This window comes from Coregonus clupeaformis, unplaced genomic scaffold (genome assembly GCF_020615455.1).
Source record: "Coregonus clupeaformis isolate EN_2021a unplaced genomic scaffold, ASM2061545v1 scaf0176, whole genome shotgun sequence".
In the NCBI taxonomy this organism is placed as follows: Eukaryota; Metazoa; Chordata; class Actinopteri; order Salmoniformes; family Salmonidae; genus Coregonus; species Coregonus clupeaformis.
Window position 1 is genome coordinate 295,492 of NW_025533631.1, and position 144,179 is coordinate 439,670.

Consider the following 144,179-nt stretch of genomic DNA (forward strand, 5'->3'; position numbering starts at 1 on the left):
GAAACTTCAACATCAACATCCCCACTACTAAGTGCTTGTTTAGCCTGTTCATCTACTGCCTCGTTCCCCTCCACCCCCACATTGGCTGGGACCCAAGTAAATCTTATCTGAAAACCCATCTGTTTAATCCTGCCATGGGTTTGTAGTACCTCATAAAGCAGGTTTTGTCTGCTACGTGAGCTAAAGGACTGGAGACTCATTAACACTGCACATGAATCAGAGCAAATAACTACTCTTGTCTTGTTTGACTTCCTCCACCCACTGCAAGGCCATCAGCTCCGCCGTGTATACAGCCAGATGATCTGTAATAAATTTCCTGACTTCCACCCCCACATTCACATTTTAGTCATTCAGCAGACGCTTTTATCCAGAGCGACTTACAGTTAGTGAGTGCATACATTTTTCATACTGGCCCCCCTGTGGGAATCGAACCCACAACCCTGGCGTTGCAAACGCCATGCTCTACCAACTGAGCTACACAGGGCCATATGCTGACCCACTAGGTCCTGTCCTTGGATCTTTTGAACCATCTGTATATTTACATTTACATTTTAGTCATTTAGCAGACGCTCTTATCCAGAGCGACTTACAGGAGCAATTAGGGTTAAGTGCCTTGCTCAAGGGCACATCGACAGATTTTTCACCTAGTCGGCTCGGGGATTAGAACCGGCGACCTTTCGGTTACTGGCACAACGCTCTAAACCACTAAGCTACCTGCCGCCCTATAAATGGCCACAAAATCCTGATACAGTTTCCAGATGTCTCTTAAAGAAATCAGCTGGATCAACCCCCCTATCCTTCTGTAGTCTCTCCAACACTTCTAGATCAACTACTGGAGGCGGGTGTAGCCATGGTGGATTAACATGAATAACTACCGTTGGACTAAACTCCCTTCCATACAGTCCCATCTCCTTCGCCTGGGTATTACCCACCCACCCAAAGCTCGTGTTCTGTCTTCGCTCATGTTCCCAGCATGCCTGTAAAATGCCTTTTACAGGATGAGACACCCCATGTCCTTGTAGGTTAATTCATTGCCAGCTGCTGTCTCCTAATCTGCAATGGCATATCCCCCATCTCCACCTGTAATGCAGCCACTGGGGACGTCCGAAACGCCCCACTACATATTCAGTCTTTTTGCCTCTGCCTTGCTCATTGAAACTTCAACATCAACATCCCCACTACTAAGTGCTTGTTTAGCCTGTTCATCTACTGCCTCGTTCCCCTCCACCCCCACATTGGCTGGGACCCAAGTAAATCTTATCTGAAAACCCATCTGTTTAATCCTGCCATGGGTTTGTAGTACCTCATAAAGCAGGTTTTGTCTGCTACGTGAGCTAAAGGACTGGAGACTCATTAACACTGCACATGAATCAGAGCAAATAACTACTCTTGTCTTGTTTGACTTCCTCCACCCACTGCAAGGCCATCAGCTCCGCCGTGTATACAGCCAGATGATCTGTAATAAATTTCCTGACTTCCACCCCACATTCACATTTTAGTCATTCAGCAGACGCTTTTATCCAGAGCGACTTACAGTTAGTGAGTGCATACATTTTTCATACTGGCCCCCCTGTGGGAATCGAACCCACAACCCTGGCGTTGCAAACGCCATGCTCTACCAACTGAGCTACACAGGGCCATATGCTGACCCACTAGGTCCTGTCCTTGGATCTTTTGAACCATCTGTATATTTACATTTACATTTTAGTCATTTAGCAGACGCTCTTATCCAGAGCGACTTACAGGAGCAATTAGGGTTAAGTGCCTTGCTCAAGGGCACATCGACAGATTTTTCACCTAGTCGGCTCGGGGATTAGAACCGGCGACCTTTCGGTTACTGGCACAACGCTCTAAACCACTAAGCTACCTGCCGCCCTATAAATGGCCACAAAATCCTGATACAGTTTCCAGATGTCTCTTAAAGAAATCAGCTGGATCAACCCCCCCCCTATCCTTCTGTAGTCTCTCCAACACTTCTAGATCAACTACTGGAGGCGGGTGTAGCCATGGTGGATTAACATGAATAACTACCGTTGGACTAAACTCCCTTCCATACAGTCCCATCTCCTTCGCCTGGGTATTACCCACCCACCCAAAGCTCGTGTTCTGTCTTCGCTCATGTTCCCAGCATGCCTGTAAAATGCCTTTTACAGGATGAGACACCCCATGTCCTTGTAGGTTAATTCATTGCCAGCTGCTGTCTCCTAATCTGCAATGGCATATCCCCCATCTCCACCTGTAATGCAGCCACTGGGGACGTCCGAAACGCCCCACTACATATTCTGAGTTCTTGCCCCTGTATGACATCTAGCCTTTCCAGTGAGGTCCGGGCTGCCGAACCATATGCTATACTGCCATAGTCTGTTACAGATCGGATCAATGCAACATACATGGTCTTCAATGAGGAATGCCCAGCCCCCCACTCCTTCCCCGTCAGACAGCACATCACATTTAGCACATTCTTACACTTTCCCACCACTCTCTCAATGTGTTCTGCCCAGGTCAGTCTAGTGTCAAAGTATACCCCAAGGAACCTGAAGGCCCCCACCCTCTCCAAGTTTTTCCCATATAACCGCAAGCATACCTCATCTCCCACCTTCCTCCTGGTAAAGAACACTGTTTGAGTTCTCTACAGAGAACCTGAATCCCCAAATTAATGCCCACCGCTCTAGCTCATCAATTGCTTCCTGTACCTTCCTGACTATGTATGGCACATTTCTTCCCCTCTTCCATAAGGCCCCATCATCTGCAAATAACGACCTCCCTATATCCGGCTGTACCTGAGAGTAAACATTATTGATCATGATTGAGAACAACAGAGGACTAATCACGCTCCCCTGTGGTGTACCGTTATCCATCAAGTAGCTGCCTGATAAAGACTTCCCCACCCTCACCTGGATAGACCTTCCAAACAGGAAATCCTTTATCCAGTTGTACGTTCTTCCTCCTAGCCCTATAATATCAAGCTTGATTAACAACCCCTCCTTCCACATCATATCTACGCCTTCTCCAAATAAAAAAAGACAGCTACAACAGTCTCCTTGTTCACCTGAGCCTTCCTGACCTCTGCTTCTAAGGTTCCCCTACCCTTCCTGAACCCACTCTGATGTGGCGATACTAGCCCTCTGCTCTCCAGGAAATAAGTTAGCCTCTCCGTAATCATACGTTCCATAATCTTACATACATGTGATGTTAAAGCTATTGGCCGATAGCTTGTTGGCTTCGTTGGATCCTTCCCGGGCTTCCGGATTAGAACCACTACTGCCTCCTTCAAACTGCCTGGTAGTTTCCCCTCCTCCCACACTCTGTTGTACAACACCAATACCTTATCTAGTGCCTCATCACTAAAATGGGCCAACATATCATAGCACACCTCATCTTTCCCAAGTGAAGTTAACCCAGCCTTACCTATTGCTCTTTTCACCTCTGCCCTGGTAAATGGTGCATTTAACACATCATTTACATCCTCCCTCCTATCCAGCACTCCAGGATGCTCCTATCTCGTGTTCTCTCTCTCCCTCTGCCCCTCCTCTGATAGATTTGTGGAGCTATGCACTTGGACAAAAATGGATTATAGTAGTTCACTACCGCTAGCACCCCTCCACCACCACATATTCCTGTTCAATACCTTTGACTATCATCTTGTAGGGAATTCCTTGCTTTATGAAGGTGGTACATATTCGCTTTTCTATGTATACCATATCGCTGCCCACCTGCCCCGTAATCCCCGGTCTAGATGCTCCTACCCATCTCTCCCTTGAACATGTATCTCCCTGGACCTGGACCACCCTCACTGCCTCAGCATATGACACCCTTCTCTCCACTCTCACTTGTTGCACCTCCACTGCCTGCTTCATAGCCTCACACCCACTATACGACACACTATGAGCACCCCCACAGTTGCAGCACTTTGGTTGTACACCATCCCCACACTTCCCATACTCATGCTCCCCTCCACACCTGACACACCTCTTTTTCTCTTTACAGACTGTTGCCACATGCCCAAACCTCTGGCATTTATAACATCTTAAAGGCTTCGGTACATAAGCCCTCACATAATAACTCATATATCCTGTTACTTTATTTGGCAGTCAACGTTATCGGACTCATCGCCCCAACTCCCCCTTCCTCCCTAAAATTCAGAATCACTTTATGCTCCTCCTCACCTCCATGTTCCCCTCGCATCTTATCTTGCCCTTCCTCTGCACTTTCTACCTCCGAACGTCCACTAGCGTTGGAACCTTGCTCTCCTCAAACTTCCTTTTCTGCCTCCATAGACCTCTCGCTCCCCTCATACCCCTGCTCCCTTTCTCTCCCGCTTTCTTTTTCTCTTTCTTACTCCCTCCTTTATTTGTACCGCTATGTTCCATACTTGCTTCACTTTCTTCTCCATCACTATCTCCTACATATCTGACCCATTCACAGCACAGCCGTGCCGAACCACCGCCACACCGAGTAAAGTTTGTTTGTTTTTCAACAATTTATCCTTCTCCAAACGCAACCTTCCTCCAACCTTGGTCTAGTAAGCCCACTATCTCTGACGGTATACTTTACGCACGCAGGACTTTTATCACTATTTATGGCCAATTATAATAACTCTTTCAATCTCCACTACAGACTGATAGCGAAATGTTTCACAGTGTGACAAGGAAATGGACCCGAGGAATAAGGTGGGCTATCTTTTTGTTCTACTGGGTTGACTTCTGTTCACAAAAGAAAATTCCTCACATTTGGAGTAGGCCTACTCATATATCAGGGGTCTTGCTATATGTTGTGTCTGAAGAAAGTTTATCTACTATATTGACCAGATAGACACTCAAGTGGCCGCTCTAACAATGAAAATAAATGTCTTCAAAAATGGTAGACTTATTATACCAGATATATTAGAGAAAGGAGGAGATGGGAATCCATGGACAATGGGTGGAGGAACGTATAACGCAGCAGACTGTCGACCAATCGCGTTCACGTTGTCATACTGCTTTACGCGGTTGATTAACTAATCGCTCGCAATCCCTTATCAAAGTCAGGGTATGAGTCTTCTTCTTCAGTGGGGTTTATCGGCGGTTGGCATCCAACGTTATGGTGCTTAACCGCCACCTACTGTACTGGAGTGTGGGCCAGAGACAGGGAGAAACTAAATCCTACCTACCAGCCCCGTTGCTCTAAAAAAGATAACAAAATGATGACGTTCTACTCAATATACTCTTTAAACTAATTTATTGTATCCCCCTCTCCCTCATACCAGATCTCATCCTCTCTCCTTCACTCTGATACTGCCCACACTGTAGCAATACATCAAATCAAATCACATCACATTTTATTTGCCACATGCGCCGAATACAACAGGTGTAGACATTACAGTGAAATGCTTACTTACAAGCCCTTAACCAACAATGCAGTTTTAAGAAAATAGAGTTAAGAAAATATTTACTAAATACACTAAAGTAACAACAAAAAAAAGTGACACAATAAATGAACAATAATGAGGCTATATACAGGGGGTACCGGTACCGAGTCAATGTGCGGGGGTACAGGTTAGTTGAGGTAATTTGTACATGTAGTTAGGGGTAAAGTGAGTATGCATAGATAATAAACAGCGAGTAGTCCAGGTGGCCATTTGATTAATTGTTCAGCAGTCGTATAGTTTGGGGTTAGAAGCTGTTAAGGAGCCTTTTGGACCTAGACTTGGCGCTCCGGTACCGCTTGCCGTGTGGTAGCAGAGAGAACAGTCTATGATTTGGGTGACTGGAGTTTTTGACAATTTTTTGGGTCTTCCTCTGACACCGCCTGGTATAGAGGTCCTAGATGGCAGGAAGCTTGGCCCCAGTGATGTACTGGGCCGTACACATTACCCTCTGTAGCGCCTTACGGTCAGATGCTGAGCAGTTGCCATACCAGTTGCCATAAACTATATATAGGAGTGGAAGTATTGATGATAGATTGACAGCAGTGTGGCTCAGTTGGTAGAGCATGGCGCTTGCACCGCCAAGGTTGTGGATTCGAGTCCCACGGTGGACCAGTACGAAAAAAAAGGTAGCTTACTAGTGGTGGCTATTCAGCAGCCTGATGGTCTGAGGGTAGATACTTTTGGCCAGTCTTTCAGTTTTTGCCATGATGCTCCTGTACTGCCCGCGTCTGAGTGATTGAAGCAGGGAGAACAGGGCATGGCTTGGGTGGCTGGGGTCCCTGATGATCTTCTTGGCCTTCCTGCGACACCTGGTGTTGTAGGTGTCCTGTAGGGCAGGCAGTGTGCACCCAATGGTGTGTTCGGCTGCTAGTTTTCACCCTCTGAAGAGCCTTGCAGTCCACGGCGGTGGAGTTGCCGTACCAGGCTGTGATGCAGCTCAACAGTATGCTCTCGATGGTGCTCCTGTAGGACACTGTGAGAGCCCTCGGGACAGGCCGAATTTCTTCAGCATCCTGAGGTTGAAGAGTCGCTGTCGTGCCTTCTTCACTATGGTGTCCGTGTGGTTAGACCATTTCAGCTTCTCTGAGATGTATATGCCGAAGAATTTGAAGTTATTGACCGTCTCCACGGCGGCCCCATTGATGAGGATGGGGGTGGTCCAGCCTGGTTCCTCCTGAAGTCCACAATGAGCTCTTTTGTTCTGCTAACGTTGAGGGAGAGGTTGTTTACCTGGCACCACGCCTCAATTGTGCCTACCTCCTCCCTGTAGGCCGTCTCGTCGTTGTTGGTAATCAGGCCTACTACTGTCGTGTCGTCAGCAATGATGATGGAGTTGGAACTGTATAGCACTTTGTGACATCTGCTGATGTAAAAGGGCTTTATAAATACATTTGATTTGATTTGAACGGTGTGAGGCCACGCAGTCGTGGGTATACAGGGAATACAGGAGGAGAATGAGGACGCACCCTTGTGGGCCCGTGTTGAGAATCAGTGTTGAGGAGGTAATGTTGCCTACCTTCACCACCTGGGGACAGCCCGTCAGGAAGTCCAGGACCCAGTTGCATAGGGAGGAGTTCAGACCCTGGGCCGTGAGCTTTGTAATGAGCTTATAGGGCACTATGGTATTGAAGGCCGAGCTGTAGTCGATGAACAGCATCCTCACATATGCATTCCATTTGTCCAGGTGGGTAAGGGCAGTGGCGATTGCGTCGCCCGTGGATCTGTCAGGGCGTTAGGCACATTTGAGAGGGTCGAGTGTGCCTCTCGAAGCACTTCATGATGACGGAAGTGAGTGCTACTGGTCGGTAATCATTCAGTTCAGTTACTTTCCCTTTCTTGGGCATGGGGATGAAAGTGTTGTACTGAAATTCTTATCAAAGCTCCAGAAATAAAAGGCAAACAATGGCAAACTGAGGAATTACAAATTCCAAACAAACTGCACGTGTTACAGTATGTGTCTAGTCAGTGAGAAGATTTGTATAACTGGATGAATGGCGGAGCTGTCCTTCAGCACCACAACATTTTGCCCACCATTTGTGGCTGAAATTACAAATGTAGTGTACATGAAATGTTGGATAATTTAGAAACCTCGATATGTGATTCACTTCACCTGCTTTACTATTTGTATTTTTCTGTACTACTTGTTAATTGTTGTTTGTGACTGTGTTTTTGCTTCTATTGACAGGCCAACATCCCTGTTAAAACTATTACAAATATTAAAATCAACTTTTATTGGTAGTCTGGTAAACTTTGGCAAACTTTCATTGGTAGTCTGCAACCACAGACCTCAATGTTAACTTTTGTTGCACTGAACATTCAACATTCAATCCATTTAAAATAGAATTGCAACCACACTTTTACATGTCTTTAAATTTGGATTGGAGTCAAAACTGGAAGCCATCTATAACTGACAGACATAATGCAATTTTTGGCTGGGTTAATCTCTGATCAAAATAAAAATGCATGCGCTGATCCACCGTGGGCTCTGCCTCCTCAGCCATACTGTCAGTGGCAATCTATCATCAATAAGTCCACTCCTATTTATAGAGTTTATCTCGTGATCTCAACAAAACAAGGGATAAAAAAAAACTAATCATATGTCCTCTCTGGACTTCTGTACTATGACTCCGATATAGTTGGCGGGATGTCACGTGTCTTACTTATATTAGTACACTCGTAACAACCTACGCATTACGAAACTTATTTTCAAACAAATAAGCCACAGATAGCAAATAAGCCATATCATTTTTTGTTAACCAAATTTGACACTCTCATTAACCTCCATACAAAAACTCCTAGCTTGGTGAGAAAAAAACAACAAATATGCAACCTGACAGTTTGAAGTAGCTTATTGTCAATAAAGCAAAAACAGACACACAACAAGTCCAAAATATAAAAACATCTTTATTTCAAAATCACCAGAGGGCAGCCATTGACAGGAATGCTGAATTTAGTATTTTTCTTCAAGTCTGTCAAATTGATATACACACCTTTCACTCATGTACAGTAATTTTGTCAATCAGTTTCCAAATAGCAAGACTGTTCGTTATCTACAAACCATGAATAGTACAGTAAAAACAGTCAGTTTCACATGATGTGTATTTTATATAGTTTTATTCCAATAAAAACCTTTGAGTTTTAAAATGCTGGTGCTAGTTTTTCCTCCTTGACTTAGGTTAAATTTTTCAATAGGTTAAATTTTTCAAGTCAGAACCAAGAAATCTTCAAGTGAAGCAATTACAAAAGTTTACAGAATCATATTTTTCTTACAAACTGTCCTATGTAAAGGTGGAAACTTTTTAAAGTAACTGTTTTCTACCACATCAGTAACTTGCAACGGCCTACATTCAATATAATGTAATAGATTATATATGTACTGTATATACCTTTCTACTTTGTATAAAATGTATTCAATCTATGTGTCAACATACTTATCTCAGAGGAAAGTTCTAAGTATATGGTTTGACTTTGAATCTGTTGAAGATGTTATTGGAAGACAGAGAGTTGTTTTAGGAGACTGTGTCTGCCCTAGTTGGGTTGAAGACTAGGTAATGCCCTAGTTGGATTGAAGCCTGGGTAATGCCCTAGTTGGGTTGAAGACTGGGTAATGCCCTAGTTGGGTTGAAGACTGGGTAATGCCCTAGTTGGGTTGAAGACTGGGTAATGCCCTAGTTGGGTTGAAGACTAGGTAATGCCCTAGTTGGGTTGAAGACTGGGTAATGCCCTAGTTGGGTTGAAGCCTGGGTAATGCCCTAGTTGGGTTGAAGAATGGGTAATGCCCTAGTTGGGTTGAAGACTGGGTAATGCCCTAGTTGGATTGAAGCCTGGGTAATGCCCTAGTTGGATTGAAGCCTGGGTAATGCCCTAGTTGGGTTGAAGACTAGGTAATGCCCTAGTTGGGTTGAAGACTGGGTAATGCCCTAGTTGGTTTGAAGCCTGGGTAATGCCCTAGTTGGATTGAAGCCTGGGTAATGCCCTAGTTGGATTGAAGCCTGGGTAATGCCCTAGTTGGGTTGAAGCCTGGGTAATGCCCTAGTTGGGTTGAAGCCTGGGTAATGCCCTAGTTGGGTTGAAGACTGGGTAATGCCCTAGTTGGGTTGAAGACTGGGTAATGCCCTAGTTGGGTTGAAGACTGGGTAATGCCCTAGTTGGGTTGAAGAATGGGTAATGCCCTAGTTGGGTTGAACAATGGGTAATGCCCTAGTTGGGTTGAAGACTGGGTAATGCCCTAGTTGGATTGAAGCCTGGGTAATGCCCTAGTTGGGTTGAAGACTAGGTAATGCCCTAGTCGGGTTGAAGACTAGGTAATGCCCTAGTTGGGTTGAAGACTAGGTAATGCCCTAGTTGGGTTGAAGACTGGGTAATGCCCTAGTTGGGTTGAAGCCTGGGTAATGCCCTAGTTGGATTGAAGCCTGGGTAATGCCCTAGTTGGGTTGAAGACTAGGTAATGCCCTATTTGGGTTGAAGACTGGGTAATGCCCTAGTTGGGTTGAAGACTGGGTAATGCCCTAGTTGGGTTGAAGACTAGGTAATGCCCTAGTTGGGTTGAAGACTAGGTAATGCCCTAGTTGGATTGAAGCCTGGGTAATGCCCTAGTTGGGTTGAAGACTGGGTAATGCCCTAGTTGGGTTGAAGACTGGGTAATGCCCTAGTTGGGTTGAAGACTGGGTAATGCCCTAGTTGGGTTGAAGACTGGGTAATGCCCTAGTTGGGTTGAAGACTGGGTAATGCCCTAGTTGGGTTGAAGACTAGGTAATGCCCTAGTTGGGTTGAAGACTAGGTAATGCCCTAGTTGGATTGAAGCCTGGGTAATGCCCTAGTTGGGTTGAAGACTGGGTAATGCCCTAGTTGGGTTGAAGTCTGGGTAATGCCCTAGTTGGGTTGAAGACTGGGTAATGCCCTAGTTGGGTTGAAGACTGGGTAATGCCCTAGTTGGGTTGAAGACTGGGTAATTCCCTAGTTGGGTTGAAGAATGGGTAATGCCCTAGTTGGGTTGAATAATGGGTAATGCCCTAGTTGGGTTGAAGACTGGGTAATGCCCTAGTTGGATTGAAGCCTGGGTAATGCCCTAGTTGGTTTGAAGCCTGGGTAATGCCCTAGTTGGATTGAAGCCTGGGTAATGCCCTAGTTGGGTTGAAGACTAGGTAATGCCCTAGTCGGGTTGAAGACTAGGTAATGCCCTAGTTGGGTTGAAGCCTGGGTAATGCCCTAGTTGGATTGAAGCCTTGGTAATGCCCTAGTTGGGTTGAAGACTAGGTAATGCCCTAGTTGGGTTGAAGACTGGGTAATGCCCTAGTTAGGTTGAAGACTGGGTAATGCCCTAGTTGGGTTGAAGACTAGGTAATGCCCTAGTTGGGTTGAAGACTGGGTAATGCCCTAGTTGGGTTGAAGCCTGGGTAATGCCCTAGTTGGATTGAAGCCTGGGTAATGCCCTAGTTGGGTTGAAGACTAGGTAATGCCCTATTTGGGTTGAAGACTGGGTAATGCCCTAGTTGGGTTGAAGACTGGGTAATGCCCTAGTTGGGTTGAAGACTAGGTAATGCCCTAGTTGGGTTGAAGACGAGGTAATGCCCTAGTTGGGTTGAAGACTGGGTAAATTAACAACCTCATTCACACCTGAGAAACAAAGAGAAAAACAACAGAAAAAAGATGACAAAAACCAAACAAATATCTCCAGCTCTGTGTATTAGTAAAATGAAAGCACCAGTGAAATCTTCTTTATCTACGTTGAGCTGATTTAGATGCAGCCTATGCTGAGACAGATCAATACAACAGATGCCTAATCGATTACATTATTAGCAGTGCTTGAGTTGGAATGCAATAGGTGCCGCTACTCCTTTTGGGTACTGGTACTGTTTATATTTATTTTGTAGGAGCTCCACAATACTTTTGAGCTAATATTCTATGAGGAACAGGAGCTCAAGCAGTAGAACATTTGAGGTGCCGGTACTCAGCTCCAGTGAGCTCCTACTCAAGTAAAGCACTGTGTATTAGTGAATGGGCCTATTATTACATGGTTATGATTGACTAATGTGAGCATGAATTAATACTCAACATGGTTGCCCCTATCAAAAGCAGATTTATAATCTGTAGAGGTCTATTCAATACGTGATAGGCCTACAATATATGACGAAAAGATGCAACGTTCTGAGGAGTGTGTTATTTTGTCAGAGTTGAAGAGGAGGCAATGAGAAACAACAAAGGGTTTGATTGGTTTGGTATCCACTTGTATAATGTATTTATGCCTGCATATGGAAAAACATAACTGTCAATCAATGCCCTAGTCAGTTAAAAAAAGGGTACAGATTTTGTTAGCACCAGTAACAAATATACAGTAATATAGTCACCATTTCTGAACAGGTTTTATGTGGTCTTTTTAACTATGTCTGTATAAAAAACAGGTCCTATTTAAAACACTCTGGAAGTCCAGACAGTGAACAAACATGGTTATCCAGATTCATATAAATTAAGTGCCGTTGACAATAAGCACCATAATCTGACACAATCTTTACATGCAGCATTTCATAATTGCTTAGGAAGCCTGGTTTTGTGTGAGACTGATATGTAATTTATCATTCTACAACAAAAAAACAACAACAAATAAATGCAGAAATACTGAATAAAGAGGAGAAGAGGTTTCACACAAGCTGTCTGATATATATCATATTGGAACGGGACCTTTTTCAAGTTATGAAAAATTAAAAAGTGCTTTTTCAATGTCATCATATATCTGTACACTGAACAAAAAGACTAAAACTATCCAGACCAAAACAAAAATGAAGGTAGTACAGTTCCTTCATGACCACCAATAGAGGAACGAGGAAGGGAAGGAAAAGCACCATGCTACATGTGTTCATTATTCTCACATAAAACGACATACTGTGTAATATGTGTAATATGTGGTTTGTTTATCGAAAGTTGCTGCTACAAATGGCACCATTATATAATTCAATCATTGATAAAACTCATCTTGTGAAAAGAGCATCCTTGGCTGAAACAAAGACCACAGAGACTTAACATGAGTGTTTACTAGTGTAAAATGCTGGTTGACAGTAAAATTGCAGTAAAATAGCCTTGCACCCATAAAAAAGAAAAGAATATCAGAATAAATAATCACATCTTGATTGTTCTTATTAATAAATTCCTATATAAAACCAGTTTAAAAACATCTTCAAAATTGGTTCTGAGCACCATCTCTTTACATGAAAAACCAGACCAAAATGTTTTATCATCATCAAATACCAAAACTCACAGTTGAAACCCCACAAACGATAGTCTTCCTCATCACTTTGAAAGCAGAGATGAAGAGAAACAAAAATAAACAGACAAACATTACAAAAAGTAACACTACGAAATAACACATAACGAGACTAGAAGTGTAATCTTGATTGAGGTAAGGCAATAGCACAGGTTGGTGTGTGTGTGTATGGTGGTGTGTATTCAAATGTATTTGTCGTATGTGTCTGTGTGTGTGTGTACATAACAGTATCATCTCATGTCCAGCGGTTGTAGGGGCCCGTGACCTGTGTCAGAGCGTAAGGGGACACAGTGACCACCCCATCCCGCGGGACAGTCACCGCCTTCCGGGTAGGAACCTTCAACACCCCCTTCTTCTCCTCCGGGCCCTCCTCCTCTACCTCCTCCTCAGGCTCCATACTCTCTCCCCCGGCCCCCTTCCCCCTCTTCCTCTTGTCTTGGCTGACCTCTTCCAGGTCCAGGCCCATCCGCAGCCTCTCAGCCTCCTCCTCTCTCTCCCGCTCTCTCCGGGCCATCTTGGCCTCCCACATGTGCAGGCCGTGGTCGGGCTCGTTGAGGGACTTGTGCTGGTAAAAGACCAGGGAGATGCGGGTGGGGTGGCTGCGGTCGGGCCGGAGGATGGGGGTGGTGGCATGGAGCTCTCGGCGGGCGCACTCGATCAGGATGGAACCGTGGGAGGGAGCCACCGCCACCCCGCCGATGTCACTGTCCAGGAAGTTGTGCTCGCTGTCCGACCACACCTCTTCCTGTTCCTGTTTGACCTCTTTCGGGTTGGGGAAGAGAGGGGGAGCGGCCTGATGAGGGGGATGGGGGGCACCGTGAGGAATAACATGACCTCTTACCCCGTCCCTGACTCCCACCTCCCCCTCCGCCCTGAGGAGCCCATTGAGTCTGCTGTGGAGGCCCTCTGGGTGGGAGTGGGTGGAGGAGGAGGGAGGAGTGCTGTGGCTGTGAGGGGGTCTGAGGAGAGGGGAGCAGTGCACCTTGTTGGGCTCCGTTTTAAAAATCCTGGGGGGGTAGTCACCACCCTGGGGGACCCCTGGGGGGGTCCTACATCCCTCAGGGTCCACCAGCTGCTTTCTGCTGAGTCCTGGGGAGTAACCATTCACAGCCTCTTCCATTTCCTTGTAATGGAATGGGGAACCATTGCTCTGGGCCCCTGGTGGCCCTCTGTACTGGGGGGCAGGCAGGTCGGGGCGATGGGGGGAAAGAGCCTCCATCCCTGGTGTGGATCTTCCAGGAGGAGTGGGGTAGGTGGGGGTGCTGTGGTTGTAAGTGCTAGGGGAGTTAGAGTCTGGTACATAGGCACCCACACTTTCTGGTCTGTAAGAGCTGTAGAAGGACTGAGGCTCTCTTTTGAACAAGGGGGACTGATCCACTGAAGAAGTGCTTTTGAAACCTGTCAGGTTAAACATACAAACTGGGATTAATGATGAGTATTTACATAACACATTTCTCAAGCTTTTTCTTGTAAGAGAAATGCAGACAACATGGTTTTGTACCAACAATCAACCAATTAATCAATTAATCGACCCACCCCATCCATCCACCCACCCACTCAATCACCCATCCATCAATCAATTGATAAATCAATGAACCTACCAACTAACTGACTAATCATTCATTCAACCAACCAACCAACCAACCAACCAACCAATCAATCAACCAGAGATCTCTACCTTTGTTGGCAGTCTCTGTCTTGACCTTGCCCGGGGTTAGTGGACTCTGTCTAGGCTTTCTGTCCTGAGCTGCAGCTTGTTTGTCAGCCTGGGCCTTCAGCTTGGCCTCCTGCTTCCTCTTACGGGCTGATTTCACCGGCTCAGCCAGCAGACGCACCTGGTGAGGATATAAACATGGTCATTAAGGAAAAGCTTTTAGTAGATGCTTTTATCAAGTGTCTTGAAGTAAACATAAAAATGTGACTCATGCAAGAATCAAACCCAAAACTCTCCTATTGACATGGCCTTGACACCAACTCATTTCAATCCCAAAGGGCGCAAGGGTGACCAACCCTCCTCCTGGAGAGCAACTGAATGTGCAGGTTGATTAGTAGAATCATGTGTGGTAGAGCAGGGCTGAACAAAAGCCTGCACACCCAGTAACTCTATAGGAGGAGAGTTGGTCACCCTGTCTTATAGCCTCTTGGTTCTCCTGGACGCTACAGGGGGTACGAACAGATTTAGGGTGAAGTTGCCCCTAGATGCTGATCTCTTGGGTCAGTTTCACATTTTCCCCACTAATAAGGTTAGAACTGGGGGAGAAGAAGCTGCTCCTAGATCTTTACCCAGGGGAGACTTCACCCTGGAGCATAGGAACATACCTCTCTGGGGAAGGCTGAAAGCACCTGCAGGGCCCCAGTCTGGATCTTGGCCCACTGGCCATCGGCACTGGCAAACTCATCCCTCTGTGAGATCTTATAGAGAGGCAAGACGTGGAGCTGTTCGTCCTCAGGGACGTTACGCACCGCACGGTTGTCCTCCTTGGTTAAAGTGCAAACCTGCAGGAGGGTGAGACATTTTACATAAATGGAAAAGACTAACACAGTATCTGGCAGTTTCCAGGATAAAATGCCTATCTAGGTTGAAGTGAAAACAGGTGACCAAAAAGGGCATGATAGCTGATATTGATTTTTGTTTCAACTTTAGAAACATGTTTATGATTTGATATTGACATTTGTCTAAGATATGTTCATTAATATATTTAAAAAAGATATGTGTATATATATATTGTGACGTCACGAGAGGCTACACAGCTTTCAGCGGGGTTGCTCAAGTAGTGCAAGGAGACAAGGTTCAAACAAACCAAGGATTTTATTATAGGTCTTGGGAAATTAACGAAAATATAACAAAATTCTGTTCTCTTGTGGCTCTTTAAGGGTTAACAGTTCAGGGATGTCTCTTCCACATCCAGAATCATAATTCTCACTCGCTCAGATAACTTTTCCCCAGCCTTACTGTAGTCCACGTTGCAGCTAGTGGCCAACCCAGCAAAAAGTCCTTCCAAATGTCTCTCACGTATTTCCACAGGTGCATATATCCAAAGGTGAGTATTTCCCAAAGGTAAGTATCTCCAAATCCTTATATTCCTCATGGAAGTGGACGTGCAGCACTCTTGTCCTCCAGAGAGCCCAGGTTGGAGACTGTGTTTCTTCACCCCCACACACTCCCTCAGTGTGTCTCTTCCCTTCCCAAACCTTCAGCTCATCAGCTCCTGATTTGTTTCAGCTGCGTGGGAAGATTGGCCATAGAGGGGTGGAGTTCCCGACCATACCAGCAGATGGAGCCATAGCTGTCTGGGTTTGCAGCCATCTCAGGGGATGTAACGTCCCTCCAGGACACAGCCTCTCGTGACATCACAAAATATATATATATATATATATATATATATATATATATATATATATATATATATATATTTACAAAAAAAATATATGGGGGATTGGAAATGATGCAGACAATTACATTGATGGAAGCTACAACTCTCTGCAGTATTAAAGCTGATCTATCCCCCCCACCCCCCAAAAATATAGGTCCATTAACGCACAATACACAACCACAAGCTATCAATGTCCATTAATATGCTGGCACGCAATCAGAAGCGAGTGTGTAAGTATCTGTGTCTGTGTTTCTCCCTATGTGTGACAGTGAGTGTGTGTGTGAGTGTGTGCGCGCGATTGAGCGAGCGTGCGTACAGTATGTATCTGTGCCTATGTCTCTGTGTGTTTGACAGCGAATGTGTGTGCACCTGTGTGTGTGTCCATTGACAAACAGTCATGTAAGCAGCATACCACAGTGCTGCCATTGTTCATGTTCTGTGTGTCTTTGTGAGCGTGGGCGCAGAAATCCACACATGCCGTGACCCCGGAGAAAGGTCGGCCCGCCCTCCGACCCAGCCTGCAGTCCCGGCCCGCCTGCTCCTGATCCACCTGGTTTTGGAAAGCCTCTGGGGCCAGTCTCTGGTAGACAGGACCCAGGTCTGTAGCCAGGTTCTGCAGACGATTCTCCAGCTTCTCCTCCTGAACAGCACACAGACAGACAACCACAGATCAGTGGAAGAGTGGGACAAAAAGGGACAGGAACAGATGAGGGAAAAGGTGTTAGAAAATAAAGGAGAGGCCCCTGGAGAATCTGGGAGTGTTTCAGAGAATCCCAGTAATGTTTCAGCCACTATCCTCTGTCAGGCTTTGACTGTCGTACCCACCTGAGGCCCCTAGGTGGTGTCTATTAGCCATTTTAACATGCCAAGAAGACTATTCACAGAGGAATATCGATTCTAAACCATTGTTTGTAAAGCTATAACAAGGCTTAGATTAGCAAAGCAAAGAGCTAGGGCCTAGGCATACAGGGAAGTGGCTAGGGTTATTTTCAGACCAGGCTCTAAAATCTAAGTCAGGGGTGTCAGACTCAATTCCAGGAACGCCAAAGTGGCTGCTGGTTTTTCGCTCTTTCCGTTAAGCTAGTTCTGATTTTGACCAGGAAAACCAGGTCTGTGGCCTCCCTAGCTAATCAATGACCTTAATTGAGCAAATAAGTGCAAGGGAGGAATGAAGACCTGCTGACACTGTGGCCGGCCCTAGAGGAGTAGAGTTTGACACAGTTTGACTGGAATGTCCTGGTCCTCACCTCCTGGGGCATGTCTCCCAGCAGGCGGTACTTGCGGGGGATCTTGCTGCGGGCGAACTTGCAGCCGTTGAAGTACATACTCCAGGAGCAGCCGAAGGAGAACGAGGCGCCACAAGTGTCCGGGTCCAAACCCTGGCACGCACACGTCCGACTGGAGAGACAGAAAGAGGGAGAGAGATGGGGAGAGGGGGAAGAAGAGGTGAGACAATCCGTTTAGATCCTGGCAACTGAAGAGAGAGAGGGAGAGAGTCAGGTCACTAAATGCTAGAAAGGAAAGAATTCACTCCTTTGTTATATACATTCTTTATTTTATTTTTTATTTTTTTTATTTAACCAGGTAAAAACAACAACAACAACACAGAGTTACATATGGAATAAACAAAACATACAGTCAATAACACAATAGAAAATCTATATACAGTGTGAGCAAATGTAGTAAGTTATGGAGGTAAGGCCATAATGCAAAATAATTATAATTACAATATAGTATTAACACTGGAGTTATAGATGTGCAGAAGATGATGTGCAAATAGAGATACTGGGGTGCAAATGAGCAAAAATAAATAACAATGTAAATAACAATAAGGGGATGAGATTCTTTGTTCTTTGTTCTATGAATGTACATTTGTATGTGTAAGCCTGTTATTGAATAATACGCATAGGTCTGTTGTTTCAGTAACTCACTCCTCGTTGAGGGCGCAGCGTCGGCTGGTCGGGGAGCCGTATTTACAGAGGGTCTGGGTGAGCTCCTGGTACAGACTGTCTGCCACCCCCCGGGGGATGCCCTCCCATGCCAGGATGAGGATCACCACCACGGCACTCTCACAGTGGTGCCCTGCTCGGTGTCTCACCAGACACAGCAGCTTCTCCTCCTCACTGCCCCGACGGATCACCTGGGGGGAGAGAGAAGGTTTACTACACAGACATGCAGATATGTATACACACACACACACACACACACACAGCCATATACGCACCCATACACATTCAGACGCAGCAGTGTACACACAGGCACGCTGGCACGCATACACACACACACACACAGGAGGTACTTACCCACTTGGCGATGGGACAACCCTGGGAACTGCGTCCTTCTTTCCCAGTGTACACCACCACCTCCATCCTTACTGCCTTCCCTTTCTCTCCATACCTTTGAACATACACAGCAATAACATACAGAGACGGATTATTGCAGGGGCATACCGGGGATGAAGCCACTGGGCTCAGGCCCGTGGGGGGCCCAAGAGGAGTCAAAAAACAAAACAAAAAATATATATATACAGTACCAGTCAAAAGTTTGGACACACCTACTCCTTCAAGGGTTTTTCTTTATTTTTACTATTTTCTACATTGTATAATAATAGTGAAGACATCAAAACTATGAAATAACACATATGGAATCATGTAGTAACCAAAAATGTGTTAAACAAATCCAAATATATTTTATATTTGAGATTCTTCAAAAAGCCACCCTTTGCCTTGATGACAGCTTTGCACACTCTTGGCATTCTCTCAACCAGCTTCACCTGGAATGCTTTTCCAACAGTCTTGAAGGAGTTCCCACATATTCTGAGCACTTGCTTTTCCTTCACTCTGCGGTCTGACTCATCCCAAACCATCTCAATTGAGTTGAGGTCTGGGGAGTGTGGAGACCAGGTCTTGGTAAAATAGCCCTTACACAGCCTGGAGGTGTGTTGGGTCATTGTCCTGTTGAAAAACAAATGATAGCCCCACTAAGCCCAAACCAGATGGGATGGCGTATCGCTGCAGAATGCTGTGGTAGCCATGCTGGTTAAGTGTGCCTTGAATTCTAAATAAATCACAGACAGTGTCACCAGCAAAGCACCCCCACACCATAACACCTCCATCATACATTCACCCACACCGCATCTCACAAAGACACGGCGGTTGGAACCAAAAATCTCCAATTTGGATCCCAGACCAAAGGACACATTTCCATCGGTCTAATGTCCATTGCTCATGTTTCTTGGCCCAAGCATGTATTTTCTTCTTATTGGTGTCCTTTAGTAATGGTTTCTTTGCAGCAATTCGACCATGAAGGCCTGATTCACACAGTCTCCTTTGAACAGTTGATGTTGAGATGTGTCTGTTACTTGAACTCTGTGAAGCATTTATTTGGGCTGCAATTTCTGAGGCTGGTAACTCTAATGAACTTATCCTCTGCAGCAGGGTCTTCCATTCCTGTAGCGGTCCTCATGAGAGCCAGTTTCATAATAGCGCTTGATGGTTTTTGCGACTGCACTTGAAGAAACTTTCAAAGTTCTTGAAATGTTCCGTATTGACTGACCTTCATGTCTTAAGTAATGATGGACTGTCGTTTCTCTTTGCTTATTTGAGCTGTTCTTGCCATAATATGGACTTGGTCTTTTACCAAATAGGGCTATCTTCTGTATACCCCCCCTACCTTGTCACAACACAACTGATTGGCTCAAACGCATTAAGAAGGAAAGAAATTCCACAAATTAACTTTTAACAAGGCACACCTGTTAATTGAAATGCATTTCAGGTGACTACCTCATGAAGATGGTTGAGAGAATGCCAAGAGTGTGCAAAGCTGTCATCAAGGCAAAGGGTGTTTATTTGAAGAATCTCAAATATAAAATATTAATAAACGTTTTGTAATAAAATATATTTTGATTTGTTTAACACTTTTTTGGTTACTACATGATTCCATATGTGTTATTTCATAGTTTTGATGTCTTCACTATTATTCTACAATATAAAAAATAGTAAAAATTAAGAAAAACCCTTGAATGAGTAGGTGTGTCCAAACCTTTGACTGGTACTGTATGTATATGTTCATTTTTTTCATATTATAATTTTATATCCAACCACAGGAGCCCGCTCTCAATGTTAAAAATACACCAGAGAGCATAATTTAGCCACAGAGGATCAATAGTTTATAAAAAAGAACTGTGGATTAAGTTTTATCACAAGCACATACAGGTATCTGCCAAAAAGGAAACAACAACATAAATTGTCTTAAAAGGGTGTTGCAGCTTCAATGCGCCATGGCAAATGCACCTAAACCATGCTAGAAAAATGCACCCCACACCATAACATATAGTTTGTATCCCTTGTTAACTCAAGTGTTTCCTTTATTTTGGCAGTTACCGGTATGCCTACAGTCGGGAAGGCCGCAGTTTGGGCAGCATGCGCGCCAGATATAGGCTACAGCTTGTTGCGTTGTGGCCATCGACATATAATCCATAGAAGGGTTTTGTAACGCCTTACCCTGGCAACTTGACTGTTAAAGTCATGGGTACACTAGCAATGGATGCCAGTCCTGACTTGAATGGGAACGGCCATCTGTGGTTTATATTTATATGCTTGGTTGCGGCTGTCAGTTTCCTTTTGCAGATTTCAAAATACAATCGTGGGAAAAACATACAGTTTGGAAAGCAAATGCCTACTGCTGAAAAGAGAAGATGAATCTGTCTGTAGCCAATATACATTATTTTTCTCAACAACTCCTAATTTGTAGCTAACAGCAGCATTGTTTTTCAAAGTAGCTCATCTTGAGAAAAAGAACAAAGCCCCGGGGCCTATGATTTCTTAAAACGGCCCTGATAACGTACATCACATCTTCATGACATTTCACACTTCTCATCTTAGAACACAAACACAATCCTTTAAACAATGACATATAAAGCTCCCCTTATCTGCGACCACCAGCACAAAAATCTTGCAATGAATGCCAATACAACAACACATCACATTTTGAGAACTTCATCAAAATACAATGGGACAGTGGGACTGAACCATAGTTTACCCAACGGCTACTCCTCTGGGGATCAACAGCAGGGGTATTACAAGGTGGCCAAAATGCAGCAATAGTTTTTGGAATAACTGTAAAAACAGTTAAAAACCAGGCATTGAGGCCATTCAGCAGTGAGACTACAGAGCAGAGAGACTGTGAGAGTGTGGTTGTTGTAGAGGCTGTCATTTCTCCTCATGGGCCCCTTGACTCGGCCCTAGGGGTTTCCTGTTCTAACACGCAGGGTGTGTGTGTGTGTGTGTGTTTTTGTATGTGTGAATGTGTGTGTGTATGTGTGTGTGTACAAGTGTGTGTTTTGCCAGCGTGGTGCTGCTTTCCTTCAACGACAGCCTCTATAATATATGAGCTATAATATGATTGTAAGCCCCACCTCATTCCATGAACACCAAGAGCCCTTTGGGAGACCAGGCCTTTGGCAGGGCATATGGTTCATACAGTAATACATACAGTAGGCTAATAAGAGTATGTACCAGACTTTTAGAAATATATACAGCTACATAGAGTCTGGTAGTGGTACATACAGTGCCTTCGGAAAGTATTCAGACCCCTTGACTTCTCCACATTATGTTACAGCCTTATTCTAAAATTGATTAAATTGTTTTTTTCCCCTCATCAATCTACACACAATACCCCATAATGACAAAGCAAAAACAGGTTTGCTAATTTATAAAAAATTAAAAACTGATTTTTAGAAACGTTTGCTAATTTATTACAAATAAAAAAACAGAAATATCACATTTACATAAGTATTCAGACCCTTTACTCAGTACTTTGTTTAAGCACCTTTGGCAGTGATTACAGCATCGGGTCTTCTTGGGTATGACACTACAAGCTTGGCACACCTGTATTTGGGGAGTTTCTCCCATTCTTCTCTGCAGATCCTCTCAAGCTCTGTCAGGTTGGATGGGGAGCGTTGCTGCACAGCTATTTTCAGGTCTCTCCAGAGATGTTCGATCGGGTTCAAGTCTGGGCTCTGGCTGGGCCACTCAAGGACATTCAGAGACTTGTCCGGAAGCCACTCCTGAGTTGTCTTGGCTGTGTGCTTAGGGTCGTTGTCCTGTTGGAAGGTGAACCTTTGCCCCAGTCTGAGGACCTGAGCGCTCTGGAGCAGGTTTTCATCAAGGATCTTTCTGTACTTTGCTCTGTTCATCTTTGCTTCGATCCTGACTAGTCTCCCAGTCCCTGCCGCTGAAAGACATCCCCACAGCATGATGCTGCCACCACCATGCTTCACCGTAGGGATGGTGCCAGGTTTCTTCCAGACGTGACGCTTGGCATTCAGGCCAAAGAGTTTAATCTTTGTTTCATCAGACCAGAGAATCTTGTTTCTCATGGTCTTAGAATCTTTAGGTGCCTTTTGGCAAACTCCAAACGGGCTGTCATGTGCCTTTTCCTGAGGAGTGGCTTCCCTCTGGCTACTTTACCATTAAGGCCTGATTGGTGGAGTGCTGCAGAGATGGTTGTCCTTCTGGAAGGTTCTCCCATCTCCACAGAGGAACTCTGGAGCTATGTCAGAGTGACCATCGGGTTCTTGGTCACCTCCCTGACCAAGGCACTTCTGTCCTGATTGCTCAGTTTGGCTGGGTGGCCAGCTCTAGGAAGAGTCTTGGTGGTTTCAAACTTCTTCCATTTCAGAATGATGGAGGCCACTGTGTTCTTGGGGACCTTCAATGCTGCATAAATGTTGGTACCCTTCCCCAGATCTGTGCCTTGACACAATGCTGTCTCGGAGCTCTACGGACAATTCCTTCGACCTCATGGCTTGGTTTTTGCTATGACATGCACTGTCAACGGTGGGACCTTATATAGACAGGTGTGTGCCTTTCCAAATCATGTCCAATCAAGTTGTAGAAACAGCTCAAGGATGATCAATGGATACAGGATGCACCTAAGCTCAATTTCGAATCTCATAGCAATACTTATGTAAATAAGGTATTTCTGTTTTTTATTTGTAATACATTTGTAAACATTTCTAAAAACCTGTTTTCGCTTTGTCATTATGGGATACTGTGTGTAGATTGCTGAGGGATTTTTTTTATTTGATCAATTTTATTCCAAAATGTATTCCACTGTATTAGCCTAGCTCTATAAGCCTACTGGTAAGCCAACCTGTGAGGCACTGAGCCACTCCTGTTTTCATATCAACTCTTAGCTTAGCAGTATTATACAGCCAATAGATTTGTCACGAAAACAGAAGTGGATTAGCACCTCACAGGTTTGCCGTCCCAATGGGAATATGAATGTATAAAGTAAAATGGCTGGGCCCCCAAGCTTGGTTATGGAATGGAATGGAATAAAATAATTGATGCAGTTTGGCTTGTTTTGTTTTTGTTGTTACCTGTTCTCCATCATCTCTCTGACAGCTGACACACTGGGTCCAGCACCAAGATGAGTGTAGTACGGACCCTCCTCCTTCTCTATGATTTGCTCTGTGGAGAGAGAGTCATTTTTAGAACGCAGCTTCAGCTTATTTCCGAAAAGCAAATTGTATGTCCTTGGATGTGACAAATACAGCACCAGTTAACCAGTAATGTATGTGGCATGCTGTATCATAATTTCCCAATGGATATAAAGTAAATCATATTCATAATCATCATCCTCATCATTATTATGTTCACCACCACTACCATCATCATCATCATCATCAGGGTGACTCACCCATGCACCCACAGGAGGGGATCTCAGAGAGTTTCTTAGAGGGGGTGTTGAGTAGGTTCTTAGTGGGCGTGTCCAGGAATCTGAGGGGCGATTCCAGGAAGCTGTTTACGTTGTGTTTGGTGGGCGTCAACTCCTCCGATAGGTCCAAATCGCCGTCAGCTGATGTGGACAAGATGGTGACCGGACCAGACCTCTCCACCTTGTAATACCCCTGCTGTTGACCCCCAGAGGAGTAGCCGTTGGGTAAACTATGGTTCAACACAGTTCTGTGGTTGTTAGAGTCTAAACTGGTGAAACTGGTGTTGGTGGAGCTAGCCTTTAGGTTAGCACCGTGCTGCTGCCCAACGTAGGGCTGCGATACCTGAGAATACAATCGTCTTTCATACTCATGTCCCTGTCCAACTCCTTGTCCTTGTAAAGGGTCAAGGTGACCGTTCAGAGGACCATTGTGGTGACCATTCAAATGCGACCACTGTTGGTTGTCATGACCATAACCTTGACATTGACCACGATCGACGGCTCCAGAGGTTTTGTGGTATTTGACCCCACTGTGGGTGTTGCTGTAGTAAAAGAGCTGTCGTCGTTCCTCCTGAGCCTCAGCCAGGTATCTCTTCAGATCCATCTGAGTCTGAGGCAGGAACAGGCTCCTCTTGTGGCTGAGCGACGATGTCTTCGGCTGGGGAAGAACCTTCTGGACCCTGGCTCTGTTGCCGTTGGGTGTCCGTTTGGACAGGGGGGTATTGTTGTTGGGGTTGTAGCCCTCCTCTTCAACCCCCTCCATCCCCTTCTTCTTCCTAGGTTTGGAAGGCGTGGTCCTTGGTTTCTTCACAGGGATTTTCTTGTTGTTGGGTGCTGCATGCTGGGAGTTGTAGTTGTACTTGATCGCCGAGACTGGAGTTCCTCTGGGAGGGTTGTTCTCAGAGTGCTGGGAGGGGTGGAAACCCTGCAGCTTGTGACGTGATTGGATGATGAATGCCAACTCGGCCAGTTGAGCTGCCACCTCTTCCTCATCCCTGTTCCTCCCGCTCTTACCCACCGTCCTCTCTGTTGTTTCCTTACTATTCCACTCCATGTCTTTCCGCTCTCTGAAAGTGCCTTCGGACCTGTTATGGTGAGAACCAACGTCTTGGTCTGCTCTCCTGTACAGGTGTTGTCCTGCTCTCTCAGTGCTGTCGTAGGGAAGTCTGTCACAGTCCGAGCTGGCTTCTAGCAGGTCCTGTAGGGACAGCTTGCCAGTGGCGGCGGGACTACGGGGATGACACTGGATGACAAGACTCTGTCTGGCCACCGGGGACCGTATGACTGAGGTCTGGTGCAGAGGGGAGCGTATGACTGAGGTCTGGTGCAGAGGGGAGCTGATGACTAGAACTTTGTTGGGGAGGAACCCTGTAGGGGGTTTGACGTCCTGGAGAGGGGTGTTTCTATTGGATAAGTGCATGGAAGGTGAGGTGGGATTTTGACCAAGTGCGTCCATTCTAAAGGGTTCTGGGGGGTTTTGGGGGATAGATGCCAGTAAGGTTAGCGCCTCGATAGCGATAGCTTGGTCGTTGCTAATATTCCTCTCCTGCACCAATGACTGGATGCTTGGCAGAGAGAGATCTGGAGAGGGTTGCTCTCGTTTGACAATAATGTCAAGAGCCTTCCGTGGACTGATGGGAGTGTTTTTCAGGCAAAGGTCCACCTTAAAGTCCTCCGGCTCTGTTTTGAACGAGCGTAGCACCGGGGAACGAGAGCTACACAGCTTCTCCTCCAGCCCCTTCCTGTCTGTGATAGAGAAGCACACAACGGCTGCTAGTGTGGACAGAGCGTCCTCATAGACATCGTCATCATTGCCCCCTATTAGGGTGGAGGACTGGTCCGTGGACCACACCCACGGCTCCTCCAACTTGATCTTCTTCAGAGGAACGGCAATGGTTTCGTCCGGAAATGCATAATTGGGCTCAGAGCTGCCTTTGGGGTACGTGGTTTTTGTAGTCCTTTGGGACTCTAATTGTATTGTAGCCTTTTGGGACTCTGGTGAAACTGGAGCACCGTTGGTTTTAGACAGGTTTTCGTCAGCACCATTGTGAAAAGTCCCAGATGAAGAGTAGTGGTGTTGTAGAAGAAGTGCATCGTGGGTGTCCTCCAGGCCAGGCTCTCTCTTTATAAGTGCTGCTGGTCGGCCATCTAGGATTGGGGTGAGAGTGTGGGCGTGGGGAAGGTGTGTGTGAGGTATGTGACCCTCCTCGCCATCCTCCTCTGCCATCTGGACTGGGCCTCTGCCATTTATTGAGGTGCCCTCTGGAACCACCTGAGAGAGAGAGAGAGAGAGAGAGAGAGAGAGAGAGAGAGAGAGAGAGAGAGAGAGAGAGAGAGAGAGAGAGAGAGAGAGAGAGAGAGAGAGAGAGAGAGAGAGAGAGAGAGAGAGAGAGAGAGAGAGAGAGAGAGAGAGAGAGAGAGAGAGAGAGAGAGAGAGAGAGAGAGAGAGAGAGAGAGAGAGAGAGGCCCATCAAATCTGATTAAAACCATGTTTGAGCATGGCAGAGATAAAAACAGCACAGTGCCAAGACTCTGCCAACTAAAGGCTTCTTAAACATCTCAAACTCATTTCCAAACCCTGGAGGGGGTTTTATGTGTGCCTGTTTTATGTAATGCTAATGAACTGTTCTAATTACAGGGAGCCTGGAGGTGGGTGGATGTCAGCTACTTGTTTACCTTGTCTGAACTGTCATTAAACTCACCATTTAAACACTCTTTATAGACTACACTACCCAGCATGCACTCTCTGTTTTAAAGCCTCCAAGCCTACAGTACCCAACATGCCCTGTGAGAAAGGCCAGCCACCAGCAGTCTGGTCTAGGTCACATCCTACTTCTAGGCCACTACTAACACAACTGACTCAACCCTAGTTCAATTAGTTGAATTAGGTGTGTTAGTACAAGGCTGGAACAAAAATGTGGACTGGAGTTGAGAAACACTGCTGTAGTACAGGATTAACTGGGCTAATAAGACACACAAGGGTGTGTGCTACTGCTGTTACAGGCACAGAGACAGCTCTATCTCACAGAGGACCAGTGCAGCTCACATCATTATCACATCTCTGTTGCTGGGTAAATCAAGACTTGTCTATCTAATGGAGAAAGGACGCCCTTACATTACAGACAAAGAGCAGGCAGTAAGTATGAAGTGTGAGCATACCTCTACAGTGTTGGTTGTACTCTAAAACCTTACAAACCCTACAACAACCCTATGAATAGTCTGAGCTTCTACTGTAGGTCACTGATATTAAATTAGATTAGCAAGAGGGACATAGCTTACAACAAAAACAACAATAGAAAGGCGACATACAACATAAAATCATCACCATAAACATACTGTAAGAAAACTGTACTTTACTTTGATCAGAGCACAGTAATTGTGAACTTAAAACACTGTTTACACGTTCTCTAACCCACATACCAAACAGAACACTCAAGGGAGTCTGTCTGTCAGTTATGGAGTGATGCCTAGATAGATGCCCTCTTCTCTCCTTCCACTAGAGATGAGAATTATACACCATAATACCCTCCCAATGCACCATAGTAAAACCACTACTCTATTTACAGCCATATAGTATTTTGAACAACACCCCTCCTCTCCTGGTCTCGTGACCCTCCCTTACTACTAAGAGCATGCTGCTGCTGATGCAACTGATAGTGGGAGAGGAAGCTGAGGCAACATCTTGACTGCTGCTGAAATCATAAGAGAGAGAGAGACATCACAGAGAATGTGGGAATGAGCTACTATTGAGAAAGAGACAGAGCAAGAGAAAGGGAGAGAGACAAATAGAGAGACAGATACAGAAAGAGGAGACAGTAGGAGAGAGAGAAAAATTGATGGAGAGAGAGAGAGAGGGGGAAGAGAGAGAGGAGAGTGAGAGATAGAGAGAAGGGAGAGAGAGAGAGAGAGAGAGAGAGAGAGAGAGAGAGAGAGCAAGAGTGAAAGGGAGAGAGAGAAATAGAGAGACAGATACAGAAAGAGGAGACAGTAGGAGAGAGAGAGAAATTGATGAAGAGAGAGAGAGAGAGAGAGAGAGAGGAGAGCGAGAGATAGAGAGGAGAGAGAGCGAGAGAGAGAGAGAGAGAGAGAGAGAGAGAGCAAGAGAGAAAGGGAGAGAGAGAAATAGAGACAGATACAGAAAGAGGAGACAGTAGGAGAGAGAGAGAAATTGATGAAGAGAGAGAGGGAGAGAGAGAGAGAGAGAGAGAGAGGGGAGAGCGAGAGATAGAGGAGAGAGAGAGAGAGAGAGAGAGAGAGCAAGAGAGAAAGGGAGAGAGAGAAATAGAGACAGATACAGAAAGAGGAGACAGTAGGAGAGATATATAAATTGATGAAGAGAGAGAGAGAGAGGAAAGAGAGAGAGAAAGACAGAAAGTGGTAAAGGCAGTGTATCACGCTAACCTGCTTTTCATAACAAAGCAGTATTTGCTCGGTTCCAGCAGTACGCCAGCCGTGTGTATGTATCATAACATTTCACATAACAATACATAAATATAGTTGTGACATATACTGTGAATATGGGTGTCTGTAATTTTTTTGTAAGATATATATATATATATATATACAGTACCAGTCAAAAGTTTGGACAAACCTACTCATTCAAGGGATTTTCTTTTGTTTACTATTTCACTACATTGTAGAATAATAGTGAAGACATCAAAACTATTAAATAGTTGAGGTCGGGTGATTGTGGAGGCCAGGTCATCTGATGCAGCACTCCATCACTCTCCTTCTTGGTCAAATAGCCCTTACACAGCCTGGAGGTGTGTTTTGGGTCATTGTCCTGTTGAAAAACAAATGATAGTCCCACTAAGCCCAAACCAGATGGGATGGCGTATCGCTGCAGAATGCTGTGGTAGCTATGCTGGTTAAGTGTGCCTTGAATTCTAAATAAATCCCTGACAGTGTCACCAGCAAAGCACCCACACACCATCATACCTCCTCCTCCATGCTTCACGGTGGGAACCACACATCCGTTCACCTACTCTGCGTCTCACAAAGACACGGCGGTTGGAACCAAAAATCTCCAATTTGGACTCATCATACCAAAGGACAGATTTCCACCGGTCTAATGTATATTGCCTGTGTTTCTTGGCCCAAGCAAGTCTCTTCTTCTCATTGGTGTCCTTTAGTAGTGGTTTCTTTGCAGCAATTCGACCATGAAGGCCTGGTTCACGCAGTCTCCTCTGAACAGTTGATGTTGAGATGTGTCTGTTACTTGAACTCTGTGAAGCATTTATTTGGGCTGCAATCTGAGGTGCAGTTAACTCTAATGAACTTATCCTCTGCAGCAGAGGTAACTTTGGGTTTTCCTTTCCTGTGGCGGTCCTCATGAGAGCCAGTTTCATCATATCGCTTGATGGTTTTTGCGACTGCACTTGAAGAAACTTTAAAAGTTCTTGAAATGTTCGTATTGACTGACGTTCATGTCTTAAAGTAATGATGGACTGTCATTTCTCTTTGCTTATTTGAGCTGTTCTTGCCATAATATGGACTTGGTCTTTACCAAATAGGGCTATCTTCTGTATACCACCCCTACCTTGTCACAACACAACTGATTGGCTCAAATGCATTAAGAAGGAAAGAAATTCCACAAATTAACTTTTAAGAAATGCATTCCAGGTGACTACCTCATGAAGCTGGTTGAGAGAATGCCAAGAGTGTGCAAAGCTGTCATCAAGGCAAAGGATGGCTACTTTGAAGAATCTCAAATATAAAATATATTTTGATTTGTTTAACACTATTTTGGTTACTACATGATTCCATATGTGTTATATCATAGCTTTGATGTCTTCACTATTATTCTACGATGTAGAAAATAGCAAAAATAAAGAATAACCCTTGAATGAGTAGGTGTGTCCAAACTTTTGACTGGTACTGTATATTTTTTACAAAACACACATACAAACGACAACGTACAGACACACACAAACATATAGATATGGGTGTCTGTTATGTACACTCAAATGTCTGCCTGTCTATCTGTGTGTGTGGGGGGGTGTGCTGTTGCTTTGTTCTGTGCTTGTTGTCTGCCTCAGGGACTCTGAAAGGCTCTCTAAACTTTGACACACACACACACATTGTGACTCCTGTCCTAGCAGCAAGACTATGACTGCTCTCTGACTCCTAACGACCCTCTCAGAGGAGAAGGGTTTCCAAGGAGGTTTCAACCGAGGGACTATCCATCCCTAACAAACACACACAGACATGCATCAATGCACACACACACACACACACACAGCTCCACATAGGGAGTATCCATCCCTAGCATCCCCAAACAGAGAGACAAGAAGCGTCTGCATATCAACAAATATATAATTATATGCCTCACACCATATACAATGCACTCCACACACAGAGACGCATTGAAAGCTCTCCCTCGCCCTCCATTTGGCAAATCTGACCATAATTATATCCTCCTGATTCCTGCTTACAAACAAAAACTAAAGCAAGCAGTACCAGTGACTCGCTCAATATGGAAGTGGTCAGATGACGCGGATGCTACGCTACAGGACTGTTTTGCTAGCACAGACTGGAATATGTTCCGGGATTCATCCAATGGCATTTAGGAGTATACCACCTCAGTCACCGGCTTCATCAATAAGTGCATCGACGACGACGTCCCCACAGCGACCGTACGTACATTTCCCAACCAGAAGCCATGGATTACAGGCAACATCAGCACCGAGCTAAAGGCTAGAGCTGCCGCTTTCAAGGAGCGGGACACTAATCTGGACGCTTATAAGAAATCCCGCTATGCCCTCAGACAAACCATCAAACAGACAAAGCGTCAATACAGGACTAAGATTGAATCCTACTACACCAGCTCTGATACTCATCGGATGTGGCAGGGCTTGCAAACTATTACAAACTACAAAGGGAAACCCAGCCGAGGCGCTGCCCAGTGACGCGAGCCTCACGGGTGCGTGCTTAGTCCCCTCATGTACTCCCTGTTCACCCACGACTGCGTGGCCAAGCACGACTCCAACACCATCATTAAGTTTGCTGATGACACAACAGTGGTAGGCCTGATTACCGACAACGATGAGACAGCCTATAGGGAGGAAGTCAGAGACCTGGCATTGTGGTGCCAGGACAACAACTTCTCCCTCAACATGAGCAAGACAAAGGAGATGATCGTGGACTACAGTGAAAGGGGCCGAACAAGCCCCCATTCACATCAACAGGGCTGTAGTGGAGCGGGTCGAGAGTTTCAAGTTCCTTCGTGTCCACATCACCAACAAACTATTTTGGTCCAAACACACCAAGACAGTCGTGAAGAGGGCACGACAACACCTTTTCCCCATCAGGAGACTGAAAAGATTTGGCATGGGTCCCCAGATCCTCAAAATGTTCTACAGCTGCACCATCGAGAGCATCGTGCCCAGTTGCATCACCGCCTGGTATGGCAACTGCTCGGCATCCGACCGTAAGGCGCTACAGAGGGTAGTGCGTACGGCCCAATACATCACTGGGGCCAAGCTTCCTGCCATCTAGGACCTATACAGTGGAGAAAAAAGTATTTAGTCAGCCACCAATTGTGCAAGTTCTCCCACTTAAAAAGATGAGAGAGGCCTGTAATTTTCATCATAGGTACACGTCAACTATGACAGACATAATGAGAAATAAAAATTCCAGAAAATCACATTGTAGGATTTTTAATGAATTTATTTGCAAATTATGGTGGAAAATAAGTATTTGGTCAATAACAAAAGTTTCTCAATACTTTGTTATATACCCTTTGTTGGCAATGACACAGGTCAAATGTTTTCTGTAAGTCTTCACAAGGTTTTCACACACTGTTGCTGGTATTTTGGCCCATTCCTCCATGCAGATCTCCTCTAGAGCAGTGATGTTTTGGGGCTGTCACTGGGCAACACAGACTTTCAACTCCCTACAAAGACTTTCTATGGGGTTGAGATCTGGAGACTGGCTAGGCCACTCCAGGACCTTGAAATGCTTCTTACGAAGCCACTCCTTCGTTGCCCGGGCGGTGTGTTTGGGATCATTGTCATGCTGAAAGACCCAGCCACGTTTCATCTTCAATGCCCTTGCTGATGGAAGGAGGTTTTCACTCAAAATCTCACGATACATGGCCCCATTCATTCTTTCCTTTACACGGATCAGTCGTCCTGGTCCCTTTGCAGTAAAACAGCCCCAAAGCATGATGTTTCCACCCCCATGCTTCACAGTAGGTATGGTGTTCTTTGGATGCAACTAAGCATTCTTTGTCCTCCAAACACGACTGAGTTGAGTTTTTACCAAAAAGTTCTATTTTGGTTTCATCTGACCATATGACATTCTCCCAATCCTCTTCTGGATCATCCAAATGCACTCTAGCAAACTTCAGACGGGCCTGGACATGTACTGGCTTAAGCAGGGGGACACGTCTGGCACTGCAGGATTTGAGTCCCTGGCGGCGTAGTGTGTTACTGATGGTAGGCTTTGTTACTTTGGTCCCAGCTCTCTGCAGGTCATTCACTAGTTCCCCCCGTGTGGTTCTGGGATTTTTGCTCACCATTCTTGTGATCATTTTGACCCCGCGGGGTGAGATCTTGCGTGGAGCCCCAGATCGAGGGAGATTATCAGTGGTCTTGTATGTCTTCCATTTCCTAATAATTGCTCCCACAGTTGATTTCTTCAAACCAAGCTGCTTACCTATTGCAGATTCAGTCTTCCCAGCCTGGTGCAGGTCTACAATTTTGTTTCTGGTGTCCTTTGACAGCTCTTTGGTCTTGGCCATAGTGGAGTTTGGAGTGTGACTGTTTGAGGTTGTGGACAGGTGTATTTTATACTGATAATAAGTTCAAACAGGTGCCATTAATACAGGTAACGAGTGGAGGACAGAGGAGCCTCTTAAAGAAGAAGTTACAGGTCTGTGAGAGCCAGAAATCCTGCTTGTTTGTAGGTGACCAAATACTTATTTTCCACCATAATTTGCAAATAAATTCATTAAAAATCCTACAATGTGATTTTCTGGATTTTTTTCTTCTCATTTTGTCTGTCATAGTTGACGTGTACCTATGATGAAAATTACAGGCCTCTCTCATCTTTTTAAGTGGGAGAACTTGCACAATTGGTGACTGACTAAATACTTTTTTTCCCCACTGTATACTAGGCGGTGTCAGAGGAAGACCCAAAAAATTGTCAAAGACTCCAGTCACCCAAGTCATAGACTGTTCTCTCTGCTACCACACGGCAAGCGGTACCGGAGTGCCAAGTCTAGGTCCAAAAGGCTCCTTAACAGCTTCTACCCCCAAGCCATAAGACTGCTGAACAATTAATCAAATGGCCATCCGGACTATTTACATTCACCCCCCCCCACCACCCCTTTGTTTTTACACTGCTGCTACTCGCTGTTTATTATCTATGCATAGTCACTTTACCCCAACCTACATGAACAAATTACATTTTACATTTTACATTTTAGTCATTTAGCAGACGCTCTTATCCAGAGCGACTTACAGTTAGTGAGTGCATACATTTTTCTCCCAATATATTTTGATTTGTTTAACACTTTGTTGGTTACTACATGTTTCCATATGTGCCACTGCATAGTTGATGTCTTCACTATTATTCCACAATGTAGAAAATAGTAAAAATAAAGAAAAACCCTTGAATGAGTTGGTGTCCAAACTTTTGACTGGTACTGTTTGTGAACAAATTTGACTATTACTAAAGACATTGTGTTATCATAGGTAGATTCTGTGATATGGAGTTACTATACATAGTAGGGGTACATTGTTTGCATCTGTTGTCAAGCATCGATCACTGAAGGGAACGAATCCCCCTCCTATTCATTCATAGATTTAACTCATTTACGTTTAGGACATCTAGGCAGGTGATTGGAGAGGTTGCTCTTGCGAGCAAAGTAAAAAAAGCAGTGGGGGCAGGAATACGGTTTCCCCTTGTGGATTTTCATGTGGACTTTAATGTGACTCTGTTCATAAAAGCTCTTCCCACATTCTTGGCAGGAGTATGGCTTTACATCACGGTGAGTGTGGGTCCTCATGTGCAGGGTCAGAGAACCTGAACAGATAAACCGGCAGTGGCATTCAGAACATTCAAATGGCCTTTCCCCAGTGTGGAAGCGCTTGTGTTTGGCCAGATCTTCAGACTGAGTGAAGCTTTTACCGCACTCGGTGCAGGTGTATGGTTTCTCACCTGTGTGAGTGAGATGATGGTTCTTCAGGTGTGAGAGTCTAAAAAACGTCTTGTCGCACACTGTACAGTGGTAGGGCCTCTCCCCGGTGTGTGAGCGCATGTGTAACTTCAACAACCCAAGCCTTATGAACTTCCGCCCACAAACCCCACAATGGTAGTTTTTCTGGTTGTTGTGTATATTCAGGTGTGTTTTCAGATAACATTTGTCAGCAAAGTCTTTACCACACACCATACATTTGAAAGGTCTCTCCCCTGAGTGTACGCGCAGGTGAAGCTCCAGACTACCCCTGTATGCATACCGCTTGTCACATTGGGAGCAGGATAACTTTCTCTCACCAGAGTGAACAGTCATGTGATTCCTGAGAAGGTTTGCCTGGGCAAAAGCCTTCCCACAATCCTGGCATTTGAATTATTTGACCCCCTTGTGTATCAGCAGGTGTTTGCCTAAACTGCTGCCGTTCGAGAATCTTTTGCCGCACTCTTTGCATTCGTAAGGATTCTCTCCGGTGTGGATGCGCATGTGAGTGTTCAGGCTCGTAGGAGTAGTGAGGATCTTGCCTCATTCGGCGCAATGGAAGCCTACTTCCAGACAGATCACAGGCTTAGTGTCCTTAGGTTTAGTGCCCTCTGGTTCGTGACACCGGTGAGGCCCCAGTCCCCAGCAATTCTCAAAGCTCTTCCCACAGTCAGCGCAACTGATGTGTCCATCGATGCGAACAACGGCCATTTTGTGCAAATTCTTGCAGTGCTTCAGCAAGGTGCCCAGGAACGGGGATCTGCGGGCACACTGCGGGCAGGGGTGGAGTTTCCCCGGAACCCTGCGGGGATGGGCAGGTTTCCGGGGAAGGGCAGAGGGGTGGGCCTCGCGGGTGTGGATGTCTAGCTGTCGTGGTGTATGGAACATGCAGCTACAGTGGGGACAGCTGTGTGTGGGGCCGTACACTGTTTTACTCTTTGAGACTTGGCTTTTCAACATGGCCAGGTACTGCTTCTGGTGTTTGTTCTTGATGTGACTCCAGGAAGTAACAGTCAGTAAAGGAGATGGTGCAGTGTGGACAAGGGAAGAACTGAGGAGACAAAACGCCATTGTTGACTTCATCCTTCCTGGCATCAGTCTCTTCCTTCACTAAACACACTTTAGTGTCTCTCAGAAGAGTCTTAACCACCACATTAGACAATCTTGTTAGCATCACTAGAGGACTCCATGATATCTGGCTACACGGGGTCGGTTGGTTGGATGTAGTTTGATGTTGCTTGACATGCTTCTTCAGCAAGGAAAGTTTGGAACGGTCACCCATTTTCTTCTGCTTAAATCTTGGTTCCTTTTTTATTTGGATGGTTGAAAGTAACCCCACTCGTGTTGGACTGTTTAGGCCTCTTGGTTATGTAGCTTTTTCCTGGTTTATTCTCCATCTTGTTGACTTGAGTACCTCAGTCTGATTAACCTTCATCTTTCTTTGAATTCCAACAATTAGCAAATCCACCAGAAACCGTTTTTGTTTCTTGTTAATCTTCACGGATAAAACAGCATGCTGGATTTCGTACTGGCCGAGAGTAACCTGTACCCCCGCACATTGACTCGGTACCGGTACCCCCTGTATATAGCCTCGGTATTGTTATTTTATTGTGTTATTTTAATTAAATGTTTTACTTTAGTTTATTTAGTTAATATTTTCTTAACTCTATTTCTTGAACTGCATTGTTGGTTAAGGGCTTGTAAGTAAGCATTTCACGGTAAGGTCTACACCTGTTGTAGTCGGCGCATTTGACAAATAAAATTTGATTTGATTTGACTTCTGAAAATAAGTGACATCATAAGAATACACTAGGCATTTTCACATCCTCATTGAATGTCACAGACAGCAAACAGGTGGTTCTACTGTCAAACCTTTCAGAACATTCTCTTATAATAATGCATAATTTCTCAACAGAGGGAGATGAAATGACTTATTTGAAAGTATTTAAAAAGTAATTCCTGATAAAGTAGCTCTTAGGCTGCTTTCAGCTCTGATAATCCTCAAAAACATCCACAGACTTCAAAGCCAGACTACAGACTGCCGACAGTCTTACGACAACTATCCCACAGTGTGCTGCGCTTACGATAAGACATAAAAAACATGCTTCCTTCCTGGGCTGAGTGTGTGTGTGTGTTTCTCTGAAGTTCTGTGCATCGTATTCGTTTCATTCATAGAGCACAATGCAGCCTTCCTCTCTGAACTCAACTTCACAGAGTCAGAAACACACTGACTAAACAGAGCAAATACTTGAACTACTACAAACACTGCAGCTACTAATAATACTCCTTCTCCCAGCCAGTCAGGCTAAAAACAGAATCAAACAGACTCACGCAAACACAGTAGCACAAAAAGAAAACAATGCATAATGTACTATCACTACTACTACTACTGCAGCACAACCTACAAACGCTCGTCTCCACTTTTCAATGAAAACAGTCCTTGGAATTGGAAGCACAATCATTTCTAATACTACTACTACTGGCCAGAGAAGCTAAAAGTAGCACTCTACATTGAACAACATGGTGATTACAAATATTCCTCTCCTCTCTCCCCAAATGGAAACACTACAACTGTTACTACTACTACAAAAAAATTAATAATAATATCCAGAGCGACTTACAGTAGTGAGTGCATACATTTACATAATTGTTTCGTACTGGTCCCCGGTGGGAATCAAACCCACAACCCTGGCATTGCAAGCGCCATGCTCTACCAACTGAGCCACACAGGACCAGTACTACTACTACTTCTGTTACTACTACTACCACTACTACTACTACTTCTGTTACTACTACTACTACTACTACTACTACTACTACTACTATTACTACTACTACTGTTGCTGCTGCTGCTACTACTACTCCTGTCCTAGCAGCAAGACTATGACTGCTCTCTGACTCCTAACAACCCTCTCAGAGGAGGGTTTTCCAAGGAGGTTTCAACCGAGGGACTATCCATCCCTAACAAACACACAAACACAGACACACACATCAATGCACACACACATGCGCACACACACACACACACACACACACAGCTCTACATAGGGAGTATCCATCCCTAGCATCCCCAAACAGAGAGACAAGAAGTGTCTGCATCTCACCAAAATATATAATTACATGCCTCACACCATATACAATGCACACACTACTACTACTACTACTACTACTACTACTACTAGTAGTAGTACTACTACTACTACTACTACCACTACCAGCCAGTAATATACTTTACTTCTCTCCTCTCAGACAAACAAAAAAATAGAGAGACAGAAAGAAAACGACGCAGAAGGATCCTCGCCCCACCACAGCTAAAAAAGACATGCAGAGAAGAAAAGAGAAGGGTGGTTGTTACCGTGGAAACTGGTTTATTTAACGCTCCTTTGGCCACGTCCTTGCACACCACCTGGAAAACACAACCCCCACACACACACACACACACACACACACACACAGATCGTTAGTGATTTAGAGGTTACACAGCCCAACACGAATAGTAATAATAATAATCGACTATTTGTATCAAACCTTTCATACATTGTTTGTATTCTAATAGTAGTATACTGAAACTGCTTCCAAATACAAACACAACACACAAAACACATACAAACACACAGGACACAAAACACTGCAAAACAGTAGAGATAGTCATCATAACAATACATTCTACTGTAAAGTACCTTTCATACACTACATTGTTTGTATCCTGATATCCTCAAACTGTTTCCAAATCCACACACAGCCCAGCAGCACAACAGACAGGTTTAGTCTCCTGAGAGGCTGCTGTACTGTATTAATATCAGTCTGGAGCTAGACAATAGCCTCCAGGGCTACTAAAGGCTCTGGGCAGCTTTACCTTGTCTGTCCTCAGAGGCAGAGCCTCCAGTTTGGGTAGCATTATATTCCTACAAGGTACCGGTGGCCATCTTGCTTTGCTTTGCTCCCCTCAGCTCTAGATAGAAGAATAGCTGGCTACTATTACAGCAGTCTCTGAGAGGAGGGCTGAGATCTCTACTACCGTCGGCAGAGCAGAGAGAGGCTGCCTGCCTGTCTGCCTGCGAGACACTGTGTAGAAAACTGCTGTTGCCGCAGACATGAACACAGACATACACACACACTCACGTAAACACACACACACACACACACACACACACGGCATGCCTCTCGCAGACACAGACTGAGCCCCGCCAGCCAATAGGGTGAGGGCGTTAGCGGCTTGTAAATGATCTCCCATGCCTAGTCCCTCCTAAACAAAGGAGCTCCTATGTGGGCTTTTACTCTAGCCCCTACGAACGGGGGACACACGCAAACTGTGGACTGGACAACGTACATGCACCAGACTGGAGCTGAGCTGAGGGAAGCAGAGAGAGATCTCCACTGAGCTGTGTCTGTCTGAGATATTAACCCATTAAATGCTACTCACAAACTGTGTGTCAGAAACAACACGCTATTTAAAAAGGGGTTATTCAACATTATGGAATAGTTTATTAACTAAATTAGGCCTAATACATGTATTATATTGTTTTCTATTGTATTTTATTGTATTCTAATCTATTCATACAAAGGTAGACAGGCTCAGAGTTAGACAGAAAATACAATTACCCTGAGATGACTGCATGAGAGACAACAAGAACATATGAATGAATTAAAATCACTGGTTTAATTATTTAGCATCTTAATGGACCCTGACTGTAATGCAAAGCACACACTCCTGTCTGTCTGGCATCAGTCAAAGCGCAAATGATTCCTCCAAGTCACCTCAGTTCAAACTACAAACACTTGTCCTAGCCTCTATAGTCTCGTTACGCTAGCTTTTTATGAACTCTGTGTCATAATGCTGTGAGCAAATGTCAATCTTTAAAAAAGATATTAAAAGTATCAGTTTTATAACGAGACGAGAGTTGCAGAGTATTTTTATTATCTAAGCTGTGTTTTCTGGCTGTGATTTCTCTAAGCTGCTATTTCTCCAACTAAGTCAATGTACACAAAACATGACAGAATCCACCCTAAGCCATGCCACACTTTCCAGGCTCGTGTTCATTAGGCACCAAACGGAAGAAAATGGACTGAAACAAGGAGGGACTACCTGCACTTTTACAATAAACCCAAATGTGCGTTTTCAGTTGCAAAATTTTCCGTTTCGTACCCTAATGAACACAACCCAGCATTGTGAAACACCAAAACACAGTCAGGTGGTCGACTACTACTGCATGAGTGTAGCACCAGCCCACAGTGGTTCTGCTCCAGTAACTCTCTCCTCCCTGGCATACAGGAGTAGTGGAGAAGAACCTGACTCCTACGAGTAGACACCCAGCCCTTCTATCTCTCTCTCCCTCTCTTTCTCTCGCTCTCATTTCTATCCCTCTCTTCCAGATCCTCCCCTTTTCTCATGTGGTGTCGGCAAGGCAAGGCTGAGGTCATACCAGGACAAGGGAACAAACTCAGGCAGTCTCCCTGTGTGTATGTGTGGTGTAGCTCAGGTACTATGATAACAGCTTATCAGTGTATTCATAACAGCAGCTAGCAACAGGTAGCATACCAACCACAAACACACACTGACATCTCTCGTGAGGATAAACCACTGAATTAAAAGGACATCATAGTAAGTACAACTAAGATGTGGCAGTGTTTAACAGACTACTGTTCTAATTTTCATAAGAATCATTATTCTACCTTGACAGTCCATACAATTACATTAAAATATGCTCATTACTTCATCTAAGTGCAGAGGAAAAAATATATTTTTAGAATTACATTCAACTACAGGGTGTAATTGAGGCAGGTTAGAACAGGTGTAACACCACACAGAACAGGTTTAAATGCAGACAAGGCTAAAGTGAAGTCTGGACTCATGCTCTGCTTAAACAGCTAGTGCCAGTGGTACAGGTAGATCATGACAAAGAGAGAGAGAGAGTGTGTCTGTGTGTGTGTGTGTGTGTGTGTGTGTGTGTGTGTGTGTGTGTGTGTGTGTGTGTGTGTGTGTCTGTCTGTGTGTGTGTGTGTGTGTCTGTGTGTGTGTGTGTGTGTGTGTGTGTGTGTCTGTGTGTGTGTGTGTGTGTGTGTGTGTGTCTGTGTGTGTGTGTGTGTGTGTGTGTCTGTGTGTGTGTGTGTGTGTGTGTGTGTGTGTGTGTGTGTGTGTGTGTGTGTGTGTGTGTGTCTGTGTCTGTGTCTGTGTGTGTGTGTGTGTGTGTGTGTGTGTGTGTGTGTGTGTGTGTGTGTGTGTGCATGTAACTAATCATAGCTGTCTAAGGTAGTTGGACAGGTTTGTCTCTTTAGGGCGAGTGTCCGACCGACCGTGTGTGTTCTAAACAGGTCAGGTTGGCTTTCCATCACCACACCTATCAACTATCATCTGGTAACATACTGTAACGAGCCTGTAAGGCCACCGAAACTCGCACATCGTTTGTTGACTAGCGTAAACAGTCTAAGACACTGATTTCCCATAAAATAATCAAGTTGTCATTTATTTGGATGAACACAGACAGTGCACCCCAGCACTGATCCGCCGCACAAAATGCCTCACCAAAACTCTCCCCTAGCATGCCTCAGCATCCTCACATACAGCAACTTGTTTGCATAACATTGTGTGACAGGCTGAGAGACTTTCGAATGTGTAAAACATTATAATACCACACGTAAGAAAGGGTGGCAGCCTGCAGGAAGCATGGCCGTTATTGTAATAACAGCGGTAAAAAAATGTTTAGATAGTCCTCTACACAATACTTTACTTGGAAGTTTTATTCAATGACATTGTTCCTTGGATCTTACCAGCTCTACTTTGCAAAACCTTCTGACAACACCAGGCCACAAATGCTTGTCAGATCATTTGCAATGCTCATCTGTGTTGGACTAAAGGTCTGCGCGTGACTGATTTCTTCATCCCGCTCCCGCCCGCTTCCGCTGCTTTTCATACCGCGTTCGCCTGCTCCCGCTGACTTCTTATCCGACTCCCACCCGCTCCTGCAAGAACTGGTCTCGAACCCAACGCAAGAACTGGTCCCGAACCCAACGCAAGAACTGGTCCCGAACCTGACCGCAGTCCCGCAATGTTATTGCAGGTGTATATGGCACAGCTGGCTTTGCTGCTCCGGGTCCTGGGAATGTTGACACCCTAGGCAAGATCAAAATGCCCCCAAAATAGCCTAAGAAATAGGTTAACCTGTTAAACTCTGACACCCTTTGGTGGCATTCTCTAAGCGACACATACTGTATATTATGAACTACCTTCATTAGATACATTTTGATTTCAAAACTATGTCCTACAAACATAAATTGTCCCCATGTTGGGTAATAAGAGATTTGAAAGTCTAGGTTTGAAATGAAATATGTAACCAATTACCATTCCAAAAGGATAAAAAAACTATGTGCCATATGTTTTACTATGGTGGCGCTTAAAACATGCACACATTCCCATAGGAACACAGCTATTTTCAGAGTGCATTGTCTTACAGGAATTATATACATATGAGGAGAAAGCTGAAGTAGTAACATTTTCACTAATTAGATCTCATGTCTGATTCCCAGTTAGTCCACTAGAAGATCACATGACGTGCCTTGGCCACTTGAGACCAGATGCGTCTGGTTTGATCTGGTTTGGGTAGTACCTCACTGTGCGAAAATGGCTGAACGGATTCTCAAGCCTGACATCTTAAAATGACCCTAGCGATTAGGCCTTTGACGTTATCAAACTTATTTTCCCATTCATTTTTCCCATTTGAAAACGAGTAAGGTAGATTAACGGTGCATATGGAGGATGCATTCAAGGTAATATCAGGGAGGCTGGTAGCCTAGCGGTTAAGAGCGTTGGGACAAGAACCAAAAGGTTGTTGGTTTGAATCTCAGAGCCAACTAGGTGAAAAATATGTCGATGTGTTCCTGAGCAAGGCACTTAACCCTAATTGCTCCTGTAAGTCGATATGGATAAGGGGGGCATTCTTATGACATCACCAGCAAAAATACAATATTTTCATCCCAAAGTTGTCTGTCTGACCGCCCATAGCATGAAAAATGCAGACCGAGCCGCCTCTCGGGTCCCGCGGGATGCTCGCGGGAATGCATCTCTCTACTTGAAACCACTACACAACACATAGCCTAATGCTTCCTCAGACGTTCACCAATACTTAGATATACACAGTCACAGTGACAGTCACAGCCTACAGTTGAAAATTGATTTCATAAAGTCTGAAGCCTTTGAGTGGATGGACCACTTTAACTACTATAAGTTCTGCACCACTCAGCCCCTTCCAATACCCCCTTCTCTCCCCACCACCCCTTTACAGCACCCCTAACTCCTGTTCCATACTACAGCTACCCCTTCTCCCTACTTCTGCACCCCTCCTCCCATCCCCTACCCCCTCCACTGGACCCCTAATAGCCTGCTCTTAAAATGTCCCATATGTTTATATTTTAATAAGTTGTCCAGCCCTCGTTATGCACAAGTAGTCCTGGCATTAATCATCCTCCACTCTCTCAGCACCCTAGCGAGGTAAAGTAGTCCCTCTGCTGCTAAGCTGTAATGTGTCTTGATGACATCTGGAAACTAATTCCATGGGACAGATCGGATTTATGGTAAAACGTTGTCACTGCCAAAAGTTGACAATGGCAGTGCACTGCCAATAGACCGCCATTACTGCCAATAGTAATGTCAATGTAATACACTGTTGATGTCCCTCATTTGCTAGGTATAACACCAGGTAGATGCCAAGATCCACTAATTTCCTACTTCCTAGCTCCCATCCCTTGTCTGCATCTCTCTTGTCTCTCTCGCTTCTTGGCCTATGTCTAACCCTTCTCCTCTCATGCCTCACTTCTCCTATATCTCCTGTCTGTCTCCTCTCCTCCTCTTCCTCCCCTCTCATCCTCTCCCTCTTCTCCTGCCCTCTCCCTCCTCTCCTGCCCTCTCCCTCTCCTCTCCTCTCCTCCCCACTCCTCTCCCACTCCTGTCCTCTCCTCTCCTCTCTTCATGTCACTGAAAGACATGCTCAAGTGTCAGTTGGACATTTGACTTTGTAGTGGTGGTGGAAAAAGCTGCCTGTTCTTCCGGAGCCTTCTGGGAGCGTGTGGTGACAACCTTGGGAAAACATGACTCCATGCCTGGACCTGTCCCCATCCCGACACTAAACTCACAGTCTGTAAATGAAGGCTATACAAATACACAAACACACACATACACACACGGAAACACGCACACAAACACATACAACCCACACACACACACCCTAAAACTGTATATTAATGTATATGAACCCCTAGACACCAGGTGTGAGGAAAAGCGAGGGCCTTAATTCTCCATGAAAGGCACAGTGAGGCAGTAAAGCCATGTAGAGGCTGAACACAGACGACATTGGCTGATACAGGACACCCATGGGACGGATCACTGTACTACACTGTAGTATAACTACAGTATTCAACTGAAACACTACAGTGGGAAAAAGACCTAGGTCTAGTCACAGTCAAACTCTCTGTGTTTCTGTCTAATAAACTTGGCTCTCTATTTCTCTTTCTCTCTCTCTCTCAGATTTGTTGGCTAAGTAGGTTAGTTGTTACTCATGTCACCCTCAACACCCTACACACATTTTACAGTTTATACAGTGCATTTGGAAAGTATTCAGACCTCTTGATTTTTTCCACATTTTGTTATGTTACAGCCTTATTCTAAAATGGATTAAATAGTTTTTTTCTCCTCATAAATCTACACACAATACCCCATAATGAAAAAACAAAAATGGGTTTTTAGACATTTTTGCAAATTTATAAAAACAATAAAAAACGGAAATACCACATTTAAATAAGTATTCAGACCCTTTACTCAGTACTTTGTTGAAGCACCTTTGTCAGCGATTACAGCCTCGTCTTCTTGGGTATGACACTACAAGCTTGGCACACCTGTATTTGGGGAGTTTCTCCCATTCTTCTCTGCAGATCCTCTCAAGCTCTGTCAGGTTGAATGGGGAGCGTCGCTGCACAGCTATTTTCAGGTCTCTCCAGAGATGTTCGATCGTGTTCAAGTCCAGACTCTGGCTGAGCCACTCAAGGACATTCAGAGACTTGTCCCAAAGCCACTCCTGAGTTGTGTTGGCTGTGTGCTTAGGGTCATTGTCCTGTTGGAAGGTGTCAACTGTGGGACCTGATATAGACAGGTGTGTGCCTTTCCAAATAATGTCCAATCAATTGAATTTACCACAGGTGGACTCCAATCAAGTTGTAGAAACATCTCAAGGATGATCAATGGAAACAGGATGCACCTGAGCTCAATTTTGAGTCTCATAGCAAAGGGTCTGAATACTTATGTAAATAAGGTATTTCATTTTTTTTGCAAAAATGTCTAAAAACCTGTTTTCGCTTTGTCATTATGGGGTATTGTGTGTAGATTGATGAGGAAAAACATTTATTTAATCAATTTTTAAATAAGGCTGTAATGTAACAAAATGTGGAAAAATGGAAGGGGTCTGAATACTTTCCGAATGCACTGTATAATACACACACAGTTTTAGACTCATTCGTGAAATTTGTGAAAAGCTCATTTTGTGAAAAGCACCACTAACTGGTGGATTGATTAATTGATTGATTGATTCATTATAGCAAAGCTGGACATGTCTTAGTCTCTCCTCGCTAACTCTCTAGTCTGTATCAGAGACTCTGGCTGGGTGATACATTAGCCCACATGCAGCGGGCTCACCTTGAGATGAGAGAAGCAAGATAAGTGCTCCATCATTCACTGTCAATGTAGATGCAAGCACACACATCCTCTAGCTAACTCCAAGACACACACACACACACACACACACACACAATGACGCCTGGGTGCACATACACACAACCACACACACCACAGAAATGTGAGAGCTTCATAGTAAATCAAGTTCCACACACACAAAAACACTGCCTGTGTGTGTACTGCAGCCTGGGGGCCCACCTTCCTCTCACAGGAAGCAGCTTGCCTCAAGTTTGTGTAAATCTAGTCAGGGAAGAGGCCTGAGTGCTGGCAAACACACACACACACACACACACACATGCACGCATAAACGCAGGCACACTAGCATTACCGCACTGCTGCATGTGAGGCTATGGCTACTCTACAAAGAGGAGAGAAAGAGGGAGTGACATGAGATAAGAGATTAGACATGGGAAAGAGGGAGAGAAGGGAGAGTGAACGAGAGAATGGAGATGTAACAGGAGAGATAGATAGATCACGTCTTTTGTTTTATTTCACTAACTAACATGTAACTCAATAATGGACCTCACAAGGATAAAAATCATATGTTCATTAATGGGTATAAAGCAACTGAAAATAAGATTGTGAAGGGAGATTTACATATTCTTAACTTTGTCTGTGGGTTTGATGCTTGAACTGCCCCTGTCTGTTTGTCCAGATGGCTATTGTCTGAATCAGAGTGGAGTGGTCTTTTGGGGCAAAGTGAGCATTTCTAATTTCTATTCACCAAGACAAATCAAGTGGCACGGCTTCAAAGCTTCTCCGGGACTAAGAACATTTGCACAGAACCGTTCAGAACACACTCACATAAACTCATGCACGCACGCACGCACGCCACACGCACGCACGCACACACGCACGCACGCGCACACACACACACACATGATGTGGCCAGGACTTCTGAGGGAATCCAAGTTTAGCTTACAAACTGACTTAGCTCACAAGTTTGGGCTTATTCCAAATTACTTCCAGTTCATAGCAAAGGAAAACTGTTTTGAGCCACAATCAAACAAGTCGCCAAGTATAAAATGAAAACCAAATGAGGGAAATATAGAGAGGAAATTGATTTCATATGATCATTACAATCATCATGTGTATGATTACAGTACATTAGACTTGAATTACTCTATGGTTCAAGTGTTCCAAACTATTATCTCACAGTTCGAAGGCTAGTTCACACTTACATTGCCTACACAGCAAATTGGCCAGTGTTGCCTAGTGTTGATTTTTCAGTGTAACATTTCTAGTGTTGATTCAGGTGTTAGATTAACTCTGTAAGTGTTAAATTACCACTCATTGGTGTAAAAGAACCCCAGTGTTGGTGTTAATAACCAGTGCTAAACCATAACTACGACCATCATTATCATATTTCCCAATGCTCTATTGCAGGTTGATTTTGAGAATAGTTTTTTTCAATATCTATGTTTTTGCATGTACATTGATTGATTAATTAATCTTATGCTACTCAAATATAAATAACATACATTTTGTTAAACTAATCCAGTGTGTTATTTGGACTTATTGCACCCGTTACGGAAATTGTTCCAGTTTAGATGCTTTAGGTAGTCTCATATCTTAGTCTTCCCAACCCGGCAGTCATTCTGAATGCAGGTTGCGGGTGAATAAAAATGCCAAATGTTGGATATCTCCACTCTGGCTGGATTACTATAGGAATTACATATCACTTTGCAAGCCTGCATAATGTGACTTGCAGGCCTGATGTTGCCTGTAAACCATGAGTTTCAGGCTGCTGGTATTAGGGTAAAACTAGGCTCTCGAAACTAGGCCCTCGAAATACACTACATGACCAAAAGTATGTGGACACCTGGTCGTCAAACATCTCATTCCAAAATTATGGGCAGTAATATGGAGTTGGTCCCCCTTTGCTGCTATAACAGCCTCCACTCTTCTGGGAAGGCTTTCCACTAGATGTTGGAACATTGCTGCGGGGACTTACTTCCAATTCAGCCACAAGAGCATTAGTGAGATCGGGCACTGATGTTCGGCAATTAGGCCTCACAGTCGGCATTCGTCTTTCATCCCAAAGGTGTTCGAAGGGGTTGAGGTCAGGGCACTGTGCTGGCCAGTCAAGTTTTTCCACACCGATCTCGACAAACCATTTCTGTATGGACCTCGCTTTGTGCATGGGGGCATTGTCATGCTGAAACAGGAAAGGTCCTTCCACAAAGTTGGAAGCACAGAATCGTCTAGAATGTCATTGTATGCTGTAGCTTTAAGATTTACATTCACTGGAACTAAGGGGCCTAGCTCGAACCATGAAAAACAGTCCCAGACCATTATTCCTCCTCCACTAAACTTTACAGTTGGCACTATGGTAGCATTCTCCTGGCATCCGCCAAACCCAGATTAGTCCGTCGGACTGCCAGATGGTGACGTGTGATTCATCACTCCAGAGAACGAGTTTCCACTGCTCCAGAGTCCAATGGTGGCGCGCTTAACACCACTCCAGATGACGCTTGACATTGCGCATGGTGATCTTAGGCTTGTGTGCGGCTGCTCGGCCATGGACACCCATTTCATGAAGCTCCCGACTAACAGTTCTTGTGCTGACTTTGCTTCCAGAGGCAGTTTGGAACTCGGTAGTGAGTGTTGCAACTGAGGACAGACGATTTTTACGCGCTACGTGCTTCAGCACTCAGCGGTCCTGTTCTGTGAGCTTGTGTGGCCTACCACTTCACGGCTGAGCCGTTGATGCTTCCTAGACATTTCCACTTCACAATAACAGCACTTACAGTTGACCGGGGCAGCTCTAGCAGGGCAGAAATTTGACGAACTGAATTGTTGGAAAGGTGGCATCCTATGACGGCGTCACAGTGAAAGTCACTGAGCTCTTCAGTAAGGCCATTCTACTGACAATGTTTGTCTATGGAGATTGCATGGCTGTGTGCTCGATTTTATACACCTGTCAGCAACGGGTGTGGCTGAAATAGCCTAATCCACTAATTTGAAGGCGTGTCCACATACTTTTGTATATAATTTTTTTTTTTTATATATTTTTAATTTTTTTAGTCATTTAGCAGACGCTCTTATCCAGAGCGACTTACAGGAGCAATTAGGGTTAAGTGCCTTGCTCAAGGGCACATTGACAGATTTTTCACCTAGTCGGCTCGGGGATTAGAACCAGCAACCTTTCGGTTACTGGCACAACGCTCTTAACCACTAAGCTACCTGCCATATATAGTGTATGTGCTGTATTGTGTTAAATAATTTAAGTCTAATGATAACATATTCGCTTAGGATCTCACTTGGTGAAGGCCACAGGACTTAAAATGGACGAATGCAACAACCATTTCTCTGTCATTAACATATACAGTCATGGGTGGTAACTCTACAATTCACTCAAAAGGCAAGGCACTCTGGGAAATATGCAAATACGGCTTTACACTAAGAAGTGTGTTATTTTAACATTGAAAAGTGTGGCCCCGTATAGACACTAGACCAGTGTTAAATTTAACACTCTCAGTGTTGATTTAACACTGGAGAATTTGCTTTGTAGATCATCACAGAGACTGCCTGGCACAGAAGCCCTAATACCAAACCTGGCATTTGTCTTTGTGTGTGTGTTACCTTGCTAGCAAACCTGGCATGGCCCATGGCTTCTCTTTTATAACTAATTGAGGCTAGCTGGCCATGCAAATGACAACAGATTAGATCAAAACGCCTACCTGGATTCATCTGGCGCTATTCATTGCTGCCAGACAGTGTCTTCTCAGACCTATAGACACATTAAAGTGTGCCCCTGAACACTGATCTAAGGTCAGTTCTGTATCTTTTACCCTTAAATGATTACAGTAAGTAATTGGGGAGGGTATGCTGATACTAGACCAGTGCTAGGCCAGACACGCTAGGCTATACCGTATGCTGCAGCAGCACTGTAGATATGTGTTTACATTAGAGTGAATGGAGCCGAGTCTCCCCTCATTACCAACCTCTCTGGCTGTATGTAAACATAAACGCACGCACGCATGCACACAGAGTGACGCGAGCCTATGCTCGCTTCGAGGCAAGCAAGAGCCTATGTTCGCTTCGAGGCAAGCAACACTAACCCATGCATGAGAGCACCAGCAGTTCCGGACGACTGTCTGAGCTCGCTCTCCATAGCCGGTGTGGGTAGGACCTCCGTAGCCAGATGGAGTACCAGGACGCATACTCAGAGCATGCAATGACCAGCTGGCAGGTGTCTTCACTGATATTTTCAATCTCTCCCTGACCCAGTCTGTAATATCAACATGTTTCAAGCAGACCACCATAGTCCCTGTGCCCAAGAACGCCAAGGTAACCTGACTATTGCCCCGTAGCGCTCACATCTGTAGCCATTAAATGCTTTGAAAGGCTGGTCACGGCTCACATCAACACCATCATTCCAGACACCCTGGACCCACTCCAATTCGCATACCGCCCCAACAGGTCCACAGGTGATGCAATCTCTATTGCACTCCACACTGCCCTTTCCCACCTGGACAAGAGGAACACCTATGTGAGAATGCTGTTAATTGACTACATTTCAGCATTCAACACTATAGTGCCCTACAAGCTCATCCCTAAGGTCAGGACCCTGGGACTGAACCCCTCCCTCTGCAACTGGATCCTGGACTTCCTGACGGGCTGCCCCCAGGTGGTGAGGGTAGGTAACAACACATCCGCCACGCTGACCCTCAACACGGGGGCCCCTCAGGGAGGTGTGCTTTGTACCCTCTTGTACTCCCTCTTCACCCATTACTGCGTGGCAGCGCACAACTCCAACACCATCATTAAGTTTGCCGACAACACAACGGTGGTCGGCCTAATCACAGACGACAATGAGACCGCCTATAGAGAGGTGGTCCGTGACTTGGCAGTGTGCTGCCAGGACAACAACCTCTCTCTCAACATCAACAAGATAAAGGAGCTGATCGTGGACTACAGGAAACGGAGGGCCTGAGCACGCCCCCATTCACATCGACAGGGCTGTAGTGGAGCGGGTCAAGAGCTTCAAGTTCCTCGGACCCACATCACCTAGGAATTATCATGGTCCACACACACCAACACAGTTGTGAAGAAGGCACGACAATGCCTCTTCCCCCTCAGGAGGCTGAAATGATTTAGCATGGCCCCTCAGATTCTCAAAAAGTTTTACAGCTGCACCATTGAGAGCATCTTGACTGGCTGCATCACTGCTTGGTATGGCAACTGCTTGGCATCCGACCGCAAGGCGCTACAGAGGGTAGTGCGTACGGCCCAGTACTTCACTGGGGCCGAGCTCCCTGCCATCGAGAACCTCTATATCAGGCGGTTACTGGCCCTACGTTCTTAACTGCTAGGCTACCTCACCAGTCTCTCTGGCTGTATGTAAACCTTAAACCTGGCTCAGTGTAGCCATCTCCTGTAATGTAAAATGGTCCGGCCCAAATTACCATGGCCCAAATCAGGAGAGGCAGAGGGGGATCTGTCGACTCAGCCGTCCAGTGACGAGAGCTCTAACACCACTGTCTCAAAAGCCCAGGCCTCGGATCGAGGCAGTAGAACTCTCACGTGTCTCCTTATCTCTACTGAGGCTAATCCCAATTAGAACCCTAGAATACTCTGGCAAACAGACGTAGGCTGTGTCTCAATCCAAAGGCAGTACAATATTCTTGTGGATTGAGACTTCCACACAGGTCAAAGGTCAAATGAGACAATGGCGTAGTTACCAGGGTGGGGGGGGGGGCTTGCGTTTGCTGGCACGCTTGTTATTGTTATCTGAGCAGGGCCTCTCTGCAGCCAAGAGACCAGCAGTGAGGGACGAGAGGGAGGAGAGTAGAGGGGAGAGGAGAGGGAGGAGAGTAGAGAGGAGAGGTAGGAGAGTAGAGGGGAGAGGAGAGGGAGGAGAGTAGAGGGGAGAGGAGAGGGAGGAGAGTAGAGGGGAGAGGGAGGAGAGTAGAGGGGAGAGGAGAGGGAGGAGAGTAGAGGGGAGAGGGAGGAGAGTAGAGAGGAGAGGAGAGGGAGGAGAGTAGAGGGGAGAGGGAGGAGAGTAGAGGGGAGAGGAGAGGGAGGAGAGTAGAAGGGAGAGGAGAGGGAGGAGAGTAGAGGGGAGAGGAGAGGGAGGAGAGTAGAGGGGAGAGGAGAGGGAGGAGAGTATAGGGGAGAGGGAGGAGAGTATAGGGGAGAGGAGAGGGAGGAGAGTAGAGGGAGAAAGGAAAGGAAAGGAGGATACCTAGTCAGTTGTACAACTGAATGCATTCAACTGAAAGGTGTCTTCCGCATTTAACCCAACCCCTCTGAATCAGAGATGTGCGGGGGGCTGCCTTAATCGACGAGGGAGGAGAGTAAGGAGAGCAGAGTAGGGGGGAGAGGGAGGAGAGGAGAGGAGAGGGAAGAAGGAGGAGAGGAGAGGGAGGGGAGCAGGCTGGGCGATATGGCCAAAATATCATATCACAATATGTTTCAAATTTTTGACGGTATGACGGTATTTGACAGTATTTTTTGTTATTTTTTATAATAAAAGTTCTAAATATGCTTTATGAGTAGTGCATGACTTTAGGGTGGGCTAGTTACATTTGCTCTGACTAAGTAGATTTAGCCAGCTAACTAGCGTTTAGAATTAGTGGCTAACACAATTTATTTTAGCCACAACTTGTTAAGAAAATACGAACTAGGTGTTTACAGACAGTAAGATACACAAACGTATAGTGTGATTATAGAACGCTTATGGATTTATATTAAGAAACAAATTGGAAAGCAGCATCGTTGTCACCAACATCTACAACATTGCATCTGCAGCATTGACCATGCAGACTGTCACTGCGAGTGGTTGTTGTGACCTTGTGGTAGCGCAAAAAATGCTCTCCTTGAGTGACAGAGTGCGAGGCTTGGTATGTGTGGAAGGAGACAGGCAGAGAGACGACTCAAGTTGCAAACAGAGTAAACTATAAAAACGGACAATACATACGGCGGTAAAGTGGCGTAACACATTTAACAAACCCAACACTTAAATACCGTTATGCAAGGTAAAGAGGAGAGAAGATGGAGGAGAGTATTATCTATTATCTATTATTATCTATTATCCATGCATAGTCACTTTACCTCTACCTACATGTACATATTACCTCAATTACCTCGACTAACCTGTACCCCCGCACATGGACTCGGTACCGGTAACCCCTGTATATAGCCTCGTTATTGTTATTTTATTGTTGCTCTTTAATTTTTTACTTGAGTTTATTTATTTATTTATTTATTTTCTTAATTCTTATTTTTCTTAAAACTGCATTGTTGGTTAAGGGCTTGTAAGTAAGCATTTCACGTTAAGGTCTACACTTGTTGTATTCGCCGCATGTGACAAATAACATTTGATTTGATTTGAGTAGAGGAGAGTAGCGGGGAGAACAGATTCAATTTGTCAGGGCATGGACTCTACAAGGTGTTGAAAGTGTTAGATAGGGATGCTGGCCCATGTTGACTCCAATGATTCCCACAGTTGTGTAAAGGGGAGAACAGCTTCAATTCATCGGGGCATGGACTCTACAAGGTGTAGAATGCGTTCCACAGGGATGCTGGCCCATGTTGACTCCAATGCTTCCCACAGTTGTGTCTAGTTGGCTGGATGTCCTTTGGATGGTGGACCATTCTTGATACACACAGGAAACTGTTGAGCATGAAAAACCCAGCAGCGTTGCAGTTCTTGACACAAACCGGTGCACCTGGCACCTACTACCATACCCCGTTCAAAGGCACTTAAATATTTTGTGTTGCCCATTCACCCTCTGAATAGCACACATACACAATCCATGGCCTAAGCCATGAAACTAGCTTTAAAAAAGTACAATTCTTTACGCCCATGGCAAAATGTGTAGAATTGCAGGAAATTAGCTTTAAAACATAAACATTTTGTCTCTGCAGCTAAGAAGACATCCCCCCTACACTAACTTTGCCACCGCTGCTGAAAAACATCCTAAGGGAAACATTTATGTCCTTTAGGATAATATTCAGTCAGCCAGCCAATGTATTATTCTCAGACTAAAACCATCCATTCGTAAAACTTGTCACTACTTACACAAAGCTCTATGCAAAGTCCCTTAAAATGGTAAGTAAATCAGCCAGGAAGTGTGTTATTATGAAGGTGAAACCATCAGCTTAAACTGTCAGAGAGCAGCAGAGCAGCAGAGCAGACCACGCCTTACACACACCCTCCACCGTGGTGTTGTCTCACCCATAACTCAGTGTCACTACTACTAATTACTAAACTAATCCGACTTGCCAAATAAAGGACGACCACCGCCCCTCTAGCCTCCAGAGACCCTGGCTTGCTCCGCCCCTCTAGCCTCCAGAGGCCCAGGCTTGCTCCGCCCCTCTAGCCTCCAGAGGCCCAGTTCTGCTCCACCCCTCTAGCCTCCGGAGGCCCAGTCCTACTCTATCTCTCTAGCCTCTGGAGGCCCAGACCTGCTCCACCCCTCTAGCCTCCAGAGGCCCAGTCCTGCTACAACCCTCTAGCCTCAGGAGACCCAGTCCTGCTCCTCCCCTGTAGCCTCCGGAGGCCCAGTCCTGCTCCACCCCTCCCGGGGATACAGTGCCTTGCAAAGGTATTCATCCCCCTTGGCGTTTTTCCTATTTTGTTGCATTACAACCTGTCATTTAAATTGATTTTTTTTTAGGATTTCATGTAATGGACATACACAAAATAGTCCAGATTGGTGAAGTGAAATGAAAAAAATAACTTGTTTAAAAAAATTCTAAAGAAATACATTATGGAAAAGTGGTACGTGCATATGTTTTCACCCCCTTTGCTATGAAGCCCCTAAATAAGATCTGGTGCAACCAATTACCTTCAGAAGTCACATAATTAGTTAAATAAAGTCCACCTGTGTGCAATCTTTGTGTCACATGATCTGTCACATGATCTCAGTATATATACACCTGTTCTGAAAGGCCCCAGAGTCTGCAACACCACTAAGCAAGGGGCACCACCAAGCAAGCGGCACCATGAAGACCAAGGAGCTCTCCAAACAGGTCAGGGACAAAGTTGTGGTGAAGAAGTGTTAAACAAATCAAAATATATTTCAGATTCTTCAAAGTAGCCACCCTTTGCCTTGATGACAGCTTTGCACACTCTTGGCATTCTCTCAAAAAGCTTCATGCTTTTCCAACAGTCTTGAAGGAGTTCCCACATATGTTAGATTGTTGGCTGCTTTTCCTTCACGCTGCGGTCCAACTCATCCCAAACCATCTCAATTGGGTAGAGGTCGGGTGATTGTGGAGGCCAGGTCATCTGATGCAGCACTCCATCACTCTCCTTCTTGGTCAAATAGCCCTTACACAGCCTGGAGGTGTGTTTTGGGTCATTGTCCTGTTGAAAAACAAATGATAGTCCCACTAAGCGCAAACCAGATGTGATGGCGTATCGCTGCAGAATGCTGTGGTAGCCATGCTGGTTAAGTGTGCCTTGAATTCTAAATAAATCACAGACAGTGTCACCAGCAAAGCACCCCCACACCATCACACCTCCTCCTCCATGCTTCATGGTGGGAACCACACATGCGGAGATCATCCGTTCGACCATGAAGGCCTGATTCACGCAGTCTCCTCTGAACATTTGATGTTGAGATGTGTCTGTTACTTGAACTCTGTGAAGCATTTATTTGGGCTGCAATCTGATGTGCAGTTAACTCTAATGAACGTATCCTCTGCAGCAGAGGTACCTCTGGGTCTTCCTTTCCTGTTGTGGTCCTCATGAGAGCCAGTTTCATCATAGCGCTTGATGGTTTTTGCGACTGCACTTGAAGAAACTTTAATATCTTAAAGTAATGATGGACTGTCATTTATCTTTGCTTATTTGAGCTGTTCTTGCCATAATATGGACTTGGTATTTTACCAAATAGGGCTATCTTCTGTATACCAACCCTACCTTGTCACAATACAACTGATTGGCTAAAACGCATTAAGAAGGAAAGAAATTCCACAAATTAACTTTTAACAAGGCACACCTGTTAATTGAAATGCATTCCAGGTGACTACCTCATGAAGCTGGTTGAGAGAATGCCAAGTGTGCAAAGCTGTCATCAAGGCAAAGGGTGGCTACTTTGAAGAATCTGACATATAAAATATACAGTGGGGAGAACAAGTATTTGATACACTGCCGATTTTGCAGGTTTTCCTACTTACAAAGCATGTAGAGGTCTGTAATTTTTATCATAGGTACACTTCAACTGTGAGAGACGAAATCTAAAACACAAATCCAGAAAATCACATTGTATGATTTTTAAGTAATTAATTTGCATATTATTGCATGACATAAGTATTTGATACATCAGAAAAGCAGAACTTAATATTTGGTACAGAAACCTTTGTTTGCAATTACAGAGATCATACGTTTCCTGTAGGTCTTGACCAGGTTTGCACACACTGCAGCAGGGATTTTGGCCCACTCCTCCATACAGACCTTCTCCAGATCCTTCAGGTTTCGGGGCTGTCGCTGGGCAATACGGACTTTCAGCTCCCTCCAAAGATTTTCTATTGGGTTCAGGTCTGGAGACTGGCTAGGCCACTCCAGGACCTTGAGATGCTTCTTACGGAGCCACAACTTAGTTGCCCTGGCTGTGTGTTTCGGGTCATTGTCATGCTGGAAGATCCAGCCACGACCCATCTTCAATGCTCTTACTGAGGGAAGGAGGTTGTTGGCCAAGATCTCGCAATACACGGCCCCATCCATCCTACCCTCAATACGGTGCAGTCGTCCTGTCCCCTTTGCAGAAAAGCATCCCCAAAGAATGATGTTTCCACCTCCATGCTTCACGGTTGGGATGGTGTTCTTGGGGTTGTACTCATCCTTCTTCTTCCTCCAAACTCGGCGAGTGGAGTTTAGACCAAAAAGCTCTATTTTTGTCTCATCAGACCACATGACCTTCTCCCATTCCTCCTCTGGATCATCCAGATGGTCATTGGCAAACTTCAGACGGGCCTGGACATGCGCTGGCTTGAGCAGGGGGACCTTGCGTGCGCTGCAGGATTTTAATCCATGACGGCGTAGTGTGTTACTAATGGTTTTCTTTGAGACTGTGGTCCCAGCTCTCTTCAGGTCATTGACCAGGTCCTGCCGTGTAGTTCTGGGCTGATCCCTCACCTTCCTCATGATCATTGATGCCCCACGAGGTGAGATCTTGCATGGAGCCCCAGACCGAGGGTGATTGACCGTCATCTTGAACTTCTTCCATTTTCTAATAATTGCACCAACAGTTGTTGCCGTCTCATCAAGCTGCTTGCCTATTGTCCTGTAGCCCATCCCAGCCTTGTGCAGGTCTACAATTTTATCCCTGATGTCCTTACACAGCTCTCTGGTCTTGGCCATTGTGGAGAGGTTGGAGTCTGTTTGATTGAGTGTGTGGACAGGTGTCTTTTATACAGGTAACGAGTTCAAACAGGTGCAGTTAATACAGGTAATGAGTGGAGAACAGGAGGGCTTCTTAAAGAAAAACTAACAGGTCTGTGAGAGCCGGAATTCTTACTGGTTGGTAGGTGATCAAATACTTATGTCATGCAATAAAATGCAAATTAATTACTTAAAAATCATACAATGTGATTTTCTGGATTTTCGTTTTAGATTCTGTCCCTCACAGTTGAAGTGTACCTATGATAAATATTACAGACCTCTACATGCTTTGTAAGTAGGAAAACCTGCAAAATCGGCAGTGTATCAAATACTTGTTCTCCCCACTGTATTTTGATTTGTTTAAAAAAAAATTGGTTCCTACATGATTCCATATGTGTTATTTCATAGTTTTGATGTCTTCACTATTATTCTACAATGTAGAACATTGTAAAAATAAAGCAAAACCCTTGAATGAGTAGGTGTGTCCAAACTTTTGACTGATACTGTATATAAATACATAACATATTTAGGCTTTCTTAGATTTTACTTTTCATAGTGAAGGAGAGTTGGAGTCATTTATTCGTTTATTTGTTTATTTGGATCCCCATTAGCTTTTGCAGAAGCAGTAGCTACTCTTCCTGTGGTCCACAAAAAACACAAAACATGACAAGTAACAAAACACTAATACAGATGTTGGATCTTAACTTGATCACTCTTTCGTCGCAGAGAATTTTCCTGATGCAAATGAGCAGTTCTCTTTCTCTCCATGCGGTGGCAGTCGAATCATTGGGATCAGGGCTTGCTATTAACATAATGTTCTCTCTCGCTCGCTCAAACACTAGGCCTAGGTCGTATTACTGCAACATTCAAATGTACAAAAATGTATCTGAAATAAAGCCATACAAATCAACAACCGTTGTTTTATATAGCTTAATAACACAAGATAGATATTGGTCTCCACTAGGTTACAACGTACATGTGTCTAGTGTATCCTAAGGTTAAGAATGAACTGTCAAAATTGTCATACCAGACACTTTTTTTAAATAGGACATTTATAAAATAATAACAGTCAGTAAGCTATACCAACATTAGTTTCCATTCATACAGTTTTGGGTAAATTGCCACAGTAGATTTGCCGTGGTAAACAAGGAAATACTTTATATTGTACAGAATGCTTGTCATATAGATAAATCGCCCTTAGTCTGTTCAAAAAGGACTAAGTTGTTAAGATGACAATACCAACCAGAGGACGAACATACAGTATCTTGAAAGACTTTGGTTGCAAGCAGGACACAGACATCATATTTTAGGGAATGGTAATGATATGACCAATAATGGTTGCAATTGAGATCAGCAGGCGGGTGAATTTAGCACGTATTGATGGTTTAACGAGACATCAGCTGGCGATAATAAGGATGCTGCCTTTTGAGGCAGGACGTCAATATTGGCATGTCCCAACCCCATGTATCCTTTGCCAGGGAGGCTATCCCATTAACCTTGCGGCACAGCAGAAATGGCAGACAGAAGTCCCCGCTTGGGATAACATTTTCCAGAAGAATAAGGAATACATTTGCGAAATGTAAGTATAATGTTTATCTATTCACCAAATTATGTTAAAATGTTAAACAAATTAGTTTCATATGAATTTTGAATTCAAATGTTAAGTAACTGGTGTTTATCAACCCGTTGCCAAGCTAGCTAGCTAGCTAACACGTCGGACGCGATAGTTAGCTAACAGGCGATCTAATCCTGCTTATCGGCTATTTAGAGATGAACAAATAAACTAACTAATTGTAGATTCAGCAATGTTTCAATTGTGAAGACCCGGACCGTTTTTTAATCCTGAATTGGTGAACTTGCTAGCCAGCTAAAAACATGTAGCAAATATTTTTTTCCCATTGGTTTTCAGAGACTAAATTGGGAGCAGAGACCCACCTGTTTTGAGCCCCACATTTTAAGCAATAAATAAATAAATAATAATAATACTTTTTTGGGGGGCTTGCCTGTTTTGCATGTTATTTTGGCATTAATACGTGTCACATTTCAGTTTACAAACTACGTCAAAATAAAATAAAAATCATTGAGTTAATAAAGCCGCATACAAACATGGTCTCTTTTTTGCTTTATTGAGTAAGGCAGCTCCAAAATGCAGGTGTTTCAGCCTAACTCAGTGCTTTCTGTGGTGGTGGAAAATACCGGGCGTAGGGGTTGGTAATGTTCTCTAGTTGCGCCGTGACTGGCTCAGTGTTCTGTCACTCATGGGGACACTACGTCACGGCCAAGACTAAGGGTATGGCTAAAATATTCAAGCCCCTTGGGTGCTGCCATAAAGTTACATTAGAAGTGCCAAGAAGGCTCAAGGTCATTGGCCACAGATGGACTGATCATGTCAACATCATACTTTCAAAATCTTAGCTAGCAGTCATCATCATGAATCAAGTCGACAATCTATGGCAAATCCTTTTTAATCCTTGTCATATGAAGAGAAATTATGAAGAGAAATTATAGATCGAATTTATCTGTGCTCATCGGCCATTGGACATAAACATTACACAACAAGTTGGAAATCGCAAATTCAACAATGAGTGGTTTGGAAGGAATCAGTGGCTAACTGCAAGCATTGCAAAGCAATCACTAGCCTGCTATTCAGTGGAGTGGCTGTGTGGTCCCAAGTCTGGGATTAAGGGTCACTTTTCCAAGCTTAAAATGATAAACATTCAACATTGGCCATGCTGTCAATGAAGCATGATTTGTGCCGTGCTCAAAACAACTATTAACTCGGAACTGCGAAATCTGACTTCAGTGAGTTCAAGACAACTGGGAACTCTGGAAAAAGCTCTGACTGGGAAAATACATTTTGAACGGTCATCCAACTCGGAATTGTAAATCCGGAACATGGGCCTCTTTCTAGAGCTACGACCTGAAGATCACTGACGTCATCATGATTCGACCTTGTTTTTTTCAGAGTTCCTTGTTGTCTTGAAAGCACCATCAATCCAGAGAATGCCAGACTTTGATGACAAAGTTTGATGACAAAATTTGCCAACGAAGGACTGCCACGCCACCTTCCTGTTCAAGGTGCTGCTGCATAAATGATGTAATATGCCAGGGAGATATGTTAGTAGCCCATGTGCCTCACCCTAATAATTTGGTCTATTTTCCCCTTCTTAATTTCACCTACTGTTCTGATTTGGTGGTGCACATGTAGCCTATAACCTGTTTTAGAGAAATGTAATCATCGAATATTGTAAGAGCTTTCATTGTCTGCTTTCATTGTCCCTTTAAATACCTTTATCACTAGCTAGCATGTCATTCCGGAACAAGGAGTGTTTTAGCTATCAGTTTATTCCAAGTAATGATTTAAGACTACAAAAATCTATAGGACAAGTAGTGTAAATGTAATACATTCATCAAGGCAGGACCCACTATTTTCATTCATACTGACAAATAAGAAATGCCACATTATCCCTGTCAATAGTTGGGAGTAGAATGATTGCATAGCACCCTGCCTCAGACTGTCAGGATGTTCATTTTCTAGCTCACAAACTACATTCCTTTGCTGTGATGATTTATTGTATTAATTCTTGTCTCTCACTTTTGTCTCACATGATCTATTTAGCGTTCCTGTGTCCTGCTCCCAGAGATCAACCAAGCAGTGGTGGAAAAAGTACCCAATTGTCATACTTGAGTAAAAGTAAAGATACCTTAAAAGAAAATGAAAGTCACCCAGTAAAATATTACTTGAGTAAAAGTCTAAAAGTATTTGGTTTTAAATATACTTAAGTATCAAAAGTAAATGTAATAGCTAAAATATACTTAAGTATCAAAAGTAAAAGTAAAAGTATAAATCATTTTAAATTCCTTATATTAAGCAAACCAGACGGCACAATTTTTTTTGTTTTTACAGATAGCCAGGGGCACACTTCAACAGTCAGACATAATTTACAAATGAAGTGTTTGTGTTTAGTGAGTCTGCCAGATCAGATGCAGTAGGGATGACCAGGGATGTTCTCTTGATAAGTGTGTGAATTAGACCATTTTATAATGTCCTGCTAAGCATTCAAAATGTAACGAGTACTTTTGGGTGTCAGGGAAAATGTAAGGAGTACAAAGTACATTATTTTCTTTAGGAATGTAGTGGAGTAAAAGTAGTCAAAAATATAAATAGTAAAGTAAAGTACAGATACCCCAAAAAACTACTTAAGTAGTAGTTTAAAGTATTTTTACTTAAGTAATTTACACCACTGCAACCAAGTGCTATTCACCAAGCATGGGCTGATTCACTCACCTGTGAGGAGAACCATCACTACTACAGTTTGAACTAGCACTGCAGTCACTATTTAGACATTGGGACCACATATGCATTTGCCTGTTGTCTTTTCTTTGTGGGTTTTGTCTTAAACAGTCTAGTGCATTTTAGAGTTGAAGAACACCAACTACAGATAGATGTGCTTGTTTGAGGATCTTGAAGACTAAATTATATGTATAATCAGTGTAACAGGTGACAAACAGATTATTTTACTATTGTAACATGCAGTGGGGAGAATTATATTGTCCCCGTCAGGAGCCCAGGCTTTTGCCATAGATGGTAGAGTTCTCGTCTCTGGACCACACAAGCTTTAGATTGCATTGTGCTAAGGCACATGTCTCTCTTTAAATCGGTCAGCTCCCTTGGTGACCAGGTTGGGATCCTTTCGATACGCCTATGGGGCCTGGGCACACAAATGCTCCTAGATAGAAGGGGGAATACTGAAGCATGCATTGATGACAGTTCTACAGTCTCCATCAGAGGCCCAGGCTTTTGGCATAGATGGTAAAGCTCTCATTTCTGTACTGCAACATTGTAAGATTGTGCCCTCCACAGCACTTGACATACATTGATTGGTAGGTTATACTATACTTAGATACTTCAAATACTGCCTGAGACACCTTTGCTATTTGTCTCAGTACTCAATAAATACTATTTGTGATGGTGTTCTTTGTTCGTATGTATATGCATGAAATGTACATTATGGAAAACATGTCTCACACTCAGTCATAGTTAATAGAATAATGAATGTATTGGCAAGACTTTGGCACCATCAACTTTTAGCTTAGTAGGAAAGGTAATAATTTAAACCATCTAAATATACTCACATTGACTGAACATTTAGTATTTGAAACTCAAACATTATTTTCCAACTGCTTTTTCTATAATCATACAGGCTCTTTATCATTTTCCATACCTGATATTCCAATGCATCCAACATTATGCATGCCAACCATGGTATTGGGCAGCTGCTATTTGAGAACTCATCTGCTTTAGAAATCAAACTCTGATTATCTTATTGCAGAGCACATTGTTCAACTGTTTGTAGAGAAGATTGTATTGCAAGGTATGCTATACAGTGAGCTCCAAAGGTATTGGGATAGTGAATTTGTTTGTTTGTTGTTTTGGCTCTGTACTCCAGCACTTTCATTTGGAAATGATACAATGACTTTGAGGCTAAAGTGCAGACTGTCAGCTTTAATTTGAGGGTATTTAAATCCATATCAGGTGAACCATTTAGAAATTACAGCGCTTGTAAATAGTCCCCCCATTTTTGGGGACCAAAAGTATTGGGACAAATTCACTTATATGTGTATTAAAGTAGTAAAAAGTTAAGTATTTGGTCCCATATTCCTAGCACGCAATGACTATATTAAGCTTGTGACTGTAAAAACTTGTTGGATGCATTTGCTGTTTGTTTTGGTTGTGTTTCAGATTATTTTGTGCCCAATAGAAATGAATGGTAAATAATGTATTATGTCATTTTGGAGTCACTTTTATTGTAAATAAAAATAGAATGTTTCTAAACCCTTCTACATTAATGTGGATGCTACCATGATTACGGACTCCTGAGTGAATCGTGAATAATGATGAGTGAGAAAGTTACAGACGCACAAATATCATACCCCCAAGACATGCTAACCTCTCACCATTACAATAAAAGGAGAGGTTAGCATTTTTGGGGGGGTATGATATGTATGCCTCTGTATCTTTTGGTCCCCTAAAATAGAGGGACTATGTACATAAAGTGCTGTAATTTACCTGATTTACCTGATATGGATGAAAATACTGAGTCAGCACTTTAACCTCATAGTCACTGTATAATTTCAAATCCAAAGAGCTGGAGTACAGAGCCAAAACAACATAAAATGTGTCACTGTCCCAATACTTTTCAAGCTCACTGTACTTTTTATGAGAAAATGTGCAAGAATTGAAGGTGCCAACAAATGTTATAGTTATCATAAGAATGATTTACTGTCATATACAAAATATTATCTCTTCCCTCGACGGGGATCGAAGCTTCGGCCCACCACCTACTTGGCCCCTGGTCTCTTTGGCCCTTGTGGGTGGAGGACAGCCGCAGGGACCCGTGAAACCCTCCTTATGTCACCTCCTTTAGTTCCCACAGTTTGCGAGCACAGTATCCCTTTCTTTGTCATATAGTATATCAATGCAATCTCACCATCCAGTACATTCTATCCTCTCCAACTGGCCCCATCCTTTTTCTATCCTTAGCCCTTTACATGCACTCTCTGCTCCCACTTAATTTAACAATTTCTTATAGAGAACCCAGAGCAGGCACACACACACCATAAACTGCCACAGACCAGCAGACTACGCCTCACATATCCTCTCAGTCAGTCCATAGCATAGCATCACCAAAGGCACACCCCATGACAACTTAAAGAATTAGTGACAATAACAAGCTGCCTCTAGACGCTCTGTGGCTTTGGGGTCATGTGCACTAGCGTCATAACTGTGTTACTTTTTCAGCACGTACAGTATTCTCTAAAGAAAAGTAAATTGCCTTTGTCAATTTTACTTGAAGTTCTGCTTTTTAACTGCTCATAAAAGTTATAAACAAGTTAGTGAATCACTAAAATAAGTAAAACATTAAGAGGTTTATAAGTAGTTTATAAGCAGTATTTTCCAGTTTTAGCCTAAAGTCTACTCTACACCTTAGAGAAGCCTTACCTGAGCAGATGTTAGTGCGAGCAGTGGTATGGGCCTCCTCTTCCTCAGCTCCATACACTTCCTCAGCTTACAGATCTGGTGTCCAGTCCTGCGGTTCAGACAGCAGCTACACTGGCCACAGTTGATCTTCCTCAAGCACGGCTCACATCCTCCACAACTACTCCTCTTTTTCCTCTCCCTCCTCTGGTTGACCCGTAGGGGTCGGGGCAGAGATGTACCCCCCTCCAGGGGCCTCGGGCCCAGGCTAGGGTATCCAGGGGGGCTAGGGGCCCCATAGCCTTGCTCTGACTCTGTGTCGAAGGAGTAGGAGGATTGGGTGCTCTCTGAGCTGCAGGAGAATGAGAAAGAGAACTTGGAGGTAGAACTCTCCTGGTTAGGGAAGGAGGATGTCTTTGGCACTGAACCCAGATCAGATACAGAGACCGATGCAATGTCTGTGTTTGGTTCAGATCCAGTGTTTGTGTATGGGAGTGAAGGTGGTGGCTCGTCTTGGTTGTTCTTGTTGTGAGTCTTTGGTACAGAACCTAGGTCAGATACAGAGACAGATACGGTGTCTTTGTCTGGTTCAGATCCAGTGGTGAAGAGGTCTATATTTGTGTTTGGGAGTGATGATGATGATGATGATGATGGTGGCTCTTCTGGGTTGTTGTTGTGGTTCTTTGGCACTGGACCCAGGTCTGGTACAGACACAGTGATGTTAATGTCGGTGTTTGATTGAGACACAGTGGTGGGGACCTCCGCGTTGGTGTACAGGTGTGACGAAGATGATGCAGATGACATCTCTTTTGCGTTGTTGTGATTGGATGACTCTTTGGTCTCTTCGTCCACTGGTCTGAGAAGTTGTCTAGCCTCCAGAGAGATAGGGATCTCTAGGCTCTGACTGGGTGCTGGTTTCGCTGGGGTTACACACAGGGGCTTGTGGGGTTCACTAAGGAAGGCAACTGAGAGACTTAGTGATACTGGGTGCATTGGGCTCGCCTGTGATATCTCATGGCAAGTAGTTGGGGCTTTTAAAGGTTTATGGATTTCAACAGTTTGGGTAGGTTGGATTGGTTTAACACCTTGGTTCAGAACCTTCATATCATGTGACACTGTGGAGTGAGGCGGAGAGGGCGGATGAGGGAGAGGGGGTGATGCCAGGTCTGAGGTAGCTGGTTCAGAGACAGGTGAGGCATGGACAGGTGATTGCATCATCAACGCATCATCCTGCGGAAAAGGCTTTTGGGGCTGAGCGACAGACATACTGGTGCTTGTGTCTGAAGGTCTGCTGATAACCTCTCCCTCCTTCTGTCTCTTGTTTTTCTCTTTTCTTTCCTCAGTCTCATTCACCTTGACTCTCTCCACTCTCTCCTTACTGTCTGCTTTCTTCTTTTCTTCATCTGTCTCTTCTTCCTGCTCCACTATTTCCTCTCCTTCCTTCTCCAATCTCTCCCCTCCTCTCTGCTCCCCTGCATTAGTATCTCTCTCTTTTTGCTCCATCTCAATCTGCTCAGCTCCGAGGTTTATCTTGGCGTTGTCTTCACCTTTAGGGCCGACTGACTCTTCCTGCCTGTCATCACTGGTAGAGTCACCAAGCTCATGGCTCAGGTTGAAAGAATTGCCCTCAGCAATATTGTTGACTAGCTTTTCCTGTTGTTGGTCAAAACGTGTGGGCTCATTGAGCTCAGAGTGGTTGCCCTCACCACTATGGCTGACAGGCTTATCGTGTGAGTCAGCCCCAACTGTGTCACCATTATGGGCAACTAACTCTTCCTGTTTGTCATCACTAGCCGAATCATCAGTCCTCAGGTTAGGTTTGCCCTCACCAACATGACCGACTACTTTTTTATCTTGGTTAATCTTACTAGGGTCTATACTAACAGTGTCAGACTCCTCAGGTCCTTGCTCAATCCCGCTCTCACTCCCTCTCTGAACCCCCGCTCCCCTACCCCCCCTCCCCCTGGCTGTCTTCCCTCCCCTGCTAGGCTTTACCGCCAGGGTAGGAAACTGCTTGACGCCTCCCATGCCCCGTAAGGACATCCTGCGCCTAGGGGGGTCCTCTTCCACACCATGCTGGAGCAGAGGATTACCCCAGCTCCTTAGCCTCACTGATCCTGTTACACCCACAGGGGCATGGTTAACCCTACCAGGGGATGCCCCCGGGCCCTGACCACCAAGCCTACCTACCCCACTCCTTCCTGGGCTTCTGGCCAGCTGGGCCTGGGTCCTGGTTGTGGATCTTCGGAGTGGTTCTGGAGTTGACTGTGGACTCTCAAAGGCTTTTCCTCTGGGCTTGCTGGAGTTGGAGGTCTGTCTCTTGGCGGTGGAGATGGCGGTTGTTGTGGGTATCACCTTGCGGCCATTCCTTGTCAGTGGTGGGGGTTGTCTCTTAGGGGATTTGGGAGTAGGAGGCATAGTGGAGGATATGAGAGGGCAGAGATGGGGCAGTCGGCATGGGAACCAGGTGAATGGTTGTTAGCTGTGCTCCAACTTTCACTTTTTTTTCTCTCTTCCTCAATTTTTTTTGACTTGGATTACTGACTCACACAGACACCAAAATTCAGAGTTATTTTCCCACCATGTTGAAAAAGCTGTGCAAGGACCTGGAGAGAATTGATAAAGAAAATAAAAACATGTTAAAATAATTGGTTCACCTCTAGTGCCTGAATGTCCATGTTTGATTGACAACATAACTTTTTTATTTTCCGAATAAAACATGCCTGTTAAATGTTAGTTTTTTTATGTACTGGGTACAATAGAACCAAATTGTATCATTTGTAGCAAATGTTTGGAAATCTTCAATTGCACGTTGTTGCATTAGGGAAATTAATTGTGTGACTATGCAAACAGAAAATGTATGAGGTATCAGGTGTGACAATACGGGTTAGTTAGTTAGCTTGTCGAGTTACCAGCCATGTATTTCACTTTCAATTGATCATTTTCAATAAACTGGCCTTGTGAACCCACTCACTTCCTTAGCGGAAGGAATGGCGCGGGGCCTGCCATGCCAAATAGGGTCCATTTTTGGCTAGGCACACACCGCCAAGTTCACAACCTAAAACACCTTGTCAAAGCAATGATCCGTGAAGTAAAGCCATGCAACAGATTACAAAATAACACTTTCCTATAAATAAATTGTTCATTGCAATATATAGAGATTCTACTATTAATCAATAGATATGCTAAAGCTCCTACTTCCGCATGGCGGTGGTATTTATTTTCTATTTAAACTAAGTCCTTTAACAGTTAAAAGGCAGAAGTGAAGCTCTTTAAAAAGTATAGGTTTCTACACGACACCGGGCTTGGCTAGCTGGCTAGTTCTATTCCGCACGAGTTTCGGACGGAAGCGTAATGACAATGTTGTACCAGCTTGCAACATTGCCGCATCGAGTATATGTTCTTGCGCTTGACCGAATGTCCGAAAAATATCGAGTATTTCACACTCGTGGCATTGGATGGCTTACTAAGCTATTCGTGAATGTGACCAAGAACATAGCCTAATTAAGTGTTGTTGGTGTGGATTTTATTTACACGTTGACTTTAAAAGGCAGCTCAAATATTTTACATACCAGAGACAGTTGCACTGTCTGAGTTGCTAATAAAACTCCACTCCTGTTAAGACACTGACGATCATTGTATTGGTGTCCCTCGGAAAATATGGCTGGTTCTTCTTTACAACACTGATACATTGACACAATCTACCAATACTGCTTATATCAAGCGGCTTTTGATAGTGTAAAACACGCATGTAGACATACTGGATACAACACAATTTAAAGCGTAAATCCTTCTTGTGTCAATCCATTCGGGGCAGCCCTCTCCCCCTCCTCTCCCAGATGCGACCTACGGTCTCGAGTCAACTGAGCTCTAGAGTAAAGAGTTATCGGGAAAACCTGGAATGGAATTGACATGTTTGTCCACTTTCTCTCATAAGTAGAGGTATCAAACTTCTATCAAACTACTTCAAACCCTAGACACCCTTATACAAGATGATGTTTTGCTTCATATTCTGTATTAAAGTTAATAAATGTTTTACAACTGTGTAATAATAACACCTTTAAAAACAATAACCTGCTCCAAACAAGCGCTATATGACCCAATATTTAGCAAATGATAAAGTGTTTGGGCAGTAAATGACATGTAATTATTAATTGCCACATTTATGGTTTTATTATTCCCTTTTTATTATCAATGATGTCATTCGCATGCGCCGGTGCAACTCTAGATCTGTGCACGATGAAGGGCACTAGTGGTTGGTGATCGTAAAAACAAGTGCCTTCACCCTTCATACATTTAACCCAGGTAGCAAACTGGTTTTATTGCTGTTTTTCTAATTACTTTTGGCTATTAATTAGCTACGGATGACTCGCCAAAATAGGGACCGAAAACTGAACTCACAGACTTGTCGCTCGGTGAAGTTGTCTCCGGGAGCGCCCGCTAAGCAGGTTTGTTTACATGGGGAATCAGGAAGGGACTGCCTGCAAATGCTAACGTGCCCGCTAGCTCCGTTGTGCAACGTTCGTTCATCTGACAGTGTTGACCTTGCAGTGGGTAAGATGGCTAATATAAGTTATCATTACAGCAACAGTCGATTGAACTGTGATTAACTGTTTGAACAGTCTGTTCAATGGTAGATTGAAAATTTTATTTAGCCAACCAGTTAAAGTTAATCTGCTAGCGGTAACACGATAGGTCGACTTCAGTGATAGCTAACGTTAGCTACGTTCAATGACAGTTAACATTACTACTAGCTAGTGCTATTTTTGTTTTGATACGTGACTAGCCGCCTAGTAGCTACTTAGCTAGCCAAACCACACTATGTCTTGATTATACTTTGTTTCAGTGATCAACTAACGTTAACGTTACATACATCGTTATGCCTCATCACATTTATGTGCCTTCCAGGCAAGGCAGAATGTCAGTGTCACTGTCAGTATTATTGGCGGTCGGATGATGATGTCGTCGAGTGATATCCTTTAAAATTCTGGGTGAGAATGTAATTATGTAACTGTTGTTTTTTAATCTTTCCATAGTTATGGATGCATTAGGGTCCTGATTGAACACACACATCATGGCAACGGAGGCTGCAGTCTCCACCCCTGGTCGTCCTGCGATCCCCAACCACACTCAGGGGGATTATCACTTTGTCCGCTCCTTCGTAGCTGGAGGTAAGGGTGGCTGCAGACTTCACTAGTGATTATAATGCAGAAATGCAATACAGAACATACAGTAGTACACATCTAATGACACAAATCCTGGTTCTGATGAGCTGCATGCATGGTGTGCAGGCTTTTTTGTCCAGCAATAACGGACTACTATAATCTAAATCAGGGATGGGCAACTTTGATGGGGGTGGAGGCCATGTATGAACATGTCGATTACCTACACTATATATGCAAAAGTATGTGGACACCCCTTCAAATGAGTTGTTTCGGCTATTTCAGCCACACCCGTTGCTGACAGGTGTTTAAAATCGAGCACACAGCCATGCAATCTCCATAGACAAACTGCTGTTGCACAACCAAATTTCGAAATTGCACCTTGTGTATTCTACTATTATAACTTTCAACAGTAAGTTGAAACCCCAACCTGAGTTTGAAAAATATTATCTGAGGGCCTTCAAAAGGTGGGCGGCCCATGGGCCGCCAGATGCCAATCCCAGATCTAAAATAATGGCTTAACCTCACCAGAGATCCAGAAAATAAATAGATATAGGCTAGGGTTGAATAGCTGGAACTGGGTTATGTAGATTCACAGAGATTTCCCACCAAAACCCACTCCCTTTTCCCGGAGTAAATAACTGCGAGAAACTGGTAAATTATAATTATTTATTTTAACAGCATGATGTGAAATGGAACTGTTAAATTATAGGGAGTGGTTATGGATACAGAGTTTCTGTTTCTCAATTTGCCCAGACAAAAAATACGGATATTTCAGTGCATTTGCAGGTAATTTTTTTAACGTAGCTGAGTTCCCACTCCGCTGCCTACGTAGCTGCAGTGCAGAGTGCTCCACTGCCGCTCCCACCTCCTTGGTCGCTTTTGTCTGGTCACTGATGTAGCCTACAAACTTCATGTTAAACACACAACTGTTAAAACTTACTGCATTCCATGCCTCAGTAAAAATAAGCGCGAGTTCATGTTATTTTTTCAGGAGGGGAGTAGGGTACATGCAGCTATTTACATGTTTTACACAAAATACACTACATGGTCAAAAGTATGTGAACATCTGCTCGTCGAACATCTCATTCCAAAATCATGGGCATTAATATGGAGTTGGTCCCCCCTTTGCTGCTATAACAGCCTCCACTCTTCTGGGAAGGCTTTCCACTAGATGTTGGAACATTGCTGCGGGGACTTACTCCCATTCAGCCACAAGCATTAGTGAGGTCGGGCACTGTTGTTGGGCGATTAGGCCTGGTTCGCACGGGGGTATTGTCATGCGGAAACAGGAAAGGGCCTTCCCCAAACCATTGCCACAAAGTTGGAAGCACAGAATTGTCTAGAATGTCATTGTATGCTGTAGCATTGATTTCCCTTCACTGGAACTAAGGGGCCTAGCCCGAACCATGAAAAACAGCCCCAGACCATTATTCTTCCTCCACCAAACTTTACAGTTTATACATGGCACTATACATTCGGGCAGGTAGCGTTCTCCGCCAAACCCAGATTCGTCCGTCGGAGTCCAATGGCGTCGAGCTTTACACCTGTCCAGCCGACACTTGGCATTGCACATGGTGATCTTAGGCTTGTGTGCGGCTGCTCGGCCATGGAAATCTATTTCATGAAGCTCCCGACGAACAGTTATTGTGCTGAAGTTGCTTCCAGAGGCAGTTTGGAACTCGGTAGTGAGTGTTGCAACCAAGGACAGATTATTTTTACGCGCTACGCGCTTGAGCACTCGGCGGTCCTGTTCTGTGAGCTTGTGCGGCCTACCACTTCGTGGCTGAGCCGTTGTTGCTCGTAGACGTTTCCACTTCACAATAACAGCACTTACAGTTGACCGGGGCAGCCCTTGCAGAGCTGAAATTTGACAAACTGACTTGTTGGAAAGGTGGCATCCTATGACGGTGCCACGTTGAAAGTCACTGAGCTCTTCAGTAAGGCCATTCTACTGCCAATGTTTGTCTATGCAGATTGCATGGCTGTGTGCTCGATTTTATACACCTGTCAGCAAGGGTGTGGCTGAAATAGCCGAATCCACTAATTTGAAGGGGTGTCCACATACTTTTATATATATATATATATATAGTGTACGTTATCGACATGTTCGTACCAACTTTGTTGTCAGTATTACAAACATAAGCATGACACAAACAGGCAGTCTAGCGATTACATTTTATTCTTAGCTGCTGAGTTACATGCAGCTATTTACTCTCGCCACGATATCAGCATATATGGCATAACTATGGCACCGGGCGACGCAAAACGAACTCGCCCATTGTCAGACTCTTTTTACCGGTCTGGATGCACGCACGGCTACCTAGAATGTTCGACTGCCCAGAGGTGGAACGCAGCAAGAGACAGACACGCAGTGTAATTAGCGATGGAATGTAATTTTTTCATCATCATTGCAAACATTGGCTAAGCTGCGCAGGAGGCAGACAGGCAGTCAAGTAGTGTTATTTTTTCAGGAACTACGATATGGCAGCAGCTATAAAGATTATCTTACATCATCACACAAAATGTGTCAAAAGTGTAGGGACTGCGTCCTGCTTGTCAACTGCAATATCCGTTACAACAGACAGACAGAGAAGGTTGTAGCCTTCATAAAGTATTCACACCCCTTTACTTTTTCCACAATTTGTCGTGTTACAAGGTGGGATTAAAATTGATTTAATTGTCTTTTTTTGTCAACGATGTACACAAAATACTCTAATGTCGAAGTGGAAGTCATCCAGCTCCTGAGGTAGCAAAGCATCCTCAAACCATCACACTACCACCACCATGCTTGACCGTTGGTGTAAGGTTCTTACTGTGGAATGCAGTGTTTGGTTTTTGCCAGGTATTATGGGACCCATGTCATCCAAAAAGTTATACTTTTGACTCATCTGTCCATAGAACATTCTTCCAAGAGTCTTGATGATCATCCAGGTGCTTTTTGGGAAACTTGAGTCAACTTTTTGGCCTCACGTCCAGAACGACTTGCCTTAAGAGAAGGAACTAGAATTCTGCTCTTTATCAGATAATTCTACAGGAGAATGTCAAGCCAGCCGTCTGTGAGCTGAAGCTGAAGCGCAGCAGGGTCATGCAGCAAGACAATGATCTAAAACACACAATCCAGTCTAAATGAAAGTGGTTAAAAAGCAACAAATTGGAAGTTTTGGAATGGCCTAGTCAAAGTCCCGACCTAATCCCAATTGAGATGTTGTGGCAGGACTTGAAACGAGCAGTTCATGCTTGAAAACCCACAAATGTCGCTGAGTTACAGCAGTCCTGCATGGACAAATGGGCAAAAATTCCTCCACAGCAATGTAAGAGACTGATCAACAACTACAGAAAGCATTTGGTTGCAGTCATTGCAGCTAAAGGTGGCACAATCAGTTATTGATGAGTGTAAGAAGGAAATTACTTTTTCACACAGGGGAATTATAACTTTTTTTGTTATTTGTAAACTCAGGTTCCCTTTATCTAATATTAGGTCTTGGTTGAAGATCTGATAACATTCAGTATAAAAAATATGCAAAAATAGAGAAAATCAGAAAGGGGGCAAATACTTTTTCATGGCACTGTATGTAAACTTAGTAATAATCATGGTGGAATTACCGGCCAGGGGGCCCCCATTGATTTTGTTAGTCAGCCTCACTCAGATATCATGTAAAAAAATGCAAACATTTCTCTCCACCCTATGGCAAAATGTGTAGAATTGCAGGAAATTAGCAGTATTTTGTTTTCTAATGATCATGATTTTTTTTGTCAAAGAAGTTCAATTGAATTCATCACTGCTGAAGTGAAGGCCAACTTCACTTGGGGAATGCTGTTTTTTCGTTATCTTTGCGACAGTATAAAACATTAATTTAGGATTGTTTTATTCTCCACAATCAGTTTGTAAAAGTAAGTTGATCGAGCAGCAGAGAGGGCTTTTGGACAATGCATGGTACTGTCCTTCCAAGCTAGTCGGATTTGTCAGACTTCCAATTTGGTGGAGCGCAATTTCCGTTCCAATTTTCTGGAAGTTTGCTTTAGGGCTCAGGCATTTTCTGTATACCAGGCAGCTAGTTTCTTGTGACAATTTGTTATTGTTTTTAGCAGGTGCGACCCCATCTAGGGTATTACACAAGGTTAAGTTTAGATCCTCGGTTAGGTGGTTAACAGATTTTTGTACGCCGACGTCCTTGGGTAGGTGAAGGGAGTCTGGAAAGGCATCTAGGAATCTTTGTATTTGTATTTATTAAGGATCCCCATTAGCTGCTGCCAAGGCAGCAGCTACTCTTCCTGGGGTCCAGCAAAATTAAGGCAGTTATATACAATTAAAAATATTACATGACATTACATTTCATAACACATTTCACAACACATTAAGTGTGTTCCCTCAGGCCACTACTCTACTATCACATATCTACATTACAAAATCCATGTGTGTGTAGAGTGCATGTCTTATCATGTGTATGTGTGCCTGTGTGTGTGTCTCTTCACAGTCCCTGCTGTTCATAAGGTGTATTTGTATCTGTTTTTTAAAATCTGATTCTACTGCTTGCATCAGTTACCTGATGTGGAATAGCGTTCCATGTAGTCATGGCTCTATGTAGTACTGTGCTCCTCCCATAGTCTGTCCTTGACTTGGGGATTGTGAAGAGACCTTTGGTGGCATGTCTTGTGGGGTATGCATGGGTGTCCGAGCCGTGTGCTAGTAGTTTAGACAGACACCTCGGTGCATTCAGCCTGTCAACCCTTCTTACAAAAACAAGTAGTGGTGAAGTCAATCTCTCCTCCACTTTGAGCCATGAGAGATTTACATGCATATTATTAATGTTAGCTCTCCGTGTACATTTAAGGGCCAGCCGGGCTGCCCTGTTCTGAGTCAATTGTAATTTTCCGAGGTCCCTCTTCGTGGCAACTACTGTTACGACTGAACAGTAGTCCAGGTGCAACAAAACTAAAAGGCAGAGCAGTGCTTTATTATGGACAGACTTCTCCCCATCTTAGCTACTGTTGTCCGAGAATTTACAGCGCAGCTTTTGATAGTCCTTGGTTGGGGTCTAACCAAATTATTTGTTGCGATTGCAAACGTAATAAGATCGTGGTCCGATAGTCCAGGATTGAGGAAGAACATTTAGATCCACTATCTATTTCACGGGACAAAACTAGATCCATGACAAGTCCAAAGTGATGTATACTGAACAAAAATATAAACGCGACGTGCAACAATTTCAACGATTTTACTGAGTTACAGTTCATATAAGGAAGTCAGTCAATTGAAATAAATAAATTAGGCCCTAATCTATGGATTGAAGGGCATAGGCCCACCCAGTCGGCAGCCAGGCCCACCCACTGGGGATCCAGGCCCAGCCAATCAGAATGAGTTTTTCCCCACAAAAGGGCTTTATTACAGACATAAATACTCCTCAGCACCCCCCCACTTTACATGTTGCGTTTATATTTTTGTTCAGTGTAATATACACTAATCCAAACTAACACGTCTAGATTCTGGTTTGAGCAAACTTGCATCTAATCATCTGCAGATTAATTTAATGTTAATTTTACTCAGTCCAGCTCAGATATGCTCATGTTGAAGGTGTCTGTATCTGTTGTCTGGGTGTGTTTAGGTATAGCTGGATGCTGTGCCAAGTCCACCATCGCTCCTCTGGACAGAGTGAAGATCTTATTGCAAGCCCACAGCCCCCACTACAAAGACCTGGGTAAGGTCTGGATAACTCTGCTGCTTTGAAATTGAGTATTCCTCTACCTGTAAACATGTGTGTGGGTTGTCAATTGGTTTGTCAGTGCCACTCATGTATCCCCCCTCCCATGTGAATGTTGTATCATGTGGCGTTTAAATAATCTGAGATGTTTTATCTTCTTCTTCTACCAGATGGCACCGAAAACAAAACAATGACATTACACTGATCTTTCTTCTTTTTGTTCTTTGCTCTCTCTCCCCTCCCTCTCTCTCTCCCCTCACTCTCCCCTCCCTCTCTCCCCTCCCTCTCTCCTTCTCTCCCTTCCCTCTCTCTCTCCCTCTCCCTCTCCCTCTCTCCCCTCCCTCTCTCTCTCCCGCTCCCCCTCTCCCCTCCCTCTCCCTCTCTCCTCTCTCTCCTGTAGGAGTGGTAGCCACTCTCCGTGCTGTGCCAAAGAAGGAGGGTTACCTTGGGCTGTATAAAGGCAATGGGGCTATGATGGTCAGGATATTCCCCTATGGAGCCATCCAGTTCATGGCCTTTGACAAATACAAGAAGATACTCAGTAAACAGCTGGGCATCTCTGGACACATCCACAGGCTCATGGCAGGTTCTATGGCAGGTGAGAGAAGATCAGTGGGAAGAATCCAAAAAAGAAAATGGGAGGCCTGTATAATGCAGAGAAGATACTTCCTAATTTCTGGTTATTTTTCAACAACAATAGTTTCCACAATAGATTCAACAAAACAACAACCGTTGTTAAGTATATTGTATCTGACCATGTTATTGTTGTTGTTGTGTTGCTCAGGGATGACAGCTGTGATATGTACGTACCCTCTGGATGTGATCAGAGCCCGTCTGGCATACCAGGTGAAAGGACACCATCGCTACACAGGCATCGGAAATGCCTTCCAGACTATATACCTAAAGGTATGCTAGTTTGTTCTAACCTATCCCTTAATTTGTTCCTCTCAGTTTCAAATTAAAGCTGTAATTTGAGAGGTGTGCAGGTTTCCCTCCTGTGTTTGTGTTTATCTTGAATTGAGGCTCAGTTGTTGGTGTTCTCTTTTTAAAGGAAGGAGGCATCCCTGGCTTCTACAAGGGTCTGATCCCAACCCTTATAGGCATGGCTCCATACGCAGGTGAGCATGCACAAACACGCGCACACACAGTGTTGTCAATAACTTTCTGTGGAGTTTTGTGGGCCTCATTTCTTCTGCCCTTCCTCCCTCTTTCCTTCAGGGTTCTCATTCTTTACCTTCGGCACGTTGAAGAGTCTGGGTCTGGCCCACTTCCCAGAGCTACTGGGGCGACCGTCCTCAGATAACCCAGAGGTGATGGTGCTGAAGACCCACGTCAACCTCCTCTGTGGAGGGGTAGCTGGAGCTATCGCACAGACCATTTCGTAGGTTGATTGATTGATTGGGTGTTTGACTGATGGATTAATTGGTTTTAAAGACCTATGTCAACTGCTCTGTGGAGGGGTGGTTAATTGTTTGATTGGTTGGTCGATCGATTTGGTTGGTTAACTAATTTGCTCTCTTTCTCTCTCCCTCTCCCTGTCCCCCCCCCCTTCTCTTCCCTGTCTCCTCTCCCAGCTATCCTTTGGATGTTGCCAGGAGAAGGATGCAGTTAGGAGTGGTGCTTCCTGACTCTGACAAATGTCTGTAAGTGGCACTATTTACCCCTTCCTCTCCAAACCCAGAGCTCATATTACAAAATGAAGTGCTGATCTAGGATCAGGTTTCCCTTTCCATATAATCTAATTCATTATGATCTAAAAGGCAAAAGGACCCTGTGCTAGACTTAGGGGGTATACTGTATATACCGTGTACCGGGGTATTTTAAAATACCAACAGTATGATTTTCAATACCATCCCCAATTTTTTTTATTTAATTTTTTATTCACAAATTCAATTGAACCAGTCACATGGTCTACAAAGAGCACATGGAGCAAATGGAAGTTTCGTGACCTGAAGATCCACTGTTGTGCAGCGGAAGAAAGAGATGTGATCAAGTTACACTTGAAATTCACTACTAATGTTTACTAGCAAAATATCTTATAACTATAAGTTAACTATCTAAGATGTGCCAAACAAATGTTCTCCAGTCAGAGCTCCAGCTATGCATTTGGTTTGCTAACTTGCTAGCTATAGGTGGCTAGCTTGCAAGATCAAGCTTCTTGGTTACAGCAGAGACAATCATCCCCTCCTGGATCAAGTGTGAGTAGCCTTTTGAGATAGTTGTATAACTTTATGAGCTGGGTTGTCTGTCCTTGCAATCACATTATGTTCGCTTGCGCTTGTTAGCATTTAGCTAGCGTCCGCTATGGGAATTCACTAGTACTTTGCTAGTACCTTCAGAAAGTATTCACACCCCTTGACTTTTTCTACATTTTGTTGTGTTCAGGCGAAAGTTCAAGAGTAAAAATGTGTTTAACAAGTCACATAATACATTGCATTTACTCCCTCTTTGTGCAATAATAGTGTTTAACATAATTTTTGAATGACTACCTCATCTCTGTACCCCACACATACAATTATCTGTAAGGTACCTAAGTCGAGCAGTGAATTTCAAACACAGATTCAACCACAAAGACCAGGGAGGTTTTCCAATGCCTCGCAAAGAAGGGCACCTATTGGTAGATGGGTAAAAATAGAAAAGCAGACATTGAATATCCCTTTGCGCATGGTGAAGTTATTAATTGCACTTTGGATGGTGTATCAATGCACCCAGTCACTACAAAGACACAGACGTCCTTCCAAACCCGCTCAGGGATTTCACCAATGGTGACTTTAAAACAGTTACAAAGTTTAATGGCTGTGATAGGAGAAAACTGAGAATGGATCAACAACATTGTAGTTACTCCACAATAATAACCTAGTTGACAGAGTGAAAAGAAGGAAGCCTGTACAGAATACAACTATTCTAAAACATGCATCCTGTTTGCAACAAGGCACTAAAGTAATACTGCAAAAAATGTGCCAAAGACAATATACAAAGTGTTATGTTTTGGGCAAATCCTATACAACGCATTACAGAGTACCTCTCCCCATATTTTCTCCATATTTTCAAGCATAGTGGTGGCTGCATCGTGTTATGGTATGCTTGTAATCGTTAAAGACTGGGGAGTTTTTCAGGATAAAAAATAAACGGAATAGAGCTAAGCACAGGCAAAATCCTAGAGGAAAACCTGGTTCAGTCTGCTTTCCACCAGACACTGGGAGATGAATTCACCTTTCAGCAGGACAATAACCTAAAACGCAATGCCAAATCTACACTGGAGTTGCTTACCAAGAAGACAGTTAATGTTCCTGAGTGGCCGAGTTACAGTTTTGACTTAAATCTACTTGGAAATCTATGGCAAGACCTGAAAATGGTTGTCTAGCAATGATCAATAACTAATTTGACAGAGCTTGAAGAATTTTGAAATGAATAATGGGCAAATGTTGCACAATCCAGGTGTGGAAAGCTCTTAGAGACTTACCCAGAAAGACTCACAGCTGTAATCACTGCCAAAGGTGATTCTAACATGTATTGACTCAGGGGGTTGAATACTTATGTAATCAAGATATGTTTTTCTTTTTCATATTTTTTTCCCAAAGTTTGCCTGTGCTTAACTCTATTCTGTTTATTTTTATCATATAAAACTAATGTTAGAATTAATGTTAGAAATGTTCTTCCACTTGTGACATTACAGAGTATTTTGTGTAGATCGTTGACAAAAAATGACAATGAAATCCATTTTAATCCCACCTTTTAACACAACAAAATGTGGAAAAGTTGAGGTGTGTGAATACTTTCTGAAGGCACTGTATATGCTTCTACAAAGTATTAGATATTTCTGTATTTAGTTTTCAAAACATTTGCTAAAATGTTGAAATATGTTTTCACTTTGTGATTATGGGGTATTGTGTGTAGATGGGTGAGAGTTGTTCATTTGTAATCCATTTAGGGCGGCAGGTAGCTTAGTGGGTAAGAGCGTTGTGCCAGTAACCGAAAGGTCGCTGGTTCTAATCCCCGAGCCGACTAGGTGAAAAATCTGTCGATGTGCCCTTGAGCAAGGCACTTAACCCTAATTGCTCCTGTAAGTCGCTCTGGATAAGAGCGTCTGCTAAATGACAAAAAAAAAAAAAAAAAAAAATAATAATTTGGAATTCACGCTGTAACACAACAAAATGAGGAATAAGTCAAGGGGTATGAATACTTTCTGAAGGCACTGTATATATACACTGAGTGTACAAAAACATTAGGAACACCTGCTCTTTCCATGACAAATACTGACCAGGTGAATCCAGGTGAAAGCTATGATCCCTTATTGATGTCACCTGTTAAATCCACTTCAATCAGTGTAGATGAAGGGTAGGAGACAGGTTAAAGAAGGATTTTTCTTAGCCTTGAGACATGGATTGTGTATGTGTGCCATTCAGAGGGTGAATGGGCAAGACAAAAAGTTTTAAGTGCCTTTGAACGGAGTATGGTAGTAGGTGCCAGGCACACCGGTTTGAGTGTGTCAAGAACTGCAACGCTGCTGGGTTTTTCACATTCAACAGTTTACCGGGTGTATCAAGAATGGTCCACCACCTAAAGGACATCCAGCCAACTTGACACAACTGTGGGACGCATTGGAGTCAACGTGGGCCAGCATCCCTGTTGAACGCTTTTGACACCTTATAATCCATGCCCCGATGATTTGAGGCTGTTCTGAGAGCAACGTCGCTGCACAACTATTTTCAGGTCTCTCCAGAGATGTTCGATCGTGTTCAAGTCCAGGCTCTGGCTGAGCCACTCAAGGACATTCAGAGACTTGTCCCAAAGCCACTCCTGAGTTGTCTTGGCTGTGTGCTTAGGGTCATTGTCCTGTTGGAAGGTGTCAATGGTGGGACCTTATATAGACAGGCCTTTCCAAATCATGTTCAATCAATTGAATTTACCACAGGTAGACTCCAATCAAGTTGTATAAATGGAAACAGGATGCACCTGAGCTCAATTTCGAGTCTCATAGCAAAGGGTCTGAATACTTATGTAAATAAGGTATTTCAGTTTTTTTATTTTTTAAATAAATTCCGCTTTGTCATTATGGGGTATTGTGTGTAGATTGAGATTTGTATTTATTTTTTAATCAATTTTAGAATAAGGCTGTAACGTAACAACATGTGGAAAAAGGGAAGGGGTCTGAATACTTTCCGAATGCACTGTATATATAATTTATTTATGTTTTCGTTTGGGGAAAAAATAACACCCCTTGTGTGCACTGCCGGTTATACCGCATACCCCGGTATGGTACAGGAACGGTATGGAAATCTGTATACCACCCAACCCTACCTTGGACCCTGTTTGAATACTTGGAAAAATCGCTTGGGTATAGGAGTTTTGTGGAGTGTAGGGTATTATTGAGTCCTAAGCCCTGATTGGTCCTCCAGAAGACTACAGCCGCATACCAGGCATGCCTTTCAAAGTTCACCCTGCTGCACAGTGGCAGTAGAAATACTTCACCACCTGACACTATATGCTTCTATAATTTATCCTCGTAATAATGATTTACTAGAGGTGGACAACCTCTGGGTTGTCAGGGCAAGAATAGACTCCTCACTCAGTAACTCAACAGTCTTAGTCTATGTTCTACTCCATACAATGAGATCTTGTGTGTCAGATGATGTCAGTCCCGAGCCTGTGTGCATGTCTGTGTCTGTATTAAACAGCTCGATCGTTGAGGTTTAGAATGCAGAAACAGACTGGCACTGGCAGAATAACCTATTCCAAACATCTTTAACAGATTACTTTTTCGGTAGAAGCAAAATGTTGTTATGATTTAACATATTACCATTTAATTGAGAAGTACCTGGTAAGCCCGGCACTGTAAAATAATGAGTCACTTTTTTTGTCTTCCTACTTGTCTCCCTCTACAGTACCCTGACCAAGACTCTGAAGTATGTGTACAGTCAGTATGGGGTGAAGAAGGGTCTGTACAGAGGCCTGTCTCTCAACTACATCCGCTGTGTGCCCTCTCAGGCTGTGGCCTTCACCACCTATGAGTTCATGAAGCAAACCCTCCACCTCAACTAGCTGCTCCCTCCCCATCCACCTCCACCCTTCATCTCTGCATTGCTGGATTGGGGCACGTTCACTAGGGCTAGACGTTCTGAAATGTTTAGAAAGATCCCTAGTAGCTGTCTATCTCAAAACAGACTGACCGAGAGCGTTCGCTGGGGCTATACATTCTGAAATGTTTAGGAACTTCCTTAAACTCCCTGCATCTCAACACAACCTGACTGGGGAACTATTAATTGTAAATTTTTCAAAACGTCTCTCAGTCCCATGAATATTCCTTATTAGATGTGTTCATTTACCCTAGTAAACTTTTTTTCTGTTTTAAGGAGGTCGGCTTCCGCTCTGAGGTATTGATCCCTACTACCAGAGGAGGCCATTGTGGCTCAGCCACTGGAGCCATGCTGAGCCCAGTCGCTCTTTGCCCCAGTCGGAAAGCAAATGAAGGCACTGGGCCCCATGGCAATGCCTCAAAACAACTGCCAGTGCCAATCCACAGCCCCTGTCTGTCTCAGCTCCTGCTTTTGTGACTCTCTCCACCTCTTATAATGTTGTTCTAAAACCGCCCAACCTGTGGCTTTGGACAACACCCCGGCAACTATTGCCATGGATACCTATGGACAATGACTCACTCTGCTTCGATGGGTGGCTATGGGCAATGAACCCCTAACGACTGTCGTTGGTAATGCCATAGCAACCCAATTCTATACACTGCCTCCCACCCTACCTAAGAAGTCACCCAGCCAATAACAGAGGGGAAAGTCACACTGGACAATCTGCCTTGACAAAATCTGAGGTCTTATGTTGCTCATGTACCTACCTGACACTGTTGTGAGTACAAACCTAGACACATAAAACAATGAGACAAGGATTTAAATGTGTAATATGTCCGTTATAGGACAACTCTCCTACATTTTATGAGAATTAAGAACACTCTCCCCAAGCTTGTGTTGAACACATAACTGTGCTTTTTGAGCATCCTGAGTTTAGTAGAATCCCAATGATAAAATCCCAAAACATCACATCAGTTTGTTCAAAACTGAACATCAAATTGTATTATTTTGATGATCCCCAAAAAGTATTATTGTCAGACATCGAAACAGGTTTGCCCCATGCAGTTTAACAGATATAACAGGTGTGTATCTGTAGGAGTGTTGTCTTTGGTATTGATGTGTGTGTGTTTGTCTCCATTCAGGGTTTAGTGTATAGTAAGTCTCTTCTATACTGTGCAGGTTTGGGGTCCAATGCCTTATTGTATACAAGCTGCTGTTTGTGTGTTGTGTTCTTATCTACAATGTCTCTGTGCACTCTTTTACCCATATAACCAACAGACCAATATATCTATCATTGCAACAGACACATAGGACACATAGTGTCTAAAATGCCAACCTATTCCCTATATAGTGCACTAGTCAAACTCTGGCCAAAAGTAGTGCACTATATAGGGAAAAGGGTGTCATTTTGGACATAACCATGGCTGCTAGTCAGTTTTTACTTTAACCAGGCCAGCTTGTCATTGGCTACGACGTAACAATGTAGGCTAACTTTGGGTACAAGGCAGTGGTGTAGCATGCAGAAACAGTCATGTTCTCAGGCTAATGATGGCGTGTACCTACCTGAAGAGGATTTTGAAATTATAGAGATTTCTGTTGATGAGAGAGTCCAGCAGGGTTGCAAAATTCAACTTTCCAAAATGCCTTGCTTTTACAGAAATCCCGGTTGGAAGATTGGAATGGAAAACTTTGGAATTTTGGGAAAGTTACCTACCTGAATTTTGTATCCCTAAAGTCCAGTTTTGACATTGTTCCTGTGAGATGACAATGAACTGATGTAGGCTATGGACTGACAGTGGTGGTTTTAACATATGTTGTATTTTCTTTACCGCTTGCCTACATTTCCCTGTGTTCAGGTGTGTCGCAGGGTGTAGAAAGCCTTTTAGTCAGCTACTGATCAAGGTCTAGACATTAGTATTAAAAGAGATGCTATATAATGTATCCTATGTAAGAGTTGCTATATAATTTAAGCACCCAAATGGAAACCTGAGTTAAGTACTTCAGAAGAAAAAATCTTGCACTTTGGAGGCTTTGGCTTTGTTGTGTTTATTTATGAATGTGTAGTGTGACTGTGTGGCCACAAGGTGTAAGCAATTAGTCCGTAAAAAGTTGACCTACAACAACCATATGTAGCATGCCCTGCATGTAACTGGACATACATTACCATGCTGAGGCCTTCATACCCACTACTACAGAGATGTATGTAATCTGATCTGGCCATGTATCATCATGATGACTTTGGATATGTGATTTTCCTGTTGGTTTGAATGTACATTGTGCAGTATCTGTGTTCTGTACCCGTATTTATGAATAAGAAGGGGACGTGATGCCATATTAGTACTAGTGATTTATGACAATATGCCCTGTTCTTCTCTTGTTTTGCAAAATGATGTAAGGAAGTAGGAAGTCATAAGAATCATAATGCACATCTCACTGGTCTCAAGTCACTTCCTTTCCCAATCTACATTCTGTCACCTGCACTGAACGAGCTGGATAGGTAAAAGTGACTTACTGGTAGGCACATTGTTTTCCCCATGCGTCGCCAAAGTAACAGATTTATTTTAAGCCGGCTACTTTTTCCACTTAAAAAATTTATTGCTACTTTTCATTTATAAAAGTTTCAATTCGCTAGTCAGAAAAGTCTGTTGAGCCGTCTCCCGCTAGAATGAACGATATGTATCTTCTAGCGATCTATTGATAGGACAAGCGCCTGCCAGTCACAATGCGAGCGAATACGGAAACACTGCTGGTTAGACAGTCTGCTGTCTGTCTCACCTCCGGGTATCTGTGGGGATTTGTGTGCGCTGTGGTTGGTTGCAGTCAAATTTCTTTAGCGAGAGCATGATACGCTTTCATCGTCTCTGTGAGTGAATTTGCACATCCCAGTGGTAACGATGAGTCGAAATCCACTTAGCCTAATTATTGTTTTCTTGCATATACATTTATTTTCTTTCGTATGTTTCCTATAGCCAGCCACGGAGTCGTGGTGTATAGGCTATTTACTGTGATTTAATTGACGACCGAACAGCAAGTGTGACTAGTTTATAAAACGTATCGAACTGACTGAATAAAAGTGATCTCCTATATCCCTTTGCCATTCATAAATCATACATATGTTCATGGTATCGCCCCTGGACAAGTAAACCAAAGATCTCGTTTTGTATTTTCTTAGGATATGAAGTCCATGTCGGGACTTGCCAGACAGTGGCGGTAAAGTAAGTGACAAGTCAGTGTAGCCTACCGAATCGCATCCAGTGAGAGAACTGTTCATTTGGCTCCTTCATTTGAATAGTGGTAGGCTTTTTGGCGATTGATTATCTGCAGCTCAATTATTAACAATTCCATGAAGAAGATGAATCCTCACTGCAGGAACAATAGGTAGTGGAGCGAGAGACTAATTTTGTTCCAAATATGCTAATGATAATTTGAACAACAAACATCATTGTGGCAATTTATATATTGCAGTAAAACTGTAAATAAGACTTTAATCTTAAGGGAAGACAGGTTTAATGTTAAAAAAGGTTTCATGTTCGCCACTTAGAAAATAGTCCTGATCATATAGGCCTAGACGATTTCCAAAAAACTCTAGCAATACACTGAATTCAAAAAATTTCGGTAATTTAAATGGTAAAGTCATGTCTTTCTACACACTACCACAACTCATTTTACCAATCTGGGAGGTAAACTCGATAAAGTTTTCAATTATTTTGCTGTGTATTTAGGATGTAATCAAGGCATTAGAATGTACCAGAGGCCACCAAAATGGAGCTTGTTCAGCCAGGGATGGCTACTTTTTCTATTTGGCTGGCTAGTTTGTGTACTTAGGGAAAACACTGTAGGCAGCTTACATATTGCTTTCACCCGTCCTGTGTTTTCAGATCAGTGCAGATGAAGGCGAAGAGAGGAAGCCACTAGACTATTGAGATGTACCCTCAAACTTTCACAAGTAGTGGATACATGAATGCCAAGTGACAAAGGGGGAGGTAGTACTTACAGTACCAGTCAAAAGTTTGGACACACCTACTCATTCAAGGGTTTTTCTTTATTTTTTTTTACTATTTTCTACATTGTAGAATAGTAGTGAAGACATCAAAACTATGAAATAACACATATGGAATCATGTAGTAACCAAAAAAGTGTTAAACAAATCAAAATATATTTTATATTTGAGATTCTTCAAAGTAGCCACCCTTTGCCTTGATGACAGCTTTGCACACTCTTGGCATTCTCTCAACCAGCTTCATGAGGTAGTCACCTGGAATGCATTTCAATTAACAGGTGTGCCTTCTTAAAAGTTAATTTGTGGAATTTCTTTCCTTCTTAATGCGTTTTGAACTAATCAGGTGTGTTGTGACAAGGTGGGGGGGTATATAGAAGATGGCCCTATTTGGTAAAATATCAAGTCCATATTATGGCAAGAACAGCTCAAATAAGCAAAGAGAAACGACAGTCCATCATTACTTTAAGACATGAAGGTCAGTCAATACGGAACATTTCAAGAGCTTTGAAAGTTTCTTCAAGTGTAGTCGCAAAAACCATCAAGCGCAATGATGAAACTTGCTCTCATGAGAACATCAACTGTTCAGAGGAGACTGTGTGAATCAGGCCTTCATGGTCAAATTGCTGCAAAGAAACCACTACTAAAGGACACCAATAATATGAAGAGACCTACTTGGGCCAAGAAACATGAGCAATGAACATTAGACCCGTGGAAGTCCAAATTTGAGATTTTTGGTTTTTAGTTCCAACCGCCGTGTCTTTGTGAGACGTGGTGTGGGTGAACGGATGATCGCCGCATGTGTATTTCCCACCGTGAAGCATGGAGGAGGAGGTGTTATGGTGTGGGGGTGCTTTGCTGGTGACATTGTCTGTGATTTATTTAGAATTCAAGGCACACTTAACCAGCATGGCTACCACAGCATTCTACAGCGATACACCATCCCATCTGGTTTGGGCTTAGTGGGACTATAATTTGTTTTTCAACAGGACAATGACCCAACACACCTCCAGGCTGTGTAAGGGCTATTTTACCAAGAAGGAGAGTGATGAAGTGCTGCATCAGATGACCTGGCCTCCACAATCCCCCGACCTCAACCCAATTGAGATGGTTTGGGATGAGTCGGACCGCAGAGTGAAGGAAAAGCATTGCTCAGCATATGTGGGAACTCCTTCAAGACTGTTGGAAAAGCATTCCATGTGAAGCTGGTTGAGAGAATGCCAAGAGTGTGCAAAGTTGTCATCAAGGCAAAGGGTGGTGTCACGCCCTGGCTCTGGGGACTCTTTAATGTTGAGCCAGGGTGTTAGTTCCTATGTTTAGTTGTTCCTTGTTTTCTGTCTAGATCGTTTAGATCTATGTTGGCCAGGGTGGTTCCCGATCAGAGGCAGCTGTTGCTCGTTGTCTCTGATTGGGAACCATACTTAGGCAGCCTGTTTTGCACAGTTGATTGTGGGATCTTGTTCTGTATAGGTTTGTGTTGGTGAACCTTTAGACTTCACGTATCGTTTTGTTGTTGGTGTAAAGTACTCATTAAAAGATGTACGCCTATCACGCTGCGCCTTGGTCTGCCTCTAATAACGATCGTGATAGAAGATCCCACCAAAATAGGACCAAGCAGCGTGTGCAGGAGCAGACGCCGGGTATGGAACAGGAGGTTACTCTGGTAGATGTCCTCCTCGGTTGGGGGAAGATCACGGAGGAGGAGGCCGTCCGTTACCGGAGGGCGATGAGGGAGGATGCCCAGGCAGGAGAGGAGAAGCGGCGCCAACCGGGTCGTCGTCGGACAGGCGAGAGGCAACCCCAATAATTTTTTTGGGGGGGGCACACGGCATGGACGACGGGGATGCTGGAGGCAGCTACAGGACGTATCGGCGGATTAGGAGAGGAGGCCACCAGGTTTGGGGGGCTGGAAGGGAGGTTGGCGGAGCCTAGAGGTAGAGCAGAGCCAACTCCCCGTACTCAGGCTAGGCAGCGTGAGACTGGGCAGGTTCCGAGTTATGCAGAGCTGCGTACTGTACCGCAAGTGGTCCGGCACAGTCCTGTACGTCCTGTGCTAGCACCACGCACGTGTCGTGCTAAGGTGGGCATGCAGCCAGGACGGAGTGTGCCGGCTCAATGCTCGTGGCCTCCAGTACCTCTCCTCGGACCCGGATATCCTGCGCCAGTGCCACGTGCTGTAGTGCCAGTACAAGTGCACAGCCCTGTACGTCCTGTGCTGATGCCTCACACAGAGTGTGTAGAAATAGGCATTCAGCCAGGACGGGTTGTGTCAGCTCTTCTCTCCAGACCTCCAGTCCGTCTCCACAGCCCGGTTCGGCCTGTCCCTGCTCCCCGCACCAAGCCAGTGGTGCGCGTCGTCAGCCCGGTCCGGCCCGTTCCTGCTCCCCGCACCAAGCCAGTAGTGCGCGTCGCCAGCCCGGTCCGGCCTGTTCCTGCTCCCCGCACCAAGCCTGAGGTGCGCGTCGCCAGCCCGGTTCGGCCTGTTCCTGCTCCCCGCACCAAGCCAGTGGTGCGCGTCGTCAGCCCGGTCCGGCCCGTTCCCGCTCCCCGCACCAAGCCAGTGGTGCGCGTCGTCAGCCCGGTCCGGCCCGTTCCCGCTCCCCGCACCAAGCCTGTGGTGCGCGTCGCCAGCCCGGTCCGGCCTGTTCCTGCTCCCCGCACCAAGCCAGTGGTGCGCGTCGCCAGCCGGTTCGGCCTGTTCCTGCTCCCCGCACCAAGCCAGTGGTGCGGCGTCGTCAGACCGGTCCGGCCCGTTCCTGCTCCCCGCACCAAGCCAGTGGTGCGCGTCGTCAGCCCGATCCGGCACGTTCCCGCTCCCCGCACCAAGCCAGTGGTGCGCGTCGTCAGTCCGGCACGGTCCGTGCCTGTTCCACCTGTGCCTGGTCCGGCACCGGTCAGCTGCTCCACGCCGGAGCCAGAGCAATCCGCTCCACCGGTGTTCAGTCCAGCTCCGGCCAGCAGGGCCTGACCACGAGGGCGAGAGAGAGAGTGGTGGTCACGCCCGGAGCCGGATCCGCCTCCGAGGTGGAATGCCCACCCGGCCCCTCCCCTGTGGTGTTTGGTTGGCGCGGTTGCAGTCCGCGCCTTTGGGGGGGGTACTGTCACGCCCTGGCTCTGGGGACTCTTTAATGTTGAGCCAGGGTGTTAGTTCCTATATTTAGTTGTTCCTTGTTTTCTGTCTAGATCGTTTAGATCTATGTTGGCCAGGGTGGTTCCCGATCAGAGGCAGCTGTTGCTCGTTGTCTCTGATTGGGAACCATACTTAGGCAGCCTGTTTTGCACAGTTGATTGTGGGATCTTGTTCTGTATAGGTTTGTGTTGGTGAACCTTTGGACTTCACGTATCGTTTTGTTGTTTTGTTGTTGGTGTAAAGTACTCATTAAAAGATGTACGCCTATCACGCTGCGCCTTGGTCTGCCTCTTACAACGATCGTGACAGGTGGCTATTTGAAGAATCTCAAATATATTTTGATTTCTTTAACACTTTTTTGGTTACTACATGATTCCATATGTGTTACTTCTAGCTGTGGATGCTGACATGTATAATGTTGAGTCATCAGTGTACATAGACACACAGGCTTTGTTTAATGCTAGTGGTAGATCATTAGTTAACATTTAGAACAGTAAAGCGCTGCCTTGCGGAATACTACACTTTACATGTTTTACATTAGAGAAGCTTCCATTAAAGGAAACCCTCTGTGTTCTATTGGATAGATAGCTCTCAACCCATGATATGGTAGAGGATGTAAAACCATAACACACGTTTTTCCAGTAACAGATTATGGTCAATAATATCAAAGGCTGCACTGAAGTCTAACAATATACAAGTCATTTGTATCATTGCAGTACATGTTAAGTGCCCTTCTCTATAAGCAAGCTGAAAGTCGTGTTAATTTGTTCAGAGAAATAGCATTATATCTGGTCAAACACAATTTTTTTCCAAACGTTTGCTGTGAGCCGGCAGCAAGCTGATTGGTTGGCTGTTAGAATCAGTAAAGGGCGCTTTACCATTATTGGGTAGCGTAATAACTTTAGCTTGCCTCCAAGTCTGAGAACAAACACTTTTCAGATTGAGGTAGCATCTCCTTTTCCGTTTCAAAACGTTTTATCCCATTTGGTGTGTAACGATCCCGGCTGTCTGAGTCGGGTCCTGTCTGGTGACGAGTGTTCCTGTTCGTAATCTCCAGTTTCCCGAGGGTTCGGGAACGCTCCGGGGAGCGCTCTTGTGTTCCGCACCTGCATCCCATCAGCAATCTGCACACCTGGTCCTGATCATCACCCTTCTTAGGCTCTGGCCGAACATCCAGTTCCTGCCGGATCGTTAGCCATGAACAGTATGTTTGTCAGCGTATCAGCCTTGAGTTCTAGCGTTAGTTTTTGTTGTTTTGCACCTTGTTGATTTGCTGTGTACTCACCTCCGTTTTGTTCTGTCTGCAGTCTCTCACCCGGAACCTTCACCCAACCTCTGCCTGATGGTCGGCGGCTGCCGAGCCATGTCTGGACCTACCACTGCACCCTCAACAACCCATCCACGCCACCCGCTCTGTCCCTGGATTATTCAGCCTCACTCGGGAGTCAATTAATAAACACTCACCTTTTTCTCTAAGTACCTTGTCCTGGTCTGCTTCTGGGTTCTGGCGTAGTAAACCGTGACAGAACGATCCGGCCAGTAATGAACCCAGCGGACCTGGACTCTGTTCGCCATGCCATTACCCATCAGGAGAAGATGTTGGGCCATCATAGCACGGTACTACAGGAGATCGCGTTGTCAGTTCGGAACCTTTCTACCGGTCTGACGGAGGTCCAGAACCAACGCAAGTTTCCGGTGGAGGATCCACTACCGGTTTCACCCATCTCGCCTGCCGCTTCGGGAGCTGTGTCCTTCCGTGAGCCCGAGGTTCCGACGCCGGATAGATATGAGGGGGAGCTGGGAAGATGCCGTTCCTTCCTTATGCAGTGTGGATTAGTGTTCGATCTACAGCCCTACTCTTATGCCACAGACAAGGCTAGGATAGCCTTTGTGATTGCGTTGCTGCGTGGTCGAGCGCTGGAGTGGGCTTCAGCCGTTTGGGAACGACAAGACCCCTGCATGGCTTCATACCAGGGGTTCACGGCCGAGATGAGGAAGCTCTTCGACCATTCCGTCCGAGGGAGGGACGCAGCTAGGCGCCTGTTTTCGCTTCACCAAGGAACTCGCAGCGTGGCCGACTTCGTGATCGAGTTCAAGACGTTGGCTGTGGAGAGTGGGTGGAACGAGGAGTCTCTGCAAGCGGCCTTTTACCAGGGTCTGTCGGAGCAGCTCAAGGATGAGTTGATCTCCTATCCGGAGCCTAGTGACCTGGACAGCTTGGTAGCCTTGTCTATTCGGGTGGATAATCGAGTCCGAGAGCGAAGGAGGGAGAAGCAATGGGGTCCGTCCAATCGATCAGCTTCTCAGTTCCCAGTCGGGTCGGGTGGTGGACCAGAACACGTCGATCATTCTCCACCACAATGGATTAGTGGAGAGGTCCTCTCTCCCGATTCTGAACCCATGCAAGTGGGGGCGGCACGGGTTAACCAAGGAGGAGCGTCAACATAGACGTCAGACCAACTGCTGCCTCTACTGTGGTAGCTCGGGACATTACATCTCCACCTGTTCCCGGCGGTCGTCAAACTGCCCGGCTCGCTAAAGTTGGGAGGACTTTTAGCGAGCCAGTTTCAACCTCTCAGTACCTCTGTCAGACCCCGTTTCCCGGCTACCCTTGTGAACAGGAATCAGAGCTTAGCGCTTAACGCTTTTATCGATTCAGGTGCCGATGGAAGCTTTCTTGATGCCGAGTTGGTGGAACAGCTGGGGCTTTCCAAGGAGCAATTGCCGGAAGCCATTAAGCGACCACTCTGAACGGCAGTAGTCTGGCACGTATCACGATGAGGACTGAACCGGTTAAGATGCGGTTGTCGGGGAATCATTCTGAGATGATTTCATTCTTCATTCTGCCGTCTTCCCATGTTCCTCTGGTCCTTGGATACCCCTGGCTGAAGGAACACAATCCCACGTTCGATTGGGTGACGGGCAAGGTAACGAGTTGGAGCCTTGATTGTCATGCTAACTGTCTCAAGACTGCCTGCCCCCATTCGGTTCCCAGTCAGGTGATTGAGGCTAAACCCCCAGATTTGTCCCTGGTTCCCGAGACATATCACGATTTGGGGGAAGTTTTCAGTAAGCAGAAGGCTCTGTCACTCCCTCCCCACCGACCATATGATTGTGCCATCAACCTGGTCCCTGGAGCTGTCTACCCCAAGGGAAGGTTATACAGTATCTCCCGACCTGAACGTGAGGCGTTGGAGACCTACATCAAGGAGTCCCTAGCTGCTGGTCTCGTTCGTCCCTCGTCATCACCCCCTGGGGGCAGGATTCTTCTTTGTGGGTAAGAAGGATGGCTCTCTTCGACCGTGTATTGATTATCGGGGGTTGAATGACATCACGGTCAAGAACAAGTATCCCCTGCCCTTGATGAGTTCTGCCTTCGACTCCTTACAGGGTGCTACGGTGTTCACCAAGCTAGACCTACGCAATGCGTATCACCTGGTCCGGATCAGAGAGGGGGACGAGTGGTTGACGGGTTTCAATACACCGATGGGTCACTTCGAGTATCAGGTGATGCCGTTTGGACTGACCAATGCTCCAGCGGTATTCCAGAGTATGGTGAACGACGTCCTGAGAGATATGATCGGTCTCTTTGTGTTTGTTTACCTGGATGACATTCTGATCTTCTCGAAGGAACCTTCCGACCACGTCCAGCATGTCCGGCAGGTTCTGCAGCGATTGTTGGAGAATCGCCTGTTCGTGAAGGCCGAGAAGTGCGAGTTTCACGCCCACACGACATCCTTTCTCGGGTACATCATCTCCAGGGGAGAGATTAGGATGGACCAGGAGAAGGTTAGAGCGGTTCTGGAATGGGCCCAGCCCGGTACGAGATTGCAGCTCCAGAGATTTTTGGGGTTTGCGAATTTCTACCGCAGATTCATCCGGGATTACAGCCGTGTGGCCGCTCCGTTAACTGCCTTGACTTCCAGTATCAGGACCTTCAAGTGGAATCCGGAGGCGGATCGAGCGTTTCTGGATTTGAAGAGGCGATTCACCAACGCACCGATTCTCTCTCAACCGGACACGGGCCGTCAGTTCGTCGTTGAAGTGGACGCGTCTGATGTGGGAGTTGGCGCCATCCTGTCGCAGCGATGCTCCACGGACAGTAAACTCCATCCCTGCGCCTACTACTCGTCGCCTTTCGCCTGCGGAGAGGAATTACGATGTGGGTAACCGGGAGCTTCTCGCGGTGAAACTTGCCTTGGAGGAGTGGCGCCACTGGTTGGAGGCGGAGCAACCGTTTATTGTCTGGACTGACCACAAGAATCTTGCTTACGTGCAATCGGCTAAACGTCTCAACTCCCGTCAGGCCAGGTGGGCGTTGTTTTTCGGACGATTCAAGTTTGCCCTGACGTTCCGACCTGGATCTAAGAACGGCAAGGCGGACGCCTTGTCCCGGATGTTCTCCAAGACGGAGGAGAGTGGGCCCAAGACCGAGACAATTCTCCCCCGGAACTGCGTCGTGGGAGCAGTTATGTGGAAGATTGAGGAGGAGGTGCTGGCGGCCCTTCGGACTCAGCCCGGCCCCGGTAACGGTCCACCCGGTCGGTTGTTTGTGCCTGAGTCGGTTCGTCCTGCTGTCCTCAAATGGTCCCACGCCAGCAAGATGGCTTGTCACCCTGGCGTGGCTCGGACAATGGCGTTTCTTCGCAGACGTTTTGGTGGCCTGCCATGGCCGAGGATACTCGGGGGTTTGTTGCTGCCTGTCCAGTGTGTGCGCAGAATAAGAGTACCAATCGGCCCAGCTCTGGACTACTTCACCCCCTTCCTATTCCCCGGCGACCATGGTCGCATCTGGCCCTGGACTTCGTCACTGGGTTGGCCGCTTCTGAGGGGAACACGGTCGTTCTGACGATCGTGGACAGATTCAGCAAGTTCGCCCACTTTGTGCCTATTGCCAAGCTTCCCTCTGCCTCGGAGACGTCCGAGATCCTGGTTAGGGAGGTTTTCAGGGTCCACGGTTTGCCCAGTGATATCGTTTCCGACCGTGGCCCTCAGTTTACCTCTGCTGTCTGGAAGTCCTTCTGTTTGGCCATTGGAGCTACAGTCAGTCTCACATCTGGTTTTCACCCCCAATCCAATGGTCAGGCGGAGAGAGCCAACCAGAAGATGGAATCCACGCTACGCTGTCTGGTCTCTTCCAACCCCACCTCCTGGGTCTCTCAGTTGCCTTGGGTTGAGTATGCCCACAATACTCTTCCTACATCTGCCACTGGGATGTCTCCCTTCCAGTGCCTGTATGGCTACCAACCTCCCCTGTTTCCTTCTCAGGAGAAGGAGCTCTCAGTGCCTTCTGTTCAGGCCCATATTCGTCGTTGCCACCGGACCTGGCATCGGGCCAGAAAGGCACTCCTTAGAGTTTCGGACCGGTATCAGCTCCAGGCGAATCGTCGCCGGATCCCCGCTCCCACCTATACCATCGGAGATAGGGTTTGGTTGGCCACACGGGATCTTCCGTTACGGACTGAGTCTAGGAAGTTGGAGGGTTTTGGTCCGTTTGTGGTGGAGAAGGTGATCAATCCAGTGGCAGTTCGACTCAAACTACCGAGGACGCTCAGAGTCCATCCCACCTTTCATGTCTCCTGCCTCAAGCCTGTCCTCCTCAGTCCTCTGTTGCCTCCTCCGCCTCCTCCTCCTCCTCCTCGGATGATCGGAGGTGGTCCTGCCTACACGGTGCGGCGCATCATGGATTCCAGACGGCGGGGCCGGGGTTTCCAGTATCTCGTGGACTGGGAGGGGTATGGTCCTGAGGAGAGGAGTTGGATTCCGCGGCGACAGGTCCTAGACGCGGACCTCATCAGTGACTTCTACCGCCTCCATCCTGGCGCTCCGGGAGTCCGCCCGGTGGCGTTCGTCGGAGGGGGGGTACTGTAACGATCCCGGCTGTCTGAGTCGGGTCCTGTCTGGTGACGAGTGTTCCTGTTCGTAATCTCCAGTTTCCCGAGGGTTCGGGAACGCTCCGGGGAGCGCTCTTGTGTTCCGCACCTGCATCCCATCAGCAATCTGCACACCTGGTCCTGATCATCACCCTTCTTAGGCTCTGGCCGAACATCCAGTTCCTGCCGGATCGTTAGCCATGAACAGTATGTTTGTCAGCGTATCAGCCTTGAGTTCTAGCGTTAGTTTTTGTTGTTTTGCACCTTGTTGATTTGCTGTGTACTCACCTCCGTTTTGTTCTGTCTGCAGTCTCTCACCCGGAACCTTCACCCAACCTCTGCCTGATGGTCGGCGGCTGCCGAGCCATGTCTGGACCTACCACTGCACCCTCAACAACCCATCCACGCCACCCGCTCTGTCCCTGGATTATTCAGCCTCACTCGGGAGTCAATTAATAAACACTCACCTTTTTCTCTAAGTACCTTGTCCTGGTCTGCTTCTGGGTTCTGGCGTAGTAAACCGTGACATGGTGCTTACTGAACGTGACCCTGTTAACTGTTTTGTTAACCCGCACATGGGTATAAGACATATAATATATGCTATTTAGCTTTGGATAAAAGCGACTTAGTCATACGTGCATACATTTTACATATGGGTGGTCCCGGGAATCGAAACCACTACCCTGAGCTACAAAGGACCATAATTGTCTCTGTAAATACCTAGTTAGAGTGAAATTGGTTGCATTAAGTGGCGCGACTGTAATGAATGTATTAATGTGTTTATTCTGTAGGCCTAAACTATGCTGTTGAAACGCTACAGGCTGAAATCCTAACTTGAGATCTACGCTTGTAACTCAAATGTTCAGGTAAATTTACATCGATACATGGTTTACACAAAAGTCCAAGTTATGTGCATGTATCAGGGTTGGGGTCAGTTCCATTTCAAATCAGGACGTAAACTGAAATCCCAATTCCAATTATCCTCATTGAAAAGCAATGACGAGAATTAGAATTTAAATTGGAATTTCGGTTTACCTGCTGAATTAAAATGGAATTGAGCCAAACCTTGTCAGGATTCAGGCCTAAAGAGAACAAATCAACTCTGGTGTAACCAGGCTAGAACTACCCTGTCTTCAGATCTGTCTATTTATGATAAATGTATATGATGATGATATTATAATAATATAATCAGGGAGGGGATTTTGGTTTTGTCTGAAAGGGAAATCATTTTTTGGGCACTACTGAACAATTAAAACAATTTTTGTTTTAGCAATTTTATTTGTCCATTTATGCAGAAATTCTTGTCAGTTTTGCTTGTTCTTCATTTACATTTACATTTTTACATTTTAGTCATTTAGCAGACGCTCTTATCCAGAGCGACTTACAGTTAGTGAGTGCATACATTTTTCATACTGTTTTACACTGTTATACAAGCTGTACACTCACCACCCCACACTGTATCAAAGTGTCATTTCCTCAGTGCTGTCACATGAAAAGACACACTCAAATATCCACAAAAATGTGAGGGGTGTACTCACCTCTGTGAGATACTGTATATTGATATTTTATTTATACAGTAAAAAAAAAAAAACACTTCTCACACCAGATAGGTGTAGCGAAATAGGTTGTGTTACAGGGTCAGCCATAGTAGTATGGCACCCCTGGAACAAATTAGGTTTAAGTGCCTTGCTCAAGAGCACGTCGGCCGATTTTGCACCTTGTCGGCTCAGGTAATCAGGTTATTGGCCCAACGATCTAACCGCTAGGCTACCTGCCGCCCTCAGACAGTACAGACAAAATTAGAGGTGAGAGTCCATGATGACTGTTGAAAGTGCCTTTTCACATAACAACCAAGCACTTAGCAAAGTCTTGGGCTTTTCTGTGTCCCAGTAGGCTACTCCTAACTGCCTTCCTCTCCTCATCTCTTTTCCTCCATTGCCACTCATCCACTGATGTTTAATTTCAGACTTTCCCTTAGATTCTACTTTCAAACTAGTCTGGCTGATACCAAACTCGAAGGGGGCTGTGCTTTTACTGGTTGGTTCTCCTCCGTGTCTTTCTCACTCAAACACCCACAGCCCACGAGTGCCACCCCCATCCATTACCACTGTTGGATTTTCAAATCCAAACAACGAGAGGTCTCAACCCCCTGGGAGGGGCGGAGTGGACATTTGATAAAACGAATCGATAAGTCCGCTCAAATTCTGAGCGACTATTGCATTAACTGCCTCCTTTCCAGACCAGTGAGTCACAACTTTTCCTCGCTGTGTGGTCACGTGAGTCGCATCAGTGACTGAACGATGACTGGAACGACTGGAATGACTGGAATGACTGGAACGAATTGCAAAAATCTCTGAAGCTGGAGACTCTTATCTCCCTCAATAACTTTAAGCATCAGTTGTCAGAGCACCTTACCGATCACTGCACCTGTACACAGCCCATCTGAAATTAGCCCACCCAACTACCTCATCCCTATATTGTTATTTATTTTGCTCTTTTGCACCCCAGTATCTCTATTTGCACATAATCTCTTGCACATCTAGCATTCCAGTGTTAATACTATTGTAATTATTCTGCACTATAGCCTATTTATTGCCTTACCTCCATAACTTGCTACATTTGCACACACTGTATATATATTTTCTGTTGTATTTTTGACTTTATGTTTTTTACCCCATATGTAACTCTGTGTTGTTTTTATTGCACTGCTTTGCTTTATCTTGGCCAGGTCGCAGTTGTAAATGAGAACCTGTTCTCAACTGGCTTACCTGGTTAAATAAAGGTGAAATAAATAAATAAATAAATAAAAGCCAGGCACATGTTAGAGTTGAGGAGGATCATGGCCTTGAGGCAGACATACTCCTCCCTCTGCAGCTTGAGCTCTCTGAACCTGGAGGTGGCAGCTAGCAGCATGTCAAAGATATCTATAAATTCTGCTTTTATAAATTAGAAAAGATCTGAGATGTGCTAAAATGTTGTTGTTGTCTTATATTGAGTCAAAGTCTATAAAGGTTCTTATTTCTCATACAGTACTTACGATTTGGTCGTGTGGTTTACATTAGTCATTTAGCAGACGCTCTTATCCAGAGTGACTTACAGTAGTGAGTGCAAACGTTTTCATTTACTGATCAAATAAGAAATATATTGTTATCCAACAAAATTGGCTACATAAATATATCATTTGAATATGTAGGCTAAACCTGTTATTATGTTGCAGTCCCCACTCCAGTTCCCCCTAGTAGGACTGCTGTGGGTATTGTCCTGTCCTGTGATTTTTACACAACTGTAACATTAAGGTTAGATTGCTGCATAACATCACAGAGTAAACCAGATATTATTGAGCTTCTCCATTCCTCCGTGGCTTGAGGAAGAAGCTGCCTATAACTGAACTAGGATCAGTTTACCCTCCGCCAATCCAATCGACACAAAACTGACTTTAGATGACTGGACTGCATCCTACTCCTTGGTTGTGAGTGAGAGACTGGAACAAACCAAACCACATACAGTACTGCTACAATATGGAAGTAAATTAGTATATCATAGTGAACCCAGCAGTGAAATAGTGGGATTCCATATTTGCATGTATTTTCTTGAAACCATCCAACACTGTTGTTGTCTGATGTCCCCTCATTTGACTGGTAAATATGTGTGGCCTATTACTGACTAGAGAGCTGCTCTCTGCCTTTCAGAGTATTCACTGTCAATGGAATGATCTCTGCCCCCTTGTTTTCCCCATCCTATATTAAACCTAGCCTGGTCCCAGATCTGCTGTCTTGCCACCTCCTATAGTAATTTTGTATTGGCAACACAGCACAATCAGTTCTGGGACCAGGCTATATTAGACCTATTTCATTTTGGAACACAGAGGCATTTCCTTGAACACTGTTTTCCCACATATAACATAACATATCCCATTAGACCTATACAGCCTATTCCCATCTCCTCCAAGTAGTAATCGAACATAGGGAGCATAGGGAGCATTAGTAAAATGAAGCCTGTAAATACAGATATTTGGTTTAATATTGACATGGCAACTTCCCATTGGAACCCCAGTGGTAGTGAGTGTGTCAGATTGTGTGGGTGTTTCCACAGAATAGTCGGCTGACCTATACAGTGGGGGAAAAAAGTATTTAGTCAGCCACCAATTGTGCAAGTTCTCCCACTTAAAAAGATGAGAGAGGCCTGTAATTTTCATCATAGGTACACGTCAACTATGACAGACAAATTGAGAAGAAAAAAAATCCAGAAAATCACATTGTAGGATTTTTAATGAATTTATTTGCAAATTATGGTGGAAAATAAGTATTTGGTCACCTACAAACAAGCAAGATTTCTGGCTCTCACAGACCTGTAACTTCTTCTTTAAGAGGCTCCTCTGTCCTCCACTCGTTACCTGTATTAATGGCACCTGTTTGAACTTGTTATCAGTATAAAAGACACCTGTCCACAACCTCAAACAGTCACACTCCAAACTCCACTATGGCCAAGACCAAAGAGCTGTCAAAGGATACCAGAAACAAAATTGTAGACCTGCACCAGGCTGGGAAGACTGAATCTGCAATAGGTAAGCAGCTTGGTTTGAAGAAATCAACTGTGGGAGCAATTATTAGGAAATGGAAGACATACAAGACCACTGATAATCTCCCTCGATCTGGGGCTCCACGCAAGATCTCACCCCGTGGGGTCAAAATGATCACAAGAACGGTGAGCAAAAATCCCAGAACCACACGGGGGGATCTAGTGAATGACCTGCAGAGAGCTGGGACCAAAGTAACAAAGCCTACCATCAGTAACACACTACGTCGCCAGGGACTCAAATCCTGCAGTGCCAGACGTGTCCCCCTGCTTAAGCCAGTACATGTCCAGGCCCGTCTGAAGTTTGCTAGAGTGCATTTGGATGATCCAGAAGAGGATTGGGAGAATGTCATATGGTCAGATGAAACCAAAATAGAACTTTTTGGTAAAAACTCAACTCGTCGTGTTTGGAAGACAAAGAATGCTGAGTTGCATCCAAAGAACACCATACCTACTGTGAAGCATGGGGGTGGAAACATCATGCTTTGGGGCTGTTTTTCTGCAAAGGGACCAGGACGACTGATCTGTGTGAAGGAAAGAATGAATGGGGCCATGTATCGTGAGATTTTGAGTGAAAACCTCCTTCCATCAGCAAGGGCATTAAAGATGAAACGTGGCTGGGTCTTTCAGCATGACAATGATCCCAAACACACCGCCCGGGCAACGAAGGAGTGGCTTCGTAAGAAGCATTTCAAGGTCCTGGAGTCTCCAGATCTCAATCCTACAATGTGATTTTCTGGAAAAAAAATTCTCATTTTGTCTGTCATAGTTGACGTGTACCTATGATGAAAATTACAGGCCTCTCTCATCTTTTTAAGTGGGAGAACTTGCACAATTGGTGGCTGACTAAATACTTTTTTCCCCCCACTGTACAGGTGTGCACTCCTCATGATTTGGAAACCAAATAATGTAATGTAATGGAGCCAACATAGCAGTGATGTTTTCATCAAACAGAAGAAGTAGACACTGTGATGGGGAGAGGAAGTGGATTTGATAATATCTTATGATGTCTAAAACCTTTACTAATAACTTTCTGAAGCTTTTATACACCGAGTATACCAAACATTAGGAACACCTTCCTAATATTGAGTTGCACCAACCCCACCCAATTTGTTGGGACATGGACTCTACAAGGTGTCCAAATCGTTCCACAGGGATGCTGGCCTATGACTCAAATTCTTCCCACAGTTGTGTCAAGTTGGCTGGATGTCCTTTGGGTGGTGGACCATTCTTGATACACACAGGAAACTGTTGAGCGTGAAAAACCCAGCAGCGTTACAGTACCACTGCTTTCAGCCAATCAGCATTCAGGGCTCGAACCACCCAGTCTATAATTATATTTATATACCACAAAAGTGCCAACCCCCACATTTGCTAAAATAGATTGTGAGATTGCCTTATGAAATAGGAAGGAAGTTGCCAGCTTTCTTCCTATTTCATAGTTGTTTCGGGGATGGCTATTGTTTCATTTACATTTTAGTCATTTAGCATACATTCTTATCCAGAGCGACTTACAGTTAGTGAGTGCATACATTTTCATACTGGCCCGCCGTGGGAATCAAACCCACAACCCTGGCGTTGCTCTACCAACTGAGCTACAAGGAGGCATCCTTGTAATGTTTAGTGTTAGGATTGGGGATAGAGCAATCTGATCCTAGGTGTGTGTGTGTGTGTGTGTGTGTATGGTGTGTGTGTGCGTGTGTGCGTGTGTGCGTGTGTGCGTGTGTGCGAGTGTGCGAGTGTGCGAGTGTGTGTGTGAGTGAGTGAGTGAGTGAGTGAGTGAGTGAGTGAGTGAGTGGCAAGCATTTCACCCTAGGAGAAAACACACCACCAACTATACTTACCCTTGGTCTGACTATAAGTTCATTTGGCCAGTTTGACATGACCATAAAGTCTCTAACAAGTAAAGCACACAGAACATATTTTGCTATTAGAAAGACCCTGAATACATTTACCCCACCAATTACAATTTCTCTTAAATTATTTGACTCTGTCATTACTCCAATCCTTCTATTTAGGGTCCCCTTTACAATTTAAAATATGCATCATGGGATAAAAGCCCCACTGAAATCTTACACCTGGAATTTTGTAAAAATATTCTAGGTGTGCACAAAACCCACATTAAAGAATACTATAGTATACTATGGTATAAATACTACAGTATTCACTGTAGTGTTTTTGCAGACTTTACTGTAGTATTTACAGTTAACTATAGCATAATTACTGTAGTAAAAGAGAACTGTAGTATATACTGTAGTAATGTACTGTTTATACAGACTGTACTATACTGTAGTATTTACTGTAGTGTTTTTGCGGCTGTAGTATACTGCAATATTTAGTGTAGTGTTTCTGCAGACATTACTTTATTATTTACTATAGTGTTTATGTTTTATTATCTTTGACATAGAAGTGGAGGCTTTCTCCTTCAGGAAACTTACAGGAGAAATACAAAAATTAGCACATTTTCCATAACCTGTAGGTAGGTAGGACTGGAGTCTGAACAGATAGTTCAGAGCTTCTGCTCTTTTCTAAAACCTGTAGGGAACACAATATATAGTCTATACTTGGCATGTAGGTTTCTCACTTATGGGTGGCACAAATTGTAATATGTGGGAGGGGAATGGGCAGGGTATATGCAAATTAAATACTGTAGTATTTACTATAGTTAAAAAAGTGTAGTGTTTTTGCAGACATTACCATAGCATTTACTACAATGTGTTTTTTGTGTGGATAATACTGAAGTATTTACTATAGTATTCTGCAGTATACTACAACATTCTATACTAAGTACTACACATAATAATAATATAATATGCCATTTAGCAGACGCTTTTATCCAAAGCGACTTACAGTCATGCGTGCATACATTTTTTTTTTTTTTGTGTATGGGTGGTCCCGGGGATCGAACCCACTACCTTGGCGTTACAAGCGCCGTGCTCTACCAGCTGAGCTACAGAGGACCACGTGATCGAGGGATACTACAGTGTGCAGTATAGTATTCTACAGTGTGCTACAGTTTACTATAGAATGTAAGTACTGTAGTATCTTATAGTAAACTGTAGTATTTTTTTATGAGAGAAATGCCCCAAACCTAGCTTTTAGGGCAGAACTTGGGAGATTCCCACTAGCACAACTTTAAAAAAGAGCTACCAAATTCTGGACGTAACACACTGTGATCCAGAATGTTATCATCACAAGGCTTTTTTATGCATATACCGCAACTTAGAGAGTGAACCTTTGAGCAGTTGGCCTAAAAGCACCAGCTAAATTCAACAATTTGACCATCAATAACAAAATTCAAACAAATAGAACATCTCAAACCAAAATACATGAACTAATTATTGGCAAAACTAAATTCAATTAAATCACAAACTTCAATGTTACTAAATTCTAAATAGAGATATCACATTAGCACTACTCCAGTGTTCCAAATATGATTTAATCAGAGGTTGTCACGCCCTGACATTGAGATCTCTAGTTGAGTTGGTCAGGGTGGTTCCCAATCAAAGCAGGAGCTCTCCCTTCAGAAGGAGGCGCTGCAGGAGGCCCACAGGGAGAAGGAGTCAGTGGATGAACGGAGAGAGGAGCTGGCCAGGCAACAGGAGGAGCTGAGAGAGGAGTTAACCCTCCAGCAGCAGAAAGCTCGGTCCTTAGAGCAGAGTCTGGCGGAGCCAGGTTTAGCAGAGCCAACTCCCCGCACTCGCTTTGAGGAGCGTGTGACCGTGCAGGCACCAGGCTATGCGCCGGCTTTACGCACTGTGCCGCCAGTGCGCCTTCACAGACCGGTATGGCCCGTGCCTGCTCCTCGCACCAAACCAGTTGTGCGTGTCTCCAGCCCGGTGTGCCCCGTACCTGCTCCTCGCACCAAACCAGTGGTGCGTGTCTCCAGTTCGGTACGGCCTGTACCTGCTCCTCGAATCAAACCAGTGGTGCGTGTCCCCAGCCTGGTACGGCCCGTGCCTGCTCCTCGCATCAAACCAGTGGTGCGTGTCTCCAGTCCGGTACGGCCTGTACCTGCTCCTCGAATCAAACCAGTGGTGCGTGTCCCCAGCCTGGTACGGCCCGTGCCTTCTCCTCGCACCAAACCAGTGGTGCGTGTCCACAGCCCAGTGCGTCATGTGCCAGCGCCAGGCACTTGCCGGGCTCCAGTGATGATCCATGGCACGAAGCCTCCAGTGATGATCCATGGCACGAAGCCTCCAGTGATGATCCATGGCACGAAGCCTCCTGTGATGATCCATGGCACGAAGCCTCCAGTGATGATCTATGGCACGAAGCTTCCAGTGATGATCCATGGCACGAAGCCTCCAGTGATGATCCATGGCACGAAGCCTCCTGTGATGATCCATGGCACGAAGCCTCCAGTGATGATCCATGGCACGAAGCTTCCAGTGATGATCCATGGCACGAAGCCTCCATTGATGATCCATGGCACGAAGCCTACTGTGATGATCCATGGCACGAAGACTCCAGTGATGGTCCATGGCCCGGAGCCTCCTGCGACGGTCTGCAGTCCAGAGTCTCCAGCTCCGGTCAGCTGCTTTACTCCAGTGCCAGAGCAGTCCGCTCCACCGGTGCCTAGTCCAGCTCCGGTCAGCTGCTCCACTCCAGTGCCAGAGCAGTCCGCTCCACCGGTGCCTAGTCCAGCTACGGTCAGCTGCTTCACTCCAGTGCCAGAGCAGTCCGCTCTACCGGTGCCTAGGCCAGCTCCGGTTATCTGCTCCACTCCAGAGCCGGGGCAGTCCGCTTCACCGGTGCCTAGTCCGGGTCCGGTCATCTACTCTTCCCCCATGCCGGAGCCATCCGCTCCACCGGGGTCCGAGCCGGAGCCAGACGTCAACCCCTCTCCAGGGTCGGCAACTCCCACACCAGGGTCCGGACAGGACTTGGTGCATCGCGGGAGGACTGCTTGGCCGGGACCAGATGTCAGCCCCTCTACAGGGTCGAGGGCTCCCACACCAGGGACCAGACAGTGCTTGGTGCATTGTGGGAGGACTGAGAGGGGGAGCATCGCGCCGGGGTCCAGACCGGACCGGGCGTGCAAAGGGGAGGCAGGATGGGAGAAGAGTTTACTGCCTACGTCACGACGGAGCCGGAGCCGCCACCGAGGCTAGATGCCCACCCGGAGCCTCCCCTAATGAGTCAGGTTTTTGCAGCCGGAGTCCGCACCTTTGGGGGTACTGTCACGCCCTGACATTGAGATCTCTAGTTGAGTTGGTCAGGGTGTGAAATCTAATTTATATATTTCTATGTTGGCCGGGTGTGGTTCCCAATCAGAGGCAGCTGTCGGTCGTTGTCTCTGATTGGGGATTATACTTAGGCAGCCATGTTGCCTACCTTAGTTGTGGGATCTTGTTTCTGTTTGGCTTGTTTGATGTTTAGCCTCTTGAACTTCACGTTCTGTTGGATTTTGTTATTTTGTCTGTGTTTATTAAAATAAACGACTATGTACGCATACCACGCTGCACCTTGGTCCGATCCTTTACACAACGGACGTGACAGAAGTATTTACCTCCTGAAATTTGAAGAAAGAAATGCAGGATTTCTTGAACTACCTGTTAAGGAGAAAATCGTTTTTTTACAGTAGATCTTGCTGCAGATTATGTCCTGGCCTGTCATAATATGAGAAACAAGAGCTCCCACCATGACATACACATAAACCCTTGTAGATTAAATTTTTCTGTTTTTGTGTATTATTTTCTGTATAATTGTATTTGTTGATATATTAGTGTTATATGTTTCATAAATATACACTACCAGTCAAAAGTTTGGGTTTTTCTTTATTTTTACTATTTTCTACATTGTATAATAATAGTGAAGACATCAAAACTATGAAATAACACATATGGAATCATGTAGTAAACAAAAAAGTGTTAAACAAATCAAAATATGACCTTCATGTCTTAAAGTAATGATGGACTGTCGTTTCTCTTTGCTTATTTGAGCTGTTCTTGCCATAATATGGACTTGGTCTTTTACCAAATAGGGCTATCTTCTGTATACCACCCCTACCTTGTCACAACACAACTGTTTGGCTCAAACGCATTAAGAAGGAAAGGAATTCCACAAATTAACTTTTAAGAAGGCACACCTGTTAATTGAAATGCATTCCAGGTGACTACCTCATGAAGCTGGTTGAGAGAATTCCAAGAGTGTGCAAAGCTGTCATCAAGGCAAATGGTGGCTATTTGAAGAATCTCAAATATGAAATATATTTTGATTTGTTTAACACTTTTTTGGTTACTACATGATTCCACATGTGTTATTTCATAGTTTTGATGTCTTCACTATTATTCTACATTGTAGAAAATAGTAAATATAAAGAAAAACCCTTGAATGAGTAGGTGTGTCCAAACTTTTGACTGGTACTGTATATATGTTGATTAGATAAGTATTCAATAAAATGGGTCAATACATGTTACAGTTGTGAATCTTTGGACATTATTCTTTTCAAAATTCTTCAAGCTCTGTCAAGTTGGTTGTTGATCATTGCTAGACAGCCATTTTCAAGTATTGCCATAGATTTTCTAGCCGATTTTAAGTCAAAACTGTAGCTAGGCCACTCAGGAACATTCAATGTCGGCTTGGTAAGCAACTCCAGTGTATATTTGGCGTTGTGTTTTAGGTTATTGTCCTGCTGAAAGGTGAATTTGTCTCCCAGTGTCTGTTGGAAAGCAGAGTGACGCATGCAATATATGTGACTTGTTAAGCAAATGTTTACTCCTGAACTTATTTAGGTTTGCCATAACAAAGGGGTTGAATACTAATTGACTCAAGACATTTCAGCTTTTTATTTTCAATTAATTTGTAAACATTTCGAAAAACAAAATTCCACTTGAGAGATTGTTGGTAGGCCAGTGACCCAAAAATCTAATCCATTTAAAATTCGGGCTGTAACACAAGAAAATGTGGAATACTTCCTGAAGGCACTGTATATTCGTATTGTCATAAACATTGAGAGAGTGAAAGAGAGAGAGGGAGAGATCTGGCCATTCCTTCATGCGTAATAAGGAGGTGGGGTTAAACACTCAAACAGTACACCAGCCAGTGTGAAACATTATCGAATGCATCTGCCGCCTCTAGCTAGTTGTTTAAATGCATTTGCATTACATGTGTGGTGTCAGTACTTAAGGGGGTGTGAAAGAGAGCGCTAGAGAGGGAAGGAGAAAGGGAGGGAGAAAGAGTAAGCGAGAGAGAGACCGAGAGTAGGAGATCTAGAAAGAGAGAGAGTTTAAGAGGGTCTACGTAAATTCATTAGCAAAAAGGGGAAATCAAATTTGGTCCAGACTCTCTTAGTGAACGACCAACACACTTGTAGGAGGCTATCATATCTGCCTGCAGACTTAACCAGTGGATATCAATTCTCCTGTCCATCCTGTGTGTGTGTGTACCACCATGCCATCCTACACAGTGACGGTGGCTACAGGAAGCCAGTGGTTTGCAGGGACTGATGACTACATCTATATCACCCTGGTGGGAACAGAGGGATGTAGTGAGAGGACTTTACTGGACAAACCACTCTACAACGACTTCGAGAGAGGGGCGGTGAGTTGAGTTACAGTGGCAAGAGTCAGTTTAAAAGTTTCACAGTGTGTGCATTACTTAAAATACACTCAGAGGTGACCTTGTTAGAGAAAATATTTCCAATAATTGTCTTTATCAGATTTGAAACTCTGGCTGCATCCTGATTCTTCACCCTTCCCCCAATTGTGCACATGCACACTTCCCATCAATTATAACTATTAAGTCAATGCTTAATAGAATGCACACTTCCTCTGGTATCTGTCCTGAAGACTCAACTCCAATTATGCACTATAATTGGACTGATTACTAGTTTGTGTCGACAATTGCATACTTGTTAGACCACAAGATATCTCCCTCTGGAAGCCCTCACAAGACCTCGGTCTGGGTGAATGAACTTACATTGTAGTTTAACAATAACATTTTACATGCCTTTTGGACATATTCATATTTATTACACCAACATTGTATTATTCTATGTCATTTTTTCATTATTTTTACGTAATTAAGGACTGACAAATTTGACTAACATGTTGGGCAATGCACCCTGCTAATAACTGCACATGGTTCCTTAACAAATGTACAAATAAATTATTTTGTATTTTACTGTTCCCTGGTGTAAGATCTCCCTGTGTTGCAGGATCAACCCCAGTCCCTCTATTCCCCTACATTTACATTTTAGTCATTTAGCAGACGCTCTTATCCAGAGCGACTTACAGTTAGAGTGCATATATATCTATATATTTTTTTATACTGGCCCCCCGTGGGAATTGAACCCACAACCCTGGTGTTGCAAGCGCCATGCTCTACCAACTGAGCTTGAAACTGTGCTGCAATATGAGCTAAAGGGAGTAATCCATAGCATAAAGATGAAATAAATGGTCATTGCTCTCAATACTACTATTTGAGGGACTGTGATACTCAGGCATGCGATAAGAACCATTCATAGAGTGCTTGTTACCTGGTTTTCACTTGGAAATACAATGGCTTGGTTTCCATAAAACTATTTTCCAGGTGCTCAAATCACTTTACATTGTCTTGAAGAAACGTTCCTTATCCACTACCAAGTACTGTACCAGATAAAGAGGCTACACTCCAGTGCAGAGTGAGCCCTATTGGTGCCATCACCGCCAACTCCGTTTCTGTGAATGAGTGTATTTCTCTGTGCTTTTACTCTAATGAAGCAAAATAATAACATAAGGCCTATTGCTAAACCTCTATTACAGCCAGTAACTGATGAGTGACCTGCTCATGACCTTATGACCCTTGAACAACACATGGAAAATCAATACAAAAGCTTCCCTAGTGGCGCAACGGTCTAAGGCACTGCATCGCAGTGTTGCAGCGTCACTACATCCTGGGGTTCAATCCCAGGCTGTGTCACAACTGGCTGTGACCGGGAGTCCCATAGGGCGGCGCACAATTGGCCCAGCGTCGTCCGGGTTAGGGGAGGGTTTGGCCGGGGGGACTTTACTTGGCTCATTGCACTCTAGCGATTCCTTGAGGTGGGCCGGGCGCCTGGAAGCTGACTTCGGTCGTTAGTTGAACGGTGTTTCCTCCGACACATTGGTGCAGCTGGCTTCTGGGTTAAGCGAGCGGGTGTTAAGAAACAGCTCGGCTAGGCGGGTCATGTTTCGGAGGACGTATGACTCGACCTTCACCTCTCCAGAGCCCGTTGGGGAGTTGAAGCGATGAGACAAGATCGCAATTGGATATCACGAAGTTGGGGAGAAAAAGGGGGTAAAATTGCAAAAAGAAATATTCACCAGTGTCTGTATCTTGTACACTACATCCAGTTGTACTCTTTAGTTCAGGATGCAAGTGGCTGTATATTGCACCAACCATCAGTGACTCATGAGCTGCTACTAACCTCATGCTGTCTCTTTCTTGCTGTTTTTGGCTATTGTGTCTGGACTGCAGAAAGAGTATCCGGTGCAAAAGGAACAGCTAATGGGCAGCCAAACAAACACAAAACCTTGTTCGGTATAAGTCATTGATAAAAAATGCACTTTATGTAACAATGACAAATTTGTAACGACCATAGTCCGTCCTCAGGTTAGGCTTAATCTGGGCCCATTTTGTCCACTTTGCTCAAATCTCTCTAAACCTGGTTGTCTGTTCTCAGGTGGACTCGTATGATGTGACGGTGGGGGAGAACCTGGGAGAGATGGAGCTGGTGAAGATAGAGAAGAAGAAGTACTGGGTTCATGATGACTGGTACTGTAAGTACATCACAGTGAAGACCCCCTTTGGAGACTACGTAGAGTTCCCCTGCTTCCGCTGGCTGGTGGACGACAAGGAGGTGGTCCTCAGGGACGGCAAAGGTACCTGTCTGTGGGTCGGGTCTGTGTCTGTCTGTCTGCCAGTCGTGTCTGTCTGTCGGTCGTGTCTGTCTGTCAGGTCTGTCAGTCGTTAATGTCTGTCGGTCAGGTCCGTCTGTCGGTCGCTCATGTCTTTCAAACTGTCCCCACTCTTTAGCTTAAGGAACACAGAAGTAAATCTAAAATCATCCTCAGTATCGTTGTTCCCCTTTTTTTCAAGCACGGCTGCCAAAGGATGACAAGACCAGACTGGTGAAGCAACACCGACACAAAGAGCTGGAGAGCAGAAGGAAAATCTACAGGCAAGAGCTGGGTTTATTGTGTAACACACATCTACATAACAATGACATATTGATTTTATACCAAGATGCATTCAACAAATAAATGTATTGAACTACTAAATGTTTATCTAGTAGTCAATGCACTGAAATGACATATAGTGTAGCCTACTAACATTAAAAGACCTGCACACAGTGTTACGTAGTGGAGTCCTAATTCAGTAGTGCTGAACCTGATTCTGTGATGTCCTCCTGTGTGTAGATGGAGGGAGTGGCAGCCTGGGATTCCTATGAGTATAGATGCCAACGCTCACAAAGAGCTTCCCAGAGACATCCAGTTTGACAGTGAGAAAGGAGTCGACTTCATACTCAACTACAGTAAGGCGTAAGTACTGCATTCACACTACACTCTGTAACCTAGTGTATACACCCTTTATTTTTTATATGCACTGCAGACTCTGCCAAGAGGTCTGGGGTTTTATGGCAGAGGAGTGTCATTGTCCTGTCACTACACTCTGCTGGAACTGTTTCCCCTTATTTGCAACATTGTCCATCTAGTCTTAAACTCTGTTAAATTTTTACACTCATACAGTGCTAAACCTACAGTAGGCCTCTTTCTAATGTGGAGATGTCCATACTTGTCATAGTAGGGGGTTTTCAGTTCATTGGGGTCAGTATTTGTTTATTGCAGTGATGGTGTTTTCTAAATGTCGGGACTTCCTGGTTTGAATAAAAGCTAAATGGGACACAGAAGTAAGCTGTTGGTTCAGTAGGTGGGTGGGTGGTGAGTAGTATGTGGACGTGACTAAAAGGAAGCTTGTTTTAAAGCTCTGTATGAAAGCCTGTGGATCAGGAGAGTCATTGTATGAGTAACCAGGGACATTTGCATGTATCCTTCATACCAACAGGCTAAACACATACACATATTGTCTCAATGAGACTGGCTGTGTGCTCTGACAAATACTTTGGTTCAAACCTATCAGCGTACTAGTATGCTTTTTATCTACATAAAGACATTAGGAAATAATTCCTGTGGTGAATATGGGTGATGATGATGTCCAACTTTTGTTTTGATTGCTTACGAGGGATAACAACCTTCCAGACGGGTTGTGTGTCTTTGCTCTGTAGTTGTTATGGGATAGTAGCCCTCATTACCAACAACAACCATCTAAGATAGACTTGTGATGTATTGATGAGGAACTAGAGGAAGTGGCTGGGGTTAGCAGGACACTTTTCTGACGTGTATTAATAGAAGTGTTGGTGTCATGACTGTGTTACTGCTGCTTACTTGTGGCTTGTTTGTGCAGCTGAATTTTCGTTGATAACAGCTCATCTGCAGAGAGCACAGGGTATAAACTATTATGCAGTACATTATGCTATTCAGGCATTGCTGGCTTGATGTAGCATTACCAGACTGGTAATGGATAGAATTAGATTTAAAGCATAATAACCTTCATTGACAGTATCAATGTACCAATGACTAGCAGACTTTACTCACCAGGAGGTTAGCAGCAACATCCTTAGCATCCCAAGTGTTGAGCACTGCCAAAGTACTGCACACGTGTGTGCGAATCATAGACCGGAAGGGAAGCAGAAACTATTTTCTTCATCCAATTCATTCAATGCTGCTAATGATTGAAAATAACATGGATAAGTGTATAATTAATGTGTAATACATGTGTCGTAAACATACATCTGTCATCAACTCCTGGTTGTCAGTAAGTCAGTGACTGACATTTTCTGAATCCAGTCGTTTTTTGTTGGGTGAATACAGTTAAATTGGAAGAAAATAACTCTGGACATAAATCTTAGCCTCGTTCGACCATCCTGGTCTCACAAAATGACATTCTGTTTCTCTACATGGTATTGCAGCGGTCAGGATGGTGGATCAGGCTACTGAAATCTTTCCCTGCAGCTTGATGATGTTGTTCTCTCCTCCCCAGCATAGAGAACCTGTGTGTTAACCAGTTCATGCACATGTTCCAGTCCTCCTGGAATGACTTTGCTGACTTTGAGCGGATCTTCGTCAGGATCAAAAACACCATCTCAGGTGTGTGGTCTCAGTTTTCTCCATAGAAAGTGGTATCGGTCTCCTCACTCTTCTCCGTTTTGAGTAGCTGCTGCTTTAGCAGTAGCTAATCCGGATCCTAGTAAAATACTAATCCTCTCCTCTCCTTTACCCTATTCTTATCCTAGAGTATGTGATGGAGCACTGGAAAGAGGATTTTATGTTTGGCTACCAGTACCTGAACGGCTGTAACCCAGTGATGATCCAGAAGTGCACCAAGCTGCCAGAGAAGTTCCCCGTTACACACGACATGGTGGCAGACTGTCTGGAGAGAGAGATGACTCTGGAGGAGGAGATCGAGGTACAGACTGAGACACACATATGCACATGTCACATGCACGCATTTATGCAAGCTTATACACATGCATGCACACATCACATCCACTCACAGAATATGTGACCTATTGTACACAGAAACAGACAAGACATGCAGAAAGACAGACCGACTCCAAGGTTTACAGGCTCTTATTGTAAGACATTCACCCCTTGTATTACGTGTTGTTTGCAGGCTGGTAACATCTACATAGCAGACTATGAGTTGATGGAAGACATCAGTCCCAACAGTACAGACCCCTGTACTCTACAGTACCTGGCTGCTCCTATCTGTTTGCTGTACAACAACAGCCAGAGCAAGATCCTGCCTCTGGCCATACAGGTAGGCTATTCTGCATGGTTAGAAAAACAGCATGGCGCATTGTTTCTTCACCATCTAACGAAACATACTCCTCCTCCTCTCTCTCTCCCAGCTGGGTCAGACTCCAGGGGAGGACAACCCTATCTTCCTGCCCAGTGATGGTCAGTATGACTGGATGCTAGCTAAGATCTGGGTCCGCTCCTCTGACTTCCACATCCATCAGACAGTCACACACCTGCTGAGGACTCACCTGGTCTCTGAGGTGTTTGGAGTGGCCATGTTCAGACAGCTGCCTGCTGTACACCCTGCTTATAAGGTACACCGAGTACACTTCAGTCCGTGCCTGTGTTTTGTGCCTACTAATGTGGTTGATTAGTTGATTCATGGATTGGTTAGTTAGATGGTTGGTTGATCGGTTTGTTTGTTTATTTATTTATTGATGGTCTGTCCTCTAGTTGCTCCTTCCTCACATTCGTTTCACCATTGCCATCAACACCAAGGCCAGAGAGCAGCTCATCTGTGAGTTTGGCATCTTCGATAAGGTGAGTGTGTGACATAATGTGTGACAGTGTGTGAGAGAGAGACATTGAGACATATTTAGACGTGCATCTACACATGGTACTAAAATATGTCTCTTATCTGTCTTCATTGTGACTAGATTTCCTGGTCCCTCCCTGTATGCAAATTACACTGAACAAAAATATACACGCAACAATTTCAAAGATTTTACTGAGTTCATAAAAGGAAGTCAGTCAATTGAAATAAATTCACTAGGCCCTAATCTATGGATTTCACATGACTGGGAATTGGTCACAGATACCTTGGTTACAGATACCTTGGTCACAGATACCTTTTTAAAAAAAAGTAGGGGCATGGATCAGAAAACTAGTCAGTATCTGGTGTGACCACCATTTGCCTCATGCAGCGCGACACATCTCCTTCGCATAGAGTTGATCAGGCTGTTGATTGTGGCCTGTGGAACGTTGTCCTACTCCTCTTCAATGGCTGTACGAAGTCGCTGTCGTACACGTCGAACCAGAGCATCCCAAACATGACATGTCTAGTGAGTATGCAGGCCATTAAAGAACTGGCACATTTTTGGCTTCCAGGAATTGTGTACAGATCCTTGCGACATGGGGCTGTGCATTATCATGTTGAAACATGAGGAGATGACGGTGGATGAATGACACGACAATGGGCCTCAGGATCTCGTCACGGTGTCTCTGTGCATTCAAATTGCCATTGATAAAATGCAATTGTGTTCGTTGTCCATAGCTTATGCCTTTCCATACCATAACTCCACCACCACCATGGGGCACTCTGTTCACAATGTTGACATCAGCAAACCGCTCACACACACGACACCACACACGCTGTCTGCCATCTGCCTGGTACAGTTGAAACCGTGATTCATCCATGAAGGGCACGCAGATGAGTTTCCCTGAGATGGTTTCTTACAGTTTGTGCAGAAATGATTTGGTTGTGCAAATCCACAGTCTCATCAGCTGTCCGGGTGGCTGGTCTCAGACAATCCCGCAGATGAAGAAGCCGGATGTGGATTCCTGGGCTGGCGTGGTTACACAGGGTCTGTGGTTGTGAGGCCGGTTGGACGTACTGCCAAATTCTCTAAAATGACGTTGGAGGCGGCTTATGGTAGAGAAATTAACATTAGATTCTCTGGCAACAGCTCTGGTGGACATTCCTACAGTCAGCTTGCAAATTGCACGCTCCTTCAAAACTTGAGACATCTGTGGCATTGTGTTGTGCGACAAAACTGCACATTTTAGAGTGGCCTTTTATTGTCCCCAGCACAAGGTGCACCTGTGTAATGATCATGCTGTTTAATCAGCTTCTTGATATGCCACACCTGTCAGGTGGATGGATTATCTTGGCAAAGGAGAAATGCTTACTAACAGGGATGCAAACTAATTTGTGTACAACATTTGAGAGAAATAAGCTTTTTGTGCATATGGAACATTTCTGGGATTTTTTATTTCAGCTCATGAAAAATGGGACCAACACTTTACATGTTGTGTTGATATTTGTGTTCAGTATATTTGACAGATTCTTTCAAAATAATATTTATGCATTTATTTTAATACACATATTGATGCTATAAATCAATGGTGCCACCTGTCAATGATTTTAGAGGATGGGATTATTATGATTTACATAGTTTGTTGTCCAAATCTGTCTACACTTTTAAGATATCCAGACACAATGGCTGTGTTTACACATGTTAGCACCAGGTTAATCTCGTGAACAGACTACGTAAACATAAATGGTACAGTAGATCTGTTTTTATCAGGGTTGGAAAGGTATATTATTGGAAACTTTAAAAGTTTACCAGTAAATTACCAGAATTTTTGTAACTCTCAAATATTTTATGTAATTTATCACAAGACATCAAGTGGCCCTTTTGGGTACTTCAGTTTATCACAGGTGTCTAATTATCGCATGTAAAATAAATAACATAATCAAATAAGATGATTTAAAAATAAAACATTAAATGACAAAGCTGTAAAACATTATCCTAAATGTAAACTTGTGAATAACATTGGTGTTTAATATGAGGGTTTCAACATGAAATATCCTTTATATATTTATTTTTTTACACACTTATTTATTTTACTATATCTATGTCTTTGTTGTAAATGTTTTGGCACCAAACTGGGGGCAGTTGTGGAAAAGTAAATAGTTGGAAGAGTTGCATAGTTGTATAAAATGCCTTTGTTGATTAGATGCTTTTTTCATTCATTAGGCTATTTTCTCTTGAACTATATGGTCTAGTCACAAGAAACTCATGGACAATATAGACACATAAAAAATAAATATTATATATGAATACATTTTTTAAAACTTATTCAAGTGTAAATGACCAAAATTACCATAGATTACCTGTTAATTACAAAAATTACAGAAGATTCCAGTAACTTTGGAAATTACCAGCAGCTTTGCAACCTTAGTCTTTATACTATGAGCACCGATTGTTAACGTGCATTAATAGTTCCGGTGTTTGGGTTTTTCGTCACTGGTTATTTGGACAAAACATACACGTGTCCGTAACTTGCAAAGAGAGAGGGTGGAGCTCCTCGTTCTGGTTCCGCTCCTCGTTCTAGCATCTCTTCATCTCTTCTCTTAACATGGACCCAGAACTTAATTGAGCATCTGACCAATTACGCAATACTTTAGTTCTGGGTTAACCAAAATTAGCACCAGGTATAAATAAACGGGGCTAGAGACAGAAGCCTCATTTACACCTTGCCCTAACATGTGGGTTTCGTGATCTGATCAATATGATCCAATCACTATCAGATCAAGGTTTGTCGTGTCTACACATGGTTTTAAAATGTTTCTTATCCATCCACTGTATCTGCATTGTGACCAGATTTCCTAGTCCCTTCCTGTATGGAAATTATTTGACCAATATTCTTTAGAAATAAATATTTATTTATTACTAGACAATTATTGATGCTATAAGTAAATGGTGCCACCTGTCAATAATTTTAGAGGGCGGGATTATTATGATTGAAATGGTTTGCTGTCCAGATCTGTCTACACTTGTAAGATCTCCAGACACAATGTGTGCCTGATTACTTCCGGAGGTGGTCAGGAAGATCTGATCACAATCAGATCACAATACGTCTTTTAATCGTCTAAACCTGTCTAAAAATGTGGGCACAATCAGAATGTGGACACGATCAGGACAAAGGACGCATGTTAGCACCAGGTATAAATGGGGCTAAAGACGTAGACATAGAGAGCTAATGTGTACTGTCTCTCCCCAGGCGAACGGTACAGGAGGTGGAGGTCATGTAGAGATGCTCCAGAAGGCTATGAGGTCACTGACCTTCAGGTCTCTGTGTTTCCCTGATGCCATTAAGGCCCGCGGGGTGGACAGCCCTGAGGACCTACCCTACTACTACTACAGAGATGACGGGAACAGGGTCTGGGATGTCACCAAGAGGTCAGAGGTCATAGGGGTGTGGGTGTGTGTGTGTGTGTGGGGGGGGTCTGTGTGTGTGTCCTTCTTGACACATTTATAGGAGGAGAACCAGGCCAATCACCAGGACAAGATGCCATGAAATGGCCATGAGGTGGCTAACCCTAACCCTAGCTTCATGTCCACACCCCGGCTCAACCCACCCCTGAAGCCATAACCCTAAAGCCCTAGCCATTACCCTAACCCTAGCATACAGTATGTCCCCACCCCGGATCAACCCTAACCCTAGCCATTACCCTAACCCTAAATTTGATTTGCCGTTTCCCTAGTTTTGTGTGGGACGTGGTGTGTATCTACTATGACAGTGATGACACAGTACAGAAGGATGAGGAGATCCAGGCGTTTGTTAAAGATGTCTGCAGCTTTGGGATGCAGGACCTTGACTGCTGTGGTGGGTACAAACACATGCAACATTATAATCAACAAACACTACAATGGCATAGCCTGCTTTAAAATGCTGTTTTTGTTATCTGCAATACAAAAACACACTTATTTCTCTGGACTGTGTTGAAAGACATAGCTGACCATGAATATTTAGCTATGCGGATATGCACTTCACTTTTAAGTTGGCCAAAAGCCTCTGTGCTTGTCTGTTGCTGTGGAAAATGTATGCACTCACTAACTGTAAGTCGCTCTGGATAAGAGCGTCTGCTAAAATGATGTAAATGGAAATGGAACAGTGGTGTGCGAGCAAGGAACTCAGTCTGGTAGGGGCCACAACTCCACTCTTCGAGGGCCACTCTGCTGGTTTACATCTGACAGAACTACTGTATACCTGGGTAACCAGGTGTATATAAACCTCTGGCCCAGTCAACATGAATTGCCAGGGGACTCAAAACCAGCAGGAGATGGAGCCTTCATAGACTGGTGTTGTGCATTGCTAAGCAATACCGTAGTATGTGATTGCATGACACTGTGTGTCTAGGGACTGACCTTAGTGACTCCATGGTGAAACAAATGTGTTGCGCCAAAAAACCTTTCTGCAGGGTTTCCCAAGTCCCTGAAGACACGCGAGGAGCTCACAGAGTACCTGACTGTCATCATCTTCACTGCCTCTGCACACCACGCTGCTGTCAACTTTGGACAGGTACGACTGGGGGCTCGATTTGATCAGATCCGCTTTAGCAAACATTCGCATAGCAGTTGTTTTGGTGGTGTCTGAGGTGGAACTGCGTTGGAGCTGTCAACTCCACAAGTGGCTCCAGGCATTATGAAACGGACATTGTCTTTGGCTGCGCTGAGTCGCATTAGCAGAAATCCCATGCAGCCTTGTTTGCAAGTTCGAACACTAGAATCAGAGATTTAATCTACACCTCGATTAAGTTGATAGAAATCCTCATTATTTTGTTTAATGATTTTTCAATATGAGTATAATTATGTCTATGTAGCCTACACTTTCTCGTTCTGAACTATTAATGCGAGTCGGGCGGGTGTGGTTTCGTGACAATGATCGTAAGAGCAACTGTTCACCGATTTGACGGCTCCAATGCAGTTCCACCTCAAACATCCCCAAAACATCCGCTATGTGGGTGTCTGCTACGCTTGATCTGATCGAATCTAGGCCTTGGTTAGATTTCATAAAGGTAGGCTTTGGACAGGTAAGACTTGGTCAGGTAGGCTTTGGAAAGGTAAGATTTGCTCAGGTAGGCTATATAGTCAGGTAGGCTTGGGACAGTTGGTCAACATTACTGTAGATAAGCTTGGTCAATGCTTGCAGACAAGAGCACCAGCTACAGTGCATTCAGAAAGTATTCAGAACCCTCAACTTTTTCCACATTTTGTTACGTTACAGCCTTATTCTAAAATGGATTAAATAAAAAATGTCCCTCATCAATCTACACACAATACTGCATAATGACAAAGCAAAAACAGGTTTTTAGAAATTTTAACAAATGTAAAAAATAAATAAAATGAAATATCACATTTACATAAGTATTCAGACCCTTTACTCAGTACTTTGTTGAAGCACCTTTGGCAGCGATTACAGCCTCGGGTCTTCTTGGGTATGACGCTACAAGCTTGGCACACCTGTATTTGGGGAGATTCTCCCATTCTTCTCTGCAGATCCTCTCAAGCTCTGTCAGGTTGAATGGGGAGCGTTGCTGCACAGCTATTTTCAGGTCTCTTCAGAGATGTTAGATCGGGTTCAAGTCCGGATTCTGGCTGGGCCACTCAAGGACATTCAGAGACTTGTCCCAAAGCCACTCCTGCGTTGTCTTTGCTGTGTGCTTAGGGTCGTTGTCCTGTTGGAAGGTGAACCTTCGCCCCAGTCTGAGGTCCTGAGCGCTCTGGAGCAGGTTTCATCAAGGATCTCTCTGTACCTTGCTCCGTTCATCTTTCCCTCTATCCTGACTAGTCTCCCAGTCCCTGCCGCTGAAAAACATCCCCACAGCGTGATGCTGCCACCACTATGCTTCACCGTAGGGATGGTGCCAGATTTTCTCCAGACGTGACACTTGGCATTCAGGTCAAAGAGTTCAATCTTGATTTCATCAGACCAGAGAATCTTATTTCTCATGGTCTGAGAGTCCTTTAGGTGCCTTTTGGCAAACTCCAAGTGGGCTGTCATGTGCATTGGTGGAGTGTTGCAGAGATGGTTGTCCTTCTGGAAGGTTCTCCCGTCTCCACAGAGGAACTCTGGAGCTTTGTCAGTGTGACAATCGGGTTCTTGGTCACCTCCCTGACCAAGACCTTCCTCCCCCGATTGCTCAGTTTGGACAGGCAGCCAGCTCTAGGAAGAGTATTGGTGGTTCCAAACTTCTTCCATTTAAGAATGATAGAGGCCACTGTGTTCTTGGGGACCTTCAATGCTGCAGACATTTTTTGGTACCCTTCCCCAGATCTGTGCCTCGACACAATCCTGTCTGAGCTTTACGGACAATTCCTTGACCTCATGGCTTGATTTTTGCTCTTACATGCATTGTCAACTGTGGGACCTTATATAGACAGGAGTGTGCCTTTCCAAATCATGTCCAATAAATTGAATTACCATAAGTGGACTCCAATCAAGTTGTAAAAATAACAAAGGGTCTGAAAACGTATGTAAATAAGGTATTTCTGTTTTTTATTTGTAATACATTTGCTAAAATAATTCAAACACCTTTTTCGCTTTGTCATTATAGGGTATTGTGTGTATTGATGAGTAAAATGTGTTATTTCATCAAATTTAGAATAAGGCTGTAACGTAACAAAATGTGGAAAAAGGGAAGGGGTCTTAATACTTTCTGAATGCACTGTATCTTCCCTTAGATGTTAATGTCTGTCTACTCTGTGTATTTCAGTATGACTGGTGCTCTTGGATCCCCAATGCGCCCCCCACCATGCGTAAGCCCCCTCCCAGACAGAAGGGGGTGGTAGATGTGAAGTTCATCATCCAGAGTCTCCCTGACCGCGGCCGGTCCTGCTGGCACCTAGGGGCCGTCTGGGCCCTCAGTCAGTTTCAGGAGAACGAGGTACACACACCACATGCATACGCATCTATAAACACACGTGGTGTTTGTCTGCTTTTATTCTAAATAATAAAGGAATCCCTCCAATCCCTGTGTGTCCTCTCTCTTTCAGCTGTTCCTGGGGATGTACCCAGATGAGCACTTCATAGAGAAGCCGGTGAAGGAGGCCATGGAGTCGTTCAGGAAGAGACTGGCAGAGGTCAGCAGTGCCATCAAAATTCGCAACGAAGGCAAGAAACTACCCTACTACTACTTCTCTCCAGACCGCATCCCAAACAGTGTGGCTGTCTGAGAGAGGAAGGAGGGGGAGATAGGTGGGGGGAGAGAGGGGAAGGGAATGAGGAGGGGGGATAGCTATATAGTCTGATATACACTGAGTTTACAAAACATTAGGAACACCTGCTCTTTCCATGACAGACTGACCTGGTGAATCCAGGTGAAAGATATGATCCCTTATTGATGTCACTTGTTAAATCCACTTCAATCAGTGCAGATGAAGGGGAAGAGACAGGTTAAATAAGGATTGTTAAGCCTTGAGACAATTGAGGCATGGTATATGTATGTGTGCCATTCAAAGGCACTTCAAAAGATTTAAGTGCCTTTGAACGGGGTATGGTAGTAGGTGCCAGGCGCACCGGTTTGTGTCAAGAACTGCAACGCTGCTGGGTTTTTCACACTCAACAGTTTCCCCTGTGTATCAAGAATAAACCACCACCCAAAGGACATCCAGCCAACTTAACACAACTGTGGGAAGCATTGGAGTCAACATGGGCCAGCATCCCTGTAGAATGCTTTCGACCCCTTGTAGAATCCCAACCTGGTCTCAGAGCATTTCGTATTATTCTGTACATAAATATGAAACACTCCATTTAGTATGATACGTTACGTTTGCTATGGTTACATAAGACAGATGGTTACTTAAGGCAAAAACGAAAGTAGGGTGGTTGGTCGGGGTGGATGTATTACACAAACCTCTAGCAACCCAAAGGTTGCTAGTTCGAATCGCACTACTTTAGCATTTTAGCAACTTTCCAACTACTTACTATTTTTTAGCTACTTTGCAACTACTTAGCATGTTAGCCAACCCTTCCCCTAACCTTAACCCTTTTAGCTAACCCTTCTCCTAACCCAACTCCTAAACTTAACCCTAACCCCTAGCCTAGCTAACGTTAGCACCTAGCTAGAATTCGTAACATATCATACGTTTTTCAAATACAAAACATATTGTACGTTTTGCAAATTTGTAACATATTGTACATTTAGCAAATTCGTAACATATAATACAAATTATAATTCGTAACATATCATACAAAATGGGACATCCACAAATTAATACATACCATACGAAATGTAACATATCATACTAAATAGAGTATGTCTTGGATTTACATACAGAATAATAATAATATAATATAATATAATATGCCATTTAGCAGACGCTTTTATCCAAAGTGACTTACAGTCATGTGTGCATACATTTTTTGTGTATAGGTGGTCCCGGGGATCGAACCCACTACCTTGGCGTTACAAGCACCGTGCTCTACCAGCTGAGCTACAGAGGACCACAATACAACATAAAATCAAATCAAATGTTATTTGCCACATGCGCCGAATACAACAATGCCTTACGGTGAAATGCTTACTCACAAGCCCTTAACCAACAATGCAGTTTTTAAGAAAATGCTCTGAGACAAAGTTGAGAGTCCATGCCCTGACAATTGAGGCTGTTCTGAGGGCAAAAGGGGGTACAACTAAATATTGGGAAGGTGTTCCCAATGTTTTGTATACTCAGTGTATTGTGAACAGTCATTTATGGTGTTGTTTCTTACATACTGTGCTGTATGTATCGTTTGTTATGATAAGCACATACCCACTGATGCCATTCAACTTTTTTGCTAGCAATTTCTACAGACAGTCCCACATTTAAATAATGTGGATTTACAGTGCCTAGCAAAAGTATTCATCCCCCTTGCCGTTTTTCCTATTTTGTTGCATTACAATCTGTAATTTAAATTGATTTTTATTTGGATTTCATGTAATGGACATACACAAAATAGTCCAAATTAGTGAAGTGAAATGAAAAAAATAACTTGTTTCAAACAATTCTAAAAAATAAATAACGGAAAAGTGGTGCGTGCATATGTATTCACCCCCTTTGCTATGAAGCCCCTAAATAAGATCTGGTGCAACCAATTACCTTCAGAAGTCACATAATTAGTTAAATAAAGTCCACCTGTGTGCAATCTAAGTGTCAGATGATATGTCACATGATCTCAGTATATATACACCTGTTCTGAAAGGCCCCAGAGTCTGCAACACCACTAAGAAAGGGGCACCACCAAGCAAGCGGCACCATGAAGACCAAGGAGCTCTCCAAACAGTTTCACAAGAAAAAATATTTTGTATCTTCAAAGTGGTAGGCATGTTGTGTAAATCAAATGATACAAACCCCCAAAGAATCCATTTTAATTCCAGGTTGTAAGGCAACAAAATAGGAAAAATGCCAAGGGGGGTGAATACTTTCGTAAGCCACTATCTATTAAACTTCATTGGTGTACATTTCAAATGCTCAACATTGTATTGTCTATTTCTCCTTATAGTAGTGAAAAACTTTTGGTGACGATGAAAGTATAAGCATGTCCAGTAGCTAAAACTAAATAAGACAATTAGGTTTTCATTTTTATTTGGTTGGTTTTTCATTCTACATACTTTGTTCAGACATGGGGAATTAAACAAATGAAAACACATCAATATTTATTTTCAAAAACATAAGTACTTTTTTATTTTATAATTCTTTACAGTTACTATTCATAGGTAAACTCACAGACAAACTTGTAGAATGATATTTGAAGGAGGGAAACAGTCTTGTATGTTCAAGTCGAGTCAGTAGTAAAGCACTGTAGTTTTATGCAAGTAACACTTTCTCATCACAACGAGGGTTATTATTATTATGAGGTGGAATCTTTCAACCGTGACATCTGGAAAACCTGGGAATTTTAGGGTAAAGTTGCCGGAATTTTGAGACCGTACCACATTACCACAATAACATTACCACATTATTATAGAGCTTAGCAATAAAAACTGTTCTCATCATGTAGCTAAGCAAAGCCCTGTCCGTAAATGTCTTAAGGTAAAAAATGTAAAGAACCATGAAGGGTCAATATCAACAAGTCTCTTCTATCAAAAATACAATTATAGGAGCCAGTTATACATAATCAAAAATCAATAATTTAAATTAATTTATCAATAATGTACATTTGAATATTTATCTGAATACAATAAAAGCATTGATCATTTGGATCCATTGTATTCATCAGGTAAAAGCAGTGGTGATAAAAGCTGGCTGAATATCTTATAGGGGTAGAACTATAGATGACAACTGAAGCGTAAATTACCTTTAAAAGTCAAGCGCAGTGCAGTGCAGTTTGAATGCTGGCCTCACTGTATTAAGTCTAGCCCTCTCAAACACTCTTGCCTCTGACAATAACCAGGACAGTGTGAGAAAGTCACGTACAGAAGAAAAGACAGTGGAATTGGTTTCCATGGAGAAAGCTCAAATAGCTCATGTCTGGAATTGGATACTGATAGTGTTAGTTGCATAAAATCACAATTTGAAGGGGTATCTTTTGATGCAAATATAAATACAACACAAACAATTTAAGAAATATTGTATCTAGAGAGTGAAGCTCTGGATGAGAAACGGCGACAGTACTAGAGAATTGACCAGGTCAACTAAGGTAATTGCACTTTTTCTGTCTAATCGTACTGAGTGTCTTGGGGACTGTGTGAGGGTGTCCTAAAATGTACACTGTACATTGGGACTGTGTCCACAGATATAATACAACAATAATATGTATTAATACATATCTATGTGTGGTTCTGAGAAACATGAGGCCCTTATCAAACATGCTTCTCAAATACTACACAACCCACAACTCTAAACCTGACTTTTACAAATTAGAGAATAAAATGGAGCTTTACATTACAGGAAATACAGATGTTGAAAGAACTATGCTGATTTTTGTTTTGTTTGTCGTCATCGTACAGTAGAAGTGTCATGGACGCCGGCTTTGGTTGGACCTCTGTTGTTGTTGTTGACATGTGTATATTTCCAACGGTATCAAAAACACCGTTGTTGCTGGAATGGCGGTATAGGGCCCGAGAGGACCCTGGCAATGCTGTTCTCCCACAGATACAAAAGCACTTACACAACAGACTGTAAGCCCAAAACATAGTGCTGCCTTGAGAAAGCCACAACTCCCCTGTTTAGATTGCATTTCCCTACTCCCAACACTAGATGGCGACCCAATCAGCTCTTTACCCCCAAACTTCTTTGCAATAGTTCATGTTCTGTCATGCTTGGTTCTGTCATGCTCTGCATTTTGTTTTACAGTATTGTAATGAAGTTAAGAAATCATGTTCTTGCATTTCTGTGCAGCTTGAATTTTACATTATATTAGACTCTTACCAAGTTACATTTGACCAGTGGTGGAAAAAGTACTTAATTGTCATACTTGAGTGAAAGTAAAGATACCTTAATAGAAAATAACTCAAGTAAAAGTCAGTCACCCAGTAAAATACTACTTGAGTAAAAGTCTATAAGTATCTGGTTTTAAATGTACTTCAGTACAGTGGTAAAAAAAAGGTACTCCTTTTTCATACTTGAGTAAAAGTAAATGCTTTAAATAAAATGTATTATATTAAGCAAATTTACAAACAGACAGGGGCACACTCCAACACTCAGACAGTTAATAAACGCAGTATTTTTGTTTAGTGAGACTGCCAGATCAGAGGCAGTAGGGATGACAACCATATTGCTGTCCTGCCTGAGCATTTGAAATGTAACGACTACTTTTGGTTGTCAGGGAAAAGGTATGGGAGTAAAATATACATATTTTCTTTAGGAATGTAGTGGAGTAAAAGTTGTCACAAATATAAATAGTAAAGTACAGATACCCCCCCCCCAAAATACTTAAGTAGTACTTTAAAGTAATTTTACTTAAGTACTTTACACCATTGCATCTGACTGACAACACATGTGAAACAGTGTCTCCATTGTCAACATATGGCAACTGCTTTACTGGAGAGAAGCCATTGATGACAACAAGGCATTTGACTCAGTGAAACAGTGTCTTTATTGTCAACATATGGAGAGAAGCCATCAGATGTTACTTTAGAAAACATTATCTGGACTGAAATTGAGAAATTTACAAATGTGTCTAATCAAAGCCTCATTATGCCAGATGTGAGAAAGAACGATACATAACGTTTTTTATTTATTTTTATTTTTATTTTACATAATAATAATTTGTGAAACAACAGGTGGGTAAGGGACTGATCGTTGTAACGTAACACATCAGAGTTATCGTGGTTGGAAACGGGAGGCTGTCTGACTGTGCAACAGAGAATTTAGCTCGACTGAAAAATGTATGTTCTGTCGCGGGTCTCCGTATCAGGTGTTTGTCTCTCGCTCACCTGAGTCTCACTGACTGACTGTATGTGTAAAACTAAACCAAAAAGACATGCTACAGTATAACCCACCCAAGATCACCATAGTAAAAATAGGCTCAGTATTGTCTCACAGGGCCTCTCATAATAATGATAACAGGCCCTGTCTCCTATCTCTTACTGCCTCTGTATATCATTGGATGAAAATAAACAGCCAGTGATCAAATTAATATAATCTTATGTAAATGAGGATTTTAATCATCCCATCTGCATTATCATTATTAGTTTGATCAGAGAAGTCAATAGGCCTGGGGAGGAGGATGAGAAGAGAACAGTCTAAATATAGCAGGCTGTAGCTTCCTCAAGGCATCATAGAACCCATGATTACACAAACATAAGTAACAACAGATTATTATTATTAAAAACTGCACATGGAATACCACAAGTACTGTGTCATTCGCACAATAGAAAAAACATGACAGATTGGTTGGTTTTTCCAAAGGTCATGTTATGATGCTGACTGACATGGGAGATTATCTAGCAATTTCCTGTGATGGAATGGTTTGTAGAAAATGCTTTTAAAAATGTTACATTCTCAGAGCCTTCAGAGAGTTCTTATGGTAGAGGGAGGTAATGTCAGGTGGATGGCTGGATCTGATGTTATCCCAACATTGTGTTTTGGTTGTATCAAAAACCACAGGGCTTGAATAACCAGTAGGCCATATTTAGCATTACTTTCAGTGTTAAGTGAAAAGTGCAATGATCATTTCGACAGAATTCCATTCCCCCTCCATCATTCATTGCTTTCCTCGATTTCCATCCAAGGGAGGGCAGGTATGTGTGTGGGACAGAAATGTCAAATATAAAACAAGGGATTTTTTCACAAATCGTCCTATTTCTTGCTGTATAATTTCCTACACTTATCCTTGTAAACAAAAATGTGTCTTTAGGACGTCCCCGGAACGTCAGGAAATGGTATCCTAAAGTCGTCAGAACGTTGTGTCATGGTCCTGTGGAGGTTTTGTCTACTTCCCGGTAATCAGAACCAAATAGGAACCTATTTGTAAAGTTCCCTAGTGGATATCAAATTACCTTATTATAACGTTATACTACAACCAAACTGGGCTCTGTTCTGAACGTCCCCTTATCGTCCAGAGGTTCATGTCATATTTTTAATATTCCTAGAACGTTCTCAGAACGCCAGTGGAACGTTCTCAGAACGCCAAAACCCTAAAAGGGACCTAATGGCAACGTTGCTTAGGACGTCCCCTGCTTGCTGGGATATACTATAAAGTAATTTATTCATATTAAAAGAGAAGAGGGTTGAGAGGAGTGTTGGTAGGAACCAAAAAGTGCTTCAATGCATGGTCAGATTCAGTACAATCCAGTCAGATCCAGTCCAAACCAGTACAGACCCAAACTCAGAGAGGCGGGGAGCGGGCCTTAGCGGGCTCTCGGACGAAAGCAGTACGGTGGCAGTAGTTGGAATGTTCAATGTTCCAGAATGTTCTAGAATATTCCAGAGATACGGTGGCGCTACACACTGATCCATGATGGTTTAGCTCATGATTCACAGGAAGTAAAACAAATAAACCAAACAAACAAAGCAACAAACAGCTCAACAGAAACACTGAAACCTCTGGAGCCGAATGAGTTCATCTGTTTCAGTCCTGTTCCCCCAGAGATGTGTGTATATAGAGGGGTCTATGGGCTCTTCGGGGCCCCAGTGAAGGAGGTCTAGTCCTGGGAGAGGGGAGGGGACTGGTCCATACTGTCTCAGACTGTGTGGGGATGGTGGGGGCAGGGTGGTGGTGGGTGGTCACACCTCAGTAGAACCACCATATTATAATCTTATGTATGTCTGTGTGTTTTGTGTTTTTTACTCTGTGTGCTCGTGTGTGTGTGTGTGTTTGTATGTTGGTCAGACATGATGTGTCCCTGTGCGTGTGTAAATGTCGGTCAGACACAGTGTGCCTGTGTATCAGTATATGTCAGTCAAATGGTGTGTGCACATCAGTAATATGTTGGTCAGACATGTAGCACTTCCATACTGTAATCCTCTGTGTACTGGGAGGAGTTTGTGTCAGACTGGGTGGGGGCCAGAGCCTCCTTGTGCTCCAAACTGGGCTCCATGAGGGGCAGCTTCTCGAACACCTGCTTTTTACACGTCTCCGGGCGGTTCTGGACATAGATCACCCGGTTGTAGGCCTTGAGTCTCCGCCACAGCTGGATGTAGACTTTACACTGGACGTACATGAAGACCAGGCCGCCCGTGAAGCCGATGGCCACCACCACCAGCTTGGTCCAGAATGGCCACTCCAGGATACCTGGGGTTAGGGTTAGAAGAGGGGGGGAGAAAGAGTGAGACATGTCAAATACATTGCCAACGGTCACATAAATAGATATATGCTTATCAAGGATGCAGATGCTATAAGAGATGATGGAGGGTGAAATAAATAGATCAGTTCTAGCATGGAGAGGAGAGTAAAGAAAGGGGAGGAGAGAGGGTCATGTAGGAAGGAGGAACAGGAACTAGACTCTATCTCAATTCGTCTTTCTGCAATTCCTTGCGTCCTATCTCCTCACCTCCTTCCCAAACAGATTGGAGAAGAAGGTCGAAGGTCCCTCCACACTTGCCTTCTCCAATGCGTTTTAAAAACATTTTACATTTTAGTAGACACTCTTATCCAGAGCAACTTACAGTTTGTGCATTCACCTTAAGGTAGCTAGGTAAGACAACCACAGTCATAGTACAGTAAGTACAACTTTTCCTCAATAAAGTCGCTATCAGCAAAGTCAGTGCTGGATTGAGTGCAAGGAGGGAAGATGACAGGAATCAAGGAAAGATTAAATTAGAAAAAGCCCTCTACACCAAAGCCCAGTCTCACATAAAATTACATAAAACATTGTTAAAGGTCAAAGGTGAAAGGTTTACCTGGGATTCTTCCGGCTGCATGGGTGAAGAGATTGCCATTACAATGTATTACCAGTGATAGACAGATAGACAGAGAGAGGGTAGAGAGTTTATAACTCAATTTACCATGCACTTATACTCCTTATTCACTTACACTGGTGAAAAGAGAGTGGTCCCCCCCCACACCCCACACACTCTCTCTAGCAGTACAATAACTGCTTAAAGGGACGCTGAACTTCCTGATTTAGCCTTGGTTTCAATTCTCCTCATTAGGAAATGCGACAGAATGAGATTTGGGTTTTGGAGGCGTGCTTTGATGTGGGTGTCTCTTGTGTGTGTTCGAGCGTGGGAAGTGTTTGTCTTTTAACTGCCAAAACAGTGCACAGTTACAGTCACTCACCCTTCTAGATAACTTGAAACAGTCTAACCAGGTCTTGTGTCTGGAAGTAGCCAAGACTAGCTAGCAAGCTAGCCAACTTCTTTCGCCAATTAGTTTCAGCCGGCTGGTGTGTGACCGTGGCAAAACTGGTTTGACTTTGGATAGCCTATCTATGGGGATAGTTAGGGACCGTCAATAAATGACACAATGTAAATGGAACAGAATTTTCATGTTGCATTCCTTTTAGTTGTCTTATTAGATGCTTTCAATATTTGTATATTAATTCTACAATTTAGAGTTGGTTTGAGGTTTTTAAGTCCTTGAAATTTGGAGCTATTGACATTTTAAAATATGTACATTGTGTAATTTACTGATGTTCCCTAACTAGCCCCATAGGGATATCAAATGTCAGGCATTACGATCGGGTCGCATGCAGATGCTCTCCGAATTGATGATTACTTGGGTGCTGCCAGCTGTGGGCAGGATTGAAATAAACCCAACCAAAGGAAAACTGTTTTACGGTACCCTTCATTCGTGACATACCATTTTATCTCGCAAATCTCTGTTTTGAATGAGACTGACTTTATGACCAAAATTATCCTATTTACACTTTGTAGTCAATTTCACACTAGAATAAATGTTTCTGATTAATATCGATGCCACATACAGTGAGGGAAAAAAGTATTTGATCCCCTGCTGATTTTGTATGTTTGCCCACTGACAAAGAAATGATCAGTCAAAATTTTAATGGTAGGTTTATTTGAACAGTGAGAGACAGAATAACAACAAAAAAATCCAGAAAAACGCATGTCAAAAATGTTATAAATTGATTTGCATTTTAATGAGGGAAATACGTATTTGACCCCCTCTCAAACAGAAAGATTTCTGGCTCCCAGGTGTCTTTTATACAGGTAACGAGCTGAGATTAGGAGCACACTCTTAAAGGGAGTGCTCCTAATCTCAGCTTGTTACCTGTATAAAAGACACCTGTCCACAGAAGCAATCAATCAATCAGATTCCAAACTCTCCACCATGGCCAAGACCAAAGAGCTCTCCAAGGATGTCAGGGACAAGATTGTAGACCTACACAAGGCTGGAATGGGCTACAAGACCATCGCCAAGCAGCTTGGTGAGAAGGTGACAACAGTTGGTGTGATTATTCGCAAATGGAAGAAACACAAAAGATCTGTCAATCTCCCTCGGCCTGGGGCTCCATGCAAGATCTCACCTCGTGGAGTTGCAATGATCATGAGAACGGTGAGGAATCAGCCCAGAATAATAAATAATAATAATATGCCATTTAGCAGACGCTTTTATCCAAAGCGACTTACAGTCATGCGTGCATACATTTTTGTGTATGGGTGGTCCCGGGGATCGAACCCACTACCCTGGCATTACAAGCGCCGTGCTCTACCAGCTGAGCTACAGAGGACCACACAGAACTACACGGGAGGATCTTGTCAATGATCTCAAGGCAGCTGGGACCATAGTCACCAAGAAAACAATTGGTAACACATTACGCCGTGAAGGACTGAAATCCTGCAGCACCCGCAAGGTCCCCCTGCTCAAGAAAGCACATATACAGGCCCGTCTGAAGTTTGCCAATGAACATCTGAATGATTCAGAGGAGAACTGGGTGAAAGTGTTTGGAGGAGGAGGAATGCTGCCTATGACCCCAAGAACACCATCCCCACTGTCAAACATGGAGGTGGAAACATTATGCTTTGGGGGTGTTTTTCTGCTAAGGGGACAGGACAACTTCACCGCATCAAAGGGACGATGGACGGGGCCATGTACCGTAAAATCTTGGGCGAGAACCTCCTTCCCTCAGCCAGGGCATTGAAAATGGGTCGTGGATGGGTATTCCAGCATGACAATGACCCAAAACACATGGCCAAGGCAACAAAGGAGTGGCTCAAGAAGAAGCACATTGTCCTGGAGTGGCCTAGCCAGTCTCCAGACCTTAATCCCATAGAAAATCTGTGGAGGGAGCTGAAGGTTCGAGTTGCCAAACGTCAGCCTCAAAACCTTAATGACTTGGAGAAGATCTACAAAGAGGAGTGGAACAAAATCCCTCCTGGGATGTGTGCAAACCTGGTGGCCAACTACAAGAAACGTCTGACCTCTGTGATTGCCAACAAGGGTTTTGCCAACAAGTACTAAGTCATGTTTTGCAGAGGGGTCAAATACTTATTTCCCTCATTAAAATGCAAATCAATGTATAACATTTTTGACATGCGTTTTTCTGGATTTCTTTGTTGTTATTCTGTCTCTCACTGTTCAAATAAACCTACCATTAAAATTATAGACTGATCATGTCTTTGTCAGTGGGCAAACGTACAAAATCAGCAGGGGATCAAATACTTTTTTCCCTCACTGTAGAACGTTTTCTACCGGAGAAGTTGTTTAATGCCTTCAGTTGCTCTTTAACAGACCCAGAAAAACAGTCCTAACTGTCTTGCACCATGCTTAGAGTGCTGGCTACCAAATTACTTGTAATAAGAGAGAGAGAAAGAGAGAGATACAGTGGGTATTGACTCATTATTACAAATAAATATCAAATAAACACTGACTGTACTATTTACAATGATCAACACAACATTTCAATCTGCATGAACGGGCCTGACCCGAGAGTAGGGAAAGGTGATACCTAGTCAGTTGCACAACTGAACGCATTCAACCGAAATGTGTCTTCTGCATTTAACCCAACCCCTCTGAATCAGAGAGGTGTGGGGGGGCTGGTTTAATTGACGTCCACATCATCCGCGCCCGTGGAGCAGTTGTTGTTGGGGTTAACTGCCTTGCTCAGGGGCAGAACAGCAAAAAAAATTCACCTTGCCGGCTCTGGGATTCGAACCAGCGACCTTTCAGTTACTGGCCCAACTCTCTTAACTGCTAGGCTACCTAGAGAGAGAGAGTGTGTATATGTGTGTGTGTGTGAGTGATGTTGTACTGTACTAGAGTTTTGTATTGTGTTGTGGTGTTTTTGGCATGTTATGACTGTATTGAGTGAGGGGTGTAATGGTGTTTTTGCCATGCAGTGAAAGTATTGAAGGGTATGCCGTGTGTAGTGTCCATTCTGAGGGGTGTTGTGGTGGTTTTGGTGCCTGTGGTGACCTGCTCTGATCTCATCTGCAGTGCGGTCGATCAGCACGTAGAGGGACCACACCACGCAGGTTATGGCGATGACATGGAACGTCACAGAACACATGATCTTCCTCCTCTCACTAGACGTCATCTGGAGCTTCTCCCACTGAGAGAAATAGAGGAGGGAGGGAAAGAGAAAAAACAAAAGAGGTCAAATCAGATACACACACACACACACACACACACTTAAAGACTCCATTGTGTTCTCTCGGACAGGGTTTGGGCGATTGACCATCAATGGACTATGAGCAGTCTGGCAGAAAGTGCTCGCATGGCCCTCTTCAGAAGCTGCTTAAACTGAGTGCTAAATATTTTATGGCCATCATTCAGTCAGTGTTATGTGGATCATTCAGTTACACACTGATGGTGGTTAACTATTTATCAGCTGTCCAGTACTACTCAACCACATCGTTAGACCTCTTATAGATCCAACACACTGGACTGTTTCTTTATTGATCCATGAAACCCATTTAAATCAATGGTCACAGTCAAATACATATTGATAAAAGGTTTTGCTACATTATACCTCTGAATATCAGATGCAATCTCTCAATAACCTTCATAGATGTCGACATGCTTTGAAATTCTTTATGACAAGCATGAAATGAAAGGTCAATGGCCACAATTTATTTTTCCGCTTTGGTTTCTGGCATTGATTCGATAAAAGGAGGAAAGGGAGAGATGAGAGAAGAGAGGGATGACAGAATATAGAACAGGGAGACGACAAATTAGAGAATAGGAGGGAAAGTGGCCTTCTCTGGTATAGATCCCAGTATAGATCTCAGTCTAGGTATAGATCTCAGTCTTCACTGACTATAGATCCCAGTGTGCCATTCCTATAAACCAATACCCTGGCACCGTGGCTAGTTCTTCCTGAATAATGCAACATTTACGGAGAGGAACAGAGGGCAGATAATAAAGACACTTCATCCTGATGGAGAGGAGAGAGGACGAGGAGGACGAGGGTGGAGGAGGAGGGAGGAGGAGGAGGGTGGAGGAGGAGGGTGGAGGAGGAGGGAGGACGAGGAGGAGGAGAGAGGACGAGGAGGACGAGGGTGGAGGACGAGGGTGGAGGAGGAGAGAGGAGGAGGGTGGAGGAGGAGGGAGGACGAGGAGGACGAGGGTGGAGGAGGAGGGTGGAGGAGGAGGGTGGAGGAGGAGGGAGGACGAGGAGGAGGAGGGTGGAGGAGGAGAGAGGACGAGGAGGAGGAGGGTGGAGGAGGAGGGTGGAGGAGGAGGGAGGACATTTTAATAAAAATGTTGAATCTGGAAGCGTTAAAGATTGATAAATGCCTTAAATAAGATTGTATCATGTCAAAACCACTCGAATCCAATTGCAACCTCCAGATTGTCTTCTGAAATCTTCTTCAAAGCCGAAAACCCAATGTCACGCTACTCTTATCAGTATTAGATAATTAAAACAGCTTTCTGTCTTGTCAGTGTCTTCGAGTGGGATTCACATCTGCATGTTCTGGTCACAGTCATCTCTGGGAATGTAGAACTAGAATAGAATGAGTGTAGTATGCACACACACACACACAAACACAAACACAAATACACCTTCAGTCTCACCTTGCGCAGGGGTTTGAGCTTGGTCTCCATGATGAACTCGTACTTGCAGAGTTCACAGCAGCGTGTGTCCGAGGACTTGATCCACTGCTGCAGGCACGCCTGGTGGACGAAGCGCAGGCTGCCCGTACAGTGGCACGGTGTTATCAGCGGGCTGTCATCATCTCCTTCACAGTGACAGATCCTACAGAGAGAGACACAGACACACAGGGTCAGTTACAGACACAGATAAGTAGACCATAGCAGATACACAGACAACAGACTCTAGACAGTTACTGATACAGAGTTATTAACACACTCTCAGTGACCCTAGAGGAGAATACAGACAGAACTCCACAGAGGCAGAATACAGCACAGACAGAGACACGACTCAGTGATGTTAACAGGAAATGTAGATATCAGAGTCTATATCAGACACAGACAGACATACTGATCACATCCGAACTAATAACACAACCCCAACACAGACTATGTCCCCAAGAGGAAACTCAATAATGACAAACTAATGTAATTTCAGCTACTTTATTCTCAAATCAACCTCACAGTCATGAATCATTTGCTGTTTTCTGAGGGACATGGGTGAGAGGTGTCATAATATCCATAAAACCTAGCAGTCAAACAGGGAAATGGTTCCAATAATTTTTCCACCATTAATTTTTCCCATAGGGGATTTTAGAAACACTTCAAATAAGGACTGTGTTTTGTGTAGGCTTACCCTGGCGTGACATTTTGATAACCATGTAAATCTCTCTCAGACAAGGTGACTTCTAAAATCCACTATGGGGAAAATCAATGGTGGAAAAAATGATTGGAACCATTTCCCTGTTTGACCGCTAGGTTTTATGGGTATTATGACTCATACTGTGGTACTCTATAGGGAATAAGGTGCCATGTGGGACGCATCCATAGGGAAGGCCTAGAATGACATGGATAGTTTGTTACAGTATGGCTTACAAATACAACAACTTAAAGGTATTTTACCACAGCAGCATTCAGCGTTGAGGGGCATGAGATCACTACAGTGACTCTGCGCACACACACACACACACACCCCTCTATTGAGTATTCTGAGCATACACACACACACCATACACATTAAATCAAATATCTGCTCCTTCATAGGAAAGGTATATTTGAGGGAGTCAATCAGATCTGTAACATTGCACCTCTTCTCTCTACCAGCTTGCTTCTCTCTCCACTCTCTTTCTTTCACGCTGTCTCTGTCTCTCTCTTTCTCTCCTCTGTCCCTCCTCACCTGTAAATCCAATCTGTGGCAGCTGCTGCCAGTCTTGCAGGTATACACAGTACGGAAACTATGAGTAACCTCCACTGAGAGTGTGTGTGTGTAGGGTAGGTGTCAACAGAGAGATAAGAGAGGAAGTAGGAAGTTGAAGGGAGAAAAATCGATGGAGAGAGAGAGAAATTGAGAGAGAGAGAGAAATTGAGAGAGAGAGAGAGAGAGAGAAATTGAGAGAGAGAGAGAGAGAGAGAGAGAGAGAGAGAGAGAGAGAGAGAGAGAGAGAGAGAGAGAGAGAGAGAGAGAGAGAGAGAGAGAGAGAGAGAGAGAGAGAGAGAGAGAGGAGGATGGGATTAGACTCAATGCTGAAAATGCAGAGTAACTTGTAAGGGCAGCACAGAAATGATCGCTGAAGTCAATACTCTCAGAACAAACACACATTAACATGAAACTAGTGATTTTACTGACAAAGCTGTCCTTGAGAAGTGTGCATAGAGCCATATTGAATTGAATTCAAATGAAAACAGCATTTTGCATGATATTCAGTCAGAATAAAATAACAGAATGGAACAGAGCAGAAAGAATGAAAGGAAAGAACAGAGATGGAGAGCACAGCAGGGTTTAGAAATGAGTTGGTCAAAAGAGTGCCTACTGTCTGGTCATAACCATGAGGTGGATCACACTGTCACTCACTCACTCCCTCTCTCTCTCTCTCACACACACACACACACACACACACACACACACACACACATCTTGGTTAAGGAGGGGAGGTGGGTGTAGTGAGTCAGTTAGGAGGATAATAAGTTTGATCTGGCCAAATCCTCACAAGATGAAACGGCAACATGAACAAAGGAGGAGGCGAGGTGGAGGAGGAGGGAGTGGGATGGAGGAATGGATGAAGGAATAAAGAGTAGGTGATTCTGGTGGTTATGGATGGGGAGGAGAAGAGGAGAGGGTGGGATGGAGGGATGGAGAGGGGTGATTATAGTGGTTATGGATGGGGAGGAGAAGAGGAGAGGGTGGGATGGAGGGATGGAGAGGGGGTGATTCTAGTGGTTATGGATGGGGAGGAGAAGAGGAGAGTGTGGGATGGAGGGATGGAGAGGGGTGATTATAGTGGTTATGGATGGGGAGGAGAAGAGGAGAGGGTGGGATGGAGGGATGGAGAGGGGTGATTATAGTGGTTATGGATGGGGAGGAGAAGAGGAGAGGGTGGGATGGAGGGATGGAGAGGGGGTGATTCTAGTGGTTATGGATGGGGAGGAGAAGAGGAGAGTGTGGGATGGAGGGATGGAGAGGGGGTGATTCTAGTGGTTATGGATGGGGAGGAGAAGAGGAGAGGGTGGGATGGAGGGATGGAGAGGGGGTGATTCTAGTGGTTATGGATGGGGAGGAGAAGAGGAGAGGGTGGGATGGAGGGATGGAGAGGGGGTGATTCTAGTGGTTATGGATGGGGAGGAGAAGAGGAGAGGGTGGGATGGAGGGATGGAGAGGGGGGTGATTCTAGTGGTTATGGATGGGGAGGAGAAGAGGAGAGGGTGGGATGGAGGGATGGAGAGGGGTGATTATAGTGGTTATGGATGGGGAGGAGAAGAGGAGAGGGTGGGATGGAGGGATGGAGAGGGGGTGATTCTAGTGGTTATGGATGGGGAGGAGAAGAGGAGAGGGTGGGATGGAGGGATGGAGAGGGGTGATTATAGTGGTTATGGATGGGGAGGGAGAAGAGGAGAGGGTGGGATGGAGGGATGGAGAGGGGTGATTATAGTGGTTATGGGTGGGGAGGAGAAGAGGAGAGGGTGGGATGGAGGGATGGAGAGGGGTGATTATAGTGGTTATGGATGGGGAGGAGAAGAGGAGAGGGTGGGATGGAGGGATGGAGAAGGGTGATTATAGTGGTTATGGATGGGGAGGAGAAGAGGAGAGGGTGGGATGGAGGGATGGAGAGGGGGTGATTATAGTGGTTATGGATGGGGAGGAGAAGAGGAGAGGGTGGGATGGAGGGATGGAGAGGGGGTGATTCTAGTGGTTATGGCTGGGGTGGAGAAGAGGAGAGGGTGGGATGGAGGGATGGAGAGGGGTGATTATAGTGGTTATGGATGGGGAGGAGAAGAGGAGAGGGTGGGATGGAGAGGGGTGATTATAGTGGTTATGGATGGGGAGGAGAAGAGGAGAGGGTGGGATGGAGGGATGGAGAGGGGTGATTCTAGTGGTTATGGCTGGGGTGGAGAAGAGGAGAGGGTGGGATGGAGGGATGGAGAGGGGTGATTATAGTGGTTATGGATGGGGAGGAGAAGAGGAGAGGGTGGGATGGAGGGATGAATGAAGGGATAAAGAGGAGGTAGTGTTTATTGCTGGGGTAGGTTGTTGTGGTGTGTTTGTATGCGGCTCTGCAAAGCACTGAGAAAAACAAGTTGATTCCCTGAACACGGCTCACTAACTTAGAAGAGTTAACGAGAGATGATAATCAGCCATTACCACACCAGACTGAGTCCATAATGGTATTCATAAAGTATGTGTACTAGTACTCAGATAGTGCGTGAGACAACTGTGCGCTGTTCCTAAGCTCTCTGTTGACTGGCAACTAAATTGGCTGTATTGGTGTACATTTTATGCACTGCTGGCTGGCTGAGAATATGACAGAAACAGGGATAAAATGTGCCTTGCTTCGTCAGCCAGAACACATCTTGTTGAGAAGAGATACTGAGATGGCAGGTAACAGGGACGCCACCAGAGTATCTCGACATGGAACGCATTCAAATGCCAGCAGGAAACATGGGTTAAAATGATTATGGAAACAGGAGGATAGAGAAAAAATATAACTTCATTATAACATCTGAGTGTTCCTGTAGAGATGTAGGATCTTAATTTTACCTACATTGTCACAGCAAAAGAATCCTGCAGTAACAGGATTTGAATGTTTAGTCCATAACGTTGCTTGATCGGTGGTTAGGCTATTAGCTGGCCAAAAGTATACATGAAAAGTGCAATACTGTTAATATAATCATGTGTTAGTGTGGGGTTTCAGTGAATTTATGGAAATCAAGAAGCTCATCTGAAAATTCTCAGCAACAAAACTCTGTCTCTGCCACTCCCACTGTACTGATCTCTCTCGCTACACATTTGCGCTGGCTCGATTTCTGATAATTTCCGAACCGGGGAGAGCCACTCCAATAATGTGTCAGAAAGACTGTCTCATTAGGCTAGCAGCCAGGACAGAACAGAGCAGACAGAACAGGAAGGATCTGGATCAGTGGTGATCTCAGTCCATCAGGGTTGGGGTCAATTCCATTTCAATTCCAGTCAATTCAGGAAGTACACTGAAATTCCGATTCCAATTATCTTCAATGCTTTTCAATTAGGAAAATGTGGCATTTAAGATGAGGGAGGACGATTATTTTATTTACTTATTTCTATTACAGCATATTGGATGACTGTCATTCATATTTAAGCTCTCCCTCGCCCTCCATTTGGCAAATCTGACCATAACTCTATCCTCCTGATTCCTGCTTATAAGCAAAAACTAAAGCAGGAAGCACCAGTGACTCTGTTAATAAAATATTGGTCAGATGACGCAGATGCTAAGCTACAGGACTGTTTTGCTAGCACAGACTGGAATATGTTCTGGGATTCTTCAGATAGCATTGAGGAGTACACCACATCAGTCACTGGCTTCATCAATAAGTGCATCGATGACGTCATCCCCATAGTACCGTACGTACATACCCCAACCAGAAGCCATGGATTACAGGCAACATCCGCACTGAGCTAAAGGGTAGAGCTGCTGCTTTCAAGGAGCGGGACTCTAACCCGGAAGCTTATAAGAAATCCCGCTATGCCCTCCGACGAACCATCAAACAGGCAAAGAGTCAATACAGGACTAAGATTGGATTGTACTACATCAGCTCTGACGCTCGTCGGATGTGGCAGGGCTTGAAAACTATTACAGACTACAAAGGGAAGCACAGCCGCGAACTGCCCAGTGACACAAGCCTACCTGACGAGCTAAATCACTTCTAAGTTCGCTTCGAGGCAAGCAACACTGAAGCATGCATGAGAGCATCAGCTGTTCCGGATGACTATGTGATCACGCTCTCCGTAGCCGATGTGAGTAAGACTTTTAAGCAGGTCAACATTCACAAGGCCGCAGGGCCAGACGGATTACCAGGACGTGTACTCCGAGCATGTGCTGACCAACTGGCAAGTGTCTTCACTGACATTTTCAACATGTCCCTGACTGAATCTGTAATACCAACATGTTTCAAGCAGACCACCATAGTCCCTGTGCCCAAGGACACTAAGATAACCTGCCTAAATGACTACTGACCCATAGCACTCACGTCTGTAGCCATGAAGTGCATTGAAAGGCTGGTCATGGCTCACATCAACACCATTATCCCAGAAACCCTAGACCCACTCCAATTTGCATACCGCCCCAACAGATCCACAGATGATGCAATCTCTATTGCACTCCACACTGCCCTTTCCCACCTGGACAAGAGGAACACCTACGTGAGAATGCTATTCATTGACTACAGCTCAGCGTTCAACACCATAGTGCCCTCAAAGCTCATCACTAAGCTAAGGACCCTGGGTCTAAACACCTCCCTCTGCAACTGGATCCTGGACTTCCTGACGGGCTGCCCCCAGTTGGTAAGGGTAGGTAACAACATGTCTGCCACGCTGATCCTCAACACAGGGGCCCCTCAGGGGTGCGTGCTCAGTCCCCTCCTGTACTCCCAAGAACAAATAAATTCAAACTTCAAACTACATGATACAAAGTCTTCCCTATATCCATCATGAGGTTACTACAACCTAACTTAGCCTATGAATGAAAGTTTACAACGTAGGTGCACAGGTCAAGATAAAAATTGGAGTAATCAAGGTGACAGACAGTGACACATTCAATACCGCCTGCATCTAGCTGATCTTGGCTGTAATCAGAAGTCCAACAGTTGCAAATGAGAGTTTCTATTGGACAAATCCAGGTATGTTTATCCCAGTTTCGTTCCGTTTTCTTCCGTTTAAGAAAGGTCTTTCAACAAATTCAGTGGAATGAATACACCCCTGATCACACGCAAATACAGTTCACTTTCATAGCAGCCTCATACAAACAGCATGATCATTTTTGCTCTTTGTATAATTCCTTATCACATCTACGCGCTCTCCTCCTCTCACCTTTTCCCTTCACTTGTGGACTTCAGTGCACAACACATCAGTTGTCTGTGACCAAGTGAAAAAACCTTTCCAAACCAAACCTTCATATCATAACCGCTACACACAGCCTACATCGTTGTCACCATATTAGCTCACGTCAACATAGCTACTAGAACTAATGCGTTAGTAAACCCGCTACAATCATGCAGTACGGTGTACAGTCAGCAAGCAGTTTAGCAGTTACACCGGCGGGCCCCGGAAAAGTTCCAGTGTTGGATAGCCATAGCCAGCTAGCTAACATAGCATCCCTCACTGTTTGAGCCGGGTGTTTGAGTAGGCTGAACTAGCTGGCTGCATTCGTTAGCTAAGTGAAAGTGAAAGTAAAAAAATATTAACTTGTTCAAAACTGTTCAACTATTGTCTTTCTCTCTCTTTGAGTCAACTACTCACCACATTTTATGCACTGCAGTGCTAGCTAGCTGTAGCTTATGCTTTCAGTACTAGATTCATTCTCTGATCCTTTGATTGGGTGGACAACATGTCAGTTAATGCTGCAAGAGATCTGATAGATTGGAGGACGTCCTCTGGAAGTTGTCATAATTACTGTGTAATGGAAGTGGGTGAGAACCATGAGCCTCCTAGGTCTTGTATTGAAGTCAATGTACCCAGAGGAGGACTAAAACTAGCTGACCTCTGGCTTCACCATGGTACTACCCTACTGAGTGCTGTTGAGGCTACTGTAGATCTTCATTGCAAAACAGTGTGTTTTAATCAATTATTTGGTGAAGTGAATATACTTATTATAGTGTTATCTAAAAAGGATAACTTAATGTTTCACTATTTTTATTAAATTCACTGAGGAGGATGGTTCTCCCCTTCCTCCTCTGAGGAGCCTCCACTGGTACAGAGGAGGAGTGACAAGTCAGAACACCTTCATCCAAAAGCACGTTCTCCTTTTCTTTTTCTTTTTCTCTTTCTCTCTCCTCTGTCTGTGTCTCTTCTCTCCCCGCCGCCTGCTGTCTCTGTGGATAACCAGCGAGCTAATTATTGAAATCCTATTTTCCAATTTGAAAAATAAAACACACCCACGCAAGCATAATTGGAGAGTAGACCACAGTGTGACTGACCGTTCGAGCTAGTCCCTGATCGAGCTAGTCCCTGATCGCACAGTCACTACCACTTCACAGGAGGGATGGGCAGGGCTCTACCACGTCACGTCACAGGAGGCGTAGGCAGGATCCAGCCATGGAATTCTATGGGGCTCTACCACGTCACAGCACGGGGGTGAGCAGGAGGAGTCTACCACTTCACGGCACAGGGGGGGTCACAATCCAGGAATCACCCACCTGCAGCAGTCTCCGGACAGCGAATAGGGCGAGAGCGGGCCTGGCGTGAGCGGCCCCGTTTTGTCAGAGTGGGCAGGTGACGAACACCGGTCCAGAAACGAAAAACGGTCCAGATCGCTGTCTTCGTCCATGTAGCAAAGGGGGGCTGCCCCGAGCAGACCCGCTTCCCCGCATCCGGCACCACTTCCTGGGGCTCCAGCCCCTGTCCAAGTTCCAGTCCTTCCCTGGGGGATCTCAAACACCTCGTCATCCTCCAGGAGGCCCTCTGTTCCCCCCAGTGGAGGCTCACTGCCTCCCATCAGGGCGCTGGAGGATTTGGTGATGTGGAGGCGGGAGGCGTAGCTACCCAGCTCAGAACACTGCAGACTGGCCGAGGTAGAGGAGCGAGAGAAGGGGAGCAAGAGGCGGAGGAGTTTGGAGCTGGGCGGGTGGAGGTGGGAGTTAGGAGGTGGAGGAGGAGGAGGAGGGACGCCAGAAGAATAAGGTTGGAGGCAGTGTTCGTGGGTGAGGTATTTGTAGTTGTTGGTGAACGAGGGAACGAGGTGAGGGTGTGTGTGGGTGAGTGTGTGCGTGGGGAAGGGAGGATGGTTCGAGGCCTGGTGTGGGAGTGTGGCTGCTTTGCCGTTGAGCGTCTTGGACTTCTGGTCCGTGTTGGGTTGTTTAGGTTTTACATCCAGCTCTCCTTCAGAACAGGTCCGGTCTATGAAGTGCAGTCCGCTACAGAGGCTGTCCATGCGCTGGCCCACATCGTTCAGAGAGTGAGAGAACTTCAGTGTCCCGTTGACGGTGGAGGGGCGGAGCAACGAGAGCCATTCTGTCCCGAAGGAGAGCCCGCCCCGGCCTTTGTGGGGCTTGAAGGCTGGGGGGGCGTCCAGGCAGAGTGTTGTCACGGAGATGCCCCCTCCTGACCCCTGAGAGGTTTTGCCGTTGGAGTTCATCAGAACCACGGCGGTCTGCAAAGACTTCTGGGAGCCCTGGTCTGGAGATGTGGCGGTAAGGCTGTGTGTGAGGGAGCGGAAGGATGGAGGTTGGAGGAGTGGAGAAAGGAAGGGATGGACGGGCAGACGATAGCGGAAAACCGGTACAGGAGAGAGAAGGAGAGGAGAGACAAGCAGGAAGGAGGAGAGTTGGGTAGAAAAAAGATAAATGAAATGAAACTAAATGAAAGGCCAGCATGCATTCAAACAAAACAAAGAAAACAGATAAAGGAAAGGATGGAGAGTTAAAACAGGGAAACTCCCTGACCTTGCACAAAGGGGTTGGCATAAAGCAGAACACAATTTCTGGACAATAAGGTAAAATTCTTCAGTACAGTGTAGTCCTCCTCACTGCCAACTCTAGCTCCCATCTACAGTGCCTTGCAAAGATATTCATCCCCCTTGGTGATTTTCCTAATTTGTTGCATTACAACCTGTAATTTAAATGTATTTTTATTTGGATTTCATGTAATGGACATACACAAAATAGTCAAAATTGGTGATGTGAAATTCAAAAAATAACTTGTTTCAAAAAATGCTAAAAAATAAATAACGGAAAAGTGGTGCGTGCGTACAGTGAGGGAAAAAAGTATTGATCCCCTGCTGATTTTGTACGTTTGCCCACTGACAAAGACATGATCAGTCTATAATTTTAATGGTAGGTTTATTTGAACAGTGAGAGACAGAATAACAACAATAAAATCCAGAAAAACGCATGTTAAAAATTGTATACATTGATTTGCATTTTAATGAGGGAAATATGTATTTGACCCCTCTGCAAAACATGACTTGGTGGCAAAACCCTTGTTGGAAATCACAGAGGTCAGATGTTTCTTGTAGTTGGCCACCAGGTTTGCACACATCTCAGGAGGGATTTTGTTCCACTCCTCTTTGCAGATCTTCTCCAAGTCATTAAGGTTTCGAGGCTGACGTTTGGCAACTCGAACCTTCAGCTCCCTTCACAGATTTTCTATGGGAATAAGGTCTGGAGACTGACTAGGCCACTCCAGGACCTTAATGTGCTTCTTCTTGAGCCACTCCTTTGTTGCCTTGGCCGTGTGTTTTGGGTCATTGTCATGCTGGAATACCCATCCACGACCCATTTTCAATGCCCTGGCTGAGGGAAGGAGGTTCTCACCCAAGATTTGACAGTACATGGCCCCGTCCATCGTCCCTTTGATGCGGTGAAGTTGTCCTGTCCCCTTAGCAGAAAAACTGAAAAAAATGTTTCCACCTCCATGTTTGACGATGGGGATGGTGTTCTTGGGGTCATAGGCAGCATTCCTCCTCCTCCAAACACGGCGAGTTGAGTTGATGCCAAAGAGGTCGATTTTGGTCTCATCTGACCACAACACTTTCACCCAGTTCTCCTCTGAATCATTCAGATGTTCATTGGCAAACTTCAGATGGCCCTATATATGTGCTTTCTTGATTAGGGGGACCTTGCGGGCGCTGCAGGATTTCAGTCCTTCACGGCGTAGTGTGTTACCAATTGTTTTCTTTTTGACTATGGTCCGAGCTGCCTTGAGATCATTGACAAGATCCTCCCGTGTAGTTCTGTGTGGTCCTCTGTAGCTCAGCTGGTAGAGCATCGCGCTTGTAATGCCAGGATAGTGGGTTCGATCCCCGGGACCACCCATACACAAAAATGTATGCACGCATGACTGTAAGTCGCTTTGGATAAAAGCGTCTGCTAAATGGCATATTATTATTATTTATTATTCTGGGCTGATTCCTCACCGTTCTCATGATCAATGCAACTCCACAAGGTGAGATCTTGCATGGAGCCCCAGGCCGAGGGAGATTGACAGATCTTTTGTGTTTCTTCCATTTGCGAATAATCGCACCAACTGTTGTCACCTTCTCACCAAGCTGCTTGGCGATGGTCTTGTAGCCCATTCCAGCCTTGTGTAGGTCTACAATCTTGTCCCTGACATCCTTGGAGAGCTCTTTGGTCTTGGCCATGGTGGAGAGTTTGGAATCTGATTGATTGATTGCTTCTGTGGACAGGTGTCTTTTATACAGGTAACAAGCTGAGATTAGGAGCATTCCCTTTAAGAGTGTGCTCCTAATCTTAGCTCGTTACCTGTATAAAAGACACCTGGGAGCCAGAAATCTTTGTGATTGAGAGGGGGTTAAATACTTATTTCCCTCATTAAAATGCAAATCAATTTATAACATTTTTGACATGTGTTTTTCTGGATTATTTTGTTGTTATTCTGTCTCTCACTGTTCAAATAAACCTACCATTAAAATTATAGACTGATCATTTCTTTGTCAGTGGGCAAACATACAAAATCAGCAAGGGATCAAATACTTTTTTCCCCTCACTGTATGTATTCACCCCCTTTGCTATGAAGATCCTAAATAAGATCTGGTGCAACCAATTACCTTCAGAAGTCACATAATTAGTTAAATAAAGTCCACCTGTGTGCAATCTAAGTGTCACATGATCTGTCACATGATCTCAGTATATATACACCTGTTCTGAAAGGCCCCAGAGTCTGCAACACCACTAAGCAAGGGGCACCACCAAGCAAGCGGCACCATGAAGACCAAGGAGCTCTCCAAACATGTCAGGGACTAGGTTGTGGAGAAGTACAGATCAGGGTTGGGGTATAAAACAATATCGCAAACTTTGAACATCCCACGGAGCACCATTAAATCCATTCACTCAAGTGGTTTAAGGAGAAACAATTAAATGTCTTGGAATGGCCTAGTCAAAGCCCAGACCTCAATCCAATTGAGAATCTGTGGTATGACAAAGATTGCTGTACACCAGTGGAACCCATCCAACTTGAAGGAGCTGGAGCAGTTTTGTCTTGAAGAATGGGCAGAAATTCCAGTGGCTAGATGTGCCAAGCTTATAGAGACATACCCCAAGAGACTCGCAGCTCTAATTGCTGCAAAAGGTGGCTCTACAAAGTATTGACTTTGGGGGGGTGAATAGTTATGCACGCTCAAGTTTTCAGTGTTTTTGTCTTATTTCTTGTTTGTTTCACAATAACAAATATTTTGCATCTTCAAAGTGGTAGGCATGTTGTGTAAATCAAATGATACAAACCCCCCAAAAATCAATTTTAATTCCAGGTTGTAAGGCAACAAAATCTGGCACCTTGCTTTCACCCTAAATACAATCAACTAACCATGGGACTGCTAAGATCCAGAGCCAAGCATTGACCTCAGCAGCCCAAAGCATTTGAAGGATGTACACCAGCAGATGTCATGGTTGGAAGGTTAAAGGTCAGGGGTTAGAGTTCAAAGGTTATTGTTTAAAGGTGTGTGTATAGTACCTGCAGATGTCCTGGTTGGAGGGGGTGACCGATGTCCGTGAAAAGCTGCAGGGGGCGTTGACGGAGGTGGGACTCCCCACCTGAGGAAGAGAGAGAAAGAGAAACACAAATATAACTCTGATTAGTCTCATCGGCATCGACAGAAAAATTGAAACGGTGGGCTGCATTTACAATAACGAGAAAGAGCTGGCCTCCAATTAGCTGTATCTTCCTCAGATAGCAAGCCGTTAGCTATCTAGCAAGGGTATTTTCCGAGACTGCCTATTGAAATATCTCCAACATTAGAGAACTAGCAAATGGCTTATGTAGAACTTCATCCAGTCTATATTACTACAGTTCCACAGAATGCATCATAAACATGGCATGTACTGATGCACAGCGTGATAAAAACAACAAACACACTGACAGAGTGCCGACCAAACTCATACAAATATACACAGTATAGCTGGCTGCTAACTCATGTTACATTGGAACTAGCTGGCATCTGACGGAATTATTTAAAAAGGCAAAACATTTGGAGAAAAAAAACCTGGAAAACAAAGTTTGAATACTAAACTACTTCTGCAGATACACGTATTTTCAGTTGGTCGGTTTATTAATTGTCTGTTAATTTAAAGGTTGAACGTGAAAGTGTTAAAATATTTCCATAGACTCAATGGAGTACTTCAATACTGCCACGCTAGCCTGGATTTTAAACGATCATGGTCATGGCGTGAATAAGCTCTATACCTCATTAAAACACTCATTAGCAGCACTGGTGTGGTAGTAACAAATGGGATCAGAACTCCTTTTGTCTATAACCTTGGTGTAGCCTTATACTCAGTGGTAGAAGAGGTCTGGTGTAATATTATGTGTCCCAGTACATCTGGTGTAGAGAATAGAAGCTCTGCTATCAGAAGCCTCCTGGGCCACAGGCACTGTGTGTATTAGCCTTTACGATACATCAC

General features: G+C 44.4%; 4 protein-coding genes across 10 annotated transcripts in view; 2 read left to right on the top strand and 2 right to left on the bottom strand.

Annotated features, from left to right (window-relative positions):
- Positions 1-8,291: 8,291 nt before the first annotated feature.
- On the bottom strand, positions 8,292-64,810 carry LOC121567486 (methylcytosine dioxygenase tet3-B). Its single transcript, XM_041877600.1, has 12 exons — positions 64,805-64,810; positions 63,000-64,697; positions 37,297-37,347; positions 23,744-26,033; positions 23,424-23,514; positions 18,343-18,436; positions 17,971-18,179; positions 17,287-17,437; positions 16,452-16,679; positions 14,985-15,161; positions 14,344-14,500; positions 8,292-14,063 (listed from the first exon to the last, which is right to left on the bottom strand). The coding sequence occupies exons 1-12, from the start codon at positions 64,808-64,810 to the stop codon at positions 12,901-12,903; spliced, it is 6,315 nt and encodes a 2,104-aa protein (XP_041733534.1). The 3' UTR covers positions 8,292-12,900.
- A 2,388-nt stretch (positions 64,811-67,198) lies between these two features.
- On the top strand, positions 67,199-82,349 carry LOC121574629 (graves disease carrier protein). 4 transcript variants are annotated; one of them, XR_006002242.2, is made up of 10 exons: positions 67,199-67,529; positions 68,012-68,146; positions 73,744-73,836; positions 74,240-74,437; positions 74,624-74,745; positions 74,891-74,957; positions 75,058-75,220; positions 75,414-75,482; positions 79,725-80,104; positions 80,193-82,349. XR_006002242.2 is itself a non-coding variant. In XM_041887174.2 (9 exons), the coding sequence occupies exons 2-9, from the start codon at positions 68,050-68,052 to the stop codon at positions 79,879-79,881; spliced, it is 966 nt and encodes a 321-aa protein (XP_041743108.1). In that variant the 5' UTR covers positions 67,199-67,529; positions 68,012-68,049; the 3' UTR covers positions 79,882-82,349. The 4 variants fall into 4 exon arrangements, 2 of the variants coding, with proteins under 2 accessions (XP_041743108.1, XP_041743114.1); XR_006002243.2 differs by having other exon boundaries at positions 79,725-79,933; XM_041887174.2 differs by having other exon boundaries at positions 79,725-82,349.
- A 22,257-nt stretch (positions 82,350-104,606) lies between these two features.
- LOC121583968 (polyunsaturated fatty acid 5-lipoxygenase-like) lies at positions 104,607-118,057 on the top strand. The gene is made up of 14 exons (XM_041899822.2): positions 104,607-105,036; positions 107,138-107,336; positions 107,554-107,635; positions 107,874-107,996; positions 109,555-109,661; positions 109,808-109,980; positions 110,188-110,334; positions 110,426-110,629; positions 110,769-110,855; positions 114,102-114,280; positions 114,586-114,707; positions 115,303-115,403; positions 117,598-117,768; positions 117,878-118,057. The coding sequence occupies exons 1-14, from the start codon at positions 104,887-104,889 to the stop codon at positions 118,055-118,057; spliced, it is 2,025 nt and encodes a 674-aa protein (XP_041755756.1). The 5' UTR covers positions 104,607-104,886.
- A 4,971-nt stretch (positions 118,058-123,028) lies between these two features.
- Positions 123,029-144,179, bottom strand: part of LOC121574593 (E3 ubiquitin-protein ligase MARCHF8) — a 139,174-nt gene continuing 118,023 nt past the window's right edge. For 2 of the 4 annotated variants that reach the window (XM_041887156.1, XM_041887165.1), the window contains 6 exons: positions 143,233-143,312; positions 138,963-139,961; positions 131,226-131,406; positions 129,624-129,759; positions 126,149-126,163; positions 123,029-125,540 (listed from right to left, as the gene is read on the bottom strand). In XM_041887156.1, coding sequence (XP_041743090.1) covers positions 125,242-125,540; positions 126,149-126,163; positions 129,624-129,759; positions 131,226-131,406; positions 138,963-139,961; positions 143,233-143,312 — 1,710 coding nt within the window. In that variant the 3' untranslated portion in view covers positions 123,029-125,241. The remainder of the gene's footprint in view (positions 125,541-126,148; positions 126,164-129,623; positions 129,760-131,225; positions 131,407-138,962; positions 139,962-143,232; positions 143,313-144,179) is intronic. The other 2 variants (XM_041887159.1, XM_041887168.1) reach the window with 2 other exon arrangements.

What these genes read in the sequence shown, in the direction of transcription:
- LOC121567486 (XM_041877600.1), bottom strand. An exon ending in TGAACAATGGCAGCACTGTG is followed by an intron (nt 15,162 to 16,451) that starts GTATGCTGCTTA and finishes ACCCTCCTGCAG; the next exon opens with GTTTGCACTTTAACCAAGGA. An exon ending in TTTCAGCCTTCCCCAGAGAG is followed by an intron (nt 14,501 to 14,984) that starts GTATGTTCCTAT and finishes TATCCTCACCAG; the next exon opens with GTGCGTCTGCTGGCTGAGCC.
- LOC121574629 (XM_041887174.2), top strand. Translation starts at nt 68,050, where the DNA reads ATGGCAACGGAGGCTGCAGTCTCCACCCCTGGTCGTCCTGCGATCCCC. An exon ending in CCGCTCCTTCGTAGCTGGAG is followed by an intron (nt 68,147 to 73,743) that starts GTAAGGGTGGCT and finishes GGGTGTGTTTAG; the next exon opens with GTATAGCTGGATGCTGTGCC. An exon ending in GCTATCGCACAGACCATTTC is followed by an intron (nt 75,221 to 75,413) that starts GTAGGTTGATTG and finishes CTCCTCTCCCAG; the next exon opens with CTATCCTTTGGATGTTGCCA.
- LOC121583968 (XM_041899822.2), top strand. Translation starts at nt 104,887, where the DNA reads ATGCCATCCTACACAGTGACGGTGGCTACAGGAAGCCAGTGGTTTGCA. An exon ending in ATACTCAACTACAGTAAGGC is followed by an intron (nt 107,997 to 109,554) that starts GTAAGTACTGCA and finishes TCTCCTCCCCAG; the next exon opens with CATAGAGAACCTGTGTGTTA. An exon ending in TCCTGCCTCTGGCCATACAG is followed by an intron (nt 110,335 to 110,425) that starts GTAGGCTATTCT and finishes TCTCTCTCCCAG; the next exon opens with CTGGGTCAGACTCCAGGGGA.